This window comes from Doryrhamphus excisus, chromosome 2 (genome assembly GCF_030265055.1).
Source record: "Doryrhamphus excisus isolate RoL2022-K1 chromosome 2, RoL_Dexc_1.0, whole genome shotgun sequence".
Taxonomy (NCBI): domain Eukaryota; kingdom Metazoa; phylum Chordata; class Actinopteri; order Syngnathiformes; family Syngnathidae; genus Doryrhamphus; species Doryrhamphus excisus.
The window spans coordinates 15,581,940-15,709,158 of NC_080467.1; the positions used below are offsets into that span (position 1 = coordinate 15,581,940).

Genomic DNA, 127,219 nt, shown 5'->3' on the forward strand with positions numbered 1-127,219 from the left:
GTTGGATCCATCTGGTAGCCGTTGTGACATTCACACTTGTATCCTCCTTTTAGGTTGATGCAGATCTGACTGCAGATGCCAGGGTTCAGACACTCATTGATGTCTGAAAAAACAAAAAAGGATTCAAGCAGGTGGAATCAATTCAATATCATTTGGAGGTTTTAAAAACCAAATACCTAACAACTGAATTGACTAAAGTATCTTTAAAATCATGATCAACGCGTGATAATTTCATGTTACTGTAACAAATATTAACAAGCAATACTTTAAATTCCAAAACAACCACAACCAAACTAGTAAATGTCTTCTACCTCCACAGGTCTTGTGGTCGATGAGCTGCAGTCCAGGTATACAGTCACACTCAAAGCCAATTACCATGTCCTTGCAAATGTGTGAACAGCCCCCATTGTTCATTAGGCACTCGTTGACGTCTGAAGAACATGAAGAAAGCTCTGTTGGAACTATTAAGGTCTAAAAAGGGAACATATTAGCATTTCTATATCCCAATAAATACAGTTAAAATTAAAAAAAAAAGTTGGTACTCGAAATAATAGTATATAAATAGAAAGAATCTTTCTACAGTAGTTGTGTCATGAGATCTTGCAAGATTTAAAAATGTGTTATCCAGAAAAAAAAACAAAAAAAAAACGTCTTGGATTAAGGGACTGGTACCTGCCATGAGCTAAACTGAGATGCTGTATTTCAAGCATTAGAAAACATGCTCAGTACTCCGTTCATGCAGTTTGTCGTGTTCAGGAACTCACTGCATTCCTTTATGGGTTCGTCGCTCCAGTCAGGACAGTCTCGGGCCTTGTTGCACACTTTGCTCATCTCGATACACTCCCCGCTGCGACATTTGAACCTCTCTGGTCCATTACACTGAGTCACTGGAGGGAGACATTTTGCATTAGTGTTTCTGCATCATTTCACAACTTGAACGCCTCAGAAAAACGTCACCTCTACACAGCATCATATATGTAGTAGGTTCAAGAGTTAACCTCATTATATGTAGTTGTTGCGAATAAAAAAAAACAAACAAAAAAAACATTCCTACAATCTTGACAAAAAGGACATGTGTTACAAAACAAACATGTGTTTTGCTTTTCATGGTTAACCCCCACACCCCTGTTGAGTCTCTGTTGCATGTGTGTGGAACATAAACAGAATCATGCAAGGACACAACGAAACTGATTCATAAAAGGAACTTACAGTTTTTGCAGTTGACTTCATCTGAACCATCAGCACACTCTCTCATGCCGTTACATTGTCTGCTGCCCTGAATGCAGTTCCCGTCCTCGCATTTGAACTGATCTGCTGCGCAGGTGCGTACGGCTAGCAATGCCAAACACACGAGAAAAAGCAGGAAAAAAAATTTAGCCCCATCAAATGTGTCAATGATGATAGATACATGTTATCAGCGCTAGAACACAACAAAAGCCAAGTTGGTACATACGACAGTTGGCTTCATCGCTGCCATCTTTGCAGTCGGTGTCACCGTCACACCTCCACCTATTGTGTATACACTCTCCTGAATGGCATTGCATCTCACTAGTTGAGCATTTGGCCGGTGGTGTTGGGTGTCGGCCACAGCGCGACGGAGACTCATCCGATTGATCCTGCAAACAAAACGTTTTAGTATGATAGAGACTATGACTTCCACAATATAAAGTAGAACAAAGATTGAATTTAAGGTATATGAAACTCTGTCAAATACTGTATATTTTCACATTTAAAAACCAACAAAAAAAAAAGGAAAATCTGACTGAAAATTGTTACTCAGAATTTGGTAGCGCCGAAAGAGCAAGCAAAACCAGTGATTAAATAAGTTACTTCACACCATTTCAATTTTCTGTGCGAGTGCCTTGTAAAAATGCCAGATTAGTTATGCGTATCATGCTTTGGAGAAAAACATGCATGATTTCATGCAATTTTAATAAGCAGGGGTTGCGAGGAGTCAATTCCTTATGGGGCGTTATACCAATGATGCCACCAAGTTTGTGCAGCTACGCAGCCTGTAAACCAAATTTCTAAAATGGAAATTGAGGGTTTCCTGGAGAACACATTTGCCCCGCCCCCGCTTTTAGCCTTGTTTTAACTCTGAATTAATTTTACTCTGTTTTTACTCAACTCTATTTTTATTTCTTTTTCTCTACTGTAAAGAGTCTTTGAAAAGCGCTATACAAATAAAATGTATTATTATCATCATCATCATCAACATAAGACTACTTTGTCAGATATAGAACTGTTCCATTTTGAATAGATCGAACAACCCCAGAGGAGTGACAGAATTACTGTTAAGAGAATTACAGCTCTCTGTTGCACATAACCAGATGGTGTATTTTTGGTAGGTGTATATACTTGCCATTTTACACCCTTTCCCTTACCTGACAGTCAACGTCATCATCACACAACCAACTGGCAGGGATGCATGACGAGTTTCCGCACTGGAATTCACTGGGACCACAGGAAGACGGCGCACACTCCACCTCATCAGAGCCATCGCCACAGTCATCCTTGCCATTGCATACAAAGTTTCGGGAGATGCAGCGGTCACTGGCACAGGTGAATTCATTTGGAGCGCAGGTCACATTACCTGCGGGAACAAAGTCACATGGTTTTTCTTGTAAATGAATTTACTTTTTAGATTGTAGATTACTTGCAGTCTTCTTACCCAATTTATTTGCATTTATCTGCAACCTTTTCAATGTAAATATTGATTTTATATTATGGTTTGGCTGTCCGCATAAACACATTATGATGGGAATAAATGCATGCGTCATGGACAAATATGCAATTTAGATGACAGTATTAGACATGTTATATAGCCTTGTACGGCAAGTAATGCAGGTGCATTTTTATTTATTTAAGATAAGATATGCCTTTATTCGTCCCTCAGTGGGGAAATTTGCATTATTTATTTTTAAATAAATCGAGCTATAATGTCACTCACAGCAAGCGGCCATCACAATATTTCAGATTGTTCCCCTACCACAGCCGACTTCGTCTTCTCCATTGTGGCAGTCCTTTTCACCATCACATTTCCAGAAGTTAGGGATACACTGAGTGGTGCCTGCCCCGCAGCTAAACTCATTCAAACGGCATGTCCGCATGTCTGCATGATCACAAAAAACACAGGACATTTAGTTATTACATTTCGTGTCGTGTCAAAATATCCCACTCCCTTTGATTTATATCGCACCCTCAGTCAGCTTTTGCATTATTACAAAAAAGTAAATTAAACAAAAGTGATTAATCCCAAGCCTTGTAATTTAGCCATTAATCATAATTCCATGTGTGGTTAGGTGCAAGTTTGAGACAATCCCCGAGGTGATTCTATGAAAATTTATCATTTCTTTTGATACAAATTGAACATGACAGCCCAGTTGTAACATATTCGCCCTCCAAGAGACATTTGATGCCAGCTTCCTGCAGTGCACAACACAGCCATTTGAAAATACATGCAAATTTGGAACAAAAAAATGATAAAAATGCGCAGACCTCACAGCTAGGAGACCAGGGTTCAATTCCACCCTCTGCCATCTCTGTGAGGAGTTTGCATGTTCTGCCCGTGCATGCGTGGGTTTTCTCCGGCTACTCCGGTTTCCTCCCACATTCCAAAAACATGCTAGGTTAATTGGCCACAGGTATGAATGTGAGTGTGAATGGTTGTTTGTCTATATGTGCCCTGTGATTGGCTGGCGACCAGTCCAGGGTGTACCCCGCCTCTCGCCCCAAGACAGCTGGGATAGGCTCCAGCAACCCCCACGACCTTTGTGAGGAAAAAGCGGTAGAAAATGAATGAATGAATCTGATCAAAATTGACTAATGAGCAAGTGTGCATGGTAATCGGTTCAAAGTCAGCAAAAGTGACCAGGCATCCACGTCATTTAGCCCCTGCCAAGCATGGGAACAGCTGAACAAATAGCATCGGGATATAAACAGTACAGTAGGTGTACGTGCAGCTAAGCCCGTGTACAGTGTAGGTATGCCGGGAACTTAATCCCCCCCCACACAAAACAGAAACTACAAGACTAAGCAGTGCTTTTCAAACTAGAGGGCACGCCCCCCCAAGGGCTACCATCAGCATGGTTCATTATTAATCCTTTAGGTCCAGAGTTGGGTTTTTTTCCCCAAGAAAATATTCAGTTTTGATATTACGATTTAAAAATGGATACTGTAAATGAGGAAAAATCACCAGTATGACAGTTTGTGGTGAGTAAATTCACTAATCTAATTAGCATTATGTCATAATACCAAACAAGCTCATACAGCAGGGGTTTCAAACACGCGGCCCGTGGGCCAAACGTGGCCCGCAGGACACTGGTTTGAGGCCCCCGCCTTGATATGACAGTTTAATGTTAGTGCGGCCCGCGCAAGTTTGATATGGATGCTGTATGGTATCATGTACCCAGAAAAAATTATTACGTTTGATTAATGTTCATGTTAAAGGTTAAATAACTGTTAATAGTTATCCTCCCTATCCATGTGGAAGTGGTAAGTTTTTGGCTATTTAAGTTTAAAGGAAATAACTTGAAGGATACCGTTTAGGTCGCTAGCTTTCTAGTTTGCGAGTTAGCATGTGTCGCAAGACCCTGCAGTTGCGCAATATGTTGTAAATAAAAAGTGTAAATGTGACTATAGTCGTGTTATATCTACAGGGCTCGAATAATGCTTTGTTAATTTTAATCTGAAAAAAATAATTTGTCTACCCACCAACTATATGTGGTTTCTTAAGTTTATTTGCTGTTTTATTATTATTTTTTTAATTATATTTATTACTGATTGATTTTCTTTATTCTTGGTTTATTTATTTTTCATCTTATTTTGTGCAGAAAAATAAAAATTAAGATATTTGAGAACAGTGGAATGTTTTATCAGAGCTTTTATTGTAGAAAATCAGAACCAAAGCACTGAAAAAGTTTGTATATTTTTCTGTTTTTAATAAATTTTTTTTTTTTTTTTGAAAAAAACCTGATGTGGCCCAGCCTTGCCCAGACCCTAGCTCCAGTGGCCCCCAGGTAAATTGAGTTTGAGACCCCTGTGATACAGGCATTATCATCATCTACAGTGGGATACTGAACACCACTGCTGCTTTAGAAGTGCATTTCCTACAGAGCATTCTTCCCTCGTGGATGTGGCTGGTTTTCAGACCCCCCCCCAGAAGATAACTAAAAGTAATGATTAAATGCATCAAAGCAGTTAAAGAGAAAATTGAGGGCACTAGGCTGCAAGCAGATCCACTGATAATCCAATTTCCACCACTTGTGATAAACATGATGGGAAGCTAAGTCAATTACATAATTTCATTCCCATATACGGTCAGTCGTTGTATGGCTATAACAGTCAACAGCCCATCCCAATCTGGCATTCATAAAAGTGAATATGAAGAAATATAAAATAAAGTGGAGATTAAAAAAAAATGTCTACTTACGGCAGATTTCTACACTCTCATCTGACCCGTCCTCACAGTCTGGCTCCCCATCGCAGTGCCATCGCTTTGGAACGCACTGACCGTTACGACATACAAAGTCAGTGTCTGGACAAACCTTTTTCACTGCGGTGAGAAATGACAAAAATCGTTGAATTAACAGAACATGTAACCAAAAAAATTTGTATAATTTGGTGTTGAAATCTCAAATTATTTTACCTTCAATATGATGTTTTTTAGGGCTGTCAAATGATTAATTTTATCAGATTAATCCCCATTTTTAATTAATCATAATCACCTTTAGCAACCATGTATGAAATATGCCAATTTTTACTATAGATGACAGGACTGATTACACACATACCGTCCGGGTCTGTTTCGATACAAAAATTTTGAATGAATTTTTTTTCTTCAATTGCCAACATTTTTTCCCCTTAAAAAGGTACACTTCTGCTGCACCCCCTTACCATATAAGACCAAAAAATGCAGCATTTAATAATTGAAAAATAAATCTGATGGAGATGCATGTGGTGCATTCTTAGCAGGCGAGTAAATACTACAAATAAAATGTTAAAAATGCTACATGATTCATTTTGTAAGTGCACTTTAAGGGGGTGTTGCATCGAGACGTCAGGTTAGAATAAAGTTATAAAATGGCGTCGGATTGTGACTATGTGGGGACGCTCCACCATGCTTCCAATCTGCCTAGGCGAGCATGCATTAATTACACACAAAACTAACGCAATTAATGACAAATTAGTTACTGCTGTTGACGCCTTATTTCATTATTCCTTACCAATATTTGTGCATATTCCCACTCATTGTCCCGTGATCATGACAGGACAGATGTAAGCTGGGGAGGAGAAGTGAAACTGCTATGCTGGCATGTGACTTACTGTATGAGCAAATGTACACTATTGAGTACTTCCAAGATGACACGTGACATCACAGGCCTGAAACATTACAATGGAGAGATGCTGTAGAACAAAGCTACGTTTTGTCATCATCCCTTACCACACGAGCGTTCATCGCTGCCATCGGCACAGTCCTCATCTCCGTCACACTTCCAGACAGATGTGATGCAACGTCCATTTTCACACTGAAACTGGTTGGCCTCGCATTCCGTCTTAGTTCCTGAAGAGTAATAGCACAAAAAGGGAAGTTTATAAAAAGAAGAGGTTTTGCACCACCGGGAACTGATCAAGGAGTTTAAATAAAACATAAGAAAGCATGATCCCATTACCTGAGGGAGCAATAAGTCTTGAGCTTGTTTAGTTAGGGATTGTGCCATCGTGTGCACAAAATGGCACCAGTGAGACGACTTGTGGTCGTCGGATGTATCAAATAAACCCTGAAAGATGCTTTAGGCCAGTGGTCTCAAACGTAGTTATCCTCCCTATCCGTGTGGAAGTGGTAAGTTTTTGGCTATTTACGTTTAAAGGAAATAACTTGAAGGCTACCGTTTAGGTCGCTAGCTCTCTAGTTTGCGAGTTGGCATGTGTCTCAAGACCCTGCAGTTGCGCAATATGTTGTAAATAAAAAGGGTATTATGTGACTATAGTCGTGTTTTGTCATGTCTACAGGGCTCTAATAATGCTTTGTTCATTTTAATCTGGAAAAAAATAATTTGTCTACCCACCAACTATATGTGGTTTAAGTCTTTATTTGCCGTTTTATTATTATTATTATTATTATTATTATTATTATATTTATTTATTACTGATTGATTTTCTTTATTCTTGATTTGTTTATTTATTTTTCATCTTATTTTGTGTAGAAAAATAAAAAGTAAGATATTTGAGAACAGTGGAATGTTTTATCAGAGCTTTTCTAGAAAATTGAAACCAAAGCAAAGTTTATTCATTTTTCTGTTTTTAATAAATGCGTTTTTTTTTTTGGGGGGGGGGGGGGGGGGACCTGATGCGGCCCAGTCTCGCCCAGACCCTAGCTCCAGTGGCCCCCCAAGTAAATTGAGTTTGAGACCCCTGCATTAGGCAGTCCTACTTTTAGAACAAGAACAATTTACCGAAAAATCGGCGGTTAATCCATTATCCTATTAATATCAACAACTTTGGTATTCGATTAATCGTTTATTTTAAAATGTGAATTTTGGTTTTAGCAATTGTACAACATACAAACCATATTATCTCAATTTTAGGCAAAATAAGATACACACACACACACACACACACACACACACACACACACACACACACACACAAATCAGCTTTGATCAACATTTTTGCCTTTTCTGGTATGCTCCGACTATATCACAATATTTTTTTATCACGCTATATTGATATAAAAATTATATTCAGGAGTATTCCTTACAGTATGCAGCCCTTGTGGAAAAGGTTTGAGACCCCTGGTTTGGGCCTAAAAGATTAATAAAACAGCAAGCTTTGATTAAGAAAATAATTAGTTGCAGCCCTACCTACTGTTAATTTTAGTTTGCTGGCTCAAAATGATATACTTTGCATTTAATGCATTTCAATATACACCTATTAAAAAAAAAAAAAAAGGATATTTGATGTGGCTGAACTGGTACAATAGTGATTTTTGTGCAGCCCAGTGTATGCCATCTGTCATACTGGAGGTGACAATGACTCAAGATCTTAAAATATCACCATCTGACCTTGATTCCTACTTTAGACTAAACTCTGTAGCTCGTGCTCTCTTGCTATCCAGGTGGGTAAATGTTTTTTCTTCCAAAAAAACTATAAAAACTCATTTCATATTATCTTGCAAACTGTATTTGTATACAACCCTGGGAAAAATTGTTAATTTAATACTTTTAGTTTATATTGTTTATTTGGTTCTGTCCTCTTTGCTGCTGTGCAATGCAAATTTCCCCACTGAGGGATGAATAAACGCATATCTTATCTTATAAGCCAAATGTGACCATTACAGTATAGTATCTTTAAGCCCCTGCAATACTTTCACACTGGTACATTTCAACTAAGGCACAATCCTGGTCCATTAGAGTGATATGTTCTACATTTCAAACAAACGTTTTAAAAATACATACAAATGGATTTACAAGAAGCCGGAGAAACCGTATGGAAAACAAAGTGACCAATGACCAATACATTTCCTGGTAAAAAAGGGAACTATACACTGGAGCCAAGTATGAAACCGTTCTTTCACTCAAAATACTGTCTGTGCATCAAGCCTACTGTTGAAGAGCCTGAACAAAACAAATCACAGCATTTCGGAAAACCTTCAACAAGCACACGTGACTTGCTTTTAATGTCTCCCTCAAGAAACAAAACAAAGAAAGGGAATCTAATGTGCGTTATATAAATGCTGTCGCACTGGAGGTCACGTTAATGCAATTTTCCCCAGTAACAGAAACTGTTGTGTAGTCGCCCTCCTCCTCCACTCCACCATCACCCCGCCTACTTCAGGAGCCAAATGCACCCCCACACAGACTGTGTTCATGTAGCTGAGGATCTGGGTCTAGCATGCCATCGCAGTATCTGCGGAGGGAAGCTGCATCCATTTTAATCAGGCCAGTGTGGCTGCTGCTACTGTTGCTGCTGCTCTTGCTGCCGTGTAATTTGCCTGACGCCTTGTTCAAAGAAACTCGTACAATTTTGATACGAGTGTGTACTTGTGCGGGTTTGTTTTTTCTGGCCGAGAAATAGGTGGTGGGTATGTTCGGAGTACACACACACTAAAAGCAACAATGTAATAGTGCATATACATACACACATATACACACACATATACATATACACACATACACACATATACATATACACATACATATATACACATAGAAATTGACATATGCACACAAGCAGCAGTGTCGCCAACTGTAAGGCAATTGTGCCTCTACTGTTACATCTGAGATGGCACACGGGGGGGGGGGGTGTTGAATTGCAATCACTCACTTGAGCAATAAAATTATCCAATCCAAATAAAGATATCACATACATCATGCTATCGCTCCTCCATACATAAGAGCATGCAGATGAACAATGAGCATTATCCCCAATCCACCACCGCAAGTAGATAGCAGTCCTGTGGGGAACACTGCAAACGTAAATATGATACGGCTATTTAGTTTTATTTAATAACATCAAGTAAAGACCTGTTCTATATGAAAAGTATACTTAAATTACTTGTGATCTGGTGCTCCAATAGAAATTAATTTTACTTTAGGGAGCACATAAGATGGCATATGGGCCAAGCAAGAACCCATTCAATTTTGATGGAAACTTGCCACCAGTCAAGCACATCGCAGGACTGGAGGGGACCGGGGAGAAGGATTTCATTTTAATGCAGTCCTACCAACATATACAGATTTATAGTACTCAACATTCAGTTTGGCTCTTGAATATGCTTCTATGCTCGTCATTGATTATAAATGGTATTTCAAATCAGGGGAGTAAGGTGCGAAAAAATGGGCCCCTTGGGGGGGGGGGGGGGGGGGGCATGACAGAAATAAAATGCATTTCAACTTAACAGTTGCACAATTAACGGCATGTTAACTCGTTTTCCTTGTATAATATAGCTAGTAAGGGACGAGTAAGTGTAAGAATTAACATTAGTACCCGTGAGTCTAGAAGTACCCCTCACATTTAACGATTCGTTCATGACTCACGCATGCCTACGGGGAGCAGGATTTCATTTTAATGTAGCCCTACCAACATATACAGATTTATAGTACTCAACATTCAGTTTGGCGGTTGAATACGCTTGTATGCTCGTCATTGGTTATAAATGGTATTTCAAATCAGGGGAGTAGGGTGCCAAAAAATGGGTCCCTTGGGGGGCATGACAAATAAAATGCATTTCAACTTCACAGTTGCACAATTAATGACATCTTAACTGGTTTTCCTTGTATAATATAGCTAGTAAGGGAAGAGTAGTACCCGTGAGTCTAGAAGTACCCCTCACATTTTTAACGATTCGTGCATAACACGCGCATGCCTAACCCCCAGATATGCACGCAACATCTGGGTCCTGATGGCCGCCTCTTACGAGTAACTTGAATCAATTGTTTTGACACGTTCCAGTCGTTTTCACGGCTGTGTGTTACGTACATTCCGGTCCTAATATCTCACGCGAACAAATAAATCTCCAACAATTGCCACCCGAAGATAAGTGACATCCATGTGAAAAAAATCGCTGTAAAAATTTGACGACAGTCCTTAAATGCAACCAAGCTAATCCCGATAATTGAACTCACCTGCGCAGGTGACCTGAGATTTGTGCACCTGCAAGGGTTGACCGGAAAATCCCTCCTAACCCACTTAGAAAATCATATTTCCACGCGGATGGGGGGTGTCAAAAGCAGTATGCTACCATACTACCGAATGAGAAATGAGGTCAGACATTAAAACACACCGAGGAAGATGACACGTTTTCGGGGAGGAGGAAATTGATCGACCGCAAATATAATTGCACGAATACGTGACGGTACAACACGAACAAAAACAGGCCTACTCGACTCCCTCGTTAAAAAAGGAGTGGAGGCATGATTAGGTTTTGTATCTGAATATGTGGGTAAGGTCTAGAGTGGAACAAAAAAAGCATACATTTATCATCAACAGTAACGCAGATCAAGTCTTTCAATAAAGGGGCAGGTGTTGAAGCTCAGTGACGTTAGCTAACATTGGCGACATTTACGCTGCATGACGGGATTGGTCACACAACCTAAATGAGCGAACACTTACCGTGAACATCCGTAAACTGTTGGAGGTATATTAACACCGGCAGCAGAAGGATCCCGGGGGTGGAATTAACCATGTCTCGCTGCTGGAAGGTGCGCTCGGTTGCTAGCTGAGCGCTTGCGGGCTGCCTTGCTAAAAGCTCTGCTCCTGCTGGCTCGAGCCACCCCTGCTCGGTTCACTTGCCGGTTCACGCGCCCACCACATATATAAACGCAAGACGCGCGCGCTCTCGCACGTAAACTCGGACACGAGCGCGCCGCAGAAGAAACCAGAGGTAATGGTCCCACGCCTTGGGACCTCCTTTTGTAAGCAGTCCACACGTCGCTCTTTTACAGCACAAGTGTTTTCCTACGTTACCTCCCGCAATGCCAAGGTGGATTATTCCCTCCTTCACTATTGCTTGTTAACCCTTGACTGTCCGCATTCAATTACGATTTGACTCCTATTGCATTATAATGCAACCTGAACAATTAACTTGATTAATTAACTTCATTTGAGCACTAGTTCTGAAACAGGGGTACTACCCAGGGTACTTGAAATTAAAATAATATTAAATAATAATATTAATACAAGGGGCTGCACGGCGGTCCAGTGGTTAGCGAGCAGACCTCACAGCTAGGAGACCAGGGTTCAATTCCGCCCTCGGCCCCCGTGCATGCGTGGGAGCATGCGTGATACTTCGGTTTCCTCCCACATTCCAAAAACATGCTAGGTTAATTGGCCACTCCAAATTGTCCATAGGTATGAATGTGAGTATGAATGGTTGTTTGTCTATATGTGCCCTGTGATTGGCTGGCCACCAGTCCAGGGTGTACCCCACCTCTCGCCCCAAGACAGCTGGGATAGGCTCCAGCACCCCCCACGACCCTCGTGAGGATAAGCAGTAGAAAATGAATGAATAAATGAATAAAATGTTGCTAATCTGCGCCAAGTGTTTAGCGTGCAGGCCTCACACTTAGAAGACCCAAGTTCGATTCCACCCTCGGCCATCTCTGTGAGGAGTTTGCATGTTCTCCCCGTGCATACATGGGTTTTCTCCCGGTACGCCGGTTTCCTCCCACATTCCAAAAACATGCTAGGTTAATTGGCGACTCCAAATTGTCCATAGGTATGAATGTGAGTGTGAATGGTTGTTTGTCTATATGTGCCCTGAGATTGGCTGGCGACCAGTTCATAGTGTACCCCGCCTCTCGCCCCAAGACAGCTGGGATAGGCTCCAGCACCCCCGTGACCCTCGTGAGGAAAAAGCGGTAGAAAATGAATGAATGAATGAATATTAATACAAGAGGCTGCACGGTGGTCGAATGGTTAGCGTGCAGACCTCACAGCTAGGAGACCAGTGTTCAATTCCACCCTCAGCCATCTCTGTGTGGAGTTTGCATGTTCACCCCATGCATGCGTGGGTTTTCTCCGGGTACTCCGGTTCCCTCCCACATTCCAAAAACATGCTAGGTTAATTGGCCACTCCAAATTGTCCATAGGTATGAATGTGAGTGTGAATGGTTGTTTGTCTATATGTGCTCTGTGATTGGCTGGAAACCAGTCCAGGGTGTACCCCGCCTCTCGCCCGAAGACGGCTGGGATAGGCTCAAGCACCCCTGCGACCCTCGTGGGTAAAAGCGGCAGAAATGAATGAATGAATATTAATACATTATGTTAGCTTAAATGCATTGTATGTAAAATACAATGTAAAATACAATTGCATGTAAAATACAATGCATTTAAGCAAACATAATGTATTAATATTCATTCACTACAGTTTTTGTTTTTCATAAAAATTCAGACGAAAAAAGCAATATTTCCCATAGAAAAATCCATCCATTCTTTTTCTATGCCGCTTATCCTCACTATGGTTGTGCGGGTATGCTGGAGCCTATCCCAGCTGGCGGGGTACACCCTGAACTGGTCGCCAGCCAATCACAGGGCACATATAGACAAACAACCATTCACACTCACATTCATACCTATGGACAATTTGGAGTCGCCAATTAACCTAGCATGTTTTTGGGCATGTGGAATGTGTATATATCTAATCTCATTGCATATATTTTGCATTTTAATTGTTTATATTAGATTATTAGATTAGATCAGAACACTTTAGACATCATTATACAAATTCACCTCTTCTATCTCACTGCTTCCAATTGCAGTTGTATTAATATTAAATCAACACTCCTCTCATCTTCTAAATCTTATTAGATTGTACAGGTGCCAGTGTTTGTCTTAATTTATTGCCGTTGCAAATTGAAATTAATCCTTTTCAGACAAGGATGCTTGCTGAATGTATTCATCTATTCATCTAAAGAGCATTGAATGTGGATTTTTCCTTTTAAAACAGTGAATGTCTCACTTTTGAAGGGGTCGGCTCTCAGAACCACACACAGCTTTTATTTCTTCCCTTTCAGTGTCTCATACCATTTCTCACCAGTTTGATCATTGGGCCTCTGACTGTTCCATGTGGGTTGCAAGCTGCCAGATTTCATGGACTCAGTTCTTATCAGAGGATTGAACCTAGTCTTCACTGATGGCTGAAGATATCCCCTAAAGCCTGCTCTGCCCCAGATTTTTGCATTGCCGAAAAAAAACACAATTCTGTATGTGTAACTTCGCTTGAATCAGATCTAATGGAGATGATAACAAATACTGTATGTTGGCATACTCTTGGACATTCATTACTTATAGTGTCGTGCTACACTACCTTCCGTGGATGCACGGTGGGTTCAGCTCAGTTCACTCAGTGTGGGTGTGAATACATTTTTGAACAGTGGGACAGAAGATCAACATAAATCCAGACAAAATAAATCAGTACCAGTTATCAGTAAATTTGTATTTGAGTCAGTGAAATATGTTTTAAATCCCTCCCTACCAACAATAAATTAAATGAATAAAACCCAGACATCACCGCAATGACTCATTCCAAAGTTACAAATCTAGCTACTTTTTCTAGCATCATTGGAGAGTTTTCTGGTATTTGGGATTAAAAGTGAAAGCACATATTGATCTGCAGTTTCTGAGACATCCGCCACTCTACAAAGCAGTCAACATCTTGATACGCATTTAGCAGATCATTTATATAAATGGCTAGGGCGTCTGGGTTGAAGTGGGTTAATCTATGTATGAAATGCCTTAAGTCTAAAGAGAACACCAACAAAATTTCACTGTTTCTATGAAGATACAGTTTCTGTAAAGTGGTTGTGGCAAAATCCAAATATAACCAGATATGTTATTCGGCCTTGAGTGTTTCATGTACTTCATTATGTTAGCCACTTGAACCACTTGCTGCCAGGGAGCTGCAATGATCAGCCTCCCTCTGGGATCCTCTGGCTTCCTCTGGTGGACAGAGGCAACATTGCAGCACCCCAGCAGCAATAAACAATTAAATGCTTTGCTGGGATGAAATATAATTATGAGATGAAGTTAAAGTATTGTAATTGTATTGGTACTTGTCTTGTATATTTCCTATCTAGCTTTTGAGTGTTAAGTTGCTGTGTGATGATTATAGTGTTCTTTGGAAGATGACACTGTGAATCGGACTGCTGTATGGAGTGATTTCCAATGGGTTGTGAGCACACTTACAGCTTGTGATTGGCTCTTGCCACAGAAAGACCTCCCATTTTGTCACTGATTTGCCAGTAGCACAGTATTTAAACTATTAGTAGTAGTTCTGAAGTAAAGGAGCCATCACAAGATTACAACATAGTCATGCATTAGGGCCATAATAACAGATTTTTCAACCTAAGGTCGTTTGCTGACATTGGTTTCCTCCATTTGAGCATTTTGTTACATTTTAAGTCTTCTGTTTTCATAATGATATTTGATACTTTTATCTAACAATGTTACTGCAATAATTTTCTCACACTGTACTGTATGTCTTGACTACAATGACAATAAAGAAAATGGCCGACAATGGATACAGTAACTTGTACAAATGGCATAAAGCAAACTGGCTGTGCAACTACACATAATAGGCTAGATACTATGCCTAATCAAAATGTGCACTTTTATGAATGATAATAATTTCTTCCTATTCTTCTTCAAATGCTTCAGCACCAGAGACAGCGACAACTGACTCTGGTAAGGTCAGCTGGAAACGTCATCTCCTTGATCATCTCAAAGATACAACAAAGATTTTTTTCACCCGCTTCCACGTATGACATTTGAGGTCATTATTGAATTAAATGGCTTTTTGGAATTGCTAAGAAAAATATTGTAACTGAAGGTTTTGAAGGTGGCCATGGACATGTCATTACCATTAGGCTGTGAGGTCTATAGTCTTGTCATTGAGGTTTTTCTTTGACAGCTCTTTGGTCTTGCCCATGGTGTTTGAGATGTTGGAATGGAAGAGACTTTCTGTGAAAGGTTAGGCATACATTAAAAAAGTGACAGGATAAATCCCTGCTTCATAGACACACAACTGCTCTGCAGTGGTCTGAAAACAACACATTATACAGCCTGAACTTACAGTATATTAGAAAACTGTATTTGTATTTGCATAACTTTTTACATACAGAATATACAGTACATACAATATAAATATAGAGTGATGACCAGCATTAAAATACAAACTTTTTAGTTCATTGTCACCTTTTTAAAGGAAAACATTATTCACAATCGGCTGCATGGCGGATGAGTGGTTAGTGCGCAGACCTCGCAGCAAGGAGAACCGAGTTCAATCCCACCCATGGCCATCTCTGTGTGGAGTTTGCATGTTCTCCCCGTGCATGCGTGGGTTTTTTATGAGTATTGGAATGAGTGTGAATGGTTGTTTGTCTATATGTGCCCTGTGATTGGCTGGCCACCAGTCCAGGGTGTACCCCGCTTCTCGCCCAAAGACAGCTGGGATAGGCTCCAGCACCCTCGTGAGGATAAGCGGTAAAAAATGAATGAATGAATGAATCATTCACAATCATTATGTGAGACATCAATACACGTCTTTCTTGTTTCTGTGCATTTTTCTAAAGATACAAAAACAGATAAAAAGAGACATCTCATTACTGTACATAGTGGGACACACCTACAGTATGCTGCCTCCAAAGACTTCTATTAAAGCACCTCCAAAACATCCCAACAACGTTTTATATACATGCTATGGCAGAATAAGTGTTTCCCATTACTTGCATACTTTGCTGCATCTTTTTTTATCTGTTTGTATATCTTAAGAATGCACAGAAAAATAAATAAATATGTGTAAATGTCTCACAGAAGTATTGTGGAAGATTGTCAGTATTCCCCCCAAAAGTTCAGGTTTCCTTGAAATAACATTTGCAGTCATCCACACAGACCCTGTTATGGTAAATGCAGATATGATACCTCAATAGAAGTATTAAAACATATCTGTCAAATTCATGAGCGTGGCCCATTGGAGTAGGGTTTAAAAAAAATAATTTGAAAGTTAAAATATCAGTAGTATTGATACCAAGTAGCATCGATGCTAGTAATAGCTTGATGTGGCCTAAAATATTTGTCATAGGTTTTATTCTGATTATAACTACAATCAACAAAAGCACTGCATTGGTGATACGGGCGCTGTATTTACTTGGTATTTGCGGTATCACTCCACCACTAGTGTTTATGAGTAAGGTTTCTGGAGGCAAAGGGAACCATGGTGAGGAAGAGGATGGCTGTAATAGTGTTCCACCATTGATGACAGACTGGAAAATGTTACATCAGTGTCCAGAAACATCCGGTCACCCTGTTGAAACAGTTAAGAGTCAATCTATTATGTGACTTTGCAAACTTTTACTATGAAAATTATATTTTCTATTGATTAGGAATGTGCGATAATTATCGGTAACAATAATTACTGACCCGATATTAGCATCAGTATCGGAAATTTACAGTTTTTGGGCAAAAAAGCCAATATCGGACATGCCTAGTATTAATAAAACACAAAAGACAGTATTTCTTTAAGGTACCTCTTCAAATAAACGGTAGTTTCTGGCTTTGCCGATGCCGACATCCCATACCACCAGCACCTGGAGAAAAATGTATGTTTGTTAGGCATTCACATTAATGTGGATCCATACACATTTACCATTCAGCTTTCACGACCCAGCAAATTCTCACCTTTTATAGTTGGTAATAATTTATAAATACATACATGATCATATAGGTGTTCTCCCCGTGCATGCGTGGGTTTTCTCCGGGTACTCCAGTTTCCTCCCACATTCCAAAAACATGCTAGGTTAATTAGCAACTCCAAATTGTCCATGTAGGTATGAATGTGAGTGTGAATGGTTGTTTGTCTATATGTGCCCTGTGATTGGCTGGCGACCAGTCCAGGGTGTACCCATGCCTCACACCCAAGCTGGGATAGGCTCCAGCACCCGTGTGACCCTCGTGAGAATAAGCGTTAGAAAACGAATGAATGAATGATCATACAGGTCAAATGTACAGCATACATATTCATTCATTCATTCATTTTCTACCGCTTTTTCCTCACGAGGGTCACGGGGGGTGCTGGAGCCTATCCCAGCTGTCTTCGGGCGAGAGGCGGGGTACACCCTGGACCCTGGACCCAGCCAATCACAGGGCACACATAGACAAACAATCACAATTTGGAGTCGCCAATTAACCTAGCATGTTTTTGGAATGTGGGAGAAAACCCACACATGCACGAGGAGAACATGCAAACTCCACACAGAGATGGCCGAGGGTGGAATTGAACCCTGCTCCTCCTAGCTGTGAGGTCTGTGCGCTTACCACTCCCAGCATACATGTATGAGCCACAATTTTTACATGTTCATATGCTTCACTAATAATGTTTTTCTATCAAGTGTTGAGATTTTGTACTTTGTTCGGTCTTTAAAAGCATCATAGTTGTATGTTGTAACTGGCTAAACCAGGGGTGTCAAACATACGGCCCGCGGGCCGGAACCGGCCCCCAAGGAGGTTCGATAAGGCCCGCAGGATAATTTGAAAGTGGACTGTTCATACAACTCCATAAATTTTCAGTATATATTGTATGTGTATGTATGTTTCATGTATGAAGTTTACAGATTTACAGGACAGGCGAACACTTTCTTCATTACACATTTAAAATCACTCTCCTTAGTTTGTAAGGTGTACGCAGGGATTACATTTAGATTTTATATGCGTATGTGTAAGTGGTTTAAAAATCCCTTTCTTTAAAAGTCTCATTTAATCTTAAAGTGCATTACTATATTTTTCAGTACCAATTAAAGTTTTGTGCCTTTGCACAATCAGTGGGATCAGTTGCAATGCATATTTGTGAATGATAAAAGTAAATTGCACATTTGTCTAAGGAAATATGAGGTGTTTCATGAAATGTTTTGTAAAAGGATAGTTAATTAAATTTCAATATTTTCCCAATGTTCCTAATGTGCTTCTTTACACCAAAACAAAGGAAAGACATGATATTTTGGTTATTTATAGCAGAGTATGGTATAATTTTAATGGTCCGGCCCACTTGACATCTCCCTAGGCCGTATGTGGCCCACGATGCGAAATGAGTTTGACACCCCTGGGCTAAACCATGACTCCGATTCCATTTGTTTATCAATCGTCTTGTGTTGTGTGTGTGTGAGGCAGGTTGAGGGTTCTGGAGCTGAATTTAATTTAAAAATTACGACACTTTTATTGCAAATGTTAATCTAAAATTGGAGGAAAATGTCAAAATGTTAAGCAAGCAGGAAGTTTTAGAGGGGTGTAGCAAGCCGTGGGTCAAAAATCAACCTTTTTTGGGCCCATCAATTATTGCCATTTTTTCGCCTGACATTTCCTGGTGGTCCCTGAATGTAACGCCACTATTTACCAGTTGGAGATGGCCAATATTTTTACATTAATTAACTGTATTTTTTTTACCTTTGAGGTTTTGGTTCCTGAGTTTCTGATTCCATAAAGTCCATCATGTGGAAAGTTGGCACACTCTTTAAATAATCTGCAGCAGAAAGAGCAAAGTCAGCAAAAGTTTTGGCAGAGGAAGCAACCAGAGATGCATGAAAAATACATAATTGATACAAAAACTGAACACAAACTTTGAGTGATTATCTATTTTGATGATTATGTATAAACTGATGTTGCACACACATAATCACCCTGTTCATTCTACCGGTTACAGCACATAATGTATTATACAGTATTATAATGTAATGAATATTCATACAAGTAGTTCAATATTATTGCCAGTAGAGGGCAGACGCATTAAGTATTATCATAGCAGCACAAAAAATGTTGTCCCATACTTTTCTACAATGCTGGTTTCCGTCGTGTCAATGAATACAGAGTCTGGTAGAAGCATCTGCAAATGCAAACATCATATTCAAATTGAATTATATAGAAGTTTATCATGACAGTACACATGGATTATTGAGGAAAAAGTTGAATCAAATGCCACCCTTTCTTACATTATCGTAATCGCCATCCGAAACGTCTCCTTGGCTGCTTTTGGTCAAGTCTTGTTTCTCGCCTTCAGATGAACGGAAGCTTTGCCCTTCAGGAGCTGCTCTTCTGGTGGGAAAACATATCGCACATAGTAGGACTGCTTCCATAATAGAGTCAACTACCCCTTTAATCTTATGTATAGCACTTATACATAGGAAACTCTAGATTCCTGTTTCGTCGACGATGTTTGCCTTTTGCTGGAATGTAATGCATATTTAATCACATGTTATGTATTCTTGGCCTAAATTAAGTACTTCCGCATAAAAGGGTTCTAAAAAATGAACTATAATACAAATACTGTGCAATTTAATGCAATAAAAGGCGTTAATGAGTTGTAGTCGACACTGGCCACTAGGTGTCACTAGAAAACACACTACAAGACTTGATCGCAAACAACAAGCTTTTATTCATTCATTCATTCATTCATTTTCTACCGCTTATCCTCACGAGGGTCGCGGGGGGGTCGCCAGCCAATCACAGGGCACATATAGACAAACAACCATTCACACTCACATTCATACCTATGGACAATTTGGAGTCGCCAATTAACCTAGCATGTGTTTGTGCAAACTCCACACAGAGATGGCCGAGAGTGGAATTGAACCCTCGTCTCCTAGCTGTGAGGTCTGCGCGCTAACCACTCGTGCAGACAACAAGCTTTTAGTATTTTAGAATTATTTAGCTCACAACAGACAGGGATAATGTATATTAAAAAAAATACGGGCTACGGTTGTGGCCGTACTCCAGCTAAAACTCAAGTCTGAATCCCCCAACGTCACTTCCTGTCCACAAATTAAAACACACGCGATGATTAAATCTACTATATTGGGTAATATGAGTGTCAAGATGACTAAAAGGTTATTATTTCATATGAAGAAGGCACTAATAGTGGTAAAAATCATATTTAGAAAGGTTTTTATGCTCTAATTGAGAAAATGGGATAGACGAGGCATTACTGTAATTAGATGAGAATAGCACTGAATACTCTGAGTACACTGAAAAAAATGATTTTTTGACCCTGTAATTATTACCTCAATTATTAATTTAAATTGTACAAGGATTTATTATTTAACTTCTTTTACTCTATATTTATATGGATTTTTTAAGTATATTCAAAAGGTAGTGTCACATCCTGGTGCCCTTGCTCTGTTCCCCAGTCTCCTCCCTGTTTTTGTGTCTCCCCAGATCCTCTGTTCCTGGCTGGAGGCGGAGCTGCTGAACGCACCTGAGGCCAATTACGCCACTTGCACTTAAGCAGACTGCAGACAGCTGGGGAACGCCGGATTATTGCACTGCAAACTCTACGCTACACATGCCGCTGCTCTGTCTCTTGTTACCTTGTGTTTTTGCGTTCAGCAGCGCTCGCCTCTGGCCGACCCCCTTTGTGTTTTTCCATGGTGCTCCATCCCGACACCATCGCTTTTCGTTGTCACCTTTTTGGCCTAATAAAGCCATCTGAAGTGCAGCTCGCACCTTCCTGACTCAGTGCGAGCTGCACTTCGAGCTCCAAGCGGCCGCGTTCCCCACGGAACGCGCTCGAGTTGCCTTTGCCACCTCCCACCTCACGGGCAAGGCGGGCGCCTGGGCCACGGCGGAATGGAGCCGTCGCTCGGCCATCTGTTCCTCCTTTTCCGCGTTTGCAAAGGCGTTGGAGCAAGTATTCCAACGGAATCTTCCCGGCCGCGAGGCAGCTCGGACCCTCCTGAGGCTTCGCCAAGACAGGCTCAGCGTCTCGGACTACGCGATCGAGTTCCGCGCGCTCGCAGCCATGAGCGACTGGAACCCCTCCGCTCTCCTGGATGTGTTCTCCGACGGGCTCGCGGAACGAATCAGGGACCACATGATCCCCCTGGAGACGCCGAGCGATCTGGACGAGTTGATCGCCTTGGCCGTCCGCATCGAAAAGCGCCTGAACTTCCGCGAGCAGGACCGGCTCCTCCGTCGCGCCGCGCCGACCTTCGTTCGGAGATTCCCCGATGAGCTCCATCTCAACAACAGGCCGTCCGCCTCCATGGGGACAACACCTACGCTGGCACCGGAGGAACCGATGCAGCTCGGCGGACATCGCCTCACGCCGGCCGAGAGGAGGCGTCGCATTCGGCTTCGTCTCTGCATCTACTGTGGACAGCCCGACCACAACATCTCCCGCTGTCCACTCCGCCCAGACAGCCAACGCTCCCAAGCTACGGGCGCGCCCTCGCCTGGTTCGTCTGTGGTTTCTCTGGCCGCGCCTCCTGTCTCGACCACGCCTGCTGCCAGCCGATTGCAGCTGCCAGGTACACTTTCCTGGTCTGATATCAGTATAGATATCAAGACTTTTATCGACTCTGGCTCGGACGACTGCTTCCTCGACGAAGCATTTGTGGTTAGCTCGTCTATCCCTGTGGTGCCGCTATCTACGGCCAAAATTGTACGCTCATTGGACGGGCGCCACCTCGCTAAGGTCACTCACCAGACCCGCTCTCTTGTGCTCCGCCTATCTGGCAACCACGTCGAAAACCTGACTTTTTTCGTCATCCCCTCGCGCTCCGCTCCTGTGGTTTTAGGGCTTAATTGGTTAAACAGACACAACCCTCACATTGACTGGACTAAGCCAGCCATTGCTAACTGGAGCATTTTCTGCCACACACATTGCCTGAGGGGGGCGTGTCCCCGGCTGCCAGCCACTCGCGCCGCGACTCCCGAACCCATTGATCTCTCCTCGGTTCCCTCCGCATACCACGATCTCCGTGACGTGTTCAGTAAAAGCAGGGCCATGTCACTCCCCCCTCACCGTCCGTACGACTGCAGCATAAATCTTCACCCTGGTGCCACACTCCCCACCTCACGCCTGTACAACGTGTCTAAGCCGGAGAGAGAGGCACTTGAAGAGTATATTTCTTCCTCTCTCGCGTCGGGCCTCATTCGCCCCTCCTCTCCTCTCCTCTAGCTGCCAGCTTCTTCTTCGTAGAGAAGAAGGATAAGTCACTCCGCCCATGCGTGGATTTCCGTGCCCTCAATAATATCACGGTCAAAAATAAATACCCACTTCCCTTGCTTGACTCTGCGTTCAACTCCCTTCACTCTGCTAAGTTTTTCACCAAGCTCGACCTCCGCAATGCTTACCACCTTGTCCGCATCCGTGAGGGGGACGAGTGGAAAACTGCGTTTAACACCCCCATAGGCCACTTCGAATACCTAGTTATGCCATTTGGACTCACCAATGCTCCTGCAGTTTTTCAGTGCCTCATTAATGATGTTCTTCGTGATATGCTGGGTTGGTTTGTGTTTGTCTATCTGGATGACATTTTGATTTTTTCTGCCACGCTCGAGGAGCATATCCAGCAAGTACGGCTGGTTTTACGTAGGCTCCTCGACAACAAGCTTTTCGTCAAAGCTGAGAAATGCACTTTTCATTCGTCGTCTGTTTCTTTTCTGGGGTTTGTGGTGGAGAAGGGGCAACTCCGAGCCGACCCGGCCAAGATCCAGGCTGTGGTCGATTGGCCCCCTCCTACATCAAGGAAGGACCTTCAAAGGTTTCTGGGCTTTGCTAATTTCTACCGTCGCTTCATTCAGAATTTCAGTCGGGTCGCAGAACCTTTGAACAGGCTCACATCCTCTAAGATACCTTTTGGGTGGTCCCCAGACGCTAATTCCGCCTTCGAGTGTCTCAAGTCGTGCTTCACCTCTGCTCCTGTTCTTGTCCACCCTGACCCTCTCTCTCAATTCTTTGTCGAGGTGGACGCATCCGACACAGGCGTGGGGGCGGTCCTCTCCCAGCGCTCCACCGCCGATCAGAAGCTGCACCCCTGCGCCTTCTTCTCTCGCCGTCTGACCCCGGCGGAACGCAATTACGACATTGGCAACAGGGAATTACTGGCCGTCGTCTTGGCCCTACAGGAGTGGAGGCACTGGCTGGAGGGTTCGGCGGTCCCCTTTGTCGTGCTGACGGACCACAAGAACTTGGCTTACCTTCGCTCTGCCCACAGACTTAACCCGCGGCAGGCACGCTGGGCCCTTTTCCTCGCCAGATTTGACTTTACTCTGACCTTCCGCCCCGGTTCCCGGAATGGCAAGCCCGATGCCCTGTCAAGGATGTACTCCCCTCCCTTGCACATACCTCATCAGGAGACCATCCTCCCACCGTCCCGCATCCTGGGGGGCCTTCAGTGGGACGTGGAGAAGCGGGTGATCGACTCCTTGAAAGACGCTTCCCCTCCGGGGGGCTGCCCGGCTGGACGCCTGTTTGTTGCCCCTGACCTTCGCCCAGAGGTTCTTCGCTGGGCGCATGAGTCCAAGCTCGCGTGCCATCCCGGAATTTCACGCACCACGTTTCTCCTGTCGCAGAGGTTCTGGTGGCCTTTCCTGCGCTCGGACGTCACAGAGTTTGTGGCCGCTTGCTCTACATGTGCCCGCAATAAGTCCTCCCATCAGGCCCCTGCAGGCCTCCTATGCCCCCTCTCCATCCCTTCCCGGCCGTGGTCCCACGTGGCTTTGGATTTTGTCACAGGCCTTCCCCCATCCAATGGGAACACGGTCATTCTCACCATTGTGGACCGTTTCTCCAAGATGGACCACTTCGTCGCCCTCCCTAAGCTCCCCTCAGCCCTTGAGACCGCCCAGCTACTGGTCACCCACGTATTCCGGCTCCACGGCATCCCCGTCGACGTCGTCTCCGACAGGGGACCACAATTTTCTTCAGCCGTATGGAGGGCCTTTTGCAAGGCTTTGGGGGCGACCGCCAGCCTGTCCTCGGGCTACCATCCTCAGACAAATGGCCAGTCCGAGAGAGCGAACCAGGACCTGGAGGCCGCCATCCGCTGCGTGTGCCACCAGCAGCCTGCCTCCTGGGCCATCAACTTACCCTGGATCGAGTATGCCCGCAACTCACTAGTCAGCTCTGCCACAGGTCTCTCTCCGTTCCATGGAGCATATGGTTACCAGCCCCCAGCCTTCCCTTCTCTGGAGGCAGAGGCAGCTGTCCCATCGCTGTCCGCCCACCTGCGCCGCGCTCGCCTGGCTTGGCGCAACACCCGGATGGCCCTGGCACGCACAGCGGAGCGCAACCAGCGCCTGGCCAACCGCCACCGCGTGGCAGCACCAGAGTACAAGCCGGGACAGAGGGTTTGGTTGTCCACACGCGACCTGCCCCTCCACACCAGTTCCAAGAAGCTCCAGCCTAGGTTCATTGGCCCTTATCCCGTGGAACGGGTCATCAGCCCCTCCTCGGTGTTGCTTACCCTCCCGGACTCCCTTGGTATCCATCCCACGTTTCACGTCTCCCTCCTCAAACCCGTCAGAGTCAGCGACCTCAGCCCTCCAGAGGTGCCTCCTCCTCCTCCCAGGCTTATCGACGGCCACCCCGCATTCTCGGTCAAGGCCATTTTGGACGTGAGAAGAAGGGGCAGGGGTTTCCAGTACCTGGTCGACTGGGAGGGGTACTGCCCCGAGGACCGTTCGTGGGTCTCTCGTGCGCTTATTCTCGACCCGGATTTGCTTTCTGACTTTTACCGTCGTTTCCCCGAGAAGCCAGGTAGGCCGCCAGGTGGCGCCCGTCCTTAAGGGGGGGGTACTGTCACATCCTGGTGCCCTTGCTCTGTTCCCCAGTCTCCTCCCTGTTTTTGTGTCTCCCCAGATCCTCTGTTCCTGGCTGGAGGCGGAGCTGCTGAACGCACCTGAGGCCAATTACGCCACTTGCACTTAAGCAGACTGCAGACAGCTGGGGAACGCCGGATTATTGCACTGCAAACTCTACGCTACACATGCCGCTGCTCTGTCTCTTGTTACCTTGTGTTTTTGCGTTCAGCAGCGCTCGCCTCTGGCCGACCCCCTTTGTGTTTTTCCATGGTGCTCCATCCCGACACCATCGCTTTTCGTTGTCACCTTTTTGGCCTAATAAAGCCATCTGAACTCACTCACCTGTCTCCAGTCTCCGTGTCCGGGACCCAGACCCTCCGGGAGCGTAACAGGTAGTTTTGAGTAAAATTTACTAGCAAAGAGACCTTTTGTGTCTAAGACAAAATCTTAGACTGTTTAGAGTATTTTTAATTTAAAAAATAATCCTTGCTGAGAAGTAAATTTTACTTGAATATTTACCAAGTAAATGTTACTTAGGCGGCACGGCGGTCGAGTGGTTAGTGCGCAGACCTCACAGCTAGGAGACCAGGGTTCAATTCCACCCTCGGCCATCTCTGTGTGGAGTTTGCATGTTCTCCCCGTGCATGCGTGGGTTTTCTCCGGGTACTCCGGTTTCCTCCCACATTCCAAAAACATGCTAGGTTAATTGGCGACTCCAAATTGTCCATAGGTATGAATGTGAGTGTGAATGGTTGTTTGTCTATATGTGCCCTGTGATTGGCTGGCCACCAGTCCAGGTTGTACCCCGCCTCTCGCCCCAAGACAGCTGGGATAGGCTCCAGCACCCCCCGCGACCCTCGTGAGGAAAAGCGGTAGAAAATGAATGAATGAATGAAAAGTTACTTAGGAATTGTGCGTGCAAATTGTTAGCTAGCTTTTCTCAAGTAAATGGCACTCCAATTTTTTTCAGTGTAGTTAGCATCCAAAATGGACACACAAAAATGTCTCAGTAAGTATATGCTGATCAGCTTTTGGCAACGATTGATTTGTGTATGATGTATGAATGTTATTTTGTCGGCCGGTGGTTGGGGACCCCTGCTTTCAGTCATAAAACTAAGCCCTTTGTCCATTTAAACATGGTGGACTGCATAGTGTAGACTGCATAGTGTACTACTGGTCTTTTGGGTGTGAGTCACACTTACTGAAGAGGGGCGCCTGACTGTCTGGGCTTGGTGACAGGCTGTGGAGGCTTGACTCCTGGTGGAGTTTTCGGCATATCCATGGTCTTATTTTGCAGTCCAGTTTGAAGAAGAGGAGATCGAGGGGGGTTGCAGGGCAGCGGTGGACGACTGGAAGGTGTCTGAGGGTATGACTTTCGGGATTTGGCCGTTCGGCCTTGAAAACTTGCAGCATGTGGCGCTGAAAGGCTTGGTTTGCTGTGAAGGTTGATCACAGGTGCTCCAAGGTGGTTGTTGCTAATAGAGCGGTTGGTCCCGGCATTAGGGGAGCACCGGTCTGAACCATCCAGGACCATTCTGGTCTCGAGTCGCTCACAGATGGGCGGGATGGCGGGGGATTGGAGCACGATAGCCGATGGAGGATTCCGGTCTCGCTTGTTCGTCTCAGTCCTAACCACTGACTGTGGCGTGCTTTTAAGAGTTCGCTGTGTGTTGGGGGGAGGAAGGGGCGGCGGGATATCAGAGGAGGGCTTGCGCGGATGGGGAAGGAAGGGGGGAGGAGGTGGACCTTTGTTTGGGTCCTTTAGAATGGGAGGGGGTTTCAAGGGAAGAGGTCTTTTGGGGTTGGTTTGAATTCTGCTATGTGACAGGACTGGAGGTGGTGAGTCTTTATGGAGACAGAAGTCTTGCTGGCGCTGGGACATCATGGGTACAGGGGGTGGCGGGTAAGAAGGTGGAGGTCCAGTGGGTCGACCTGAGGCTGAAGAATAAACATGCATACTACTAATAAAAATAATAAATAAATAATAATATATATTAACATTAACATTATTAATATTAATATTGATGTTGATATTAATATTAATAATATTAATAATTTATAATAAATATTTTTTATAAAATAATAAAATAAATAATAATATATATTAACATCAACATTATTAATATTAATATTAATAATGTTAATGTTATATATTAATATTAATTATGTTAATGCTAATATATATTATTATTTATTTTATTATTTATAAATTATTTATGATAAATTATTAATATTAATATCAATATTATAATTTAATATGTGCTTATAAACATTAACATTCTTAATATTAATATTAATAATGGTGATGTTAATATACGTATATTATTATTTATTTTATTATTTTATTATCAATTATTTATTATAAATTATTAATATTTAATATATATTAATGTTTAATGTTAATATATATTATTATTTATTTTATTATTTTATTAATATTAATATTATTTTTTATTAGTAGTATGCATGTTTATTCTAATAATTTATTCTAATAATAGAATAATTAATATTAATATTGATATTGACATTGATCTGAATATGAATATCGATATGGATATGAATATGACTATATATTATTATTTATGTTATTATTGTATTATTATTTATTAACATAAATATTAATAGTGTTTATTATTTTATTAGTAGTATGCATGTTCATTCTAATATTAATATTAATAATAATTAATATTAATATTATTAATAGTAATTTTAATATCAATATTATAATAAATACTATTAATAAATAATAAATACTACTGATAAAAAATAATATTACATCATATCAAAAGTCACTTGGTAAACGTGTTCCGTAACACGCTGTGCAGATCTGCATTGACTGGCCACAATATTAGGTACACTTGATGCTGCACAAGGGCGGCATAAAATATTACATGCATAAACATAAACAGTCATATTTTCATTTCCTGGCATCATCAATACTTGTGAAAGAGAATGTGGATGTAAGTGTAGCCTGGTGGCATTACCTGTACATGTCGGCAAACACTCGCTGTCCGGCTTCAAATAGTCTTCGTCATCTTCATCGTCATCATCACAAAAATCTACATGGAGAGAAAATAGGATAGGAAATTATAATTCAATTTTCTGTATTTAATATATTCATGCACGCTCTTACCATTTTCTGCATTATTTACTGGGTCTTTAATATCCAAGGGCCTCTCAATCGTTCCATAGAAACTATCTGCATCTGAATCAGAGTCGCTATGGCAACAGAGCAACAATAATCTTGTTCAATGATAATACGGAGAAAGTGAATGAAAGATGGTTGAAGTGGCTGTTTGGAGGGATTACCTTGGAATATGAGACTCTTTTCGGTCATTATAACGATCAATCTCACATCGCAGGGATCGCATCCATTTCTGTGCGACAATAGAAGATACTACAAGTGTCACATGACTGCACATGACCACATTCAGATACAGTATAATGTGGGGGGGGGGGGGGGGGGGGTAATTGTGCTTACCCGCCTTTCATCTTCACTCGCTGCAGAAAAAAGCCATGTCCTGTGTTTCTTACTGATGTGGATGATCTTAAATGGGAAAACATTGTTGGATGTTGTCTCCTCTGCTGCTCTCATCACTCTGTGGGAAGAGATGAACATTCAGTATACTGTAAATACACATGCATGGCATAGTGGAGTTTGTGTATATACATATAGCATATACATATTGTGATTGACAATCGCCCATAATCCAAAAATATTGAAATACAGCCACGGCATGTCCAGTATGCTAGCGTTAAAAGAAGTTCTCCCCCTCTTCCTTGTGGAAGTGGTAAACTCTTGGCGTCTAATTTTGTCTTATAATAACTAAATTGGAATCTAACTTGCTAGATCGGCCGTCTCTTGTGTTCCTGCATTGATCCCGTAGCAATGTGGAGAATAATAGAAGTGTAGAGGTGATTATAGGGGTGTTATTTTATGTCTACATGGCTTTAATAATTGTAAAAAAAAATTTTTTGAAATTCCTAAACAGGGTTTCTATGCTCTCACAAGGAACAATGTAAATACTCCATTCGTTAATATTTCATACTACTTCAAGGAAATTCACTTATGTCAGGCCTGGAACTGCCATAAACAAGGGACGACTATATAAAAAAATGTTTAGTCAGATTAATCAGTTTTTCAAATTAATTAATGATGATTAATGATGACTCTGCAACTGTTCTAAAATATGACTATTTGTTTTTATTTTATATTATTTTATGAAAAGAAAGCTAAACAGCATAATAAATATGTGTATGTATTAACAGCTTCAAATCAATTGAAAATTTGCGATTAGTTGATTAATTGCAAGATTTTCATTGTTAACTCACGATTAATTGCTTTGAGCCAAGGCACATTTTCACATGAGACAAAACTCGTGACACGCCACCAAACAAAAATATTGTAACATTTTCATTTTCTGCCTGTCACTATGAGTCACAATTCATTTGTAATAAATTAATAATACATTTTGGACCAATTATATGCCACCACACAGTGGCTGGGAATCACTGTACAATATGTGTGCACTTAAAGATATCACATATTACAACAAGAGTAAGTAGAGATAACTTAAAGTACACAAACTTTGCATTCATAAGAACTTTTCTGCAGGTGTGTGTACCAAAATAAGGGGATATGTTTCAACATCTCACACAAGTTCAAGCGGCATGGCTTAAAGGTGTTTAAAAATTGTGTTGTTAAACCACATTTGCAGTACTACTTAATAAACGCGTACACTTCGACAGCCTTAATAAAAATATATTCTAGCCATCTTTTTTTACTTTTATTTATCTACCAAAGAGAGGACTCTGTTACATACATACCTGTTGTACCCATTCAGAGAAAACGCCCCTTGTGGTGCAGCAGAAGTACTACTTTTAAAGTAGTACACGCAACCCTTGTGGATAATGATGTACCTCAGAGGCCCTGGGAAAAAGCAAACAATAGAATGTGTTTAGAAACATTATTGTTCCGGTCTGAGACCACCACTGAATGCCAAAAATTGATACGCTGATAAAAAAAATATTGTTTTTTTAGTTGTCAATCGAGTAATAGAATATTAGCTGTTCAGTTGTGCTACTTTTAAAAAGTTCTCAATAACCAACGTGTGATGGGAGAACTTCGAGAAGTAAAATAAAATAAGATAAAAGTAAGATAAAAATATTATTAAACCAAGCACCAAATGTATTTTTAATTCACTCTTTATGTTTCTTCTAAGAGATGATGCTTATTACCGACAGCAGTTTACAGCAATATTATATGCAAATCATATGCGAATCTATTCACTGCTATTGCTAGCTAATTCTAGCACTGCTAGCTCTTAATCCATGGACATGACAGAGGCCCCCAAATATCTGTCCTCAACTATGCCTGCCGTTAACTAGCAGCTTGTACCCATATTTTAGCTCACAGTTAAAAGCATAAAATCAGCAGAATATGACCGGCATCTAAAAATAAACCTCCTTAGTTGGGACACTTGTACGCCATGGAAATTCTATTTGAAAGGCAATAAAAATAAATACCGGCAGTGTTTTTTGCTTCTTTGGCAAGTCGACGTAGTTCATGACAGTTTGAATCACAGCAACGCTGTCACTAAATGTGGTCTTGGTATGAGAACCATCTACCAAGGCTTTGAAGCAATAAAAATATTTGTGCTCAATATTTCCAGCATGCCCGCTACCCTTTTGAGGACAAGTGGTATAGAAAATGAATAAATGAATGAATTTGTTGCCACATGTGAGTCCAGTCACCGCTACTTCCTGAAACTACGGCGCGGGCTGAGGGTCAAAAAGGACGTGCCCACTTTCATCGCATGTAAAAAAAATTCTAAAAAACGTTGACAGCCCTATTCTTCACATTGTAATTATTACATTAGAGTCAGCTCCAGAAGTATAAAAAAGAGAGGTACTCACCACTAATGAATGATAATGTAAGATAATCAATGACTATCAAAGCTAGTGCTTCCATAGTCAAACTATTGCTGTTATAAAGGCAGTGTACTCACATCTCAAGAGGCTAAACTGGCTGCCTCCCTTCTTGTGGAGGTATCCTGCTATAGTAACTCCTCCAGGCATAGTGAGGAGATTCTGTGCTCCGATGGCTCGCATCGGTACCGGCCAACACACCTCCAGAGATGACATGCTTCTGTGAAGAAAGAGGATAAAACACATAATACTGTACAGTGAATGTCAGCCACAGACGCATAAACAGTAACAAGAATGGTCTCACACATTCCTCTGCACCATATGTGCAGGTGTGACCTCTTCAGGTGCATCCTGCTTCCTGTCAAGTTTTCTTTCATGTTCTGGACTGCGTTGCTGTTCTTCATGAGATTGACAGCAGACACCAATGCTGGCAGGAGCTCCATTACAAAACTACGTTTAGTAGCCGTTTGGTTTCCTCTTTCCTCTCTGAGGTTTTCCTTACGCTCTACTGATGTAATCTATTCCTCGCTGACCGGCACACACTTTCCATTTCCCATGCTCTCCCACTCCCACACACATACATACCTACACACTCCGAGCAAGTTGAGCTTGGGTCTTCACATCAGCACACTTTCAAACTGAATTCAAACTGGAACTATTAATCCCAACTAGCGTGGGTGTGTTTGTTTCAAAATAAACATCCCAAGTGAAGCCCTTCATCCGCAAATGAGTTTGTGACCAATTTCCAGTTTATCTTCTGCATCAACTGCCGCCTGAGGAAAGAGGAGGGATGATATATACGTGTAGTCTAAAGAATGAAGACATGTATTTTCTTTCACTGATAGTACAGGACTAAACGCATGTTTTACTTCTTGGTATGTTGTAGTCCAACTGCATTCTAAAAGGCTTAAGTAAAAAGTGTTCTATGTTGACAGTCAAAAATATGTTTTCTCAAGCGATGATGTCTCTGTATAAAACATATATTCTGGGAGTAGAACATTCATTCATTCTTATGCTTATCCTCACGTTGCAGGGGTGCTGGAGCCTATCCCAGCTGTCTTCGGGCGAGAGGCGGGGTACACCCTGGACTGGTCACCGGCCAATCACATGGCACATATAGACAAACAACCATTCACACTCACATTCATACCTATGGACAATTTGGAGTGGCCAATTAACCTAGCATGTTTTTGGAATGTGGGAGGAAACCGGAGTACCCGGAGAAAACCCACGCATGCACGAGGAGAACATTCAAACTCCACACAGAGAGGACACTAGTTTGAGGCCCCCGCCTTGATATGAAAGTTTAATGTTAGTGCGGCCCGCGCAAGTTTGATATGGATGCTGTATGGTATCATGTACCCAGAAAAAATAATTACGTTTGATTAATGTTCATGTTAAAGGTTAAATAACTGTTAATAGTTGTCCTCCCTATCCGTGTGGAAGTGGTACGTTTTTGGCTATTTAAGTTTAAAGGAAATAACTTGAAGGCTACCGTTTAGGTCGCTAGCTCTCTAATTTGCGAGTTAGCATGTGTCTCAAGACCCTGCAGTTGCGCAATATGTTGTAAATAAAAAGAGTATAAATGTGACTATAGTTGTGTTTTGTCATGTCTACAGGGCTCTAATAATGCTTTGTTCATTTTAATCTGAAAAAAAGAATTTGTCTACCCACCAACTATATGTGGCTTATTGAGTTTATTATTTGCCGTTTTATTATTATTATTATATTTATTTATTTATTACTGATTGATTGATTTTCCAGTGGTCCAGTGGCCCCCAAGTAAATTGAGTTTGAGACCCCTGGTATAAACCGTTTACTCTCCACTTAACAACTAAAAGAAAAAAGCAGCAACCTGCAACACAACCTGCAAAATACATTTTGACCAATCACGTGCGGTTTTGACAGAAAAATGACAAGCAAAAACAGTCTCGTCGTTACTTCAAAGAACTGACTCTCAGCGCTGTTGGGTTCATGACCCCTTACTAGCGTTCACACTTTGTCATTCATGCTGCTACTTGGAATTCGTCCTCCTTTTTCTGGCCCCTGCTGGCCAACCCTTACACCAAGCATTCATTTGCTTTTACCATCACTTGTCAACTGCTGTATTTCCTTGACTTTGTTCATTATTTCCCTTCTTATTTCAAGTATTATTAAATTTTTGTGCAAGGTGGCAAGAAGCAGGATTGCATTAATTAAATCACTTATCTTTATTATGCACATAAATGTCGGTGAGCAAGTGTACTGGGAGTATTGTAACATTCAGCACTATACTGTATCCCCGAAAGAGGATTTTATTATGGTGGTTAACACATGCATTACTGTGGTTTATATTGTGAAATGTGATGGTTATCATTAATAGCCTGTGAGTAGTGATCTCATCCCAGTTATTCTATACACCCATTCATTCACTTTCTATGTCAATTATCCTCACTAGGGTCGCAGATACGCTGGAGCCTATCCGAGCTGTCTTCGGGCAAGAGGAGCGGTAACCCCTGGACTGGTCGGCAGTCATTCAAGTAAGAGTAAAACACATAAATACAAACAGTCGATACAATTCCTGCTGAATCAGAGCCTCAAGTCTCATTAGGATTGCCAAGAGAGCATAGTTGGAGTATGAGTCATATTTTGTTGGAAACTTGTTGAGAACTTGTTGGCTAAAAATGCAGCAGTGAGTCAATCCTCAGGAATGACGATAAGAGGATGAGACAGAACACTGATAAAAGATGAAAACGCAATCAATCATCAGGGTGGAGCTGGTGCGAGATGGTACAGCATAAGATATGTGCAGTTCTCTGGTGTGATCATCACTAGGGATGAGCCGGATACTCATTATAAACGTGTATCCATTATGGATAATGGATACTCATACCGCATATGAGTATTAAACAAGTACATTTCATCATTATACGTATTCGTGTTTAAAGAAAATGCTCATTATGTAATCACTATTCATGCTCTGGGATTAGCCAGCCTCTCCCAAGACTTACTCTGCAAGCAGCAGACACAGAGGACCTCAGTGGTGCCTCATTCACATACAAGGTGCATTATTGGGAAGTTTAAAACGGCACAATGCCTGCACTTTACTAGGTTTTCTTCAGCTCGCCTCTATTTTGTTATTATATTTATATCATACAAATACTACTAATGAAAATAATATAATAACTAAAATAATATTAATAATATTTTTTTATTATTCATAATATAATAATAATAATATTATTTTAATTATTAATATAATAAAGATACTACTAATAAAAACAATAGAATAATTAAAATAAAATATAGTAATATTAATAATATTATTAGTAGTATTTTTATTATATAAATTATTATTATTATTAAATTCATAATATAATAATATAATAAAATATTATTAATATAATACTAGCCTCTATTTTGTTATTATATATATATATATATATATAAAATAAAAAATACTACTAATAAAATAATATAATAATTAAAATAATATTAAATTAATAATATTATATATGAATAATATTTACCATATAAATATTAATATTAATACTAATATATAATACTAATAATAAACAATAATAAATACTACTAATAAAAAATAATATTACATTATATCAAAAGTCACTTGGTAAACGTGTTCCGTAACACGCTGTGCAGATCTGCATTGACTGGCCACAATATTAGGTACGGCACAATGCCTGCACCTTACTAGGTTTTCTTCAGCTCGCCTCCATTTTGTTATTATATTTATATAATAAAAAATAAAAATAATATAATTAAAATAATATTAATAATAGTGTTTAATTTATTATTATGTATTGTTATTATTTTATTGTATTTAACTTAATAATAATATTATAATATATATTATTATTAATATATATTACCAATAATAAATACTACTAATGAAAAATAATATAACATTATATCAAAAGTCACTTGGTAAACGTGTTCCGTAACACGCTGTGCAGATCTGCATTGACTGGCCACAATATTAGGTACACTTGATGCTGCACAAGGGCGGCATATAATATGACACCCCTCTCAATACGTTGCAATATGCACCTTGTAATCTTAAACTTTCATAAAATACACAGGACAGTGGGCATGATCGTGCATCAGTCACAGTGTTTTTTTCCCTTGTTTCGGGTGGTTTGGCTGGTGATACAAAGTCACTTGGAAAAACTGCTTGTAGTACTGAAGGAGGTGCTATGAGAGGTCGTTCAGGGCAAATCACATCAAACATCTGCACACACACTTATAATGTACTCAAAAACACACCGAGTTTTGGCACATATGCCCCGAAACAGGGCAAAAAACATAAAAAATATGTACACACAAACACAATTCACACACACACACTGATAATGGCCGTGTACACACGCCGACAACAGGCACATACACGCAAATAAACACACACACAGATATAATATTCACACGGACCAACATTCACATAGGAGTAGTAGTTTTCTTGTCTGTTGAAACTTAGGTAATTCAGCGTGCGTGTACGTATGTGTTAAGTGTGTGTGTGGAAACATTTATTCGGTGCGCCCGGAAGCTAAGTTAAGTGTAACCGGAAAATAACTAAAACTGAGTTGTGAGTTTCAGACTAAAATACACTTTAACATGCTAAAATTCGAAATTAGCAAGCAAGCGAGGTGGTTTGCTCTTATGGATTGTAAATGTACACAAAATAATGAATAATGAGTCCTTGTCATTCAAGTATGAAGTTTTTATAGCAACGCCTATAAAAATGTACATTATTTTGAAGCGGCAAAATCGGAAGTAGCTGTAGTGGTGTCTTCCTGTAAACATTTAGTTTTTTTTACATTTGTATAGGCTTTGGTATAAAGGCTTTTTAACAGGCATGTGTACCCATTATCAGTGTGTGTGTGTGAATTGTGTTTGTGTGTACAGATTTTTTATGTGTTTTGTCCTAAACGACGATGCTTTCGAGCACACCCACTTCCGGTTTATACCTTGCTCACTCCGAGTACGGCTACAGCTACAGATAATTTAGATGGGTACAGAAGGATGCAGGAGGATACAGAAACAGATGCAACAATTCCGAGTGTACATGAACATCTCACAGCGCACAGTCAGAGCAAATTTTGAATGTATTCAAATTTATCATAATTTGACGATACAAAACACATATGTTTGAATCAATAATACTACAAAGCGAATTACTCATGTTCAATATTTCAGGTTTCACTTTCATTATTTGACATTAATTTACTAATAGGGCCATGAGCAGTCAAAATTTAAAAATTCAGATCACTTTGTGCAGGTGCACACTGTCACGTCACATTTCCTATCAGAAAAAAATGTAGTGAAACAAAACTATGATGATTCGGGGGAAAGACAAATAAACATAGTAGCAGATAATGAGGTAAAACAGAAGAGAAAAAAGCAGTTAGACAAGTACGCTTTCACGCCCGCCCTCCCTCTTTTAGAGGGTCGAAACCTGACCACACTTCCTGTACATGTCACATTTGACAACAACCATACCAGCAAAATAAACCTGGGAACAACTGATGTGGAGGGGGTCAGATAATAGTATCAGCAAATAAATAATAAACATCTTACTATCTAAACTCTTACTGATTTGCAGGAAGCAAACTGTGAACTTCCCCTACAGTGTAGTATGAAATTCCCTTTGCTGTACAAGCAGTTTCTATATTAGACACCTTTGGATAACACAATAGCATTTCATCATGGAAAATTAGGCGCAAAAATAAAATAAATATTATTATAATATTAATATTATTATAATATAATATTTATATTATTTTATACTATTATATATATTATATAATAATAATAATAAAATAGTAATATAATAATATATAGTATAATAATATATAATATAATATAAAAAATAATATAAAATAATATAACTATTATATTATATTGAATAATATATAATTTAATATAATATAATATAAATATTATATTATATTATTATATCATATTTATATTATCACATCATATCATACCATTACCCACGAAAACGTAAAACTCAACTGTATCACATCCTGTTCACCACCCAGTCGGCTCCCCGAGTAGAGTTTTATTTATGAGTTTTATTTATAGCCTTAAATGACATATGTTCTGTAAAAGTGTACTTTTACTTTTTTAAGTGTACTAAATGTAAAAGTAAATGTATTTTTATTTCACATCTAGAGTGTACTTAGCACATCGTAAACAGGATTTCTATGCTGTAACTCCTACATATTTTTTTATTTATAAATAAGGAATCCAACTCTGCAGGTCTGGACAATAAAGAAGGGATTATTGTATTATGGCATATGAAACAAAAATGGGGATTACTGTGTGGGCTGAAGCTTAATAACATAAACTTCAAGTTGCTGGGACATGAATATTCAGATAAATTTGAGATATGATTTGCAAAATGAATGGACTCTGGAATAAGAAAATAGAACATTTCTTCATGTGAAACCTTACATATAAGTCACTCATAATCCATATTGATAAAGAGAAACACCAATGGTTATCAATAAAGGCTATAGCTTCCAGGATAGCCTCCAATATTTGGATCAGGATGGTTCTCACTTACATGTCATCCCTCCGTTCCTGACAACACATCCTGACGCTCGGCTTGGAGCTCTGCACGGTAGACTTCTTCTTCCTCACGGATGGAGCGTACATGCCGATGGCAACAAAGCACAGTATGGCATATTTTTTGCCCTGTGTACTTTGTAGTACAGGATTGGAGAAGAGTTTAAATGCATACAAAGCAAACCAGATTGTAGAACAACAAGAGTAAGTCAAACAGAAAGGTTAGCTCTTCCCTGAAGTCTGAGGGGGCCTGAAGTCAAGTCATTTCCTGTCGGGGTCTCTTTGTGATTGGTCGGCTGCCTGAAGTGTTTCCTTCCTGCCTTGTCTTAGTCGCTATATGATTGGCTTCCAGAAACAACACAGAACTCTACAGAAACTCAGACACAAAGGATCTGAGAAAAAGAGAGAGGGAGGGACTTTCCTCTCCATCCTTTGTGGCTGGAAAAACAATTGTTAGTACAAACTAGTTGTCACGTCTACACATAGACCTGAACTTCCTGTTAAGGTTTCCTAGCACTCTATTGTGTAGCTGCAGGTTTGAAATACCCCAGGTTGTTATCAATGAACATTTTCGACAAAATTTTGCCTTGGTTTTTGTACACCGTCTTGGTTATCATACAATCGACTCATTCATTCATTCATTCATTTTCTACCGCTTATCCTCACGAGGGTCGCGGGGGGTGCTGGAGCCTATCCCAGCTGTCTTGGGGCGAGAGGCGGGGTACACCCTGGACTGGTGGCCAGCCAATAACAGGGCACATATAGACAAACAACCATTCACACTCACATTCATACCTATGGACAATTTGGAGTGGCCAATTAACCTAGCATGTTTTTGGAATGTGGGAGGAAACCGGAGTACCCGGAGAAAACCCACGCATGCACGGGGAGAACATGCAAACTCCACACAGAGATGGCCGAGAGTGGAATTGAACCCTGGTCCTCCTAGCTGTGAGGTCTGTGCGCTAACCACTAGACCGCCGTGCCGCCTAAAATCGACTCCTTATCAAAATTTTAAGATCAGTTGAAAAATTACAAAAAATTATACTTTGTGCTGATGGATCTTAAGGAGGTTCTCACTAGAGCACGGATGAGCAAACTACGGCGCAGGGGCCAAATCCGGCCAGCCAAGTGTTTGAATACGGCCCGTCTGTTCTTTCCAAAGTATTTGAATTAAACTTAACATCCAACCTGGCATCATGGATTGAGCCAACTTTGTAATGGTTTAAGTAGCTGTTTTATCAAATTTGATGTGGTCTGCTGTTTACAAAGTGCGCCTGAAAAAAGGGTCACAACACACACTAGGTTTAGAGATACAACAATGCACAACGATGAGCCAATTCAAGAAACAATACAAGCAGTTGATGTTTGCTAAATACAAGGATGAAGAGTCTTGAACCAGTCATGATGTGCTATATATATCACGATATTGACACTTACTATGGTACACATTATGTCATTGGATGGTCATGTCACCTCGTACTTCAGCACGAGGTGCATTATTTAAAACAAAAACAAAAAAAACCCCTTAAACTGTATTATGGAAAGCAGGAAGTGAACAAATGTAACAGTTACTGATTGTAAAAGTACCAGATGGAGGGGTAGGATTTAATAAGCTTTGCTTCTTCCTACTCCTTTTGGACATGTGGAACTGTGAACTGATTATGTGATGCACTCAATTGTAATCTGATGCATGTTCAAATGAAATAAAACCATTACCATTACCATTACCATTACCATTACCATTACCAAATGACCAACCTCAGCAGCAATGGTAATGCTATGCTGCAGCTCAACAACCCAACCTGGTCCTTAGCTTAGCTTAGCCTAAGCATTAAACCTAGTGAGTAAAGAAAAAAAATACTTACCCTTCTCTTTGATTTGCACCGTGATGTTGAAATATTAATCTTGGGATACGTGATGGATGTGATGGTCCGAATGCACGTTGTGATCCAGTAAAGAAGGACACATTGGTCGGCTGCATTTGAAGGATCCTTTGTGTCAGCAGCACCCTTGAAGGATGCAGACCACACTCAGACTCAGAATGACATTATTTGGAACGATTCAAACCATTCATTTGGTTTGCACGGAACATTCCAAGTATACAAGACTCAACTTTTTAAAAAGTAAACTCACCCAGTGTAGCGTCATTTGTGCAGCTCTGTCATTGCAGCTTTTAGTCCTGCTGAGTTCTATCCCAGTCTTGCCATGGTTTTTTAGTGAGTGTCTGGGCACCCTCCCTTTAGCCACAAGTAAAAATAGCTCCACTTCTTATTCAGACAGTCAAACAGTAACACGGTCCCATTGAGTAGCTTAATCCCTACTAAGAGTGTGCTAGTTTGGCAGGTTTGAGCAGCAGCACGATTGAGGGCTGACTTCCTCTTTTTAGAAATTACTCCCTCCCAACATCTGGTCAGCAATTATGTCATAAACACCCACTCTAGTGGAGCGTGATATTGTATAACCCAAGCTAGGTTTATACGATATTTTATGTTTTGTGTGTTCCAGGTGGGAAAAAAAACAACTTTAAATATCCCAAAGAATTCCCATTTTGCAAACTCTGCCATTTCTGTGTGGAGTTTGCATGTTCTCCTCGTGCATGCGTGGGTTTTCTCCCACATTCCAAAAACATGCTAGGTTAATTGGCGACTCAAATTGTCCATAGGTATGAATGTGAGTGTGAATGGTTGTTTGTCTATATGTGCCCTGTGATTGGCTGGCGACCAGTCCAGGGTGTACCCCGCCTCTCACCCGAAGACAGCTGGGATAGACTCCAGCACCCCGAGCGACCCTCGTCAGGAAAAGCGGTAGAAAATGAATGAGTGAATTATATTTCGGCTGCATGGTGGACGAGTGGTTAGCACCAGGCCTCATAGCTAGGAGACCCAAGTTAAATTCCACCCTCGGCCATCTGTGTGTGGAGTTTGCATGTTCTTCCCATGCATGCGTGGGTTTTCTCCGGGTACTCCGATTTCCTCCCACATTCCAAAAACATGCTAGGTTAATTGGCGACTCCAAATTGTCCATAGGTATGAATGTGAGTGTGAATGGTTGTTTGTCTATATGTGCCCTGTGATTGGCTGGCGACCAGTCCAGGGTGTACCCCACCTATCGCTGGAAGACAGCTGGGATAGGCTCCAGCATTCTCGTGAGGATAAGCGGTAGAAAATGAATGAATGAATTCCAATTTTCCAATAAATTGCTTACTCAAAACATTTATTGTCTCACTCTCATTTTTTCATTGTGCACTTTGAAGCTCTATATAAAGCCTCCTTCAGATCGTACAGTGGGTAATGTTAGGGTAATGTTTAAGGAAGTATGAAATAACGTCCACACCTGTTCACTGTGAGGCATATTTCCATGCGTGTGGGTTCTATTGTCATGGCAAATTTGGTCAACGTGCACCACTTCCTTCCTGTAAAAAAAACCTAGGTACTGTTTGACATACAGTAAATGTGGGTGGATGGTAATGATTAACATATTGCACTTCTCAATGTGAGGAGCTGGTGATTGCACTGTAAATAGGAGAAGTTTCATTGTAATCTTTAGTATATTTTAGTATATTTAGTATATATTTTAGTATATTTTGGTAAAAGTCATGGAGTGAATAGCAGTAGAGGACAACATAATATTGGTTTTCCATGAATCCTATGATAGCTATACAATTCATACGTATATAGTAGACGCTATCTGTGTGCATAACTTGCCAACTTTATTGCTAAATCTGGCAACATTCCAAACCCCTATTAGCGACATATTTTCTCAAAAGCGACCAGCGATAAATCTAGTGACTTTTTCTGGTGTCACAGGAGAGTTGTCTGATATTTGTGGACTTAAAAGTGAAAGCATATTCAAATTATTGATTAATTTTCTACCACTTATCCTCACGAGGGGTGCTGGAGCCTATCCCAGCTGTCTTCGGTCCAGAGGCGGGGTACACCCTGGACTGGTCATCAGCCAATCACAGGGCACATATAGACAAACAACCATTCACACTCACATTCATACCTATGGACAATTTGGAGTCACCAATTAACCTAGCATGTTTTTGGAATGTGGGAGGAAACCGGAGTACCCAGAGATGGCCGAGGTTGGAATTGAACTCGGGTCTCTTACTTCTCCAGTTCCAAACATATTTAAGATGCTTTTACTCACTTTTTTCTCTCTCCAACAAGGTTATGCTTTTCTCCTCTGTTACATCATATGCAAATAATATGTAAATTAGCTGACAATGTCATCTAGCGACAGCTAATAGCTACTTATCTTACCGGGTTTTTACCTGTCAACAGTGGCTCAGCAGTCCAAAAGGACACAAGGCTATTTGTCGTCCAGACAGATTTATGTCATCTGTTTCCTGATAAACAGGAACATAACTAAAACAATCTCAAACCTGACAACTTCCTGTGTTCAAAGACCAAATGTCAACACGCTGTCACATTGTCATTAGTCCGAGATCTAAAAAAACTTTGAAGGACTCTGAAGGACTAAAAACATTTAGGCCTGGACATAAATGGGTAAATAATCTTTGAGTTTTCAGGCAAGGAATATATACAAACATCTGTTAGATTTCTGTGAAGTTTTGGCATTATTGGAAGGTTTGTTAGTGTCTTCATGCTTGGATAAGATGAGTAAATTATTATATTATCTTTTTCCGAACAGAATTTGTTGACTTTATAGCATAATGCTGTGGAATCCTGCTTTGAAACAAGCCACCAAAACAAAAGAAGTCAATTTTATTGCATTTAAATGGGACTTATTATGGTAATGGTAATGGTTTTATTTCATTTGAACATGCATCAGATTACAATTGAGTGCATCCCATAATCAGTTCACAGTTCCACATGTCCAAAAGGAGTAGGAAGAAGCAAAGCTTATGTGATGGGAAAATTTATATTTCACAGGTATAACATAGTTTACACATTGTTTGAATTACTTTACGGCCTTTTGTGGAGCTTCAACATTTGCATCCGGGCACATCCTGCTGTCCCTTCAAAGATGGTGGCACAGCAGGAGGCTATCTGTAACCTGGGGTTAGGGGCAGTGTCGGAGGAGGTCATTCTTTGATCAAAGCTTTACCTTCATGGGACAAGGGGACATCAAGAGGTCCCACCAAATGGTTGACCCTAGGAGGTTGTCTCGCATGGGTGTGACAAACCGTGCCAGAAGATTGGGTGTGTAGACTAACCCCCATACATGAGGGTGGCATCGGGGGAGTGACAAGAAAGTCTCTTTTCTCTTGTAATGTAATTCATTTGCATGCTATGGAGTATAAAAGTTCCCGCCAAGAGGCCATTCTTGGCCAGACACCTACAGACCACCATGCATACTGTGTGTTGTCTGACCCCTTTGTTTTGCAAAGGTAATAAAAACTGCCAGAGCTATGTATTTATTTCAGGCATTCTCTATCCTACTTAGGATGATAGAAATTTTTTCCACAACAATTTGGTGTCAGAAGTGGGATTCCTTGGCTGATTGGATCTGGACCTGTGGCGGACAGCGACTGATCATCCTGGAATTAATTGTTTCCTCCAGCCTCTCTGTCATTGACATTCAGAGATTTTCAGGGCTGCCCGTCCAGGACTCCAGACCATCACCACTGGAATCTCTTATCAAGAGTGGAACTACGTTTTTTTGATGGTGAGAATCCTGAAATAATTACTATATTTGAGCATTAGTTGCATGTTTATATGTAAGTGTTGTAGTGTTTCCCATATGCACATTTGGTCACTTGTCGGTACGGATAAGATCTCTGGAACATGAGTGAATCGCGTATCAGAGTATACTGGGTATACTTTCATGCTAATAAGAGCTCAGTAACAACATTGAGTGAGTTACGCATGGTATGGGCGGACAAGACCTCAATAATATAAAAATAAACAAAAAAAATTGTGAGTGAGTCGCGCACCATTGGGCGAACAAGACCTCTGTAACAACAAAGAGTGAGTTGCGCTTGTAGCTGTTTTGTGCTAATGAGACCTCAGTAATAGATTAATAGATAGTAACAGATTAGACAATAGGAGTGAATCATGCACAATTGTATATTGGATATACATTAATGCGAACAAAATCTTGAAGTGATAAAGAGTAGATTACGCATTATTCATTGGATACAGCTCGGCTTTGTCGTGGATTGTGCCGAAGGAACAACACGGATTCGGGGTGACGACCTTGTCTTAAGGGAATTGTGCACAACCGAGTGACATCTGTAAATATGGGAAATCTGGTAAACAAGCAACTATAGGTAAAGAAAAAAAAAAATGAGGAAAGCATGCATAAAAAAAAAACACTAATATGGGGAACTTTTGAGAACAAGAGAAAGTGAGTTAAACAAAATAGATAAGTGAGATTTTTGTTGGGAAAAATGGTGATAAGGGAAAACATCACATTGCATTGTTTAAAAGAAAAATAATTAATTGAGAGAAAATCAAAGAGCATTCAAGAATTTTGTTTAGGACATGGAATGTTTGGAAAAAAAAAATGAAAAAGGCTAAAAACCAATGAGGGCAGAGAGCACGGCTTGCAACTAAGACTTGTAATGATGATCGTTACATAGATGATGAAGATCTGCAACACACACTGACATGAAAAGAACAGACAAGACTTCTCAGAATAGGTCTTCCTTCTCTTTCTCCTACAGTGCCTCAGTGTCTCAGAGTGGACCATGATCTTGATCGCACACCTCCACCCTTGCTCTGCCAACAACCTGACAACAACATCCTGATACAACAACATGCACAATGAGTCCAATATCATCAGCCATGCCATTATGTCCAGTTTCATCTTCACCAAGACCTAAAGAAGATTCATCAAATGAACTGTGTTCTAACTGCAAACGATCCCTTCCAGACATGCATTGTCACTCGTATCCAAACAGATGCTTAGGAAGTATCTTGTGAATGACGGTGGAGACCATGAGTGGGACAATGGTGTAAGGAAGGCGTGTGGGGAGGCCATAACAGCCCTGCTTGTGTTTAGTGAAGTTGTCCCACTTTCCCTGACGACTGAGGAGTTCTGAAGACGTTTGCTGACATGGTGTTCACGGTGACGACAATCACATCACCAGCCACTAAAACGGAATGTGGCTGACTTAGAACTGGATGTATCGCACCTTTGATGCAAGGACAAGCCATGTACCAGAATCAATGGGTGGCAACAAATGGCCACCTGCAAGGAGGACATCCAGAGAAGAGACTGGGACAGCAATATGACCCTGGCATGTGCAGCAAAGGAGACTTTGGACCAAAGACTTGATGGAGGACTTTCTTAAACATGGTGGAAGGAAGCAAGGAGGTGGGGCGTGATGGGATCATGCCTACTCTGACTCATCTGATGCCAAGGATGATACTGAAGTTGACAGTAACACACACACACACATACACATCTATATGCCCTGTCCTTTTCTTCCTTTTGTTTAGAGTCTTGGCTTAAATCAGCCCCTCTTGCTGATAACTATGTAGGATATGATCTACTTCTCTCTTTTAGAATATGCTATAAGACGACTTAGTAAGGTCATTTCTTTTCCTTTCGACTCTGATGAAACACACTCACTAAGAGTGACAAATTCCTAACCTCTCCAAAGTTGAATGGCAATTATGTTAACTTCGTTGGCCAATCAGGTGAAGTGGACCAAAGACAAGTCACCATTGGATTGGAAGAGAAAATTCATCTTCAAAAATTAAGTTTGTTGGCATATGGTGCAAAGGACCAAATGGCCTATTTTCTAATTCAGATGGAGGTGAAGGTGTAAAAACTGACACTGACCCTGATGTTCACACTTTGGTGAAGCAAGATGCCAATCAGCTGTATGCATATCAAAGGAAGATGCAAACTGGTGACATGAGTGCTCAACTGGTGGAGGAGGTTAAGAATGTACTTTCACGCACGCACGCACACACACACACACACACACACACACACACACACACACACACACACACACACACACACATACAATTAATGCAAATTGATGCTCTGCAAGGTCTTCAATGCACATCATACCTTTCTATGGTGATGAGAAATTTGATAAAAGATATTGACATAGGGATAGCTGTTAGGGGAATGTTTATCTCACAAATATTTTGTTCTGGGCATAAGTGCTGCCTTGATGCACATTTGGGTTACTCAGGTACCATTTTTTTTGACGTCAATGATTCCATTCCTCATGGGTCTCTATCTAAAAGAGACACAGTGACAAATGGAATATTGTGGGCCTTTCTTTTTTGTACAAGCATGCTATTTTACATTTGATTGGGAATGCAAAAACAATTTGTTAATTTATTACAGTCCGCAATTGGATTTTTTGAAAAGTGTTTTCGGCAAAACTACACTCAGAAAGGACTGTCCAGCTGGTTTTTCATTGTTGTGTTGTCTTGTTTGTCTGTGTGAGTGAATGTGAGGCTGAAGCCATCCCCGACCATCACTTTGGAAAAAGGAAACAAATGTATTGCAATACAGAACAAACCCAATGATTAGTTTACTAATAGACACATGCAAAGAACATATTAGGCTGTTCTGCTCTTTTAGCATCAATAGGCATAAATTAAATCTGCTAAAATGTAGATAGTTCAGAACCTTCATCTAAAAATTAGCTATTCCGAAAAAGGCCTTGTAAATTAGGACAATCCGACTTTCAAAGGAACTTGGACCTTTTAAGTGTTGCAAATGACATCCTGACATGACGACTATGAGTGCAACACACCGACAGCAGGGTTCTTCATGGGGGACAGTGGACTGTGACTAAAATTTAAATTGACTGAAATTTAAATGTAATTGTTCTTTCAGGGTTGTTCTTGTGTTGTGGAGAGACATCAATTACTATGAACCATTCCAGCCTAACCTTCATTGTTCCACATTAGGAAAGCACATTCTCCTGGAGGAGGAGAAGACATGTCATATATGGCCGAAACGTGACATCTTTTTTGTTTAAAACTGTTTAACAGTACTAACATGTACTAACATTAACACTGTAACACTTGAAGTCATTCACACACCTAGCAGGGTGTGTCATCATTAACTTCAGTTTGTTCCACAGGACACTTCTTCAGGATCCAGAGTTTGAATTGTTGAACTTTGTTTGATGTGTCCTGCTTCACAGATTACTGTTTGCAGATGTATAAAAAAATATATATATAACGTCATTTGATTTTACAGGGAACTGCCAATGCTTTTGGAAGTTGACACATGGGAAATACATGTGTCAAAAGGGGGGAGAATATCATTTTGTTGAGTAATCATTGTTAACAATTGGACATGATATATATATATTTTTTTTGCTAGAATTGGTTTCTCCAAAACCAAAGTGAGTGAAACAAAGGTAGGTATGAGTTCCAACATTAGAGGTTGATAATGATCAGTGATCAGCAGTAGTAATGACACTCCATGGATTGTACAACACGCTGCAGACTTTGGTAAGTTACTGTATCTTGTTTTTTCTTTACTATATTACTGTATTTGGTACTTTGCCTTCCATAGTGCCAATGGTCATGTTAATGAGAGCAAATGGTCCATTGAAACCCAAATTTCCAGCTGTGATCAAGGAACACTACTACAGTGTGACAATGTCCATCTTAATGCAAATTCAGACCAGATGGTGTGTTGGTTTAAATTCAGTGAAACCTTGTGTTGTTTGGCAAAAACTTAAATGCAGAGCTGGATGTTAAAATTAAAGTTAAAATAGATATTGGTGGCATGATGGCAGAGTGGTTAGCACTGCTGTCTCACAGCAAGAAGGTTTGAGAACCTTTCTGTGTGGAGTTTCATGTACTCCTCATGCTTACGCAGGCTTTCTCCTGACGATTAGAAAATTTTAAGGCTCAATTGCAATCAACGTCAATGGCCAAAATATGAACAAAGTGTTGGTATTCAGTCAGACACTACATGATGGTTGCCTACTGCTCTTAGGTTGCCTACTGCTCTTGAGATTAGCGAGATTAGTCATGTGCAGAGAACACATCTGACATGTATCACGTAGATGTAAAATGTTGTGTTGCTCATTCATTTCTTTCTATGTTCTTGGTGGGTGTCGAGTGACCTGACATCTGTTGGCCCTGGGGGCCATAGAGAGGACGTGTTGGAGTTCCAGCAGAGGGAAGACTCCACTGTCAGCGTGGTCATATGAGAGACCTGCACACAGATCGGTCAAGGCAGAAAGACACTACCTGAACACTAGAGGACTACAACTACAACGACAACCAGAACGGAAGAAATGTCCATGACGCACTCAACCTTCTCGACTGCGTGTTTGGATGGAGTTCACGAGTTTGCACCGCAAGCTCCGGCAACCGAAGAACAAGTGCTTCAATCAAGAGGATTGGCTGGCTGACTGACTGATTGAATACAACACAATAGAACAACAGCAAACCATCAACAGAGGCACAAGGACATAATTTGGATTCTCATTGGGATCGCGGGTAGGCTGGAGCCTATCCCGGTTGACTTTGGGCAAGAGGATGCACAGACTGCCAACCAATCACATGGCAGACACCAAATATCAAATTGAACTGACTGTCGATCAACACCTCCACCATCTATCGCAACAATTGAACACATTATAATACGGTTTTCCACATTCCTAACTTTCATGATAATTAATTTACTGACAACCCTGATCTGATGTTTGTTTATCTGTAAATGTACTGTAATTCGTGATTAATTAATAATCAAAAGGGAGGAGTGTGATGGGAAAATTTATATTTCACAGGTATAACATAGTTTACACATTGTTTGAATTACTTTACGGCCTTTTGTGGAGCTTCAACATTTGCATCCGGGCACATCCTGCTGTCCCTTCAAAGATGGTGGCACAGCAGGAGGCTATCTGTAACCTGGGGTTAGGGGCAGTGTCGGAGGAGGTCATTCTTTGATCAAAGCTTTACCTTCATGGGACAAGGGGACATCAAGAGGTCCCACCAAATGGTTGACCCTAGGAGGTTGTCTCGCATGGGTGTGACAAACCGTGCCAGAAGATTGGGTGTGTAGACTAACCCCCATACATGAGGGTGGCATCGGGGGAGTGACAAGAAAGTCTCTTTTCTCTTGTAATGTAATTCATTTGCATGCTATGGAGTATAAAAGTTCCCGCCAAGAGGCCATTCTTGGCCAGACACCTACAGACCGCCATGCATACTGTGTGTTGTCTGACCCCTTTGTTTTGCAAAGGTAATAAAAACTGCCAGAGCTATGTATTTATTTCAGGCATTCTCTATCCTACTTAGGATGATAGAAATTTTTTCCACAACAGCTTATTAAATCCTACCCCTCCATCTGGTACTTTTACAATCAGTAACTGTTACATTTGTTCACTTCCTGCTTTCTATAACACAGTTTTTTTTTTTTTAATAATGTACCTTGTACCGAAGTACGAGGTGATATGACCATCCAATGACATAATGTGTACCATAGTAAGTGTCAATATAGTGATATATATAGCACATCATGACTGGTTCAAGACTCTTCATCCTTGTATTTAGCAAACATCAACTGCTTGTATTGTTTCTTGAATTGGCTCATCGTTGTGCATTGTTTGAGGTCCTTACTCAATCCATTCCATAGTTTGATTCCACATACTGAAATGCTATGGCTTTTTAACGTAGTCCTAGCATATAAGTGTTTCAAACGTACTTCTTCCCTGAGATCATATTTCTCCTCTCTTGTAGAGAAGTATTGGATGACATTTTTAGCTAATTGGTTGTTTTTAGCCTTATGCATTATTTTAGCTGTTTGAAGATTAACTATATCAGCAAGTTGAAGTATTTGTGATTTTAGAAATAAGGAGTTAGTATGTTCTCTGTAGGCGGCATTATGAATTATCCTTACTGACCTTTTTTGCAGTACATTTAGCGAGTGAAGATTGCTTTTATAGTTATTAGCCCATATTTCCACACAATAAGTAAGATATGGTAGAACCAGAAAGCAATAAAGAGTGTGGAGTGATTTCTGATTGAGAACAAATTTTGCTTTGTTCAATACTGAAATATTTCTGGCCACCTTATGTTGTATATTTGTAATATGAGGTATGCTTTTTCCACTTTACAGACCTACAAATGTAATTAGAATGTTGTATTCTTGTGTTAAACGATGGCAAAGTTTCAGATAATGAGGATTGCGCTTTACGAAGTGAGCCCTGAAAGAAGTTCAGGATGGCTCAAAACGCTTGGTTTCAGAGGGCGTTGAAAAACTGTTCTTTTGTGATGTCACAGAGGAGCGGGCTTCCTTATCGGTACGCTTTCTTCCGTCCCTCGAGCTGTGCTTCTCTCTTTATGAGGCAAGCTCAAGCAGAAGTTATTGTAGTTGGTGATTCCCAGCAAGGGAAAAATATTTACATCCTTAAATTGATTTTGGGCCCAAAGTTGGAAACAGTGAAAAAGAAGCCAAATCAATGAAAGAAAAATTACTCTTTCTATATTCCAGTGGTGTGCAGCCAGGCCAACAACTGTGAACGTGACAGGTTGAGTCCTGTGTGGATGCGTGTGCGGGTGTGTGGGCTCAGGTTGACGAGGTTGACTTCTGGAATAGCCATGCTGCGCCGTGCTGAAGCGGATGTTGTTGACAGAAACGGCGTCCAGTGTGAGACGCTTATGTCCTCTACCCACGCTTCTCGCACATTAACACTGTACCATTTTTAGCATTCACAGGAAATATGTCAAACCACAACAGCGACAGACGCTCATTGTCTTCTGTCTGACTCATCTGTTCCTTATTTGGTATTTGGTCGTTCTGCATTAACTTAATTTAGTTATGATTTAGATGTGATTGATGACAGCATGGTGATGTTGTGGTTTAGCAAGTTTGTCACACAGTCAGCAGAACCGGGCTCATTATTAAACTTCAAAGAATCTATGCGGATAACAGTGCCATCTAGTGGTAATGTCCAGTTAGAATAGAAGTACAGCATGAATGAGAGTTTAAATTTGGCGTCATCTAGTGGACATTTGATACTACTGCACTTAACTGAACGTCAGCCTACTTAGAAAAAAACACAAACCATAAATGAACAAATATAAAACACAGTCAGTGATTATAAATAGAGAGGTTGCCGAGTGGTTAGCGCCCAGGCTACACAGCTAGGAGACCCGGGTCCGATTCCACTTGTGTGGAGTTTGCATGTTCTCCCCGGTTTCTTCCCACATTCCAAAAACATGTACATATGTTAGGTTAATTGGCGATTAGCATAATTGTGGTGTGAATGGTTGTTTCTCTTTATGTGCCCTGTGATTGGCTGGAGCAGGGCCTCTCACCCAAAGACAGCTGGGATAGGCTCCAGCACCTCCAGACCCTCGTGAGGATAAGCGGTAGAAAATGAATGAAGATTCTTGAGTGATCTTGAATGATTCGGAATCAAACACATCACAAACAGGAAAACCAGCTAACTTATTTAATGTAACTATACTGTATATAAATCAAACAATATAAGGCAATGCAAAAATGTACTTGACATAACAGACATATTATATTTTATTACATATAATTGTCCAAAATAAAGTAAATAATAACAATAATAATTAAGATTAAGATATGCCTTTATTCGACCCTCAGTGGGGAAATTTGTATTGCACAGCAGCAAGAGTACAGAGTCAGTTAAGCAGTAGAAAATACACAATATAGAAAAATAAACAATATAAACAACCCAAGTATTAACAAAATCAACAGTTTTTCCCAGAGTTATATATGTATTGTATATAATAATAATAATAATAATGATGATGAATGGTTAATGGTTATAATGGTAATAATGGCTAGGAGAACCAAGTTCGATCCCACCCTCGGCCATCTCTGTGTGGAGTTCGCATGGGATAGGCTCCAGCACCTCCGCGACCCTTGTGAGGATAAGCGGTAGAAAATGAATGAATGAATGAATAATAATAATAATAATAATAATAATAATAATAATAATAATAATAATAATAATAATAATAATAATAATAATAATAATAATAATAATAATAATAATAATAATAATAATAATAATAATAATAATAATAATAATAATAATAATATAATAACATAATAGCAATAACAATACTACTACTACTACGACTACTACTACTACTACTACTACTAATAATAATAATAATTAATGGTTAATGTTATAATGGTAATAATGGCTAGGAGAACCAAGTTCGATCCCACCCTCGGCCATCTCTGTGTGGAGTTCGCATGGGATAAGCTCCAGCACCCCCGCAACCCTTCTGAGGATAAGCGGTAGAAAATGAATAATGATAATAATAGTATTATTATTATTATTATTATTATCATTATTATTAATAACAATAATAATAATAATAATAATAATAATAATAATGTCATGAAACATGTCAATTTATGATACTCCACACCCTATAATATGCATTCTTCCCATTATTAAATACATTACATAACAAAACATGCAGTTACACAACATCACATCTTGACAAAGCATCATCCTGCTAGAAAATATTGAGTTGTAAGACAGCGCCCTCTGCTGAATTCATAGCTGCAGCACTTTTTCCCCCCTGCAGATAGCGCCATCCAACCACTTTCTGTTTAAGTTCCCAGTAAAATCAATTAGAAACCCCAAGACTGGATATAGGCCCACTTTAGCTCCAGGACCTTAACGTGCTTGTAAGTTTGTAATTGTATTTGTATAAGTGTATAAAAAATCCTTCCATGTTGGAGCGAGGCCACACACGGATAGCAGACATATTCAGTACATGTGGCAGTCTTTACTTCTGCTGACTGTTCTCATTTAAGAGAGTATATTTAGCTCTCGCTCTCTCATCTCAACCACCGAAGGCACCGTGACAGGATCTCTGGCACCTTTACTGGAAACATTTTGTCATTTCTTTTTTGTCAAAGAAAAGAATCACGCAACTGTTATGATGACAAACACATTATGCAACATGGGAGCACTAATCAGAAGTGGTAAGTTTTAACCCTTAAATGCACGAGTGACTAGACCCTACACTCTTCCATAAATGGGTCAAAAATGACCCATACTAGAATCAATGCGTTTTTATGCCAATTTTGCCATTTTGGTTAGGAATAATCACTTAATAATCACTATGATATTTAGTATTATATTTAGGACCACACAAGAATGATTTCATGTCAGAAACATCTTCATTTTTCACTTTTTTTCATCTTTGAAAAAGAAAATGACCCCGTACAAAACAATAGAAAATAAGAGGATCCATTGTGTGTTGCATAAAGGGAAGTTAAAAATGTGAATGGCATGATATCAAAAACAGGTTTTTTGAGGAATACCTGGAATATGAAATGATAACAATTTTTCATTATGAAGATATTTCAAGAAAACAACCTGACCAGGTCATTTTTGACCCACTTATGGAAGGTTGGGGTTGTAACACAAAAACTAAAATTTCTTAAAATGTATAAAAGATGTTTTTTGAGGAATACCCCCCCCCCCCCAAAAAAAATGCATTTATTAAAAACACAATTTTTAAAAACTTCGCTTTGGTTCCAATTTTCTACAAGAAAAGCTCTGATAAAACATTCCACTGTTCTCAAATATCTTAATTTTTATTTTTCTGCACAAAATAAGATGAAAAATAAATAAACAAATCAAGAATAAAGAAAATCAATCAATCAGTAATAAATAAATAAATATAATAATAATAATAAAACGGCAAATAATAAAAACTTAAGAAACCACATATAGTTGGTGGGTAGACAAATAGTTTGTTTTCAGATTAAAATGAACAAAGCATTATTAGAGCCCTGTAGACATGACAAAACACGACTATAGTCACATTTATACTCTTTTTATTTACAACATATTGCGCAACTGCAGGGTCTTACACATGCTAACTCGCAAACTAGAGAGCTAGCGACCTAAACGGTAGCCTTCAAGTTATTTCCTTTAAACTTAAATAGCCAAAAACTTACCACTTCCACACGTATAGGGAGGATAACTATTAACAGTTATTTAACCTTTAACATGAACATTAATCAAACGTAATAATTTTTTCTGGGTACATGATACCATACAGCATCCATATCAAACTTGCGCGGGCCGCACTAACATTAAACTTTCATATCAAGGCGGGGGCCTCAAACTAGTGTCCTGCGGGCCACATTTGGCCCCTGCTGTAAAATAAAGTCTGACTTGCCTGCTTATGTAATTATTAATGAAAGAACAAAAAAGTTATGATGTCAGTCTCTGACATTTGCAAGCAAATGTTGAGGTGCGTTTGAAGGGAACATCCAAACCTCAGATGACAAAGCCAGTCGGAAATGCCCACTCACATAAGAAGGAGGATGTTAACATGATGTTCCAGTAAAACATTGCATGTGTGCACCAAAACAAGCTCATTTTTTTAGCAACTACATGTACAGTATATTCAAACAGCTACTTCAAATATGGGATAGTAGTTTTAATTGTAGTAGTCCTCTACGCCTCCTACCTGGCAGCATCCTTCTATAAAAATATTCACTATCTCTCCTCTGGACATGTCCCAACCATGTCAGTCTGGCCTCTCTGACTTTATCTCCAAGGCCTCTAACATGTAATGTCCCTCTGATGTACTTGTTCCTGATCCTATCCATCCTGGTCACTCCCAATGAGAACCTCACCACAGTTTTGTATATCCTTTCCTTTCATTTTAGCTGAAACTCTGCTATCACACATAACTCCTGACACTTTTCTCCACCATTCTTCATATCCCCACATTAGTTAGTACATTTCATGATCGTTTTCGGGTATTTGTGTCATTACATGGCTGGTGGACCCAAGCGCCTGAATGAATCAGCTTTGAAATGCTTTGCTGGGATTAAATGCATTGTGGGAAGAAGTTAAAATAGTTTTTTTTAATCAAAAATTTGCATTGGTATTTGTATTGTATATTTCTTAGCTACCCTTTGCGGGTCAAGTTGCTGTGTTATGAGTTTGGCATTCTTTGTATGAGGGACACAGTGATGCAGACTGCTATATTATGGGTTGACAAGAGTGTTGTCAGTATTTTCACAGCTAATGATTGGCTCCTGTCAAATATGGTGCCACAATATGCCATTTTATGACGCAAGCATGTGGGACTGTACAAATCTGTTTTTCTCTCTAAATTTTATATGATATGTCTTAAACAAATGACGCTGCCACATCATGTTTTTGAGAACAATAATGTCTTTTTTGAAGGTAAACGCAACCTTAAATGTTCATTAAATAAGCTCTGCTTCTTCCAACTCCTATTTGGACATGTGAGCATGTTTGACACAAACAAACCACAACCATAACCAATGTTTGCAGTTTTAGTCGTAATAATGAGACCATGGTACATTGAAAACACCAGCAAGACAAAGTGTATCCTTCCAAAATCCACATTGAAAGGTTGGATATTTTATAAATAAAGAGCCAAAAGTGAGATGGTTTGAGTGTAGATCAGCTGAATAAATAAAGGTTCGTCATCCGAAAAATTTTGAGAAGTGCCAGACCACTTTATGTTGTTAAATTAGCACTTCGAGGAAGAGGTTACAGGAACTACAAAGTCACATTATCAAGGATTTCTTATATTTCTTAGTCATGCTTATTTATGTTTTCATTCTTTCAGCAAGTTTGAGAAGGTTGCTGTAGGTCACACTGGCGGGGCTTTAGGTAGGAAGTGCCCATATAAGGTCGTCCTTGGCCATGCAACCGGGCGTGTCAGCCTTGACTGTGGTGATCTGTAATTACACGAGGTTGGTCCAATGAGAGCCACATGAGTGTTAGTTCGGAACTAGAAACTTTTCTTAAAATGTTTCAAATTAGAGCAGAATTGCACGTGTATAAACATGTAATTACATGTTCACGTATGTAAAAGGAAGACTGTGTTTAAAATGTATACAAGCTTGCATAATGTGTGCCTGGACACAAGAACACACACACACTTGGGCAGTATAGCAGAATACTGTGAAATCATTGTTTTTTAAAAAAAGCCTTTCGCTACTCTGTTGATGCATAAAACACTACAAAAACGTTGCAGTTGGAAAAAATTAGTGTACATTTCAGCCAAAAAATTATCTCTTATGTGAAAAAGGACCATAGAAAACCTTCTAAATACAGGTTTAAACCTTTTTAGAGCCTTTTGGACATGAAATAGCACCCCTATAGTCACCTTTCCACTCGTATTATCCAATATAGTGGACATAAAGAGTAAATAAGTTATTGCTCTGGTGCTAGGGTTCGAACTGGAAGCGACGTCAGCCGTTCTGAGGTGCATTTTTGGGCTACGGCCACAACAGTAGCTTGTGTTGCGGATTATTGTTTCTGTTGTGAGATCATTCAAACATGCAAGAAAAACCTGTTGTTCCTGCAATCAAGTCTGGTGCTTGTGTGTTACAGTAAGATTTCTTTAGAATACGCCTTATTTTCAATGTCTTTAAATGTGTCTTCCGAATGCCTTATATTTGTATTTTAGTTAATTTAAACATTTTTGTGATTAAAAAATGCATATTTGGCTAATAATAAGCCAGCAGGTATATTATGATAAAGTTGACTGGAAAAAAACATGCAAGCATTGTGAGAATGTGCAAACTTATTTATAGTCAGGTGTGAGTTGTATATCAAACTATGTATATCAATATTTTTAAATGTCCATTCATACTGATTGACATGAACCAAGGAGTGAACATTCCACTTGGGACAAACTGGGCTTTTGACAACTTTAAGCTGCTTCTGCCATTCAGTGATTTGGAATGAGATTGGGAGTTTGGTGAACTCGGCTTGTTAGACTGACTGGCTTGTTATCTAAATTTAGCCTCACAGGTATGTTTTTCTGTTGCTGAATAAACCAAATTTTACTGAAATTGCAACTTATTCTTGTGTCTCATAATATTATAGAGTTTTAAAAAAATGTACCTTTAAGATTAAGATATGTCTTTATTCATCCCTCAGTGGGGAAATTTGTATTGCACAGCAGCAAGAGTACAGAGTCAGTTAAGCAGTACAAAATACACAATATAGAAAAATAAACAATATAAACAACCCAAGTATTAACAAAAATAAAAAATCAACAGTTTTTCCCAGTTTTTAACCTTTATGCTTGTATTATAGTAATATTTCATTGTTATTTTTGTACATATTGCTACTCTTAAAAAAAATTTTTTTTGGCTTAGAAATATTGTATTTTACAATGTAAATGGTTCCCGGGACACTGTAATAATGACAAAGGAAATTAATAAAGAAAAGATTACAATTTTAGTATCATGCCAGATTGTTCCAATGTCACGTATATTGTGTAAATGTCATTATGTGTGTCATTAAGCTCTTTAAAATATGCTGGAGAGGCTTACAGCAAGGGCATTTCCAGGTTCACAGGCTCTTAAACCGGGCATACTATTTTAGGATGATGCACACACTCCCTCCTGTGGTCAAAAACAATTCAGGGAGCCACATTTGCTCTACATGGAAAAAACAATGTACTCTTGCATCAGAGTAAAATGTTGTGGTAAACCCTGAAAAGCATGATCAAAAAGCATCATAATCAATCATATACTGTATACCCTTTGAGTAATACACTCCTCATTTCACCTAAACTTGTTTCAAAAGAACTCTACAAAACAACACATTCACAAACATTAAAAAAAAAATGTCCATATTGGGACACCGACGCATAAAAGAGGATGAATCTGTTGTCATGTGTCATTCACCACACAACTTCCCACGTGTTTTTTTTTTTTTACCACTATAAGTATCACACTTTGAACCACAGACATTAGAGGAATTCTATACACACACACACACACACACACACACACACATACGGGTTTTTGTGAACTACAAGGACACCTCTCGCCAAACAAGTTTTTTGGTGTATTAGGGTGGCACCCCTTTCCGCTTGTTTCCCAGAGGTGTGGCATATATCAAAAAATTTGGTTTGGGCTGTACTCTGCAAATCTCACTTCAAAAGTCAGAAACACAAAAAGCAACGCAAGTTACAACAACCTGACACTACGACGACTTGTAAGGACAAAGTTAATGAGCTGCTAAACCCCGCCCATGACAAAAAGGAGAATTATAAGAACCAACTTGATTAATAAGGACTGTTGTTATACAACACACAAACACTGACACTAATGTGACTTGGAGGGTCACAGGTGACTTGCTGGAACATGGATTCACACAAACACAAAAATGAAAGTAATGTGCATTAATAGGTCACAACCAGTATATGAGGACAAATAGATGAACACAATACCATTGTGAAATTTAAAGACATACCTGATCTGTGGCATGTGTGTAAGACATCCTCAGTATACAATAGTCATTATCCACCTCGGGTAAAACCTATTAATACATATCTGATAGACAAAGACATTACACCAGGTATAACCAGTTGTTAAAGTTGTTAAAGAACCAACTTTATTTTTTGTGGCTTTGTCGCCACTTAACAGAGCTCAGCTCTTATCTTTTAACACATAAAAACAAAACATCATCTCTCTCTGTACTTATTGGTTCTTCCTCTTCAGTGTTATGCCACGATTTCTAACAAAATCTCTTATATTTTGAAGAGTGCGGTCGGCAAGAACATGATGCTCAGCGGTCTTGCACTGCTGGCACTGAATCATAGTGACGAGTTTACCATTGTTGATGTGATCTTTAAAATGTCTCATCACAGCTGCAACCTCAGCTGGAGACCATGGATGCTTTATTTTCCTCCTGGGATCGTCCACTCCAGCATTTTTGGTAATCGCTATAAAAAAGAAAGTACGTTGTAAACAAGAAACTAAACCCTTGATGAACAATTATTTCCTTTGCATTTCTCATGCACCCTCTACATCATGTTCCTTTTTACATTTGAATACAGGTTATTCAATTGTGTCTGTACAGGTGTGATTTACCACTTTGTTCATGACGTTTTTTTTTCCTGCTGGACTTTTTCTTCCCATTATCCTCTAAAAAAACCCAGCAAATAAAACAGTATTAGTGTTTATAGAGTTAAAATTGTGTTGTTATGTAGCTTGATTATAGGTAATAAAGCCAAAACTCCAATAAAAAAATAAATAAAGGTCAAATTGTGTGCAATGACAATTATTCAATCAAATATAATAGAATTAAAAAAAAACAGCACACTGATTTTAGTTTTAAAATGTGGGGATGCTACTAATGCTTCCTAATTGCTTTTAAAAATTATATTTTTAAAAGACCTTTAGATGTCCCTTCAAGAGCAGTGTCACCTATGAATGGAATATCAAACAAATGATTAGAATAGACCATAACAGCAGCACCAGCTGACCTGCAAGTAGTGGATCAGAAATGTGCATGCTTGGTGGACTGACACAGGATCATACCATCAGAGGCAGCTGAAGGGTTGTCAACAGGTTGTACAGTTCTCTCCTGTCCTGTAAAATATACATCACAGTTCACTTTAAGTCACCTTTTTACATAATATTTTAACCTGGCAACACAGCACATCTCTTGATGGTTAATCAATTATATCTCTGATCATACCACTAGAAGTCTTTAGAAGGGCAGAGTCATCTCTGAAGTCTGTGGAATATGAAACACCGATTTACGATAACCCTCCACACTTTTTGATTGTACTTACAATGTACGAAACAATGCTTGGTGGACTGACACAGGATCATACCATCTGAGGCAGCTGAAGGGTTGTTGACAGGTAGCACAGCTCTCTCCTGTCCTGTAAAATATACATCACAGTTTAAAATGGGTAATGTACTTCATGCAGGCAAGGTGCACAGATAATATTAAAAAACTATCAGTAGCACATGTCAATATTTGATATGCAAATCGGACAATGCCACTATAATAAGTGCAGATCCTCATTGTTTAATTAAAAAAGTCTTTATTTAGTAGAAGTGCCACTGACAAAAATGTATTAACTGGTTAGCCATTGACTGCGTGTATGTATTAGGTTTTCACATCTTCCATGGACAAAGTACAATCAAGAAGTTCAATGAAATAGGAAACAACTGAGTAAAGAGCAAACGGGAGGCACAGTCTTTGCGCTTCAGATGGTTTAATGCTGGCTACACTTTCATATTGCCCAAACACTATGAAACTATGGAAGATGTTAACATTCATCATGTTTCATTCGTTTTCAGTGTGACTACTGGGCATCAATTTCCAAATAAACCTTTGTGTATATACTCTGCTTCACGAGAGAGCATCATAGAACGCTCTACATGTGGATTTATATAATTTCACATATATTCCATCTTTTCATTCATCTAGCTGAACGTTTGAAGATTCTTGGTCATTTAGATAATAGGAAGTGCTATAGTAGGCAATTTGACTACTGGACATGGGTTGTCTACATTTAGCTACACCTACCCATGTCTGTTTGTGGATCTGAGGGCTGATCCTCTCCGTCAGCTTCACTTTCTTCACTTGCTTCAGAAGCAGTGAAGTCAAGGTTATCTGACAAACAAAAAAGATCAATTACTTTTTAACATTAACTTATTTTTATAATAAAGTCACTAAATTGTAGTCTGTAGACAAGTCATGTTTTGCTAAATATCATCAAGGAATAATTGCCTGTAAAATGTATGAAATGTTAATCTAGTTTAAACAATACCTTCTATCTCAATCTCTTCAAGAGTTTTGCCCTGAAGGTTTGTGATGGACCCCTTCTCCATGGCAAGCAGTAGCTTGGATATTTTGGCCAGCTGTGTTGTCGCCTCTGGAAGCCTGTAGTATTCTCTGTGGACACGAATATCATGGCCGAGGAAGTCCGCAACCTGGTCCAGTTCATGGTTTTTGAGGTTCAGGACCTGGGACAACGTTGCAACATGTTTGCGTAACTGGGTTGACCTCAGGAGTTCTGGGTTCTGAGCACCACACTCATTTGCATACGTCCTTAAACAATCCTGTCCTCTGTATGAAGTTAAACAGTGGGGCCTTCCAAACAAAAAAATGTTCTCCTCTGGAACTCCACATTCCTTCCTTTTTTTCAAGAGGAGTGTCAATGAATCAACCACGTCCGGTGATAGCAACACAGCAACTTTTCGTCCTCTTTTACCCCTAATTTCCACCCGGCTGAAATGTTCACAGAGTTTTTGTTCAAACTTTGTGAGGCCAAGAGCAACATCCTTATGGAGGGGTGTTGTGTCTCTTCCGATGAAGCTGTGTAATTGCATTTTTGCAACTTCACCTCCACGTCTTCGGTTGAATAATATGATCTTTGCCAAAGTTGCTCTGCAAAGTTCACCATACACTTGTGGTGAAGGCATCTTTCCCAGGTTCTCAGATGCCAAATCTGCTGTCTTTTCAAGATGCTGATGAAGACGTTGCACATCTTCAGTAAAAGGCAGGGTGGATGGCTTGTTGAAGTGCGCCTCATTCAAGGTGGTCAAAGCAGTATGAGAGACAAGTTCAGACCACTTTGAGGTGTAAAGCTTTTTGAAAGTCTGGGTTGACTTTTTCAGCTCATTGTCTCCTGTCATTAAAGCTCTGCAATGGATGATGTCACTAATCTTTTGCAATGAATGACCCAACTTAAGTGCGAGGCTTGGCGTTTTGTAGCAATGCTTTTCTTCATCAAACCCAGACACCTTCTTGACTGCTTGGATAACTGAATGGAAATTTACAGGTCTTACAGCATCCTCAAGATTATATATGGAAAATTCTTTACACAGTATTAGTAGAAGTCTTCCAACTTCACGAAGCTTCTGCCGAATATATTCATATTTGGTGGGATCTTGACCATGTTTGTTGAAAAATGACTGCGCCAGCTGAAGAATGCAGAAGTCACTTCGCACAGCAGCAGAAATGTCATCATCTTTCATGACAGTTAACAGCTTCCACACACCTTGGGATATCTGTTGAGGTAGGCCTGACTCTGACATTGTGGCCAAGGACAAGACTCTAGTTCTTCCTTGCCCTTTGGTTTCTCCTGGTTTTGAGAGACATTTTTGAAGATGTCGCCACAGATGCCTCCGAAGATACAAAGCATGGCAATACGTACAATGCACATACTGTTTAACGTCTTGCACTTTCTTGGGTTTTCGTTTCATTTTCAGCACTCCAGTCCCACTTGTTAAAACATCTGTATTATGTTTATGATTTCCTTTGTTCCGTAGTATGTTCAGCTGTCTTTGTCGTTCTTTGGAGTGTTTTGGGAATGCTAAAACTCGAGCAACTTCCACATTTGTCTTCTCATGGGTTTTCAGGTGACGAGTAATTTTTGACTGTGGTTTGCCACAAATGTAGCAATAATTTATCTTGCTTGCAGAAGAGGATATGCCTGAAGACTGTACATGGTGGTCTTCTCCAGTTTCTTCAGTGGTCTGAAATGTATCTTCAACACTGCCTTTCTGAACTTCAGGCTGAACCCCTCCTGAGGCTTGCTTGGAGTCATCACAAGTTTTCTCAAGCTGCAATGTAGTGTCTGCTTCTCTAACATCAGGTAATGTCACTTCATCTAAGAGGTGTTCTTGGGAAGGTGTGTTTTCCAGATTTTCAGAGGGAAGCTCAGTGCAGACCACTTCAATATCAGGCACTTCTTGAAAAGATTTTGAAGGCCCTAATGAAATATCTCCGGAATTCTCTGAGTCACTGGAAGAGTCAGGTACATATTCCTCATCTGATATCTCTTCACTTGAACTTGCTCCTTCAGTAACCTGATAGTGGGGGGGAAAGATCACTGCACTGACCTTTTAAGAATTAAACAATACAATTTCTTAAATACACTTACAAATGGCGGGAATTCAGAGTCAGTCTTCATCCTCTTGACATAGCAGGATTTGTGCCAGAAGCAGGAGCAAACTAAACAGGTAATACAGACAGATGTACGTCAGTGCATATACTGTGGATTTTACAATGCACTTTTTGCCCTCTGCACTGATTGTCTTTCTAAATCATGTTGTTCATACAAATTATCCTTTTTTCTACAGTCTAGCAGTTGTAGAACTGCAGTCTATTCAGTCAGTTGCAGTAATTGTGGTTTAGTAATAGATACATAGTGTATCTATACATGCACTTGCATTTTCACATGCATTTTCCTCATGAAGACGTAATACCAACCTTTACATCTCACACCAATCCATTTCAAGGCAGAAAAGGGTCCAGTACACAGGGCACATTTTTCCAAGCTCGGTACTACTGTGGAGACCAAGTCATGCTTACAGCCCTGTTGAACCCAACAACAAAAACAGTGACTTTAAAATTGCATCACAAATTTTAAAAGATTCAAATAAGTACAACAATAAGTATTACCACCTGATTGAAGATAAAAATTAATGAAATGTATTCCGTTAGCTCCAATGAATTAAAATGTAAATACAGTTGCATTAATTCTGTGTGTATAGGGCCCAAATATAGTCTTCATAATGTCTATACCTGACTAGGACACATACCGAAAACTGCGTGTGTGTAGCATTTAATGTTAGAACCCATCTCAGTAATATTCTTGTGTGTATAGGGTCCAAATATAGTCTTCATAATGTCTATACCTGACAAGGAGGGACACAAGGAGGACTGTGTGTGTGTAACATTTAATGTTAGAAACCCATCTCAATAATATTCCTGTGTATAGGGCCCAAATATAGTCTTCATAATGTCTATACCTGACTAGGACACATACTGAGGACTGTGTGTGTGTAACATTTAATGTTAGAAACCCATCTCAATAATATTCCTGTGTATAGGGTCCAAATATAGTCTTCATAATGTCTATACCTGACTAGGACACATACTGAGGACTGTGTATGTGTCACATTTAATGTTAGAAACCCATCTCAATAATATTCCTGTGTATAGGGTCCAAATATAGTCTTCATAATGTCTATACCTGACTAGGACAGACACAAGGAGGACTGTGTGTGTGTAACATTTAATGTTAGAAACCCATCTCAATAATATTCCTGTGTATAGGGTCCAAATATAGTCTTCATAATGTCTATTCCTGACTAGGAGGGACACAAGGAGGACTGTGTATGTGTCACATTTAATGTTAGAAACCCATCTCAATAATATTCCTGTGTATAGGGCCCAAATATAGTCTTCATAATGTCTATACCTGACTAGGACACATACTGAGGACTGTGTGTGTGTAACATTTAATGTTAGAAACCCATCTCAATAATATTCCTGTGTATAGGGTCCAAATATAGTCTTCATAATGTCTATACCTGACTAGGACACATACTGAGGACTGCGTGTGTGTAACATTTAATGTTAGAAACCCATCTCAATAATATTCCTGTGTATAGGGCCCAGATATAGTCTTCATAATGTCTATACCTGACAAGGAGGGACAGAAGGAGGACTGTGTGTGTGTAACATTTAATGTTAGAAACCCATCTCAATTATTAAAAAAGTGTATAGGGTCCAAACATAGTCCTCTTTATGTCTATACCTGACTCGGTCTGTTCAATATTGACATTATCCAGCCAACAGTATTTTGTCCCTGCATAACATCAGACCTAGATTAGCATTCAGAATATAGAGTAAATCACCTGTTTATCATCGGTCAAGCAGTCAGATGTCTTGTTTGCATCAGCAGGTTGTGGATCTGTCTCAGTTTGGTTGTCCTGAAGAATAAGGGATAAAAATCACATTAAATAACCAGGTATGAACAAGAGCACCAGTTGTATGTAGTGAGTTACCATAAGAGGGATAATGTTCAAAAAAGTTGTTGTACACTCATTCATGTAAGCAGTTTAGTTTGATGTTTCAGATTCAGGAAACTTTATTTATCCCCAAAGGGGCAATTCATTTGTAGCTCACCAGCCATACATCAATCCACAATCACAACAGATTGACAACAACAATAGCAATAATTAAATTAAACAAGTCAGGAATATCAGCCATTGTCGTTAAATAATTCAGACACACACAAATATTTGTCACATGTACAAGTCTGACCTTTACATCCAGCTAATCTGAGAGAAAAACTATACCTAAAATCAGTGGAAATGAATTTACCTGTTCGTTGGTTTCACTCGGGGAAACACACATCTTGGCCTCTTCTGCATGGTAACCATCTGTGGCAGCTGATACCTTGTGACAGAAAAACAAAAGGCTTACATCATTTTAGCACAACAGACAGTAACTGCTAATATCAGAGTTCAAAACACAATTCTGTATCATATTGATGACTGTAATATGGTGCAGTGGTAACTGTTAGTGTGAACATAGATGATGTGATGTAGACAAATTTAACACTTAGCAGTATCCATAATGAGTCCTCAGTATGTGTAAACAGGACGGACACATCGAGCAAAGTCACATACAGTAAGTACATCCAGCCAACAAAGTTTTATCAACATTGATCAACATTCAGAATATGAGTAAGTCACCTGTTTGTCATCGATCAAGGAGTTAGATGTCATGGTCACAGAAGCATGTTGTGGATCTGCCTCAGTTATGTTCTCCTGAAAAATAAGGGGTGACATCTTATCAAATACTTATTTTGGACAGCATGATCGCAATATGATTCAAGTCATCTGTGAAGGAGTCCGATGACATGGTTGCAACAGCAGGTTGTGGATCTCCTTCAGTTGTGATCTTGTCAAAACACATCTGATTAATGATTTAATTATATATATATATATATATATATATATATATATATATATATATATATATATATATATATATATATATATATATATATATATATATATATATATTATAATTATAATTCAATAATACATTTTGCATACCTGTTATAGCACACAAGTAGTGAGCAAAGAAAACAAATATATATCTAGGAACAATTGGTCTGACTTCAGTATATTTTTAGTTTAATTAAATGGTTGGATACAACATTCCTAATTCCACAATGTATTGGACTCATCTAATGTCGCCAAGATCGCTCTTTTACTGTAAAATCTTTTACCATCAGCAACATTTACCTTGTCAGTTGCAATTATTTTTCCATGGCTGACCAAATCCCCAGAACAAACCGGCTCCTTCACTGTGGGACACTGAAAATAATACAAGGAAGCAATTAGCTGTGTACCTGTGATAACATTGTCAAATGGTTTAGTAGAAGGAATAGAAATACAATAAAAGTATTGATATACCATATTCATTTTGTAATATGACATGGCACACTTGTTTTCTCCTGTGCATAGTAAACTGTAAAATTATAGAAGATCCACACAGGAATGTGTTAGTATTTTGTCAAATTCCATCTGTACCTTTAACCTCCATGGCCAGTCAGAGTCTCCGTAATTGTATGTTATCTCTTCACCAGGCTTGATGTCCGTTGTTGCAAATAGACACAAATGAGGCTGCCCATTGACAGTGATCGTCTTCATTTTGCTATTTGGGCTCACATTATCATCGTTTACAAGTCGGCCGAGGGAGTCATCCTCTTGAGCAGCATCAACACTAAAATTACAAAAAATGACAAAATGAATAACTCTGTTATTGTTATTTTTGTTGAATAGTTTTTCTGTGTAAAACGACATACTGCAAGTTATGTGTGACAATATACATACCACAAATTCTTTCCATTATACCGAAATTCAAACATGAACACCTTGAGGGCATCATGGTATATATGTAGCCTGTTTTCATGTTCTTGTTTAGATATGACCTGTCCTCGATATTCGATGAGGAACTCTCCTTTCTCAAAATGCCGCTTGCTGAATACTCCTCGACCTAAAAAATAAAAAAGACAAAGGGTCAAAGTTTTGAGATTAGCACAAGATTTAATTCATGCTAAACCATCTTGTAACTCACCTTTGAATGAATTTATAAAACGGATATCAAATCCATCCTTGTCCTTTCCTAAGGATGCAAAGTATGCAGCCTCTTCTTTTGGTTTTACTTTCACCCTCTGCGGCCTCATTGCCTCGCTTTGTTTCAATAAAGATGATGCCTTTGATCAATAAATAAGAACTTAAGTATGTCAGTTTTACCTGTTACCAAACATTTTACATCTAACTTTTTGTCATAGTGCAATAGTGCAAGTAAAACATTTTAAACACTGTTCCCCCTTAAGTCAAGGATCAAGACAGAAACATCAACTCACTTGCTGTTTCTGTTTAACTACACTAAACTAGATTAAGACCATCTGAAATTTACATCAGGTGCATGCATTGTCACCTACATTATATTTTAATACATACCACTTACTTTGTGACAAAAGAACAAGCATAGGAAGTCATGTCTTTTAGTTTGTATTAAAAGTGAATTTAGCAGGTTAAAAAACACAAGGCACAATATCTACTTGTGCTGTTAGGTATAATATATTTGTTTCAAAGACTAAATGAAAACTTATATGCTTAATGCTAACATGTGCTTGTGTACCTAACATGTACCTAGCTCTTTAAATAGCTCTTTAAGCTAGGCTAGCATACCATGTCGTGCTAACATAAATTAACCAGTTAGTATGTTAAGATAGTACTAGCTGGTTTACATGCTGTTGACATACAGTGTTCTCCTTACTGGGATTGCAAACTTTATGGACTTGAAACATAGTAGTGTGCTTTCATTCTTACCTCGTGTCTCCAGTGCAGTAGACAATTAAATGGCAACGTGTTCACGCTGTAGCAGGAAGCCAGGAAGCTTGGGGCTGCAGCTCATTGGCTGATTAGCGGTCACCTCATCGGTGTTGAGAATTTAAATACACACAATTGACAAAATCCTACATTATGAGGACCCTCTACCAGTCAGCCAATCAGGACGAAGTAAATACACAACTTTTCTGTCACAATCCGTAATTGTGGGTACCTTCCGCCCGGCAGCCAATCAGAAGCTTTAAAATTTACACAAGTGTGAATAATTCATCAGGGGTGCAATACCAGGACCTGGCTACAGGGGTGCTAGAGCGATACACAGATTTTACACAAATTCTGGTATATGTGTATTGTGAGGACTTTTGGAGAAAATTTGGTTTTCAGCTTTTTAGACCCATAGAAACACTTCTACGTTGGCAGAATTATGAGGACACCGACCCTGTCCTCATAATTCAAAATGTCCTCACAGTGTTGCGTGTATTCTTGTCAAATGTCCTCATAATTCACAAAAACAAACACACACACACACACACACACACACACACACACACATACATAACATTTGCTTAAATATGCCTGTTTCTTGACAAATAACATTTAGTTGTATTTAACCATGAAACAGTATGATTTATTAATTAATGCGGTACAGGGCAAAGGTTTAGACACAAACAATACAAACCCATGGTCCCTACTAGGGTTGAGCTAAGGATAATGTATTTTAGTTACTTTTAGTTCAGACCTGCATGCCGCACAAGGGCGGCATCAAGCATTCTGCATATACATATGGCTGGCATAAAATATTACTCCCCTCTCAATACGTTATCAAGTATGCACCTTGCAATCTTAAACTTGTTTCATAAAATACACAGTGTTTTTAACAGGACAGCGGGCACGACCGTGCATCAGTCACTGAGGCTGGATTTCTTTTAACACTCTGTTCAGACCTGCATGCTGCAAAAGGGCGGCATCAAGCATTCTGCGTATATGGCTGGCATAAAATATTACTCCCCTTTCAATACGTTATCAAGTATGCACCTTGCAATTTTAAACTTGTTTCATAAAATGCACAGTGTTTTTAACAGGACAGTGGGCACGACCGTGCATCAGTCACTGAAGGTGGGTTTCTTTTGTTTGCATGTTTTGGGTGGTAGCTGATGACATAAAATCAGTTGGAAAACTGCTTGTGGTACTGAACGTGGTTCTTTTGAGAAAAATTATTATTAAATTTTTTTAAATTATTATTATACATTAAAATTATATTTATTACCATGTTTGCATGAATCTCACTTCACACATCTCATATATATGAAATAATCATAGCGTAAAGGATCACTTACACACATACACATATAGCTGAATAATAAACAATACAACGTCTGATCAATCCAAGATGTAAAATAATGTACAGATTTATGCCCAGCTTTAAGCCCCAAATGAAACATCGTACAATTTTAATGTGTGTATTTACTTTTCAGTGTACAGTAGAAAAGTAGATTACGGATCATATTCATGGGATTTATGTTATGACAGACATAGCAAACAAAAAAAAAAACAAGATTAATTGATACACATTTTTCAAACCAACTTGACGAGTTGACTTAGACATTTTTGGATCACCATTTACAATATTACTATTACTATTTTTATTACTATATTACTTTTTTATTATATTACTATATATTATTATTATTATTTTATATGGCGCCATGGCGGTCGAGTGGTTAGCACACAGACCTCACAGCTAGGAGACCAGGGTTCAATTCCACCCTCGGCCATCTCTGTGGAGTTTGCATGTGTGGGTTCTCTCCGGGTACTCCGGTTTCCTCCCACATTCCAAAAACAAAAACATGCTAGGTTAATTGGCGACTCCAAATTGTCCATAGGTATGAATGTGAGTGTAAATGGTTGTTTGTCTATATGTGCCCTGTGATTGGCTGGCGACCAGTCCAGGGTGTACCCTGTCAGCTGGGATAGGCTCCAGCACCCCCGCGACCCTTGTGAGGAAAAAGCAGTAGAAAATGAATAAATGAATGATTATATTATATTATATTATATTATATTACATTACATTACATTACATTACATTACATTACATTACATTACATTATATTATATTATATTATATTATATTATATTATATTATATTATATTATTAACTATTGCTCCAGAACCCTCTCCTTCCCTCTCGGTATTTGTAGAAAATGTGCACATTTTACCAGTATTATCACATATTTATAAATTATTAATGACTTAGCGTGACTGAGGACAATTCAGGACTGAGGTCCTGAATTGTGCGTATGAGTTCGATCCACTGTTGTTACATTTTTTAATACAATGCAAAAAAAAAAACCAAATGTCAGTGTTGTGGCTTGATATCCAGCTGATTTCTCTTCAAAACATTTTTGTTCGGGAACACATCAGTGACCTGGTGAAACCACAAGGAAGGGGTTTTCCTCATGATGACTGTCACCGCTATGGTTGGCTTGGACAACAATGGAAGAAACCAAAGTCATGTGTGCCACAATGACAATGTATCACATTCATACCACAGTGATGGTGGATATGACATGAGGTTATGACACAAGAAAAATGAGGACTGTGGAATGTAATACTCCATAGCTCAGGTCATGTGCTGAACTGCTCACTAGAAATAGTACTACAATTCTATAGTACTTGGTTTACCATTACACAGATGTCAATAGTGGCTAGTGAAGTGTGTTCAAACTGTGTAAAAAATATTTCACAAATAAAGGCTCCATGCCATTTAATGCAGTTTAAAGAACAGATTCCTTTCTTTCTGTGTATTTTCCTTTATCCCCATCACTCTTTTTTTCCCTTTTTTCCCCCAACTTCTGTCAAGCGCGTAAAAGTCTGGTTTGAGTCCGACCACAACATGACCACAGCGGTCATCCTCACAGACACAAATATCCCATGCAGCCCCTCTGCAGCCACACCCTTTGACAAAAATAGCTCAGACTATACGAAGCACTTGCGGGAAATTGAGTCTTTTATTTATTTTTTATTTTTTTACAAAACTATATTACCATATAGACAAATTGTTGACAAATTAACAGCAACAAATCAGATACTTTAATCAGGTAGATTCCTCCTTGAAATAAATGTATTATTGAAACATAAACATCTTACTCAAAATAAGTCCATAATTCACAACTTCTACAAAAACAAATCTACATTTTCCAGCCAATAATCCAAAGAACATACACTCCCAGCCACAACTGAGGAACACACCCGAGTGGGGCAAACTAAAGGCTGTCAATCAAACATAGTCATTCTGCAAAGCGTCCAACATGAAACTAGAAGGGAGATTTCTCTGTTAATGAATCCATCTCCCCATTTTGTATAGTAATACTGTACAGATCGGTTTGAATCCAGTGTCTTTCATCCTCATCTGTGGACATAAACTTCCATCCTGCTGTCCTAGACTGAGAAAGCTAAGCCTCTAAACGTAATAACACCCTGAACGAATGCAAAAGTCTTGTCTGAAACATATGCCAAACCAAGCAGTTCTGCACAGAAGATTGTGATGCTTGAAAACAGACTAGTAATTCCAGAGTCATCAATTTTGTTTTTGCTTTTTTTTTTTTTTTTTTTTTGCTCATATAAAAAGTTGAGATCTGCATTCTGGTCTGAGAGTGTTTCCAGCGCATGCAATTATCTCTTGTTAATTGATTCCATACTTGACCGTCCATCCATTTATTTCCTATGCTGCCTTTTCTCACTAGGTTTGCAAGGGTATGCTGGAGTCTATCTGTCAGGTTCAAACTGTGACACTTTTATTCATTCATTTTCTACCGCTTTTTCCTCACAAGGATCGCGGGGGGTGCTGGAGCCTATCCCAGCTGTCTTCGGGCAAGAGGCGGGGTACACCCTGGACTGGTCGCCAGCCAATCACAGGGCACATATAGACAAACAACCATTCACACTCACATTCATACCTATGGATTAATCTTGCAGGATTAACATGAACATCTGCTGTTGGCGCATCAAGGACAAGGGGGTCGCTGAGGGTCTCTGATCAGAGTCACAGGAACATTTCTTCTTCAGCACATTCAAACACTTTCTATTGTCTAAGCAAATGAATATAAGGGTGATAACTAACACTATAATTATTGTATCTACATTTTATCCCAGTTGACTTCAGGCAATCATTCACACTCTATGGACAATTTAGAGTTGCCAATTAACCTAATATGTATATTGTATGTATATATAGTATACAAAACTGTGGTGAGACCAGCGATGTTGTTTGGTCTAGAGACTGAAAGCAGAACTGGAGGCAGCAGAGACGAGGATGCTGAGGTTCTCATTGGGAGTGACCAGGATGGATAGGATCAAGAACGAGTACATCAGAGGGACATTACATGTTACATACACATTACATACAGAGGCCCAACTGGTTAGGACATGTCCAGAGAAGAGATAGTGAATATATTGGTAGAAGGATGTTGCCAGGTAGGAGGACCAAAAAGGAGGTTTATGGATGTAGTGTCGGAGGACATGATGGTAGTCGGTGTGTGAGAGAGACAGGGTTGGATGGAGATGATTGATTTGCTGTGGCGATCCCTGAAGCCCAAAGAGAAAGAAGAAAATAAGAAGAAAATAGTACTGTAGTACTTCAGCTATTTATAACAATATATCACAACTAAAATATGAAGGCTTAATCATGTCTGAATGGAAACAAGAAGTGTGACAATACAAGTCAGACACAGACAGAACAGCCCACCCAATCACCACGGAACATTTGGGAGAGGCTGTAAAACTGACTGCAGACTTTTGTTTGTGTATGAAAGCTTGTTTTCTGTCTCATTTTGTCGTCATGCATTAATTGGGCGGTACACTCCTTCTTGAGGTTTTGGTTCTTTTATAACACCTTTTTCAAAAATCTCTGCAGTTCCATGTCACAGTATGCACAGGAAGCACTGTACTGTATAAATGACAATTAAAACATACCCAAAGTGTTCCATGTCATTGGAGAGGCAACTCAAATCACTTGCGACGTACAAGACCGAGCAGGGAAAAACATTCCTTTAAGAAAAAAGAAAGCTTTTATCGAGTCTAATTATATCTAATTATATCGTTTTGACTTTGAGGCTTCATCAACTTGAAATTAGCACATCTATAAGATGCGATTTATGACGCACTGCCTTACTGTAATCAGGCCAAAACCAACACTACTGAGAGTAAGTCAAAGAACATTATCGTACGTTGAAACCACTTTGGTCGACAGCAACAACCAGAATGACATTTAGCATAGCAAAGATGTTGCTGATTGTGAGAGTTGCTAGTAAACAGTATACAGTACACTCTGCACTTTAAATTATTCAATCAATACCACTGTTGCACGGGTGGTTCGCAATGCAAAATCCCTGTGGCAGACCCCCTCACAGGGCATAAGAAGGGACACATTTGTAATTGAATAGGATGAAGTGATTATAAGGTTATGCAACATCTTGGCATTGCACACATCATTAGTAACGTGGTTAAGTTTAGGAGTCTACGTTTAGAAAATCAACCACAAAGACAAATTTCGAAAGACTTGCATGCAATCAACAGGCTGGATTGTGTGGTGACAGAAATATAGTATCATTTTAAATAGGTCTGGACCATATAGTAAATATAATTTCACTAATATGCATTGCTGAGTGTGTGTGCCGTGTGTATTTAGGCGAACTCTAAACTCCCCAGCAGTGTGAGAGTCATGCTGTTCTGTATACGCGGCCCATATATCAGACATAAGTCAGACATCCACTCAGACAGAGACACTTAAATGTAATTGCAGGTTGTGCAAAGGAAGTTTTACCACTCGACTCAATCGGGATGAAAGATTCTGTCAATTTATAAATGCTGCATCTCTACATTGAGAATATGCATACTGCATGTCTGGAAACAATCATTTGGCAACAGACAATGTATTTAGTCTGTTTTATGTCTAAATTAAGGCTGTCGATTAAAATATTTGATCGTGATTAATCATTTTTGGGCTACAGTTAACTCATTAACACATTTAATCGAAAAAAGTCATAAACAAAAGCCTTTTCTTAGCCTTTTTTAATTTTTTATAAATATATATATACCTTTTGTTGTGTTGTGTTATCACTTCACTGTAGGTTTTATGCTTTCTTTGTAGCACTTTGAGATTTCCGTAATGTAAAGTGCAATATAAATAAAATGTATTATTATTATTATTATTATTATTATTATTATTATTATTATTATTATTATTATTATTATTATTATTAAACAGGTTTTCAATGCTTTAACCCCCCCAAAATTTATTGTGATTAATCTTTTTGGGGGCTACAGTTAACTCAGAATTAATCACATTTAATCTCAGAAAGTCATAAACAGGTTTTCAATGCCTTAACAACAAAAATAAGGGTGATAAACAAGGGATTACTATAAGTATTATAATACAGTAAGAGGAAGTTTTACCACTCGACTCAATCGGGATGAAAGATTCTGTCAATTTATGAATGCTGCATCTCTACATTGAGAATATGCATACTGCATGTATGTCTGGAAACAATCATTTGGCAACAGACAATGTATTTAGTCTGTTTTTAAGTCTAAATTAGTGCTGGCAATTAAAATATTGGATTGTGATTAATCATTTTTTGCTACCGTTAACTCAGAATTAATCACATTTAATCACAGACAGTAATAAACAGGTTTTCAATGCCTTAACAACAAAAATAAGGGTGATAAACAAGGGATTACTAAAAGTATTATAATACAGTAAGACATGCAAATATAATGCAAACACCACATATGGTCTCAGGTCGGATGGTTGCACACTTGATGGTCAAACACAAAAGAATGTCCTTGCAAAGGAAGTTTTACCACTCGACTCAATCGGGATGAAAGATTCTGTCAATTTATAAATGCTGCATCTCTACATTGAGAATATGCATACTGCATGTATGTCTGGAAACAATCATTTGGCAACAGACAATGTATTTAGTCTGTTTTTACGTCTAAATTAGGGCTGTCGATTAAAATATTTGATCGTGATTAATCAACATTTTTGTGCTGCAGGTAACTCAGAATTAATCACATTTAATCGCAGAAAGTCATAAACAGGTTTTCAATGCCTTGACAACAAAAATAAGGATGATAAACAAGGGATTACTATAAGTATTATAATATCGTAAGACAGGGGTCTCAAACTCACGGCCCGCTAGTTTGAGGCCCCCACCTTGATACCAAAGTTTAATGTTGAAATGACAGACACAACATGATTTTGCCCCGCCCATACTGTTACCCTACCCTTTTACCCCGTCCTGTTTTGCTTTGGATTAGCAATGAAGCTAAAGGCTTATGACGCTGGGTACAAATAAATGCAGGAAATGATTTGGAATAAAACGGAAAATACACGTCAAGATAAAGCATCTCATCAAACATGTTGTTAAAGTTACCACGCTGCTCCCAGATGGAACTGAGTACGATGCTAACTTGCTAATTGGCTAAAATGATTAAGTTTCATTAATGTTCATGTTAAAGGTTAAATAACTGTTAATACTGTACATTTGAATCTGAAAAAAATAATTTCTCTACCAACTGTATGTGGTTTCTTACGTTTTTCTTATTTGCTGTTTTATTATTATTTTACTTATTTGTTACTGATTGATTGATTTATTGTCTTTATTCTTAATTTGTTTATTTATTTTTTATCTTATTTTGTGTATAGAAAAATAAAAATTAAGATATTTGAGAAGAGTGGAATGTTTTATCAGATATTTTGGTGTGGAAAACCGGAACCAAAGTACTGAAAAAGTGTAGGGTATAGCAGAAGCAAAAGCATTGAAGATAGATTTTTTTATTGATTTTTTTTTCTAGTTTTTAATAAATGCGTTTTGGGTTTTTTTTGAAAACCTGATGCGGCCCGGCTTCACCCAGAACCTAGCTCCGGTGGCCTCCAGGTAAATTGAGTTTGAGACCCCTGCAGTAAGACATTCAAATATAATGCAAACACAACATATGGTCTCAGGTCTGATGGTTGCACGCTTGATGGTCAAACACAAAAGAATGTTCTTTGTTCATGTGTGTGACTGTGCACACATGGATGGTTACCATAATTTATGATGGCCCTAGTGCAATACCGAGTTTCAGTATAAAACCCTAGTTACCAGTTTGGGGTGGTTGCTGTTTTTTTGCATGGTCCTCATCCCAAATGAACACTCAACGGGGTTGACTTTGGTATGGTATTGACCATACCAAAAAAAAACACATTGAGTGATGTGGAATGACTTCAGTTTGAAGAGTGAATGTCATCCCACACCAACATGAGGAGGTGACTGTGTGGTTTTCCTACACCAGTGGTCAACAACAGTTTTGAACCAAAGATGTCGGCCAGGAACTGTGTTTTAAAAAAGCTTATTGTTACAGCGGCTGCACGGTTACAAGTGGTTAGCGAGCAGGCCTCACAGCTAGGAGACCCGAGTTCAATTCCACCCTCGACCATCTCTGTGTGGAGTTTGCATGTTCTCCCCTTGCATGTGTGGGTTTTCTTCGGGTACTCCGGTTTCCTCCCACATTCCAAAAACATGCTAGGTTAATTGGCGACTCCAAATTGTCCATAGGTATGAATGTGAGTGTGAATGGTTGTTTGTCTATATGTGCCCTGTGATTGGCTGGCGACCAGTACAGGGTGTAGCCCGCCTCTCGCCTCTTGTTTCTTCTTATTCTTTCCATCGTTTCCACAAACAGTATCAGACACGAACCTGAGTCAACAAAATAACAGTGACATAATGGAATATTATATTCACAGTTACGGTAAGACCTTTACATACACCCATCAGAGTTATGAATGTCATATAAATGCGGGGGCCTTAATTTGAACCATTCTTTTTCCATGGTGGAATGATGATACAATGTATGAATTTTGAGGTGTAGTGATGATAAAATAAATATTGAATATTGTGTGGTAGGGCGGCACAGCGGTGGAGTGGTTAGCGCGCGGACCTCACAGTTAGGAGACCAGGGTTCAATTCCACTCTCGGCCATCTCTGTGTGGAGTTTGCATGTTCTCCCCGTGCATGTGTGAGTTTTCTCCGGGTATTCCGGTTTCCTGCCACATTCCAAAAACATGCTAGGTTTGCTTTCTAACCACGAAACTATTGATCAATGCTGGCTTGTATGAAGTTTTTTTTGTGTGTGATTTGCTCAGTTGAAATCAGTATGCGGATCAAAAAGATCCGCTGTGGACAGATGTAATGATGATAATGAAAATAGCTTAATTTAAGAGCTGATAGGCTTGGCAACTTGGCTGCACGGTGGCGAGTGGCTAGCGTGCAGGCCACACCGTTAGGAAATCTGAGTTTGATTCCAATCTCAGCTATCTCTGTGTGGAGTTTGCATGTTGTCCCCGTGCATGCGTGGGTTTTCTCCGGGTACTCCGGTTTCCTCCCACATTCCAAAAACATGCTAGGTTAATTAGCGACTCCAAATTGTCCATAGGTATGGACCACGAGTTTGAGACCCCTGATATAATACAAAGACGTACACACATGTACACAGATTCGTCCCACATATGCACATTTTAGTTGTCAGTCTCTTGTACAATAACTGTGCAATTAACCATGCAATAAACTGTGCAATAACCGTGCAACAAACCTGTGAGCTTGGTCAATACATCTACAGCTATATGTAAATAAATTTGTATTATGGCTGCACGGTGTTAGAGTGGTTGGCGCGGAGGCAACACAACAAGGAGACCGGAGTTCGATTCCACTCTCTTGTGTGGGTTTTCTCTGGAAAACTTCTTAATTGGTGACTTAAAATTGTCCATAGGTATGAATGTGAGTGTGAATGGTTGTTTGTCTATATGTGCTCTGTGATTGGCTAGAAAATGAATGAATGAATGGCTTTATTGGTTGTATGGGTCTGGCTAGTCTCGTCCTGTTTGACATCTTAAGATGATCGTCTCCCCCTTTTGAGAAATTGGTAATTATCCCGAGGGAACTTAGTCAGACATTTCCCTGTCTGTAGGGAAGTTGAATCACTGTCATGGTACTTCTTGGTATATGTTGATGTTTTTTTATCTACATCATGCCAGAGCATGTCCCTAGACTAACATCATTCCCTGTTTGTGTGTGTGTGTGTGCGTCTGTGTGTGTTTTAGCCCCCACACCACCAACCAACCACAGGAAGAGTGGGGGTGACAGACAAGACGTGGATCACGGAGCGGTTAACCTCATGACATCACAAGCTCAGCTCTGATTGGCTGTTGACGGAATCAGAAGGGTTTATAAGCCAGGCGTGGAGGCAGCAGCAGCAGCATCACAGGGCAGCGTACAACATCCAGGAACATACTGAGCTCAAACATCATCTTGACATCTTCTCTCTGCAGTTTCCTGCTACTCCATATAAGGTCAGAACCAATGTATGACATTTGAACATATTGTGGGTGCAATGAAGCTAATACTTGTTTGGTAAAAGCTACTTTAAATAACTGCAAGAACATATGGAAACTTGTTGTTTGACAAGGGTTTGTGTGGAATTGTGTGGAACTGTGTCCCTTTAGGTGCCACATCCAACATTTTTAGGTTTGAGCTTGACCGATATCAGTGTCGGGTCTTGCAGGTTTTCTTTGTGAGGCTCAGTAAAAGAAAATCCTTGCAACTTGGTGGAAAGCCAAAGAACCAGGAAAGTGGCGGCTAAGTGGCAGTAGATTAGTAGGCATGGTTTTGGAATGAGATGTTAGCCTTTTCTCTCTCTCTGTGTGTGTGTGTGTGTGTGTGTGTGTGGATTTAGAACTTGGGCCTTCATTTGTGCACATATTTTTGGTTTTGTGGCATACGGTCATAATTGAAGTCTTTGCTGTGTTTCAATACAAAAAAAAAAAAAAAGTAAAATAATTACACCTGTGTTTTATCCACAACCGTTCCTTGCTTTGCTTCCCGTTGGAGTTCAGAAGATCTTCAACAGCACCAACACAAAGACAGTAAACAGAGAACAGCTAAACATTCAAGGGTATTCAACCTGGTGGAACATGAACACATATTTCTTTCCCTTTTCTTTGCATTAGGTTAGAGGTTAGACTTTCTTTATTGTAATTGCACAATAACACAGTAGTGAAATTGCCAACGAAATGTCGTTGACTGGCTCCAGTGTAATAATAAATAATAAATAATAAATAATAAATAATAAATAATAAATAATAAATAATAAATAATAAATAATAAATAATAAATAATAAATAATAAATAATAAATAATAAATAATAAATAATAAATAATAATGTGGAGAATAAATAGACAACATCAAATATGAACAACAATGTACAGCGTAAACAGTAATTTGTACAAATAATTTGAATAATTTAGAATAAATAACAATAATGATAAGTTTTGGTTGTACTCATATTTTTAAATACACGGGAGTAACAGGCTAAATTTTTGAGGCTCAAATTACAAGCTCACCGATGCTAATAGTCGTTTTCCCACCACAACCGGTCGGTTTACCCGACTTTTTAAAACACGAATAGTCCCACAAAAATGTAATAATAAATAATAAATAATAAATAATAAATAATAAATAATAAATAATAAATAATAAATAATAAATAATAAATAATAAATAATAAATAATAAATAATAAATAATAAATAATAAATAATAAATAATAAATAATAAATAATAAATAATAAATAATAAATAAATGACATCAAATGTGATCAACAATGTACAGCGTAAACAGTAAATTGCACAAATAATTTAAATAATTTTGGATGAATAATAATAATTTAAAGAATAATTTAGAATACAAGAAAACAAGTTAATATAAGCTAGCTTAGAATGCTGTCATTGCGATACACCTATTTCGACTAGGAAGTTGCATGGTTTGATATACATGCTGTTGATCAGGCATTAGATGCTACAAATGCATGTTTTCCAAATCTCTAGTACGGATATAATACAATAAGGACTTGTTTGATACGATGGATGTCACGTTGTATCAAACTGGTATGTAACAACTTGCCAATATGTCATCTTTTTTCATACTAGGAATAAGTTAGGTCTAGGTTAAGGTTACGGGGTTCGGATAAGAGCTTTGCTGTCAAGCCATTGGTCTGCTTTATGTACATTTTGTCTGTAAATGACTTATTTTCTAATTTCATTCCAATTGCATTGTTGCCATGTTCTATATGCATCGTAAAGGCCTTGTTTTGATGTTCTAAGTGTCCCTGAACGGCTGAATTTATGGTGTTGGAATTTCAATGGTGTTGATGTTTTCAGGTTAGAATTAAAGTTATTAAAGAGTGACGGAGATGCTCCACTGTGCTTCTGTCTGCCATCATTGTTGCCATCATAACAGACGTGGTGCAAATTTTGACAACTCTATTTACATAATAATAAACACAGGTGCTGAAAGGCATAAGCATTAAAAAGACTTTAAGTACGGAAGTGCACAATATGAGAGACAGCCAATGTTTGGACATTTAATAACGAATACAAATACCGATACATTATTGTTTGTATTGCTGTATTTTTTTATTTTGGAAAATTTGTGTTTATTTCCATGTAGATACTCAGCGGACAACATGAAAGTGGCCTTTGTTTTTGTTTTGCTCTTTGCTGCAGTTCTTTGCAGACCGGTGAGTAATTCCCTCTTGGTTTTGAACTCCTTTGAGGTGTGAAAGACAATTTGCTTTCAAGCCATTAACTCCAGCATATTCATTGTATGGAAGCAGTGACTCCATTCATTCTAATGCTTTGGCTTGGACTCAAAGCTGCTATCATTTTCTAATAGTTTTGTCTTGACTTGGATTATTTGCTTTGCAGCAAAGAAAATATTCTGACAGTTCTGCAGAGAGCTCCGAAGAAGTGGTGCGTATAATCCGACTCAGAATCAGACTTTCTCTTTTGACTGACGTTTGACCTTGTCTGCAGGTGAGACGACCTGCGGCTCCGCTCTTCCGGAAAAAGGTGGCCGAAGTTTCACGAATCCGTGCAGCAGCTATCAGGGTACGACACTGATTCACTCGGTTGAAAGTTGAGTGCTACAATCAATGATTTTCTTTAAAGGGAACCTATTATGCTCATTTTCAGCCCTTTGTATTGAATTGCGGACTCCTATAGAGCAGCTACATACAATAACCCGCACAAGCTTTCTAGATCTTCCAGATTCTGCACCTCTTTCTGCAGTGTTTACATATGGATTTCCTGTTTAATTTACTCCACCTACAGCCTTCCTACAGGTACACTCACTCTGCTGTGATTGATCACACTCCCAAGAGGTCCTGAGGACTTCCGGAGAGCTGCCGAGCTCTTTTTTTTCCGATTACTGACACAAAATAAAAATTGAAAAATGGTCACTTACGGCTAGCTCTTTTGACTCAAGATGACCAAGTAATGTTGGAAATGCGTCAGACTTGAGGAACAGTCCAGCTTTTGTATAGCCCATGTTCACAAAACATAATAATTTTTCTCTTGCTGGCCAGGAAGCAGCAACTCCAACCACTTCTGCCTGATGCTTGCCTCTTTACAAAAGCTAAAAAAAATATTTTCCTTACACCGGAACAAACATTCTGACAAACACAACATACCCATATAAGGATATCCCTTCCAAATGTGCAAACCTAATTAGCTGAAAACATTCCAACAACATTTATAGATCAGAAATGTGGAAAAGCAAAATAGGTTCCCTTTAAAAATTTGCCACTTGCGCCTTTGTGAGTGTAAATAAGCACCGATAAATATAACTTCTTACAGGCTTTCCAGAGGTTTTTTTCATCACCTGTTGCTGGTTCAGATGAGAGCACAGACAGTTCTGATGAGGTCAGACACGAAGGAATCAGACATAAAGTTAATCTTGTAATATCACGTCTTTGTTTGGTGTTGGTAACATTTTAGATTTGGTGTTTATTGTAGCAAGCAGCAGTGGACACTGCCGCTGTTGCCATCTATGAAACCACTGATCCTGCTGCTTCAGACACGCCCCCTGTCAACAATGAAGATAGCGACGATGACGATGATGATGATGATGATGATGAATCTGAGGAAAGTGTAAGTAAAAAAAACAAAAAACATGCTAGGTTAATTGGCGACTCCAAATTGTCCATAGGTATGAATGTGAGTGTGAATGGTTGTTTGTCTATATGTGCCCTGTGATTGGCTGGCCACTAGTCCAGGGTGTACTCGCCTCTCGCCCGAAGACAGCTGGGATAGGCTCCAGCACCCCCCGTGACCCTTGTGAGGATAAGTGGTAGAAAATGAATTAATGAAAGGTTTTCTGGTAAACACACGTCATTTTAAGCTTGGTGATAAAGGTGAAAAAAGGTGCCTATTTAAACATATTTCTTCCAATTTTTGCAGGGTTTTTAAAATTTTAATTTGGTAATTTTCTTCAATATAATAACTTTCTTCTCATACCTTTTTCCCAACCTAAATTTTGTTTTCAATTTTTTTTCAATATTTCAACTCTATGCTACTAAAATGTGGTTATTTTTTCTCATGAGTTCATTCTTGTGAAATTGTAGATTTCTTGCAAGAATACATAATTTTCTAGTAATATTTTGACATTCTTGCAAAATTATAGCTTTCCCCACCTTATTTTAGAGTCGATTTTCTTCTGTTATGACTTTATGCCCATATTTTCCCATTTTTCCCATTTTTTCCTTTGTGGGACTAATTAAGGCTTGTCTTATAATGTAATGTATTGCATATACTGTATTATATGATATGAGGATTTCTTAAAAAATATATTTTTCTTTCAACTTTATGCTACTAAAAATGTTTTTCCTCATAAGATTTTATTCAATTATGATTGGCATTTTCTCACTGCTACAGCTTTTTTTCTCTTAATATTTTGACTTTATTCTCGCAAAATTACTGCTGGTTTTTGCATTTTTGCTGCAAAACCTGATAAAATGCAGTTAGCAAAAAAAATTGAAGTTAGCAAACTTCCAAACTGTCAACTGAGATATCTATCACATGGGGTTATTTTTTCTCATGAGTTCATTCTTGTGAAATTGCAGATTTCTTGCTAGAATACAACATTTTCTAGTAATATTTTGACATTCTTGCAAAATTATAGCTTTCCCCCCTCATTTTTCGAGTCGACTTTCTTCTGTTATGACTTTCTGCCCATATTTTCCCATTTTCCCCTTGTGGGACTAATTAAGGCATGTCTTATAATGTATTGTATTGCATATACTGTATTATATGATATTAAAAAATATATATATTTCTTTCAACTTGATGCTACTAAAGATGTTTTTCCTCATAGGATTTTATTCTCTTATGATTGGCATTTTCTCAATGCGACAGCTTTTTTCTCCTAATATTTTGACTTTATTCTCGCAAAATTACTGCTGGTTTTTGCATTTTTGCTGCAAAACCTGATAAAATTCCATTATTGAAGTTAGCAAACTTCCAAACTGTCAACTGGGATATCTATCACATTCTTCCCTCCACTTTTGTCCCTCCAGGACAGTGATGAAGACGAGGAGGAGGAGGAAGATGAGGAAGAATCCTCAGAGTCGGGCGAGGCTTCAACCGTCGCTCCTGAGGTCGTGACCCCCGTCATAGTGACAGAAGAGCCCCTGGATGAAACTACAGAGGAGCCCCTGGTGCCCACCATCATCACAGACACAGACTCGGGTCGTGGGGACAGCATGGGGGGGTACCCCGGTGATTACAAGAGCTACGTCTATGGGGAGGAGAAGAGCTACTCCAAAGGTCCTTCACCTTACAAGTCCTACCAATACGTTGACAAAAAAACAGGCTACGACATGCCCACTGGCAATGAGGTGGAGAAGTCATCAAAGGTGTACAAGATGGAGGTAAGATTCAGGTTATTTAGTTAGTATTAGTTAGTTAATCCCTTCCAAAATGGCAAAATATGACTTACTCCTAATTTTGGATCAACTTTTCCAATAAAAGTGACTGTCGTAATCAGTAGATTCATCTCCCAAGCTCTTACATTGTCATTACCCAGCATAAATACAAGTTTGAGCCCTAAATACGGCTCCATGTTGTAGCCTTTATTTAGCCATGGTGCGTTCAAGGGCCGTTGATGAAAAAATGTCTACAAATCCATAATCTTCCTATTGTTTTCAGACTTATCAGGCACATTCTGACCTAGAGGAGGATAGCAGCACTCCTGATGAGGAGAGCCAGAATCTGGACACCTCTGGACCTTCCGAGAGCCAGGATGTTGCTCCTGAGGAGGAGGAAGAAGAAGAAGAGGAGGATAACGCTGGCAACGCTGATAGCGGAAGTTCCAGCACCCCAGAAGAAGAGGAAGAGGAGTCTGAAACAGAGAGCAGCGAGGAGCCTGAAGCCTCTGACAGCGATTCCGACGAGAGTGACTCGGATGAGCACGGGATGGGCCCCGAACCCACCACCACCAACTCGGTGGTCATCACTGCCAAATAAGTCATACAGGAAGTGGGGTGTGGCGTCGCATAGATTGGTATAAGACTCCATGCCACATTCGAGAGTAATCTTCTGAGGCACTTTCTAAATTTCGATTAGTCCAATCGTAGACAACCAAATCCTCATAGTGTAACCACAAGGTCGGTGTTGACATGTATCGATATAAACAGGTTGCACTGTATCACAGATCAGAGATTTTTCTGCTGTAGGATGATCACTCTTGGCATTCTGTGCTCTGGTAGGCATGGTGACCTGTTCCCACAATTCCATTAAATTCCATTAAATAACAAACATGTTTGCAGTTACTTAAATATTAGCAAATGGACAGGCAATGTGCAATTTAAGCCAAATTTGTGTCATCATTTCACACGCGATACCATCTATTAGCCTTGTATGTGTGTTTAACTCATGGCTGTTGTCTGCCGGTGTCATCACGTGAATTGCGTGGTTTACTGTAATGTATTTTGTACCTTGTCTAAAATATGAATAAAATTATTTTACATAAAACCATATGATCCTCCGTCTGCCTTGTCAAATTTTAAATGTTCTCATGGAATGTGATCATTCATTCATTCATTCATTTTCTACCGCTTTTTCCTCACGAGGGTCGCGGGGGTGCTGGAGCCTATCCCAGCTGTCTTCGGGCGAGAGGCGGGGTACACCCTGGACTGGTCGCCAGCCAATCACAGGGCACATATAGACAAACAACCATTCACACTCACATTCATACCTATGGACAATTTGGAGTCGCCAATTAACCTAGCATGTTTTTGGAATGTGGGAGGAAACCGGAGTACCCGGAGAAAACCCACGCATGCACGGGGAGAACATGCAAACTCCACACAGAGATGGCCGAGGGTGGAATTGAACCCTGGTCTCCTAGCTGTGAGGTCTGCGCACTAACCACTAGACGCCCCGGAATGTGATCATCAATCAGTCAAATGCTCTTCCACTAGATGGCATTAGGTCCTGGCCACACCACTATGAGACTATAGTGTGCAATTTTAGTGCCCAATGCTTGCAATACAAGGCTTATATATTTTGATAAAACATTTTACTAATGGCTGAAAGGCGGTCAAGTGGTTAGTGCACAGACCTCACAGCTAGAAGACCAGGGTTCAATTCCACCCTCGGCCATCTCTGTGTGGAGTTTGCATGTTCTCCCCGTGCATGCGTGGGTTTCAACTCCAAATTGTCCATAGGTATGAATGTGAGTGTGAATGGTTGTTTGTCTATATGTGCACTGTGATTGGCTGGCGACTAGTCCAGGGTGTACCCCGCCTCTCGTCTGAAGACAGCTGGGATAGGCTCCAACACCCCCCGCGACCCTCGTGAGGAAAAGCGGTAGAAAATGAATGAATTTTACTAATGGCTGCATGGTGGTCGAGTGGTTAGTGCACAGACCTCACAGCTAGGAGACCCGAGTTCAATCCCATCCTCGGCCATCACTGTGTGGAGTTTGCATGGTGCGTGGGTTTTCTCCGGGTACTCTGGTTTTCCTTCCACATTCCAAAAACATGCTAGGTTAATTGGCAACTCCAAATTGTCCATAGGTATGAATGTGAGTGTGAATGGTTGTTTGTCTATATGTGCCCTGTGATTGGCTGGCCACCAGTCCAGGGGTGTATCCTGCCTTTCGCCCGTAGACAGCTGGGATAGGCTCCAGCACTTCCGCAACCCTCGTGAGGATAAGCGGTAGAAAATGAATGAATATTTTACTAATATTTACTAATATTTTTATAACGTATGCTCAATATATGACAATATGACAGCAGAGAGAGAATGAACTGCTGATTGTGTGTCAACACATGTCACCAGGTGCTAAAGTACAAGGAAGATGTACAGATTTTTTTTTTATAGTTTTCCAATAAAAAATATAATAACTTTTAAAAATAATTACAGTTTTATGACCAACCTATAAAGTTGGACACATTATTAATTATTAATAGCAACTCTGACCGGGCCTCTTTGTCCTGACGCCTCTTCGCTGTAGCGTTTTTGCGTCCTTGTTAAAACACTTTCAAACATACAGCACTTCGGAGTTACACAACAGAAAACACGGTACGAAGGAGATTGATTGACAATGGTTTAGAGTCCCTTTGCCAATCAGGACGCAGAACACAATGCACAGGTTCTTAGCCAACAATCAGGCCGCAAAAGATGAGCCACTGTGTATGTGAGAGACATCTGCAATTGTATTTTACTTGATGCTGTTTCATTGTCTTTTATAGTTGTATCGCCAAACTGGGTCTCACTTTACAATAAGGTACACAAAACTACAGTAATTATTGAGGAACTAATGAGGAAATAATGAACATTTACTGAGGAACTAAGGCAAAAAAAAATTCCAGTAGTTCTAATTATAATATTATAATATACATTCCAAAAACATGCTAGGTTAATTGGCGACTCCAAATTGTCCATAGGACAATGAATGTGAGTGTGAATGGTTGTTTGTCTATATGTGCCCTGTGATTGGCTGGCGACCAGTCCAGGGTGTACCCCGCCTCTCGCCGGAAGACAGCTGTGATAGGCTCCAGCATATCTGCGACCCTAGTGAGGATAAGCGACATAGAAAATGGATGGAAGGAACACAATATAAAGATCTAAAGATCTAAAATAAACGGAAAACAGAAAAGCATATGAATATGATTGACTGCATGGAATCTTTCATCGCTATGACGCTGACAGCGTATGATCCAAAATAGTGTTTGTTTAAGGCTTTTTGTAGTGATGAGATGATATTCATTTAAAGATATATTGACATCTGACAGTATGTGTAAAAATAATTCTAATACATTTTATGCAGTAAGCGTTAATTAGTAATTCTACAATTAGCCAATAAATATAATATTAAGTAACAACCATGGCATTTTTATGATATGTTTTAGTGACATGATATGTGACGCACTCGAAAATATCGTGTCCACATACATTTAATTTAGTATTTATTTAGGTAAAATACTAAATGACAGTGTAGAAATTATTAATATTACTGAAATGTGATGGTTCTATGTATTGCTGACATTGGTGGAGGTAAATTTGCAGTTTGTGTGGTACATTGCGAGGCGGAACCTTCGTATCTTCTCCAGTTGCATCCGGTTTATACGGAATACTTGGAATGCTACACGTCGTCCTCATTTAGCTGTTCTGCCTGCATTTCCATTCAGGTAAATCGGTAAATTGTCCATAAACAACAAGATAAGTCCATAAAAGTACATATGTTCATGTTAGGGTGTATATTGTGAAATTAACCGCTGATTTGTTTCGGTTAGAGAAGTGAAAGTTTATTGTAAAAACTTCATAGAAACAGCCGCTGCTACGTTTACTTGAACTCTTGGTTAGATCCCCACCCAGTGGACCTGCGGGGTATTGCAATGGTCATTAAAATGGATTACAGGAAGTTACCAGGATACATTGTCATATTCTTGAGGATTATTCCCGTAATCTGTGGGATTTACAGATAGTGGAGCACAAATGTGAACATTTACGATGACATATGTCACAAACTAAGCATGTCATAGAATGCATTAGAAGGGTTGTTAGAACAAACAAATGCAATTAATGGTGATGGGTGCCAAAATATGTGTGATCAGTCGCAAGGAAATTAGATTACATGGAAATGTGAAATGTATAAATGATGTTAAAGTGATAAGTAATTGAGAACAGAAATGCAAATAACTGGATTGACTTGAAAGATATGTCATTTATATCTGAGTTTGTGTGTGTTAAATAAAGAGATCATCATCCTCATTTTGCTGTTCTTCTTGCATTTCCATTCAGGTAAATTATCTGCCTTACGGTGCCCACACTTAGGACCCATAACATATAGTTATTCACTGTCGGCAATCTCTGTTTTAGTTGTCTCCTCTTCTTTCAGGTGTGGTTGTCCCTGCCGTGTTCGTGCTTGTGGTTGCAGGTTTAGGCGTGGGCGTTCTTCTGTTGTCTGTTGTGTCTGTTGTCATGGCAGTGGACGTCGGGGTGGGATCATCTGTGGCGGGACCCTCCTCTGAAGATTCTTCAGAGGATTCCTCCTCACGTGATTCCTCTGAAGACTCCTCAGAAGATTCCTCAGAGGATTCTTTCTCACGTGATTCCTCGGAAGACTCCTCAGAAGATTCCTCTGAAGACTCCTCAGAGGATTCCTCGGAAGGCTCAACAGTGGACTCCTCGGATAATTCTTGCAGTGTTTCCTCGGAGGATTCACTTTCAGAAAGGTCTCTGGATTCCGATGAGTCATGTGACCCAGAAGAAAACCACCCAGCTACGTCGTACCCATTCAGAGATGCTGGTTTTTGGTCATCGGCAGTGATGCCAGCATGTTGATACCAGTTCTCAGCAATCTATAGGAGGAATATCACATGAAAAACTTCATAATTTGTCAAACGTGTTTTTGTTTCCCCTTACAATTTAAAGTACACTTTTAACTACAAGAGTAATTTACCTCGACCTGAACATGCAATACATAATTTATGTACCTGATATGTATTGTATATTTATACTTGGGATGCTTACTGGTGTGGTCGAGGCTGCAGCAAGAAGCACAAAGATAAGTGAACATGATAGAAGCATCATCTTGGATTGGTTCTAGTCTGCAAAAGCAAAAAAAAAATAAAACATAACAAGATACATACAAACCAAAAAAAACAAGTCAAATAGTCACCTTTCACTGTGAAACCAGAATAGCTGCGTAGATCTTTAAAATAGTGTACTTACTGTATGGATGTATGTCTGTGTGTCCGCCCAGAAAGATGTGTGTGAGTGTTATTTGGGATTATCTGATGCTTAAGTATGCTGTGCAGGGAGGCTGGGCAGGGCTGTGATGGGATTGGAGGGGAGGGTTGAGTAACAACAGACTTCCTGGGGTGTGCTGGTGCATGAAGAAAGCCTATAGTTCTCAGAAAGCTGAACGCAAACAGCTTTTTGGTGCTAAATTCAGCTAACTAGAGTTAGTGGAGTTAATTTTTTTAATCCTCCAAAGACTTTTTGAACAATTGTATGCTTACATCATGTGTACAGTTTGCTGAAAGTCAGTTTTTTAGAGCCCGCATAGAGGATTTTGGTGTGGAAAAACCCGAGAGCACCGTTATCAAACATTAATTTCAGTGATCAAAAATGTATTTTTCAGATTCCTGCAGACACTCACTAATATGTTGTAGCTCTTCTTACCAGGAGAGTGGAAGTTGCATCTATTTCAGTACCAGTATTGGTGTCCACTCCATTAGATCTGGTTTTGATATGATCCTAGTTTTGGTTTTGGTATAGTTTTACATTAGATCATAGCATAGCATTCATAATCTCGAAAATAATTTTTTTTTAAAAATGTGTTCCCAAAAATGGCTGTTTTTTTTCCGCAGAAGTCCACCATAAGTCGATTCAATATTAATACATGAAATATTTTCATAGGTAGAGCATAAAAAACCTGTTTATGCCAGTCTAAAATGTTTTTTTTTAGCATTATTAGAGCCCTATAAACAAGAAATAACACCCCTATAGTCACTTTTATAGTCGTATTACCTAATACAGTAGACATGATAAGCAATAAGGTATGATAAATCACCGTTAGCATTGAGAAAAGTTTCTTGTTGCCGTAATATCTCGAAAAAAAAAAAGATCGACATCAGCCCACAACCCATCGTCACTATGATGTCTGTCACATGATTAATATATATTCATGCTAGTCTGACATGAATCTGGCATACGTTGGAGTACATTCCGACACGATTGCTAGCCAAAGCTTTGTTTACATAACATTGCGCAATTCATGTGAATATGTGAATATACCAAGTTAGCCTCAAATACATTTATTCTAAGCAAAACAATGGGTTTGAGTGAAGAAGATGGACAAAATAAGCAGCCAAAAATGTACCACTTCCACACGTGATAAGATAAGAGTCATCATTATTAATGATTTTCTTCTGAAAAAGCAAGGTTGTTTTTTTTTCGTTTTTGTTATTAGTGAACAATATAGAGAATATAATATATATATATATATATATATATATATATATATATATATATTTTTTTTTTTTTTTTTTTTTACAAATGTTGACCTGAGAACATCAATGTCAAGCAAGCAGGAGGATATACTAATTAATGCAGTCTTTAAGTCACCGATAGACATAGGCTATGTAATATTTGCCTTCTTTGTTTGCTGATGTGAAGATATTCCAGCCGCAAAAACATCAGAAAAATTGGCACTGGATGTTTGGCAGACTGGTTTTTATAGTGTTAGTGTTAGTTTTACTGCTTTTGGCTGGACTGATCTGAACTGTGAAGTTTGTCATGGCGACGATGTGACTGAGGTACTGTATGAAAAGTTCTATTTGATGAAACGGAGAATTTATTCATCATTTAGGCAGACTGAGTGTCAGTCTGTGGAATTTTACAGTAGAGTAAGAGTTTGATAAGTGTGTACGTGTGTACGTCTGTGTGACACAACTGTGTTACTCCACGAGTGAAGTCACGACTGTACTTTCCTCTTCCTGTTACTTCAGTGTGAATCATTAAGAAGAGGAGTTAATAAACAGGTTTTTAAGAGACACAGATTAACCGACGTAGTGATTGTGAGCAGCGTGGCGTGGTTAGAATAAAAACGACATAGCATCCATCCATTCATCTTATTGTCTATGCTGCTTACCCTCAATACATAGCATACAATGAAATATAATATGCAAAATAACAAAATGCTATGAGAAGGCAATAAAAATGTTGTTGTTTACATACAGTGCATTTTGAGAGGACACTTTAATAAGTCAACAACTTTACTGATAACCTTTGACTCAAAGAGAAATAGCACCAAATGTTGTCCATTCACTATTTGCTCTTTACAACCTAGCATCATATAATGTATGCCATAGGTTTTGCATTGCATTAGACATTTGTAAGACGTGCATTTTTATCATCGTAGTACATCATAATAATTGTCATACGCTGTTACGCTGTTAAACACAGTCATGTGCAGTCATGTGGTGCTAATTTTGGAGTATGCTGTCATGGAAATAATGATTAGACAACGCTTGTTTCTTCAGTTTATTGTTCATTTTAATATCTGGCACAAGTAAAGGTACCTTTCTTTGGACAAATATAAGAATATCAACAAAAAAAACAACTCATATGAGTTACATTTTTTGCAGTGTAATGCTATGGCTATTGATGTAATAATAACTTTGGTGATTTTGATTATTAGCAAGAGAAGTTGTTATTCATTCATTCATTCATTCATTTTCTATCGTCTATAGCAGGGGTCTCAAACACGCGGCCCACGGGCCAAATGTGGCCCGCAGGACACTAGTTTGAGGCCCCCGCCTTGATATGAAAGTTTGATGTTAGTGCGGCCCGCGCAAGTTTGATATGGATGCTGTATGGTATCATGTACCCAGAAAAAATTATTACGTTTGATTAATGTTCATGTTAAAGGTTAAATAACTGTTAATAGTTATCCTCCCTATCCGTGTGGAAGTGGTAAGTTTTTGACTATATAAGTTTAAAGGAAATAATTTGAAGGCTACCGTTTAGGTCGCTAGCTCTCTAGTTTGCGAGTTAGCATGTGTCTCAAGACCCTGCAGTTGCGCAATATGTTGTAAATAAAAAGAGTATACATGTGACTATAGTCGTGTTTTGTCATGTCTACAGGGCTCTAATAATGCTTTGTTCATTTTAATCTGAAAAAAATAATTTGTCTACCCACCAACTATATGTGGTTTCTTAAGTTTTTATTATTTGCTGTTTTATTGTTATTGTGATATTTATTTATTAATTACTGATTGATTGATTTTCTTTATTCTTGATTTGTTTATTTATTTTTCATCTTATTTTGAGTAGAAAAGTACATATAGACAAACAACCATTCACACTCACATTCATACCTATGGACAATTTGGAGTCGCCAATTAACCTAGCATGTTTTTGGAACGTGGGAGGAAACCAGAGTACCCGGAGAAAACCCACGCAAACTCCACACAGAGATGGCCGAGATTGGAATCAAACTCAGATTTCCTGCCAATTTCCGCCGTGCAAGCCTATCAACTCTTAAACTCTTATGAGCTATTTTTGTTATCATCATTATATCTGTCCACAGCGGATCTTTTTGATCTGCATACTGATTTAAACTGAGCAAATCACACACAAAAAACAAACTTGCAAAGCACCCCATACAAGCCAGCATTGATCAATAGTTTAGTGGTTAGAAAGCACAGCAAATCCCAAGTACACCACCCGGAAAGGGGGATGTACCAAATCTCAAACTAATAGGAAGTGATAATGTTTGAACCAATCAGCAATGGGGATTTGGTACATTTTCCTGTTAATATTGGTAGTCAGGAAGTGCAAAACAAAGTACAATTACACCACCCGGAAGTGGATTATACCCATTTTATACCCATATTAAAACATCTGTTCCTTCTGAAACAACATAAAAATAACCTGTCAAAGCAATCAGCTTTAAACCACCTTTAAAAATACACACTGTGAGGTATGATACTTGAATGACTGTAAAGTACATGTTTTTAGTAGTACCTATGATTCGTAATGGCTGTATTTAAAATGTTGCTGAATTGAAAATAATCCAAGAGCTGAGTCAGTTATCCACATGAACAAATAGTCATCCTTATAATTATCACAAACACGTACGCACGCACAGATATACACACACACACGCGATGTATGTCTCACAACAAAGAAACCACTTCCCCACTTTCATTCACCTATCACACTTCCTGAGTGTCACAAGTGTTGCTTATGAGTCAGTATGCTTTTTGGAAACATGTTCAGCAATAAAATATCCCCAATTATTGACTATATCTCCATAAACTTCACTTATTTACACTAGTTTTCCTTGGCTATTGATTGTTACCTGCGTGTGAATGCATCCTTTATATGTCATTTAGTCATTTCCCTAGTTTCCCCATATTGTCCTTTCCGTGTACATTTTTCTACCTCTACTTTTCTCCTTTGTTATTTTTTTTACACAAGCCTACACGTAATAAATAAAAAGGCTGCCTTCAAAAGCAAAACATATTATTTTTGTTGTTCTGTCGTATATATATGACTTGCAAGAATACCAAACACACATTTAAAGTCTACTTCCAAAACTTTTTGCAGTTTTGGGCTTGGGGAGGTTTTGGACGTGGAAGTTACTTGGCTTAAGTTAGTGGGCTTAAGCGTCATACATCGGGTTACTGAAGTTCAAAAGGTTGATGGCTGGTCTCTCGACAATCATAGCGTAGTTGTCTGCAAATCTATTGAGACAGAAAGGCAATGTATTAACAAAGCTGTTCCTTTATAGTGTAATCATGACGAGTACGTCAACTACAGTCGTCCCTCACGCCATCGCAGTTTTGAAAAATGTCATTAATTAATAAATGATTGCTGTTTTGTGGTTGACTATGGACATTTATTAGTCCAAAAATATTGAATGACAAGTCAGGTGTAGTATTCTGGCCACTAGGGGTCAGTAATGACATAATAAGGCATGTTTGATATGATAGACTGAAAAAAAGTTCTCCCATTCCTTGTGGAAGTGGTAAGATTTTGGCTTTGTCCTTGTTCCGCACTCTGTTTGAAACCCTTTCTTTAGAATAAATAAATTGGAGGCTGTCTCAGAAAAACTGAATATCAGTGTTGCTTAATGTAGTTTAAACAAAAATAATACTCTTGGGGTGTTATTTCAAGTCCACAGGACTGTGATCTTGTTAAAAAACGTATTTAGAAAGTCATAAACGGGCTAATTTACTAATTTACTAAGTCTGGGACCAATTAACTGTGATAAGCGAGGGACGACTGTATACCATAAAGTCATGGTGTACCTACCGATACTTGTAGTATAGACCCCCCAAAACCAGAATGGCCATGATTCCAAATGTGCATAGAATGGCTGCAATACTTCCTGGAAAAAACAAATAGGAGGAAATCATTTGTCTTTTCCACAGCAGAAGAAGACAGCATCTTCGTGACATCCACAAGAATGATTAAAAATCATATGTAAATGTTACACTTAGGGGGGAAGAGTGGGTTAATAAATTGACAATAAAAGCACAAATACTGCGGATTTCAGAAAATAACAGATGGAATAATACAGCACTCTACAAGAAGCAATGAAGTCTGTAAAATTAAATAATTAAAAAAAAATCCAAAAATTGGAGTTTCAGCATCTAGCTATATTTTGATGATTTCTTAGCTAACAACTGACACTAGCTAACTAACACGCCGCCGTGCTAATCGCTAGTCTCGGCGTCATTCACCGACGGAAGAGCTCTCGATTTCGCTTCAAAGACTCAACAAGATGATCGTTCTCCGTCAACATTTTGTACCTGAGGGCTGCGGACTAACTGAGGATGAGAGCGGACATCGTAAGTGTTGTCACTGCTGTTTTGTTGTTAACAAAGCTAGCATAAATATGTGTATCAATGTGCCGCAAAAAGAAGTTTTGGTGGTGTTTTAAATCATCAAAATACGGCAAGATGAACTATTATGTTATCTTCAGTTTTTTTTTAGAGGGATTCATAGTCAAAATAGCAATAGCAATGTAAGCTAGCTGAAATTAACTTGTGTTAACTTGTGTTATAATGCACAGAAAAGGGAAAGAAATATATGTTTAGGTTTCACATAAGGACTGTGAATGATGGGCAAAATTCCACAAAAAGTGCAGTTCCCCCTTTAAACGGTTGTGGTTATTGTATATAGCAGGGGTCTCAAACTCAATTTACTTGGGGGCCACTGGAGCTAGGGTCTGGGCGAGACTGGGACGCATCAGGTTTTCCAAAAAACAAACAAACACACATTTATTAAAAACAGAAAAATGAATAAACTTTGCTTTGGTTTCCATTTTCTACAAGAAAAGCTCTGATAAAACATTCCACTGTTCTCAAATATCTTACTTTTTATTTTTCTATACAAAATATATATAAATAATAAACAAATCAAGAATAAAGAAAATCAATCAATCAGTAATAAATAAATAAATGTAATAATAACAATAAAACGGCAAATCATAAAAACTTAAGAAACCACATATAGTTGGTGGGTAGACAAATTATTTTTTTCAGATTAAAATGAACAAAGCATTATTAGAGCCCTGTAGACATGACAAAACACAACTATAGTCACATTTATACTCTTTTTATTTACAACATATTGCTCAACTACAGGGTCTTGAGACACATGCTAACTCACAAACTAGAGAGCTAGCGACCTAAACGGTAGCCTACAAGTTATTTCCTTTAAACTTAAATAGCCAAAAACTTACCACTTCCACACGGATAGGGAGGATAACTATTAACAGTTATTTAACCTTTAACATGAACATTAATCAAACGTGATAATTTTTTCTGGGTACATGATACCATACAGTATCCATATCAAACTTGCGCGGGCCGCACTAACATTAAACTTTCATATCAAGGCGGGGGCCTCAAACTAGTGCCCTGCGGACCACATTTGGCCCACGGGCCGCGTGTTTGAGACCCCTAGTATATAGTATTATGTACTGAATATTACTTTTCCATGTGACTCAATGTGTATTTGTAACAAGAAATGGAAAAAAATAACTTGTTGGTACACACCTGAGCTCAGGCCCTTACGCTTGTGCACCTCCTCTAGTCCTGTGCCGCTGCTAGTGGTACTATATATGGTGGTGGTTCTGGAAACAGTGACTGTTTGGGAGGCAGGAGTAGTGTCAGAAGCAAGAGTGGTGCCGATTTTTAATCCAGCAGTAGTGTCAGTTTGGGGAATAGATGTAGTTTCAGTCAAGGAGGGCGTGCCGATTTTTAAAGTGACAGTGCGGTCAGGTTGGGAAATGGCACTAGTGTCAATTACCGATGTGTTAGTGGTGAACGCTAAGGAAGCAGAGGTTGTGTCAGAAGCGGCAGTGGTGATGATTTGAGGTCGAGTAGTTGTGTCAGTTTGGGAAGCAGTGGTCGTTTCAGATGAGGAAGTGTTGCTGATTTTGAATGTGACAATGTGATCGGTTTTGAAAGTGGCAGTGGTCTCGATTTTGGATCCAGTGGTTGTGGCACTTTGGTAAACATGGGTCATTCCAGGAGTGGAAGTGGTCTCGATTTTGGATCCAGTGGTTGTGGCACTTTGGTAAACATGAGTTGTGCCGGAAGTGGAAGTCATCTCGATTTTGGATCCAGCGTTAGTGGCAGTTTGGTAAGCTTGCCTCATGTTGGGAGTGGAAGTGGTCTTGATTTTGGATCCAGCGGTGGTGGAAGTTTGGCATGCTTGGCTTGTATCAGGAGAGGCAGTGGTGTCGGTTTTGGATCCAGTTTGGTAAGTATGGGTCATTCCAGGAGCTGCACTGGTCTCAATTTGGGATCCAACGGTAGTGGCAGTTTGGTAAGCTTGGCTCGTGTCAGGAGCGGCAGTGGTCTCGATTTTGGATCCATTTTGGTAAGCCTGGGTCATTACAGGAGCGGCAGTGGTTAGATAATCGCTGGTTATGTCAGAAGAGGCATTGTTTATGATTCCAGATATGGTAGCGGCGTCCATTCGGAAACCTACACCAAACAACATCAGATCTGCAATTCAAAATAAAAAAGTTTGAATAATTTCAACATGGATTTAAAAATCTATTTGTCTTTTAACGTGAGAAAAAGAAATTTGTTCATTTGTTCATACTGATATAAAAATGTTTTGTCAGTGAATAGTGGCAAATGTATGAAATGAATGTATTCATGCTGTGTTTTCATAGCGCTACCACTAAATGACCCCTACTATAGGCTAAAACTAGACACTGGCTTCCACAGCAGTGCACACTCACCGGTTTGAGGAGTTGCGCTGCAATGGCAAGCCTCTTGTGAGCGCTTGTTAATTACACAGTGCACGGGAATAAGGAGCAGAATTATGATGCATTCAAACAAAAGCATGTTTGGTGACCAGGACCAGTCCGCCTCACCCTTTCGGGGTAGAGTGAGGAAGCGAGAGACGAGTGGATGCTGTAATTTAATACCATATTACAATCAGGCTATCAAATATAATTCATTCATTCATTTTCTACCGCTTATCCTCACAAGAGTAGCGGGGGTGCTTGAGCCTATCCCAGCTGTCTTCGGAGAGGCGGAGAGGCATGGGTACACCCTGGACTGGTCGCCAGCCAATCACAAGGCACATATAGACAAACAACCATTCACACTCACATTCATACCTATGGACGATTTGGAGTCGCTAATTAACCTAGCATGTTTTTGGAATGTGGGAGGAAACCGGAGTACCCAGAGAAAACCAACGCATGCACGGGGAGAACATGCAAACTCCACACAGAGATGGCCGAGGATGGAATCGAACTGCGGTCTCCTAGCTGTGTGGCCTAAGCACACCGTGCAGCCTTCATAAATTCAATTGATAACAAATAAACTAATCATAATAATCACAATTACCAAATGTAATGCGTGCAATAAGATCAGGACATAAGGTGACATCTGTGGCTACATTGTAAACACTAGTTAGCAGCAGAGCTAATATACATAGGGGTCTCAATGTACCCACTTTGTTACTAATGCACAGGAATAATACTTGCATTCCCTGTATGATAATTCCTGAAAATGTAAAAAAAAATCACTTATATCAATAAAAAAATAGTAATAATATAGTAGTAATTGGAGCACAAAAAAATAATTTATATGATTAAAAAATAAGTGGAACCCCCTTATCATGACGCCCCTTGGACAGCCTGACTAACAGCGATATAAGCAGTTGGCAAAATAGCCAGAATCGAAACCAAAACTCCACATTGCTTATGTAATCTGCCTGTTTGAGCCAGCCAGCTCTTAAATTCCTGGAATGATATTTCCTAACATACACTCACACAGCCACACTGGCTTATAGTATCTGTTACATTTGGGCATTTACTTTGGTCAGAGACATAAAGAGAATGGTTGATAACAAAGGACCATTTCTACATATTTTATTTTGACTTCTGTTTTCATAAATATTGTCGCGACGGGAGCATTGTTCATGTTTCTGAGCTGTGATTCAGGGGTTGGGCTATAGAGGGCAGTAGCGTTTGATGAGTGGCCGAACTGCATTTCCCACATTGAAGTGTGGAAATGGTCTTGCTGTTAGGTAGGCGTGATCAAACGTTTTCCACTGTGGGCCCACATACTGAAAAATGAAAGGATGGAAGGGCCATGTTGATATTTTGCAATGTAGGTATGCTAATAAGATTAAAATATCAGCTTTGTGATATAAGTGAAAATTTATATCAATTTTGCACCCCCTGCCTTTTTTTGCTGTTGTTTTTTTGTTTCCAAATATTGCAACTTTTCATAAGTAAATTTTAAGTACGTTTTCTACTCATAATATTAATATTATTCCCATAGCTTGACGAGCTCTACCTAATTTTCCAAAAATTATTAGTTTCTCATAACAGAAAACAACTTTAAACTTTTAAAAAAAACATTTCAACTCTATGCTCATAAAATGAAATTATTTTTCCTCATATTACAAATTTATTCTTGTAAAATTGTGACTTATTTTCCTCTTTACATTAGACAACAGACATTTTGACTATATAAATAGCATATAAATAAATAGCAAAATTAAAACTTTGTTTTCGTTTCTGCTGTTGTTTCATTTATTTAAAATTACAACTTTGTTATTTTGTTTGTTGTAGAAATTTCATTTTCCTATTCAGTTCAAGTATTGAAAATGGCTCAAAGCCGAATGCTTCAAAAAAATGTACTTACATGCCACGAGAGATCGCATGTAGGCCGCCATGGTGGTGCTGTACCTTCTTCACGTGTGCTCAAACTGAAACTTCCTGTTTCCTGCCAACAGCTTTTGTGGCTGCATATCTTGGGGGTGAGGCTTCTCGATAACTGGGTCGGTATCTGTACAAAAAACGTTGAACTTACAGACTGGTTAATGTGAACAGATAAATAAATACAAAATGTTACAAATAAATGAGTACAGTTGACAGAAACAGGTGTGAACAATTGTTGAGTACTAAATAAGGACAGAGTGGTGTCAGGAGATCGGGAAGACCTGCGTTCGATTCTACTGTTGGTCATCTCTGTTTGGAGTTTGCATGTTTATTACCATGTTTGCATGAATCACCAACTTCAGACAGCTTATATGTATGAAATATTCATTTTCTACCACTTATCCTCACGAGGGTCGCGGGGGGTGTTGGAGCCTATCCCAGCTGTCTTTGGGCGAGAGGCGGGGTACACCCTGGACTGGTCGCCAGCCAATCACAGGGCACATATAGACAAACAACCATTCACACTCACATTCATACCTATGGACAATTTGGAGTCGCCAATTAACCTTGCATGTTTTTGGAATGTGGGAGGAAACCGGAGTACCCGGAGAAAACCAAGCATGCACGGGAAGAACACACAAACTCCACACAGACATGGCCGACAGAATTAAAGGAATATTTTGGTAGTTAGAACATAAAAAACCTGTTTACAACCTTTGAAATATGTATTTTTTAACATTAGAGCCCCCTAGACATGAAATAACACCCCTATAGTCACCATTGCACTCATATTACTGAACATAATAGGTTAAATAACAGAAAATAAGACACAAAGGAAACATAATTTAGACTCACACACGCTAGCATTGAGAGAATTGAGAGTTAATGGTTTTGTTGTTGTTTTTTTTTTTACTTCCTGTTGTCTACAGCCCTTCCTGGCTGTGGCTCTAACATTGCTGTCCCTTAGTGACCAGTGTAGAATAATACATATCATCACAGCAACTTTAACATTGCTACATATAGCTAAGTATAATGTCAAATATTATGTTATTGTTGGGAATGTGTCACGTTCTTAGCTTTGCTGTGGGTTCCCAGAGAAAACCCGGAGAAAACCCACGCATGCACGGGGAGCATGAAAACTCCACACACGCTTTGTTGTTTAGACATTTTGTCTAAGTGAAAGCTATGCTTGAAATGTGTCTTTTCACAAAACGCCTTTTTTTCTGTTCTTTTTGTTGAGAACTGATATTTGGTTGAAACTTAGCTATGCTCTACTGCTGATTACTAGAACAGAAAAAGGTAGAATCAACCTTTTTTCTTTCCCTGATATAAGATTAGAGTCTAATCTTTCTTGTGGTATGTACCATTTCAATAAAACAATATTCTGTGTGCCTTGAAAAATCAGTAATATCATCAAAAATGGCTCGTACCGAGAGGGACGGCTTTTTAAAAATGGCTGCCTCATTAAGAATGGTTGTGAATTGTGAATCTGCTATATAACGGAGGGATGTCTTAATGAAGCACTTTGTTTCATAAGGTCATAAGTGGCATCTTTAAGCTTGATTCATATTTTCTATTTATTAGGTAAATTTGTTCATACAATCAAATATAATCCTGTCCTGTCATGTATCTTTCGAGTCCGGGCATATTTCACATATGGTTGCAAATGGTGATTAATCATGATGACTTTAACTCCAACAGTTCGATTAATCAGATAAGAATAATCATCAACATGTATTTTTGTATGTTTGGGTGTCATTTCGGTGGTGAGAATTCAGATAGACTTGAGATAACTTTCGTTTTCCCGAAAATGTCTTTTAACAACCCCACCCTGACAGGAAACTGAAAGTACAGACTTAAAGATAAGAGCGTTCTGTATTATAAATTGATATTCTCTTTAGAATTAGGGTCCACATTAAATATATACTTTTGATTAAGTGACCACAATGACTAAATTGTGGAAAATTGTAAAAATGGAATTCATTAACACCAAATTTAGTTCAGATCAGCGTATTAGAAGCATGGAATTATGGAATTGGCAGCATTTAAGACAAACAGAAATCTTGTTGAATGTCTTTTACTTTGGATGGGTCTGCATTAACCCGGATTCAATGAGTCCCCTAGCCGGCCTCTATCATCATTGTCGATCGATCATTGTCATTGCCTTGTCAGTGGTGAGTAATGTCAGGTTTAAATGCTCACTCAAATAATCAATAAATCTCCAGATACATAAAAAAGTAATGTCATAGTTGGTTCTGTATTGCTCTTCCATAAGTGAATTCCGTGATGTAGGACTCAATAAACTGAATATTTTCCTAGTTAGTGCATAAAAACCTGTTTATGGCTTTCTAATTTCATTTTTTTAAACCATGGTTAGAGCCCTCTAGACATGAAATAACACCCCTATAGTCACCTTTACACTCCTATTTTATTTGGTTTATCGCACACAGGCAACAGGATGACTGCCAAGACATAAGAGACAAACATAATAGCTGACACATTCAACCACAAAACAGCGATCATAATTTGTGAAAAGTTGCTATGTGGCCAGGCACGACTGTAATAAGACTGCTAATATCAGATTAATATCAGTAACGCAAGACAGCAATATTGGTGTCGTATCAGGCAAATAGCATTGGCGCCCATAATATACATTCGACTGTATGTACTTACAGTACATGCATTCAACAATTTTACATTAGGTACACCATATAATGAAATCCAATACAGGAAATGTAGAGGATGGATGGATAACTGCTAATATGTGCCATATTGACCATCTTGAGGGGCACATATAGACAAACAACCATTCACACTCACATTCATACCTATGGACAATTCACTAATTAACCTAGCATGTTTTTGGAATGTGGGAGGAAACCGGAGTACCCGGAGAAAACCAACGCATGCACGAGGAGAACATGCAAACTCCACACAGAGATGGCCGAGGGTGGAATCGAACTGCGGTCTCCTAGCTGTGTGGCCTAAACACTTATTCACCGTGCAGCCTTCATAAATTCAATTAAAAACAAATAAATTAATCACAATAATCACAATTACCAAATGTAATGCATGCAATAAGTGATCTTATGTATTTTTTAAAAATGTATACAAATTTATAAAATTTTAAAGAACTGAGTGTGTGTGTGTGTGTGTGAGGAAGAGACAGAGAGAGAGAGAGAGATGGAGGGCAAAGATAGGGTGAGTGTGCACGTTTGTTTCCACCTAACCATGCCTAAAGGAATGTCCTTTGTCCATGTCATGTACATTGCACGAATATTACAGTCGGAGCTTCAGTCCACGTTAAAAAAGTTGAAACACATCGTGGGGTCAATCAATGTGAACTTGTGCTGTGCCTTACAGGCCTTGTCCACACGTAGCAGCCATATTTTTCCCTCTCCGTTTCTGAAAAAAAATGATGTCCACACAACCTATGCATTATATGCAGTGGGAACCACAGTCATAAGCATGCCAAACCAATAGGCGACAATAAAAAATTCCTAAAAAAAAGTTCCTAAAATTCTATCCAATCAGAATTCTTCTTTGTCATATTGCCATTTCACTATGTCACCACTTTATGTAGACCATTTTATGGAATGGACGCGATAAAATACATGTAAGATAATGTTATTTTGTTAGCTAATGGGATATAACCAGTGTTGTGTGCATTATGGGCCGCTGTAGATAAATGAATGCATGAGAAACAATGGAAATGGAGGAAGGCTAGTCATTACCAACCATTAATTTAGTAGCAATTTACAGGAATTTCAGACTTCATAATTGTCAATGCAGTCCATAGCAACAGTGAGAGATGTAAACATAAATGAGTCAAATGCTCTTTTGCTGTAGTTTGACTCCGGTGAAGAGGGCAGAACTTTCATGCATGATGCAGCTGCAAAATTCAGCCTAAAACATTAAAGGGATTTTCAGGAGCCACTTCATCAATAGAATAATAGGAGTAATTATCCCTGAAGAGGAGAAAGGTCTGTGATTTGAATGGAGTGATTTAAATGGACTGTTTGATTGGGGCTTTGCCACCATATTAAGTCTAAGACATAGAGAGGTCTACGTCAGGACACAACAAAACAACATGATGGCAATTTTTAAGCTTGGCCATTAAAAGAGCAACAACTTTAGGCAAATTATTATTTATTTAGTGTCTTATTCTTGGTAGTTTGTGTTAAGTGCATGCTTGAAGATATTTCTTACATATAAAAGAATGAATAAATACAATATTGTTGCTCTTCCTGATGAACAGACAAACCAGCGCATCCCCTCATGCTCGCTGGTCCAGTCTTAATAAGCCAGTGACCTTTCAAGCATTGTTTTGCTCAGTCAGATGGTCTACAGCTCGGAATTTGAACTGACATCTTCACCAGATTACATGATTTGCATTCATATTGATAGGATAAATGTGGTAAATGGTGGTCTGAGCTAATAGGAAAAGATATTTTTAATCCTGTTTAATCCTCTTTTGGTCTCCTCAATAAAGCAGGAATCAAACATTTACTGCTTTTTTTGCAATGGTTTATCAACAGGGTTGGAATTTTAATGACAGATGAAAGGTTTGAATGTCTCTCTGTTGGGATTGCATGGTCTTTCTGTGCATGGTTTTCCCACATCCCAAAACATGCATGCTTGATTGCGGTTGTTACTGCTAAGGGTGGCCCAGGTTTAGGGGGCAATCGCTTTTTCACACAGGGTCATTTAGATTTGGATTTGTTTCTCCCTTACTAAAAAGTTTCATATAAAAACTACATTTCGTGTCTGGTTGTGTTGTCATTCCTTGTCATTCCTTCCTACTGCCCTCCCCACAGCTCTGTTTACGGTTGTTAGCTATGGCTCCCATGAAATCTTTCCACAAGGCAAGCTCAGGCCGGAGTGGTTGCAGTTGGTGATTACCAGCAAGAGAAAAATATTTTCATCTGTCAACAGCATTTCACACTGGACTGTTTTTGCAAACATGAATGTGAAATATCCGCCACTGTTGCTGAAGCCAGAAACAGAGCACTCCCTCCGTGAAAGATTTATTATTATTTTATTATTTATTAGTACTATTATTTTTATTATTTATTATTATTATTATAAGATTTATTTATGTCGGACATACTATGCCTCCACTCTGTAAGTACACTCTTTGAGTTCATGCACAGTAAGTCTCGTGACCTACCACTAGTTCCGAACCACTTTTCAGTTAGCTCTCCAAAGGCTATCTTAACTTATCAACTTCTATATCCACAAAATTAGAAAGTGGGGTTCGGCAGTAGTCCGGAAGTTCCTGGGAGTGGGACCAAACACAACGGAGTGGGCCTGCTTGGAGGCGGGCAGTGGGTGGACTGAATTAAAGCAGACTGAGAAATCCAAGGAGATACTGATGGAATAGGTGCAGATTCTGGAAGATCTACAAAGTTTGGTGTGCGGGTTATTGTGTGTAACTGCTCTTTCAACACAAAGAGCTGAAAAATTAGCATAATAGGACCCCTTTAAACGGCTTATTTTATCTTATGTCTACTTAAGTGGCAACGGTGACTATAGGGGTGTTATTTCATGTCTAGAGGGCTCTAACAATGTTAAAACACATATTTAGAAGGTAGTAAACAGGTTTTCTGTTACATTCTCTTGTCGGTTGGACAGCTGGTGTTTAAATCTTTTAATAAAATAAAACAGAAACACAGTGTTGGGACACCATGGAAAGATTCCAGTCAGATAATGAGACACTTCATACTCAACAAGCAGGATCAAAACTAGCAAACTGCCATCAGTGCTGAGCTAGCTTTTGCTCAGAATGGTGCATTCAGGTGCATCACTTAACTCCTCGGGGGCAAGTTGACAGCAAACACATGCACATTCAGACCAAATCACATGATAAAACACAAAACCAGCCAAGTTGTTGCTCATAACAGTAAGACAATGTTCCAAAATGTGCTACTTATAGCAGACATCAATGTTAAAATGTTTGTAGTTGGGATGTTTACAGCTTCAAATCACTGTAGTCTATATCTCATGCCACTTGAAATGACGTCGTCCTTGCTGGTACCGCTTTCGAGAGAATTGCCCATATGCATTAAAGAGTGTGTTAGTTTTTTTTTCCTGCCTTTCGTAACAATATAATCTTTTCATTGTGTCATTCACGGTCCTGTGAATACCTCCCTGAGTGTTGGACAGTGTGCTTTCACAGCAGCAGCAATAGCGTGCGTCACATCCATACAAAGCTCCATATCAGTTAGAGAAAATGGCTTCAGTAGAATACACAGGGCAGTGTTTGCATGTCTAATGAAACATATGCATGGCAATACTAACACGCAACACACTTTTTATACAGCTATTTGAATGTTCTTATTCATGCACACATAATAGATACCAGCAAATTAGCAAACTAATGACAATGCCCCAACACAGAAGGATGCCACAGGATGAATTTAATAATCAACACAAAATCAGAAACAGGTGCGTTGGAGCAGGAAAGTAAAGGTGGATAAAAACAGAACAAAACAGAACAGGAAGTCATAACAAAATAAGAGTGTAGAAACGAGAAATAAGGCATAGAAAGGAAAAGTATGTGTGCTTTACTATGGGACAATAAGTGATGTAAAGAAAAACGCCCTCATCGTGCTTTTCCAGTCTTTTTCTGCTCTATGACACACTGATGGACAAACACATGAATACAAAATTGCAGCCATCTTCAGACATCAAAACTAGACCAGCACTAGCCAAGATGACTATCATTATAGTGCATTCTTTAAGGATTCAAACTCAATCACGGGTTATAGAGAAGGCCACATCCGAGCTGACGAGCTGCCCTCTCGAGTCCCCCTCTTCCTCCTTCTGCTGATTGCGGCTATCAGTGGCTGTGTGGGCAAGGCGTCGCCTGATAACGAGCACATCTTCCATATTTATTCCGGGAGAGTCAGTAGGTGTCATCGTAGAACACCATGAGGTTTGAGTACATATTGAGGTAGAATTTGAAATGTAGTGCACTTTACTGTGTGCCAAAAAAGCCTCTTTTGTAAAACCACATATCTTCTCTTTTAGGATTTATAACAATACATAGCCTGTTTTGTTGTGGTTAATTGGTGAAAGAAGCAGCATGCCTACAATGAACAATCATACTAAAATTACTGTCATTTGCTCTCATTTTAGGTTTAGAGTGGGAGAAATGTTGTTATATTTCATCACCTGTTGATTTATCAAATTTACAGTCCATTTAAATTGATGGAGTTAAATTATATACTGTATGATTTTCAAGTCAAAACAAGACACTTCAAGTCAAGTCCAAAGTCACAGGTGTAAAATTTTGGAGTCCCATTGAGTCATAAGTACTGTTAATTCACAGAACAAACAGTTTTGTTTTAAAAATATATATATATAAATGCTGTTTTGCAGTTGAATACGGCCCGTTATTTGTCAATTATACAATTATACATACAGGCAAATGTTATCTATCAACGATAAATCAAACATTTCAAAAAATTACCAGACACATTAGGCTCGATTTTCGTAAGGGTGTGGCCATTTTTGTGAGTGGCGCAGCTCAGCGCACCCACACCTCCATCCCTCCCATTGACGCAACTGTCAAAGAGGGAGGACAGAAGGCATGAGAAGGTTTAACATAGCGTTTAACATTAACATAGAGTGTATTCTTAACCAATCAAATGAACGCATCTCATTGCTAAATTACCAAATTGGTAATGGTTGTAATGGCGGTAATGGTGGTAATGGTGGTAATGGTGGTAATGGTTAATGGTGTTAATGGTGTTAATGGTGCGCTGGACAAAATTAGCACTGGGTGGGGTGTGCCACGCTCTGCCACCTTGCACTGCATCACAAAATTAGCCTAAATTTTACTTGGTATCGTAGACGTTGCCCAGTAAAATCAAGTCTGAACTCCCCAATTCATGTCCGTCCCCCATTCAGCAACATTATTTGTTATTTGTCATCCATTCATCCATGGCTATTTTACAAGATACCATTCCATAAAATGGATGCCAGGCTAGAGGTACCCACAACCGTAGCTCACAACAGGTATCAGTCCAACTTACAATAAAATAATAGTTGCCAGTCTTTGATGATAATGTCAAGTAGAGTCTGAAGTCATCAAAAATGTGACGAAAGTCTGAGTCAAGTCACATGACTAAAGTCCAGAGTGACTTACTATTTGTATTGTCGATTGAAAATCACGATATATATCATATTGTCAACACACTAGTGTGTTGAATAAAATGTGTCCCCATTCAAAGTATTCAATGAACGTGATGGTTGTTATGTAATAATATGAAAAAACAGAATCTGCCTCATTATGTCAGTTGACATTGTTAGAATGGCATGTTATTTGGTAAACACAAAACAGTGCTCATGACTTGTAAGTGCCTGAACATTTGAAGCCTAATACTTTTGGACTTGACTCGACTTGTATTTTCATGACTTGAGATTTACTTGAGACTTGCAAAACACTGACTTTAGAATCTCTAAAAGTAGAGTGGGAGGTAGAACGGGGCCCCTATCTCTCGGGACTAGTGATGTTACAAGAGGTGCCGGGGCTTCGAAGCGTGTGTCGAGTAATCGAGTGGGCACTTCCGCGAGGCGTGTACCCAGGCTTGATTCATTGGGGGGAGCGCCGGAATTGATCACGTCCGGCTGTACCATGTGAAGGATTTCGGGAAAAGGTTCAGAATTTGCCGCAATGTTTGCCTGACACTCAGCTATAAACCCCTCAGGCTTAAACATTAAAATGCGGGGTTTTGTAGTGAGAGTCAGTCAGTTGAGCGTATTGATAGTGTTTGTTGATTGTTTGGTTACTATACCGTTATGTTAGTTTGGAGTTCAGAGAGACAAGATATGGAGCCAGCTCGAAAGAGGAAAATTTCTCCTGTGTGGAAACATTTTGACTTGACCAGTAAGCCAAATCAACACTATTAAGAGATGGTATGTTTATATTTGAAAACCTGTATTTTCACTGTTTGTCATTGTTATTGAGAGGTGAAGTGCTTATTGTGTTTCAAGGAGTTGGGGTACAATAATAACACCTCATCCATGTTCAGGCATTAACGTGCCTTTCGCGAACATAGAGATGAAACTGGACCTTCACCCATCAAACATTCAGTATTTTATATATACTGTATATTTTATCTTACACTTTGTAGATTAAGCATTTAGTTATACAATTCTTTGTAGTACATAATCATTTCCAAGAGCCAAAACAGATCAGCATTCAATGTCAAACATGAAGATGGTCATATAACCAGGTGCATTATTTAAAAAACAAAAAAAAACAAAAAAAAACCTTAAACTGTGTTATGGAATCAGGAAGTGAATAAATGTAACAGTTACTGATTGTAAAAGTACCAGATGGAGGGGTAGAATTTAATAAGCTTTGCTTCTTCCTACTCCTTTCGGACATGTGGAACTGTGAACTGATTATGTGATGCACTCAATTGTAATCTGATGCATGTTCAAATGAAATAAAACCATTACCATTACCATTACCAGATATAGCCGCCTGTAATTCTATCCAAGGCCAGCAGGTGGTTTCGTGTGCACATGAAGCTTCAAGAAATGAATCCATTCTCGAACCAGTTGACTGAAATGGTTCAAAGCCTCATGGGGCTTCATCTCGCCATCACTATGAATCGGGACTCTAAATTATTTAGCTTCAATCTGGATATTTAAACCTCTCGTCTTCTCATCCACCAATACACTGCCAATATCTGTTAGCCTTGTTACGAACTGTGCAGCTCCCTTGTGATGTTGTGTGCTTTACTCGCCACCACAATCTTTCACAATAATTCCCAATATTGATGTGCTTTTGTCCATTTTTGTTTTGTAAAAGATGCTTTCTTAGTTTAGCGTTCAAACGTACCAACACATTTCATTGTCAACTTCCAATGGATGATTTAGGCTATGACGGAAAGTCCTTATAGAGTCATTGCTTTTGTCGGTCGTTTTTCACAACCCAGTAAATTGGATGTCAGATTTTTTTTTTGCACAACGGTAATTGATTTAGTTGCCCTCTGCTGCCTCTAATTGCCCAAATTCATCTTAGAGACATCAGATCAATAAAAAGTGATTTTAACAGTCTCCTTGCCAGGAATGATCTCTGGGGTTCAAACAGATGCCTTTATTGGACCTGTTGTATAAATCTTAAATGCAACTTTTTATTAATTGGATGAGTCGGGTCATATACAAGCAGAGAAACTTATCTGAACCAGAACATTCTGTCTTTTTCCTTAATATTTCCCAACATAATGGCAGTTCATGACTCGGAATGTCATATAGGGATGGTTTCAACTTCCCTATCTGGGGCTTGTGCTGCCTGGAAATGTTAATTTTGACAAAATTTCTCCCATTCCTCCCATTCACTGTCATCACCATGGTCACTAAAAGCAGATGAGATCTCATATTAATCACATTTATGGACAAAGCTACTGCCGCCGCACCACCAGTGGAAAGTACATAGGATAAAGCTAATTGCCTCTTTCACAGTCACAGTCTTTTCATGCTTTTACATACATGTAAATATTACAGAGGTTGTGTTGAGTGACACATTATTGATGAAGTAACACGAAAGCAGGATTTTCAAACTGTGGTCCGAGAGGCTTGCAGTAAATAAATGCAGTCATGGCTTATTGTTAAAAAGTGCACACTGATGGAATAACACGGCAAATAAAACAAACACTGAGCCAAATACTTTCCACTTAAATTGGAGTTGGTGGATTTGAAACTACATGAAACTCTATGTTCATTTCTATTTCATTCATTCATTCATTCATTTTCTACCGCTTTTCCTCACGAGGGTCGCGGAGGTGCTGGAGCCTATCCCAGCTGAGGGTGTACCACGCCTCTCGCCCGAAGACAGGATAAGCGGTAAAAAATGAATGAATGAATGAATGAATGTTACTGAATCAATATAAATTTACTGAATCATTTCATTCATTCATTCATTCATTTCAGATCGTATCTTTCTAAACGAACCGATATCGTCCTTGAATTGTATCAACAACCACAAATTGTGAATCAAATTGAATTATTATTAAACGAATTGTTACACCCCTAGTGACAATGTATTCTTCCACCATGCATGCAGGGCCGTTGACAGCTTTGGCTGGGCCCTGGACAAAATAATCTGATTCATACCCCACACCCACCCCCGCCACCGCACACACACATTAATCAGACCAAATCACTTGTGCATTAGCGGTGGTAGGGGGATTCTTCACTCTATTTTTGAAGACAATAAAAGCAAAAGAACCAGAAATCATTTTTTTCATGTAAATATTGCACATTTTCTCCCCCAAATGAAACAGACTGATTAATCACATTTTCATGAGGGACCAGTTCCTGGGCCCCTTTCATGAATGGGCTCGGGACAAGATACCCGTTTGTCAACGGCCCTGCATGCATGTACTAGTTCTAAATTTCAAAGTTCTAAAACAGTGGAAATATTGTCTGTTGCTGTCATCATTTTGAGTGGTGTATATAAGTGGATGAAAACTAGAAGGAAAGATCTGAAAAATGGTGCTTTTACATTAAACAGCCTCACCGTAAACTGTACACAAAGTGGAGTCTGGATTGTATGCTCAAAGGGGAAAATGATAATCCAACAACTAGACAAAAAAGCAGTGAGGGTCCCAAAATGTCTGTTGGGTGCAGAGTGCAGACTCACTGAGGATGAATATGGACAGCGAGTCACTGCGGGGCACCCCCGGCCACTGGTCATCATCTGATGACCTTGTGCTGTCTGCTGTGGAAAGTCAATCTGACAGCGCGAGGCCTAAGGCTGGAGACATATAGGTGGAAAGCACACAGCTTCCCACCACATACTGTGTACTTCACAGATTTGGCCATTTTTTTCAGTTGGACCAGAAAGACAGGACACATTAATTAACTAAATGTTGTTTTCAGATTTTAGAGCTGACTTAACTTTGGACAGTAGTTCCAGCAGTTTCCAGTCATGGTAGGCCTGAGCCTTGGTTGTTGCCGAACATCGAACTTCTTCCAGTATTGACACACTGCAGTATGCATGCATGCGTTCTCTCAGTCACTCCATGTGCCTCTGCAAAGATGAAAGCTTCTCCTTTGTTGTGCTTCATAGTCACAGTCCGAGTGCTAACGGCTTTAGCCACCATAACAATCATGACGAGCAGTTCTTGGGGACGCTTCTTCCATCTTACGAATTCTGCAATACATCAGGGCAGTGCATATTCCAGCACTGGATTTGAATCACCAGGCACATGACCTTCCACTTCCCACAACTGTCCATCGGGGAGCGCTACGTCAGGGCAAACAGGTTCCCCTGAACCCAAGCTACTTGTCGAGAAAAATTTGTCAATTGCGTGGAGAGACCAGACAATCAATTCTATGATTTACATCAGGGGTCTCAAACTCCCTGATTGAGTGGAATTTGAGTGGGTTTGAGTGGAATCGAACTTGGGTCTCCTTGTTGTGTTACCTCTGCGCCAACCACTCTAACACTGTGCAGCCATAATACAAAGTTATTTACATATAGCTGTCGATGTATTGACCAAGCCACAGGTTTGTTGCACGGTTATTGCACAGTTTATTGCATGGTTAATTGCACAGTTATTGTACAGGAGTCTGACAACTAAAATGTGCATATGTGGGACGAATCTGTGTAAGTGTGTGTACGTCTTTGTATTATATCAGGGGTCTCAAACTCGTGGCCCGCAAGACGCTAGTTTGAGGCCCCCACCTTGATACCAAAGTTTAATGTTGAAACGACAGCTTAAAGCTGTGTGCACACCGGACACAATTAACATGATTTTGCCCCGCCCATACTGTTACCCTACCCTGTTACCCCGCCCTGTTTTGCTTTGGATTAGCAATGAAGCTAAAAGCTTAGCTGGGTACAAATAAATGCAGGAAATTATTTGGAATAAAACGGAAAATACACGTCAAGATAAAGCATCTCATCAAACATGTTGTTAAAGTTACCACACTGCTCCCAGATGGAACTGAGTACGATGCTAACTTGCTAATTGGGTAAAATTATTAAGTTTCATTAATGTTCATGTTAAAGGTTAAATGACTGTTAATACTATATATATATTTCAATCTGAAAAAAATAATTTCTCTACCAACTGTATGTGGTTTCTTAGGTGTTATTTGCTGTTTTATTATTATTTTACTTATTTAATTAAAATTATTAAGTTTCATTAATGTTCATGTTCATGTTAAAGGTTAAATAACTGTTAATACTGTACATTTGAATCTGAAAAAAATGATTTCTCTACCAACTGTATGTGGTTTCTTACATTTTTCTTATTTTCTGTTTTATTATTATTTTACTTATTTATTACTGATTGATTGATTTGTTGTCTTTATTCTTAATTTGTTTATTTTTTTTTAATCTTATTTTGTGTATAGAAAAATAAAAATTAAGATATTTGAGAAGAGTGGAATGTTTTATCAGATATTTTGGTGTGGAAAACCGGAACCAAAGTACTGAAAAAGTGTAGGGTATAGCAGAAGCAAAAGCATTGAAGATAGTTTTTTTATTGATTTTTTTTTCCAGTTTTTAATAAATGCGTTTTGGGGCTTCACCCAGAACCTAGCTCCGGTGGCCCCCAGGTAAATTAAGTTTGAGACCCCTGATTTACATTTATAGAGCACTGCAGAGAGAGGCTCTAAAAAGAATGACACAGGACTAAAACGAGACCAAGAAAAGCAAGAAGAGAAAGCTATTTCTAAAACTTTGGGACTCCAGTTTACCATAGTAAGAGCCGTTATTCACAAATGGCAAAAACATGGAACACTGGTGAACCAAAATTACCCCAAGAGCACAGTGACGACCTAGCCAAGAGGTCACAAAAATTAATTTATTTCACTCATGGTCAACCTCCAAGCATGCGCACTCTGTTGTGATTGGTCACACTACCGAGGACTTCCAGACAGCTTCAGAACCAAATTTTCTAATTTTATTTATATAGTCCTTAATCACAAAAGAGTCAAGCTGAGAACAATTGATTCGATCCGATTCTGTCAGGAAAAGTTCCAAACAGCTGCAACCTCTTCTTGGATCATCGGAAATGTCATTACATTTTTTTTGTGGGACTATTCGTGTTTAAAAAAAGTCGGGTAAACCGACCGATTGTGGTGGGAAAACGACTATTAGCATCGGTGAGCTTGTAAATTTGAGCCTAAAAAATTGAGCCTGTTACTCCCGTGTATTTAAAAATATGAGTACAACCAAAACTTTTAATTATTGTTATGTATTCAAAATTATTTATATTATTTGTACAAATTACTGTTCACGCTGTACATTGTTGTTCATATTTGATGTCGTCTATGTATTCTCCACTTATTATTTATTATTTATTATTTATTATTTATTATTTATTATTTATTATTTATTATTTATTATTTATTATTTATTATTTATTATTTATTATTTATTATTTATTATTTATTATTTATTATTTATTATTTATTATTTATTGTTTATTTACACGGGAGCCAGGCAACAACATTTCGTTGACAATTTCACTGCTGTGTTATTGTGCAATGACAATAAAGAAAGTCTATGTCTATGTCTATGAATATTGCCCATATCTGATGGGCAATATTCTAATCTCTATCCCTAATCTGTATAACAGCTCTCTGTATTACAGATTTCAGAGTTAGATGTTCAATAAACTTCTCGTATAACCTTTCTAACTTTCTTAAAGCACAAAAGCAGTTCATCACCCTTTCAAATTTGACATTAATTGCAATCCACGGCGATCCACAGTCTAGTACATGACAGTGGGGGTAAATGGTATATGGACAGTAAGAGGTCACTTAAATAAGCCCTTGCATTCTCTTTACTGAATGATGAAGTCAGACATCAGTTGTCTCCATCAGCCTACCAGAGTGGCAGCGCCGTGCTTCACATATGAAAAGATCAAATTCGCTCCTTATATTTAGAGCTCATGAATAGCTTTACATATGTGGGCTCATTACCTGCATAATTGTGTCTGGCTCCTTTTGTAGCCTACCATCTTCCGGGCATCATTCCACGGCAGCTCGTTGCCATCAACATTCCTGCATCTTTACCACCACGCAAATTCATAACTTCATTATCATTTGCGTTCTCATAATCAGCATCGCTTTTGTATTATTTGTTCCCGGTAGTGCCTGCTAGTATGGATACGCATTTCACCACCGACTGAGTGAATCTATAATTGATATTCATCATTAGCTCTAAATATGCAATTGTACTAATTTAATACAACATTAAACATTTGCAGTGTAGAAGAGATAAAGAGTACAAGTGGAGAAATATAGTTGTGGTTTTGGTTTAGTGGTTGTTTTTTATGGCTGTTAGTCCATAAGGACAAGAATTATGGAGGAGAATGGCCAATTCAAAGAACTTGAATCAAGAAACCTAGAAATCTCAAATCACATACAGTCCAGTGATATTCCAAATAAATATAAAATATAATCCAAACAAGGCATACAGATCATCTGGTGTAGCCATTGTACTTCTGTTCGTGAAGTCTTCTATGAACAGTAGAGGGTGCTACTGACATCTTTTGGACATCCCCAATGCTTGTGCTGGCTATGACTGACGTCTGTGTAATGGTTGTCATCCGTGTTCTCTCAGATTCTCAGCTCTTTGTTTTTCATGTTGTTTTCACCTCTAAATGCAGTCTGTATATCCTATCTGAAATGTAATGTAGACATTCAATGCTATTTATTGATTGAATAATCAATGGAGCTATCTTCAAGGTGCTATCTCCAACCTTGTGCATCTGACCCACATGTAAATATCTCTGGTGTTTTATTCATATATTCCTAACCCGTATTGGGTTACTTGTGTTGTATATTAGACACCTTATGAGTGTTAAGTTGCTGTGTGATGAGTTTGGCGTTTTTTTGTAAGATGACACCATGAGTCAGAATATTATGAATGTATAAAAGGTGTGGATGTGTCATGCACCCCTTATTGGACAGAATTTTTTTCACACCTCAAAATAAATATATGTTCATATTTCACATAGGGGTTGAAAAATGTATGCATTTTACTGATTTCAGTTTTGAGTTTTGAATTTCCAGTCTATACCATTGAGACAAATATCAGGTCCTCAGCTGTATTATATCCATGTATAATTATATATGTTATAATTATATATGCTATAATTATATCCATATATAATACGGATTGTATTATGTGCATTGTATTTATGTGCATTGTTAGCTAGCTCATATTAACTCGTTTTCTGTTGTTATAAGAGAAGTGAAAATAAATATGTGTTCATGTTTCACATAGGGGTTGCAAAATCTATGCATTTTACTGATTTCAGTTTTGAATTTCCAGTCTATACCATTGAGACAAATATCAGGTACTCAGCAGTATTATATACGGATATAAGTAGAACTTATATAATTGTTTAATATTGTTTATATAATTGTATAATTATATACGGATATAATTATAACATATATAATTATATACGGATATAATACTGCTGAGGACCTGGTATTTGTCTCAATGGTATGGTCTGGAAATTCAAAACTCAAAACTGAAATCAATAAAATGCATACATTTTGCAACCCCTATGTGAAACATGAACACATTTATTTTCACTTCTCTTATAACAACAGAAAAGAAGTTAATATGAGCTAGCTAACAATGCACACCATTGGGACACAGGACTACACCTTTTTTTTTTACATACATTTGTATCAACGGTGACTATTCTTCTGGTTCTGGTCAGGTTTTGGAGTTGAAGAAAGTAATTCCGGCCAGTGTGTGGGGTCACATAAGTAAAGAATTTTGCTTCTCAAAACTATTTGTCTTTAAAAGTGCAATACACTTGCATAAAAAAATATTTGACACAAAAATGTCAGACCGTACCACTATTGTGTATGTGTTTCACAGTCATTACAGTGCCATTAAACACGGACTGCTGCCAAGGAAAGGGGTAAACGTACAAAAACAGTAGGGATTAAACAATTATTTCCCCACTTTCATACATACTTGTATCATAAAACATGAATTAAAATAATACATAGATAGTTAAAACCTGCAAGGATTAAAATTAGAGTCCTTTATTTTATTGTTTTTAGGATGGAGCCTCGCTCCTTGTTCCATTTTGTGCCAGGTTGTCTAGGCGGATCACCTCTCCCCTCAACCACAATTGGGCTTGTGATAACAGATCTTTTAATATTACCCTCTTCGATATGAGAGGATTGTGAGGGTTCCAGCCAGAGATATTGAGTTCGAGCTAAGAGTTGTTCCCTTTAGGCTTGGCCTGAAATCAAAAGTTATTACACCGATAAATGACAACAGGGCTTACATTGAAGCATGGCTTTTTTGGGGGGGGGGATAATGTGTCATTTATATGTTCATTGAATACTGGCTCAATCAGATAATAGCAAACTTTTCACAGCGGTACCATCCGTCTGCGTCTGTTGACCCACAGCAACAGTGCTGCCGAAATTGGAGGCACTGAAGCAGAGGTTTGCTTTCACCTTGAAAGAGCTTTTTTGTTTAGTTTGGTCTTTGTTCCAGATAAAGCATCACCACAAATGTCAAACTGTGTGTATGTGGCTTTGAACATCAAGCTGTTGACTTTTATCAGCACCTGCAGAGGCAATCAAGTCACTGCTCTTTCATAATAGATGAGCTGTAATGATAACGCAATAACATTTGTCAAGGTTTTTATTTTCCACTATGTTGGTTCAGTCTGCATCATAGTGTACCAAAGTGGGGTACGCGTGCCCCTAAAGGTACACCAATTGTCCTCAGGAATAAAACTTAAAATTGCCAATTAGTGGAAATTATCAACAATTACCAGTACGCCTGAACACCTCAGGGCAATGATTATTTTGTGTGTTAAGAATGTTTCATCTTGAAGATTTCATTTAAATTCTTCATTCTGGGGTGCTGGAGCCTATCCCAGCTGTCTTCGGGCAAGAGGCGGGGCACACCCTGGACTGGTCACCAGCCAATCACAGGGCACATATAGACAAACAACCATTCACACTCACATTCATACCTATGGACAATTTTAAGTCCCCAATTAAGGAATTTTCCAGAAAAAAACCCACAGTGGAACCCCGAGTGGAATCAAACTCGGGTCTCCTTGTTGTGTTACCTCCGCGCCAACCACTCTAACACTGTGCAGCCATAATATAATCACATTCATACCTATGGACAATTTGGAGTCGCCATCCGCTGTGTCGCCTTCATTTATATTGTTTTTTTTTTTTTCAAAATCCGCATGCTGTCACTGTCACTGTGAGTGGGGATTCATTTTCAAACGAGGCATCATCGTTGGGGCGGCACGGTCGTTGAGTGGTTAGCGCGCAGACCTCACAACTAGGAGGACCAGGGTTCAATTCCACCCTTGGCCATCTCTGTGTGGAGTTTGCATGTTCTCCCCCGTGCATGCGTGGGTTTTCTCCGGGTACTCCGGTTTCCTCCCACATTCCAAAAAAACATGCTAGGTTAATTGGCGACTCCAAATCATCGTTGGTTACATGTAGTGATGTCTGATAATTATCGGTAAAAACGATTATCGGCCCGATATCAGCAACAAAAATGCGACTTCTGATTTTTTCCAGATCATAAAAAACTGATATTTTTAAAATGCTCTATACAACACATACTGTATGTGTTCATTCCACCACATGAGATATGTCATGTTACACATATCGATATCGGAAACTGAGTTTTGGTTTTCGGTATCAGACATCAATATCAGAGCTGTATGTATATTTTTGTATTTAGGACTTCAGATACTGCTTCATCATGATAACTAAACCTTCTTCTTCAATTTGGTATGAAATGAATATGCTGACTTAAACCATAGCCATTGTGACCGGACAAAAAAAGCAAAGTTGAAATTCTAATTCAAGCCATTCAAAAGGAAGGATGCCAACATCAAACTGGAATAAGATGTAGAAATATTGCTTATCTATTTATTAGTTCTCATGTCAAACTTTATCAAAAGATCACCATGCAAAATATACATTTTTGACCCTGGGAGTATGAAGTTAATTAACTGTTTATGGTGGGATAGGCTCCAGCATACCCTCACGAAGTGTGATGGAGTAGGGGGTACATGGCTTTCGACTCTATGTGTAGCAGCTACACACAATAACCCGCAGAGAAAACTTTATAATAATAATTATATACATTATATAATTTTTAAAAAATAAATATTATATAATTATTAATTATATATCATTAATTATATATAATTAATAATTATTATTAAAAATAATTATTATTTTTCTCTTGCTGGGAATCACCAACTACAATAACTTCTGTAATGTATGAAATATGTTTCATTGTGTTATGTTTTTAAGTGTGCAGGAGTCCTGGGTACAGATGTCTGAAAGGGTACAGTGAAAAGTTTGTGAACCACTTGCCAACATCATTTATGTAGATGTGCACTAATCTCCAGAGGAGTGCTGGAAAAAAGACATCCTTGCTAATTTCCTGTAACCATAGTGATAGGAAGTCCTCTCTCTGCTCTCTTCAGGAAGCACACTGCTTCCTGTTGTTTTTTTTTTTTTACCAGCTTCCCTTCTGTTGTACGTGCTTGGAATTTGGTATTTAGTCTCGGGAAGCTAATCAGACATGTGTGCTCTGGCGGTGTTCAGGTTGGCTATAGTTTTTAACAATTTTTTCACAGTTTGAATGAGGTAAGTGATATTTATTGACATTTTTTAATGCGAATCTAATGTGATTAACTGCTTCAAAGGCATTTTTACATGGGAGGCATTATGAAAACACATTGTTTTCATAAAGTCACAACTAGTATGCAAATTAGGACCAAGTCTCCATAGCTGCTAGAGAAAGTGGACTTTTTATGAAGAAACCCCCATCAGGGGTACACCCTGGACTGGTCGCCAGCCAATCACAGGGCACATACAAACAAACAACCATTCACACTCACATTCATACCTATTGACAATTTTAAGTCACCAATTAAGAAGTTTTCCAGAGAAAAACCACACAAGAGAGTGGAATCGAACTCAGGTCTCCTTGTTGTGTTGCCTCCGCGCCAACCACTCTAACACCGTGTAGCCATAATACAAATTTATTTATATATAGCTGTAGAATCTACAGCTATATATAAATGCTCAATACATCTACAGTGTAGATGTATTGACCAAGCCACAGGTTTGTTGCACGGTTATTGCACAGTTAATTGCATGGTTAATTGCACAGTTATTGTACAGGAGTCTGACAACTAAAATGTGCATGTGTGGGACGAATCTGTGTACGTGTGTGTTCTTTGTATTATATCAGGGGTCTCAAACTCGCGGCCCGCGGGCCGCATTTGAGATGCTAGTTTGAGGCCCCCACCTTGATACCAAAGTTTAATGTTGAAATGACAGCTTAAAGCTGTGTGCACACCGGACACAATTAACATGATTTTGCCCCGCCCATACTGTTACCCTATGTTTTGCTTTGGATTAGCAATGAAGCTAAAGGCTTATGACGCTGGGTACAAATAAATGCAGGAAATGATTTGGAATAAAACGGAAAATACACGTCAAGATAAAGCATCTCATCAAACATGTTGTTAAAGTTACGACGCTGCTCCCAGATGGAACTGAGTACGATGCTAACTTGCTAATTGGGTAAAATTATTAAGTTTCATTAATGTTCATGTTCATGTTAAAGGTTAAATAACTGTTAATACTGTACATTTGAATCTGAAAAAAATGATTTCTCTACCAACTGTATGTGGTTTCTTACATTTTTCTTATTTTCTGTTTTATTATTATTTTACTTATTTATTACTGATTGATTGATTTGTTGTCTTTATTCTTAATTTGTTTATTTTTTTTTTAATCTTATTTTGTGTATAGAAAAATAAAAATTAAGATATTTGAGAACAGTGGAATGTTTTATCAGATATTTTGGTGTGGAAAACCGGAACCAAAGTACTGAAAAAGTGTAGGGTATAGCAGAAGCAAAAGCATTGAAGATAGTTTTTTTTATTGATTTTTTTCCCAGTTTTTAATAAATGCGTTTTGTTTTTGTTTTTTTAAAACCTGATGCTGCCCGGCTTCACCCAGAACCTAGCTCCGGTGGCCCCCAGGTAAATTGAGTTTGAGACCCCTGTATTATCTGTTATAGCCATTGTCAGGGATTTTGTACCCACTCTGAGACCGCTGTGCTGTACGTCCAAAAGCAGAGTCCATAAAAACAGATGGAAGAACCCACACAAACACCACAGCCTCCCAGTCTTTGCAGCTCATTCGAAGTAACTGGGAAGCCATGCTGGAGCTTGGATCCCAGGGTGGTGATGTTTTTGGTGACTCTCGCTGGAGCTGTCATCCTAATGCTCCTCTACAGACTCCTACAAACACGGCACAGGTGTGTACGAAGAAGAAGATGAACTTGTAATTAACTGTACATTAATTGCATAAGATAAGATAGAGGTCAATGTTTTTTTGTGTGGTGTTCCACAGGTTGAAGATGGTGAGTGCGAGGCATGCTCTGGAGTACCACAGCTTCTACCACACTGCCACCTACACACTCAAACATCCTTCACCCTACGAGAAGCTACCAGCTCAAAATGGTAAAGTTCCCGAATCGCCACTGCCTCTCCAAAGTGTTGCCGCAGCAGCTCCGCCCGTCCCGTCGCCAGCTCGTACACTCCCACCAGCACCTTCACTTCCGATGACACCTTCTCTCCGGTCTCTTCCACTGCCTGTGATTCACACCACTCCGCCAAGCCCCCACCTGTCATGGGGAGCTTGCTCAGAAGTCGATGTTTACTCTCGTATTGGAGCTTATCGGCCCTCCAGGCTCTCAAGCCTCTCCAGTCACTCAAAGGTCATTCTTTTTGAACACTCATTTCTCTGACCTGAGTGGAAGTGGAAGATGGTAAATACGCCATTGGACGTACCTCCATTGGACTCCATATACCAGTGATTTTCAACCACTGTGCCGCGGCACACTAGTGTACCTTGAGAAACTGTCAGGTGTGTCGTGAGGAATTATCCAATATCACTTTTTATAATTAACATTTATCAATCATCATTTGCAAATATTATGTCAATAGCCAATATGTCAATAGTATACATGGACCCAAATATTCCAATTGCATTTGGTTTATTTGCTCAAACGGAAAGAATTGAACAGGGATGGAATATTCCTTTAACCAATCCGATTGAGGTATCTTGTACCCGCTCAAACGGAAAGTTGTCAGACTGCGTTCTTCTTCGTGGTGTTTTTCTTCTTCTGTTGTTTATTGGCGGTTGGCAAGCAGCTTTCGTATGCATTAGCGGCATCTGTGGAACAGAATCTAAACCCTTCTATACTTTATTCACAAGTGCAGTTTTATTAAAAAAGAAAATATATATCTATATAAAACATGTCCTGAGTTTAATTATAAAATATTAGCAAGATTGAATTTGATCTTTTCCTGTTTAAATTTATCCCGGGTGCGTTCTTTCAGCGCATGCTCAGATATGACGTAACACGCAGATCCAGACGTTTTTTTGGTTTTAAAAATGTAGGTGAGCAATCAGCATTGGACTAAGCAAAGTTTGTTTTTGATTCAAACTAAATTTCAAGACTGGACTGACAAAAAACTGGCAATACGAAGTTATTCCAACAAGTGAAAGAAAAACTTGGGGAGGCCGGTATAACGTGATGTTGATGTTTACGTTTTACTGGGCATGCCCTATTGACTATTCTGGTTGATTTTCACGGCGCATGTAGACAAGAGATTGGAATATTCCTTTCTATGGATACCATTGTTTCCCGAAAGGTCATTCGGAAAGAGAAAAAGTGGTCATGTAAAAACGTGGCTACTGTGGAGTGTCTGTGGTGTAAAGACTGGCAGAGCAATGTAATATTGGTCCGTGTGACAACACCTACCTTGTTCCTCCGATAGACTTATTGATGCACGTGTAAGGTCGTGGTGACATTTTGTAACATTTTTGGTTAGTGGTGTGCCACAAGATTTTACCAATGTAAAAAACATGCAGTGGCTCAAAAAAGGTTGAAAATCACTGCCATATATTATATGACTGTCGATCTTCAGCTTACAACTGTTTCAGTTTTTATCTTATCTACATTCATTTAGTAGGTATTAACCCCACAAATGTGGTTTATGGGGTAAACATATAGATATAGATGTGTTATATATTTCATAGGAATACTAAGCATTAAATGATATCTCCTAAAGCAGCCGTCCCCCAGACCTTTTTTGAGCCCAAGAGCCCTGCTTCTGTTGCTGCTGGAGCTAGTCGATGCATTACAACAGTCAACCTTAACGATCCATGGAGGTCACACGTGGATGAGCACGTGATGCGCGCTGGCACCTCCGGGTTTCGGGGACCGGGCTCCGGGCTTGGGTTGCGCGGGGTGCGTGCCTGGAGAGTAGCGAAGCATGATGAGATGTTCAGGGGTCAAAATGCATGCCTGTTGATATGGTCACTCTCAGGAGGGATGGGCACTGATGTGACAATGCATTTATTTTTTTTTTATATATTTTTGAAGATCTACACTGTACTTACTTACTTAATTACTGTTAATTTACAGCCAATTTCCAACAGTAATATACTGTATTAACGGAATACAGTTTTTACCGTAGTTCTCAATGCATTGTGGGTTGTTCAAGGTGAAGCAACATCAGTATGCTACTGTTATAAATTAGAGTAAACTACAGTATTTTCTAAAAATTTGGTGCATACCAAACTCGCGAGGGAAAGTTCTCCTGCCTGCACGGCGGGGACATGTTTGCTACCCATGAACAGGAAATCTTGCTTCGTCTGCATCCTTCCAATTGTGCATCTACAAATAACACGGTAAGTAAAAACTAACTTGTCTTTATTTTTTACAGCAGAATGAATCAACCTGACTGAAATCAAACTGGCTAGCTAGTGAGTGCCTGATTTTCAGTGCCACTCATCGGTGAGGCTAAGATTTGAATAATGTTAGCAACATTCCGTTTTCTACAGCTTTTTCCTCACAAGGGTCGCTGGAGCCTATCCCTGCTGTCTTTGGGCGAGAGGCGGGGTACACCCTGGACTGGTCGCCAGCCAATCACAGGGCACATATAGACAAACAACCATTCACACTCACATTCATACCTATGGACAATTTGGAGTCACCAATTAACCTAGCATGTTTTTTTTTTTGAATGCGGGAGGAAACCGGAGTACCCGGAGAAAACCCACGCATGCACGGGGAGAACATGCAAACTCCACACAGAGATGGCCGAGGGTGGACTTGAACTCTGGTCCTCCTAGCTGTGAGATCTGCGCGCTAACCACTCGTCTACTGTGCCGCCCCCGTTACATTTTCTTCCAGTTAATTTTACATACCGGCAGAATTAAGGACTTATCTCGAACAAACTACACACTTGGTGGTTGATGTAAATTCTCTGTAATTTAACAGGAAAATTATTACAGTCTAATTTTACAGTAGTAAGTTGTTAATTGAGAATAATGTAGGAACTGTAAAATAACAGTATATTACTGTAATGTTTATACTCTCTACAGCAGTGATTTTCAACCACTGTGCCGCGGCACACTAGTGTACCTTGAGAAAAGGTCAGGAATTATCTAATATCACTTCATAGTTAACATTGATTAATCATCATTTGCAAATATTATGTCAATAGCCATGAATATATGGACCCAAATATTCCAATTGCATTTGGTTTATTTGCTCAAACGGAAAGAATTGAACAGGGATGGAATATTCCTTTAACCAATCCAATTCATGTGTCTTGTACTCGTTAAGTCGGAAAGTTGTCAGATTGCGTTCTTCTTATTGGTGTTTTTCTTCTTCTGTTGTTTATTGGCGGTTGGCAAGCAGCTTTCGTATGCATTAGCGCCATCTGTGAAACAGAATCTAAACCCTTCTATACTTTTTTCACAAGTCCAGTTTTATTAAAAAAGAAAATATTTAACTATATAAAACATGTCCTGAGTTTAATTATAAAATATTAGCAAGATTGAATTTGATCTTTTCCTGTTTAAATTTATCCCGGGTGCGTTCTTTCAGCACATGCTCAGATATGACGTAACACGCAGATCCAGACGTTCTTCAGTTTTAAAAATGGATATGAAAAAACATGCCTTGGCTCAAAAAAGGTTGAAAAACACTGCTCTACAGCACAGTACTGTAATACTTTTACAGTAATATACTGTTATTGTCGATCACAGTAGCACACCGTAAAATAATAGTTTGAAGCTGTCGATTCTAGCTGCCAGTAGTGTACTGTAATTTAACAACAAAATTTGTTACAGTGTAGGCTGCACGGCGGAGAGCGGGAAGCATGCAGGCCTCACAGCTAGGAGACCCGAGTTCAATTCCCCCCTTGGCCATCTTTGTGTGGAGTTTGCATGTTCTCCCAGTGCATGCGTGGGTTTTCTCCGGGTACTCCGGTTTCCTCCCACATTCCAAAAACATGCTAGGTTAATTGACGACTCCAAATTGTCCATAGGTATGAATGTGAGTGTGAATGGTTGTTTGTCTATATTTGCCCTGTGATTGGCTGGCAACCAGTTCAGGGTGTACCCACCTCTCGCACGAAGAGAGCTGGGATAGGGTCAAGCACCCCTGCGACCCTCGTGAGGATAAGCGGTAGAAAATGAATGAATGAACTTCATAAGAAAAACCTAAATAAAACACACACACACACACAAAAACTAGTGTCAATATCTTGTTTGGCTTCCAGTAAGGTTATGAAAGGTGGAAACATAATTGCTGTGACAGCAGAATGCTGACGGTGTCTTTGTAGGGGAAATATGACTAACCCATGCTCTTCACCTCTTTCAGTATGCAGACAGCACTTGACACACAATCTTGGCTAAGATAAATGCTTAAATATATATACTACCAGTAATGACTCTACAAATAAAATGATTCCGGAATATTTTTTTTTACTATATGTCAAGAAAAATTAAGTCAGATACAATATTGGGTCAAAAGAGGACATTTATGCATAATAAGGCCCAAAAAATAGTTTACAGTTCATCTACAAGCAACCAGTTGTATCTGAAATCCTGTCTGCACATTCTAATACACTCATTTTAATATTTCTACATTTTTGCATGAAATGTTTTGTTTTTCTTTGCAGAAATGTCTCTCTTGGAATGGACAAAATGCATGTAGAGGAATTTCAGAAAATCAGAAATAACAGAAATTGACTGCAACAGCAGAGTTTTTTGTAAACTACAAGGCAGGTAATTACAGTATTAGCATCTGGTGGTCTAATATGTTACTGAAGGCACACTCCCATCTAGATTTCACATCTAGAAAATGCCTAAATTTATTGTATAAACAGATATGATTTCATGTAAAACATTCATTCATTCATTTTCTACCGCTTTTTCCTTGCAAGGGTCGCGAGCGTGCTGGAGCCTATCCCAGCTGTCTTTGGGCGAGAGGCAGGGTACACGCTGGACTAGTCTCCAGCCAATCACAGGGCACATATAGACAAACAACCATTCACACTCACATTCATACCTATGGACAATTTGGAGTCGCCAATTAACCTAGCATGTTTTCGGAATGTGAGAGGAAACCGGAGTACCCGGAGAAAACCCACACTTGCACGGGGAGAACATGCAAACTCCACACAGAGATGGCCGAGGGTGGAATTGAACACTGGTCCTCCTAGCTGTGAGGTCTGCTAACCACTAGACCACCGTGCCGCTCCGGCTGTGGTACTCCAGAACATGCAAACTCCATACAGAGATGGAGATGGAATTGAACTCGGGTCTCCTAGCTGTGAGGTCTGCGCGCTAACCACTAGAACGCCGTGCCACCCGATTTCATGTAAAACATCACCAGCAAATATCAGTGCATGGATAAATACCAGTGGAACCTTGGTTAGCGTCATTAATCCATTCTAGAAGGTCTGACTCTAACAGAAACTTATTCTAATTGTATCATGTTTTCCTGTAAGAAATAATGTAAAGCCAATTAATCCATTCCACAAACCCAAAAATGTTAAAGGGGGCCTGTCATGCTCATTTTTAAACCCTTTGTACTGAGTTGTAGACCCCTATAGAGCAGTTACACACAGTAACCCGCACACAAAACTTTCTAGATCTTCTAGAAACTGCACCTATTCCAGCTGTATTTCCTTGGATTTGTGATTCCCAGCACTCCCAGACACTATCAAAGTACTTCCTGACTACTGCGAACCCCACTTTCTAATTTTTTGGGGTATAGGAGTTGATAATAAATGAATAAAGCTTCATGACCTATAGCTGGAGATCCCTGACTTACTTGACTCAAAGAAGCTGGGACGTGTGATCGCTGTCTCCAACCTCGCCTGCCCGAGGAGGAGCACTCATTGTCAGACACACTTTGTCAAAGGTCCCACCTGGTAGATGACTGGGAGAGCGTTGGAATATGGTCACTCTATGATCCTAACCATGCCGCCGTTCACAGAATCAGCAGAATGTTACATGTAATGTATAATGCAAAACAGGGGTCTCAAACATGCGGCCCGCGGGCCAAATGTGGCCCGCAGGACACTAGTTTGAGGCCCCCGCCTTGATATGAAAGTTTAATGTTAGTGCGGCCCGCGCAAGTTTGATATGGATGCTGTATGGTATCATGTACCCAGAAAAAATTATTACGTTTGATTAATGTTCATGTTAAAGGTTAAATAACTGTTAATAGTTATCCTCCCTATCCGTGTGGAAGTGGTAAGTTTTTGGTTATTTAAGTTTAAAGGAAATAACTTGAAGGCTACCGTTTAGGTCGCTAGCTCTCTAGTTTGCGAGTTATCATGTGTCTCAAGACCCTGCAGTTGCGCAATATGTTGTAAATAAAAAGAGTATAAATGTGACTATAGTCGTGTTTTGTCATGTCTACAGGGCTCTAATAATGCTTTGTTCATTTTAATCTGAAAAAAATACTTTGTCTACCCACCAACTATATGTGGTTTCTTTGGTTTTTATTATTTGCCGTTTTATTATTATTATTATTATTATTATTATTATTATATTTATTTATTACTGATTGATTTGTTTATTCTTGATTTTGTTTATTTATTTTTCATCTTATTTTGTGCAGAAAAATAAAAATTAAGATATTTGAGAACAGTGGAATGTTTTATCAGAGCTTTTATTGTAGAAAATTGGAACCAAAGCAAAGTTTATTCATTTTTCTGTTTTTAATAAAGGCGTTTTTTGGGGTTTTTTTTTTGGAAAACCTGATGCGACCCAGTCTCACCCAGACCCTAGCTCCAGTGGCCCCCAGGTAAATTGAGTTTGAGACCCCTACTCAATTATAGAAAATATGGGAGTTTTTAGTTTTAGTTTCAGGTTCAAGAAGGCTTTCACACCCTATCGCTTCATGCCCAGGTAGAGATTTATGATGATGCTCCCGTTCCCATGAAATCCGATGACACTCTGGATTCCGTCTTTCACTGAAGTTATGACATACTGCTTTTTGCTGTACGTATCGCAACAAAAAAAAGACTAAAGAAGAGTAAATAAAGAATAACACCTGTTTATTGTGTGCGTGATGGCTGCCAGCTGTGGGCCACTAAAACACACCCCTGTATTCCTGTGTAGCAACAGGCCTTTGATCAGGTAATTGCTCCTCTGGCTCCCAGAGTTTGCATCTCCCATATGTCGCTATGGCGACCAACGCTCTCTAGCATCCATCTCGGTGGCCCCTCTCCACTGCCTTTCAAGATAGACTTCCACGTTATGAGGGTGAACATGACAAAGAGAAAGGGGCACAGAGACACACCCTTACCAACACAAAAACTATTTTTAATAAATGTCTGTGTATTGTAATTGAAATTGTATTTTGAGGAATTAAATGAGTATACTTTATAATTATCAGATTATGTGCATTTTTTTCTGGTCGGGAACAAATGCAAATACTGCAAATATCGGGAGGTTTTTATGAGTATTACACTCAAAAAAGTCAACTAGGGTATTTGTTTAATTGATGGAATGCAAATATGTTCACTGTAAATGAAATTAATGTGTTTATGCACACAACATAATTCACTTTTATATAACACTTATGGGGGCGCGCAGACCTCACAGCTAGGAGGACTAGGGTTCAATTTCACCCTCGGCCATCTCTGTGTGGAGTTTGCATGTTCTCCCCGTGCATGTGTGGGTTTTCTCCGGGTACTCCGGTTTCCTCCCACATTCCAAAAACATGCTAGGTTAATTGGCGACTCCAAATTGTCCATAG

At 39.1% G+C, this 127,219-nt stretch overlaps 6 protein-coding genes and 1 long non-coding RNA gene across 17 annotated transcripts in view; 3 read left to right on the top strand and 4 right to left on the bottom strand.

Annotated features, from left to right (window-relative positions):
• The window catches only part of vldlr (very low density lipoprotein receptor), a 21,042-nt gene extending 9,706 nt beyond the window's left edge, over nucleotides 1–11,336 (bottom strand). Inside the window, exons 1-10 of the mRNA XM_058064898.1 lie at nucleotides 11,113–11,336; nucleotides 6,443–6,562; nucleotides 5,432–5,554; nucleotides 2,990–3,112; nucleotides 2,385–2,593; nucleotides 1,454–1,616; nucleotides 1,210–1,332; nucleotides 765–887; nucleotides 312–431; nucleotides 1–103 (exon numbers count right to left, since the gene is read on the bottom strand). The exon at nucleotides 1–103 is cut by the window's left edge and continues 23 nt beyond it. Coding sequence (XP_057920881.1) covers nucleotides 1–103; nucleotides 312–431; nucleotides 765–887; nucleotides 1,210–1,332; nucleotides 1,454–1,616; nucleotides 2,385–2,593; nucleotides 2,990–3,112; nucleotides 5,432–5,554; nucleotides 6,443–6,562; nucleotides 11,113–11,185 — 1,280 coding nt within the window. The 5' untranslated portion in view covers nucleotides 11,186–11,336. The remainder of the gene's footprint in view (nucleotides 104–311; nucleotides 432–764; nucleotides 888–1,209; nucleotides 1,333–1,453; nucleotides 1,617–2,384; nucleotides 2,594–2,989; nucleotides 3,113–5,431; nucleotides 5,555–6,442; nucleotides 6,563–11,112) is intronic.
• Nucleotides 11,337–13,367: 2,031 nt separating this feature from the next.
• On the bottom strand, nucleotides 13,368–38,207 carry sh3bp2 (SH3-domain binding protein 2). 6 transcript variants are annotated; one of them, XM_058064902.1, is made up of 14 exons: nucleotides 31,303–31,563; nucleotides 31,077–31,216; nucleotides 29,896–29,998; nucleotides 28,550–28,667; nucleotides 28,378–28,445; nucleotides 28,202–28,287; nucleotides 28,053–28,127; nucleotides 26,271–27,006; nucleotides 19,476–19,578; nucleotides 19,314–19,369; nucleotides 18,934–19,009; nucleotides 17,025–17,084; nucleotides 16,646–16,801; nucleotides 13,368–15,459 (listed from the first exon to the last, which is right to left on the bottom strand). In XM_058064902.1, the coding sequence occupies exons 1-13, from the start codon at nucleotides 31,437–31,439 to the stop codon at nucleotides 16,679–16,681; spliced, it is 1,881 nt and encodes a 626-aa protein (XP_057920885.1). In that variant the 5' UTR covers nucleotides 31,440–31,563; the 3' UTR covers nucleotides 13,368–15,459; nucleotides 16,646–16,678. The 6 variants fall into 6 exon arrangements, with proteins under 6 accessions (XP_057920885.1, XP_057920887.1, XP_057920886.1 ...); XM_058064904.1 differs by lacking the exons at nucleotides 13,368–15,459; nucleotides 31,303–31,563 and adding an exon at nucleotides 37,559–38,207 and having other exon boundaries at nucleotides 15,577–16,801; XM_058064903.1 differs by lacking the exon at nucleotides 13,368–15,459 and having other exon boundaries at nucleotides 15,577–16,801; nucleotides 19,476–19,575.
• An 18,311-nt stretch (nucleotides 38,208–56,518) lies between these two features.
• LOC131118614 (uncharacterized) lies at nucleotides 56,519–67,494 on the bottom strand. 5 transcript variants are annotated; one of them, XM_058064648.1, is made up of 18 exons: nucleotides 66,943–67,494; nucleotides 66,182–66,320; nucleotides 65,938–66,100; nucleotides 65,635–65,827; nucleotides 65,347–65,418; nucleotides 64,789–64,863; nucleotides 64,415–64,489; nucleotides 63,946–64,020; nucleotides 62,513–62,618; nucleotides 62,184–62,254; nucleotides 60,066–62,109; nucleotides 59,822–59,908; nucleotides 59,118–59,168; nucleotides 58,979–59,017; nucleotides 58,819–58,869; nucleotides 58,675–58,704; nucleotides 58,369–58,422; nucleotides 56,519–58,220 (listed from the first exon to the last, which is right to left on the bottom strand). In XM_058064648.1, exons 2-18 carry the CDS (start codon nucleotides 66,288–66,290, stop codon nucleotides 57,976–57,978), a joined length of 3,540 nt encoding a protein of 1,179 aa, XP_057920631.1. In that variant the 5' UTR covers nucleotides 66,291–66,320; nucleotides 66,943–67,494; the 3' UTR covers nucleotides 56,519–57,975. The 5 variants fall into 5 exon arrangements, with proteins under 5 accessions (XP_057920631.1, XP_057920630.1, XP_057920632.1 ...); XM_058064647.1 differs by having other exon boundaries at nucleotides 66,182–67,494; XM_058064649.1 differs by lacking the exons at nucleotides 58,819–58,869; nucleotides 58,979–59,017 and having other exon boundaries at nucleotides 66,182–67,494.
• A 9,777-nt stretch (nucleotides 67,495–77,271) lies between these two features.
• Nucleotides 77,272–83,780, top strand: spp1 (secreted phosphoprotein 1). Its single transcript, XM_058063803.1, has 8 exons — nucleotides 77,272–77,350; nucleotides 79,507–79,576; nucleotides 79,764–79,808; nucleotides 79,872–79,946; nucleotides 80,694–80,759; nucleotides 80,853–80,987; nucleotides 82,412–82,765; nucleotides 83,043–83,780. The coding sequence occupies exons 2-8, from the start codon at nucleotides 79,523–79,525 to the stop codon at nucleotides 83,358–83,360; spliced, it is 1,047 nt and encodes a 348-aa protein (XP_057919786.1). The 5' UTR covers nucleotides 77,272–77,350; nucleotides 79,507–79,522; the 3' UTR covers nucleotides 83,361–83,780.
• Nucleotides 83,781–87,099: 3,319 nt separating this feature from the next.
• Nucleotides 87,100–87,788, top strand: LOC131110581 (uncharacterized). Its single transcript, XM_058063815.1, has one exon. It carries the CDS (start codon nucleotides 87,324–87,326, stop codon nucleotides 87,684–87,686), a length of 363 nt encoding a protein of 120 aa, XP_057919798.1. The 5' UTR covers nucleotides 87,100–87,323; the 3' UTR covers nucleotides 87,687–87,788.
• Nucleotides 87,789–90,418: 2,630 nt separating this feature from the next.
• LOC131111411 (mucin-5B-like) lies at nucleotides 90,419–110,088 on the bottom strand. The gene is made up of 5 exons (XM_058064099.1): nucleotides 109,721–110,088; nucleotides 98,045–98,188; nucleotides 94,922–95,878; nucleotides 93,171–93,246; nucleotides 90,419–92,599 (listed from the first exon to the last, which is right to left on the bottom strand). Exons 2-5 carry the CDS (start codon nucleotides 98,073–98,075, stop codon nucleotides 92,518–92,520), a joined length of 1,146 nt encoding a protein of 381 aa, XP_057920082.1. The 5' UTR covers nucleotides 98,076–98,188; nucleotides 109,721–110,088; the 3' UTR covers nucleotides 90,419–92,517.
• A 7,527-nt stretch (nucleotides 110,089–117,615) lies between these two features.
• Nucleotides 117,616–122,046, top strand: LOC131110710 (uncharacterized). Of its 2 annotated transcripts, XR_009120974.1 has the most exons (4): nucleotides 117,616–117,711; nucleotides 119,098–119,120; nucleotides 119,214–119,398; nucleotides 119,494–122,046. It is a non-coding gene; the product is annotated as an uncharacterized LOC131110710 (long non-coding RNA). The 2 variants fall into 2 exon arrangements; XR_009120980.1 differs by lacking the exon at nucleotides 119,098–119,120 and having other exon boundaries at nucleotides 117,635–117,711.
• The last annotated feature ends 5,173 nt before the right edge of the window (nucleotides 122,047–127,219 follow it).

Excerpts from the sequence above, each read along its gene's own strand:
- spp1 (XM_058063803.1), top strand. The coding sequence starts at position 79,523 with ATGAAAGTGGCCTTTGTTTTTGTTTTGCTCTTTGCTGCAGTTCTTTGC. Across the intron at positions 79,577-79,763 it reads CTGCAGTTCTTTGCAGACCG|CAAAGAAAATATTCTGACAG; the intron begins GTGAGTAATTCC and ends TTTGCTTTGCAG. Across the intron at positions 80,988-82,411 it reads ATGATGAATCTGAGGAAAGT|GACAGTGATGAAGACGAGGA; the intron begins GTAAGTAAAAAA and ends TTGTCCCTCCAG.
- LOC131110581 (XM_058063815.1), top strand. The coding sequence starts at position 87,324 with ATGGCAGTGGACGTCGGGGTGGGATCATCTGTGGCGGGACCCTCCTCT.
- LOC131111411 (XM_058064099.1), bottom strand. The coding sequence starts at position 98,075 with ATGGCGGCCTACATGCGATCTCTCGTGGCAT. Across the intron at positions 95,879-98,044 it reads CATGCGATCTCTCGTGGCAT|ATCTGATGTTGTTTGGTGTA; the intron begins GTAAGTACATTT and ends TTTGAATTGCAG. Across the intron at positions 93,247-94,921 it reads GCGTAAGGGCCTGAGCTCAG|GAAGTATTGCAGCCATTCTA; the intron begins GTGTGTACCAAC and ends TGTTTTTTCCAG.
- LOC131118614 (XM_058064648.1), bottom strand. The coding sequence starts at position 66,290 with ATGAGGCCGCAGAGGGTGAAAGTAAAACCAAAAGAAGAGGCTGCATAC. Across the intron at positions 62,255-62,512 it reads GATTGGTGTGAGATGTAAAG|TTTGCTCCTGCTTCTGGCAC; the intron begins GTTGGTATTACG and ends TTACCTGTTTAG. Across the intron at positions 58,870-58,978 it reads CCTTCTAAAGACTTCTAGTG|GACAGGAGAGAACTGTACAA; the intron begins GTATGATCAGAG and ends TATATTTTACAG.
- sh3bp2 (XM_058064902.1), bottom strand. The coding sequence starts at position 31,439 with ATGGAGCTCCTGCCAGCATTGGTGTCTGCTGTCAATCTCATGAAGAAC. Across the intron at positions 17,085-18,933 it reads CAGGAACCAAAACCTCAAAG|GTGCTGGTGGTATGGGATGT; the intron begins GTAAAAAAAATA and ends ATTTTTCTCCAG. Across the intron at positions 16,802-17,024 it reads ACTACCGTTTATTTGAAGAG|GGTGACCGGATGTTTCTGGA; the intron begins GTACCTTAAAGA and ends CTGTTTCAACAG.